A 144,179-nucleotide genomic window follows, 5' to 3' on the forward strand; every position below is an offset into this window, starting at 1 on the left:
GACTGAGGCGGCAACCTTCTTACGAACGAGTGTGAGGTGATTGAGGGGTGGAAGCAGTACTATGACGAGCCCCTCAACGGTGAAGCAACAGAGGACGAAGGCGGTATGGCAACGAATCTTGCACGCGCAGAAGACGATAGGCTGCAGGCCCCTGATCTCCAAGAAGTCAAGGAGGAGATCGGTCGGCTGAAAAACAATAAAGCTGCCGGTGTAGATCAACTACTCAGCGAGCTATTAAAATACGGTGGTGAAACACTGGCTAGAGCACTGGTAGAGGTAATCGTCAAAATTTGGGAGGAGGAGATTCTTGCGGAGAAGTGGTTGGAGGGTGTCGTTTGCCCAATCTACAAAAGTGGTGACAAGTTGGATTGCTGCAACTACCGCGCGATCACACTACTTAGCGCCGCCTACAAGGTCTAGACATGCTTCGTCACCTCTTTGCCCGTAGTGTGTGAACTTGTAAGACACCGGAACATGTGGACGTCGAATGCCCTCGATCCGAAGAAGTTTGAAGTGGCATGCCCGGAGTGACAGTTGACAATATCGTCCAAGAGATGTGCCACGACGAGCATATATGGGATTCTGTCAACAGAGTAGTTTTCAATATACTCTCCGAGCTTCAGAGAAAGCGGCAAAGGGACCACCAATGAAGCGCAACGGCCTAGAAAGCCGCCATGAAACCACAAATCGTGTCTCGAGAGAAATTCCACCGCCGCTGTAGATTAGGTCCACTGCCGAAGACCAGTTCAGGAATGCACAAAGTAACATCGGGTTTAGGTCTTCGCGGCGAACCGGACGTCTGATTCCACCGGAACTGGGTTGCTCGTGAGTAGATCCACCGCAGCGAATAGATCACACCAAACAGCTAGCAGTGGGTCGGTAGGGCGCCAGTGAACCTGAAGCTACACTCCCCCGGAAACGCTGGACAGACGTCAGCACCTACTGGCTGGCCCGTTGAGTAAGCCAGGTTCACCGCCGGGGACAAATAGACCAGATCTGGACGAAGTGGATTAAATGGCTTACGGAAACGAACATCGGTATAGGAAGAAATCTACCGCCGTGGACTATCCGACTATATCGTGACAAAAATGGGAGGCAATTAGCTCACAAAACAGACATCGGTATCGAGAGAAATTTCGCCGCCAGGGATCTTTTAATCGGAGTAGGGTGAGTTCACCGCTGGGGACTATCCGAGTAGATCGTGTCAAGGTTGGGAGCTGATAGGCTCACGGAAACAGGAGCTAAATAGCTCATGGAATCAACAGCTAAACGGCTCACTGAGACGAGAGCTAAATAGTGACGTAATGAATAGAGATGGAAAGCAAGAGAAGAATCTAGAGTTAAATGACTCAAAGGTCGAGCCATTTCATGGATCAGGTGAGGCTCCCAAATAACTGCATAAAACTCTACTAAGGTGGCGACGAGAAGGCAGAACACAGAATCGGCTTTGTGTGTTTAGTAAGGAACAGCGACAGCTCACTATTAAGGTGCAAGCTAAAAAGTTGCCGCATCTACGTGTTGAGGACAAAGGGCTCTCCACTCAACCACCACCACCAAGAACGGCCCAAGTTTGTTTAAACTCGACACAGCAATGAAAGAATGTTCGGAAGCACACCTGGAGACAGCCAAATGACGAAACTTGCTCGGCATGTTTCGATGTGTCATTGATGTCAGATGCTTCCGAGGATCGGACGTTGACGGTAACCATTATCCAGTGGAGTAGAAGATTCACGCGGGACCGATTCCGAACTGTCGACTGAGGGCGTTGAGCAATACGAACCAATCGAAGATCGACTAACAAGAGATAACCTGAAGATTTCTCGGCGACACGGTGGATATGGAGAATGGCGCAGGCGCATGAACATTGGTAGACTACAGTGGGCTGGACATGTAGCATGGATGCCAGGAGACCAGCTTAAATTATACTTATTTGAAAAATGTCGTCAGTTTCGTGGCACACTCAGCATGCGCTAGCTGTGTTCAATCGAGGAAGATGCTTGTGTGTGTGGAGGGGGAGGGGGTGTTCCAAGGAGATTGTGGAATGGTAGCCCAAAATAGGAACATTCGGACGCCCAAAGGAGCATCATAATATTGCGGACGATACGACGCACGTTCGTTTTTTTGGATTGAACATTGTTGCGCATGTTAGATGTAAGATGTGGTTTTTGTGGGTTTTTAACTCTAAGGCCAATTCTTCTCCGTTATAGTCACGTATAGTTTCGGATCTTGTGATGCATAACTCTATTATGATGTCATAAGTCACATTGTTCCAAAGTAATGTGCGTCAGATTGTCTGGGATTCTATGACGTACACGATATCAAGATGTTCGGCCTTATTCTGCACGGCGTGAAACGGCTAAACTCACCTCACGCAACGTGACTTTTCTGACCTCATTGCCGTTAGATGAGTGTCTCATGTCACCCGAAGTAACTCTTCAGAATTGGGTGACAAAACTCATGTAGAGTGAGGTGAAAGTAGTCGTCTCACGTCACACAACGATTATGTCGTAGAGTCCACCGCATCAAAAAATTCAGGATTCAATGACGCACCCATAATTTCTAGCAATATACTGCATAAGAGTTGCCTCGTAGCGCTTGAGATACTACGACGCATTATGGTCGGTCATAACACCTGAAAAAGATGTGCATTATAAGGCTCCGCTCATTCGTTTCCGGATCTTATGTCACAATCAACAGATTGACACCGTATTCTGCGCAGGGTGTGAGACGAGACGACTAATCTCACCTCACTCAACTTTTCTCACCCGATTCAAAAAAATCTCCTTGGGTAACGCGACACGCTCATTTAACGGCAATAGAGGATCTCACCTAACTCGAGTGACTCTCGGAATCTGGTGAGAAAAGTTACGCAGAGTGAGGTGAGATTCGTCGTCTCACGACACACGCCGCACAGAATAAAGGTGTGAGTGAACGCATCATATAGTCCCTGATATTCAGACGCAGTACCTCTTTCGGATGTTGTGACACAAGAATGAGTTTAGGTAGAACGTGGAAGAGATCGACGACATCGATGTAGCTACGCACACGCCATCTGTGTGCAATTGAGGAAGATGTGACCGCGGCGAGCTTACCTGGATACTGAAGTAGCGACTTAATGATGGATCGCGCCAGCTAGAAATTTCACGGATCGCTATCCGCAATGCGGTCCCGTGGATGACGAAATAAAACAAGGTCACTCGATCTTTCAAACTCGGAGTGACCGGCCACACAACCGGCGTTATCGCCTTCAGATAAATTGGATGGACATGCTAACAAAATCTAACACATACTCTATGATAATTATGAATGCTCGAGTCGTTGACTCACGACAAAGCTAACAAATGTTCGGGAATGAATCCAATCAACAGAAATATTGACCAATGAATTTCACCCACTGTGAGCTACTTTCAGTAAACCTCACAGATGTCGCCTCATCATATTCGAAACGACAGTCCAATTCGAACTTTAAATAATTTGTGTCTAGACTGACCTCCATTTTGATCATTAACTAATAGTCGCATATGATTAAAATCCAACCTACCTACAGATTCCGGCTCATCCTCCTCGGGGAACGCCACAGCCTGCGAGTTGAGAATCGCTTGGTTCAGCGATACCAGGTTGGTTTTGGCCCGATGCACATCAATATGCTTCTTCAGTTTGGTGGCATCTTTGTAGCACGGCACACAAACCAAGTTGGAGCCTCGGTCGGAATATTTGATCTGTAAAATTCGGTATACATATTAAACAGAAACACCGAACCGACAGCGGCAGTTCACGTACGCTGAAACCGTACAGATTCTTAACAAGCTCGCCCACTTCTTGCTGCTGCTGCAAATCGATGTGGGTCGCCTGTTCACTGGCGGCATCCTTCAGACACAATCTACAGCAAGTTTTCACATCCAATCCCATTGGGATAGCAGCACCAGGTGCCTCATACACGCCTCTAGCAACCACCACACGAATTTCTCAACACCCGGCACAAATTTTAGCCCTCACTGCACATTCAACACTATTCGCCGAGTCCACGGGCTTATGGCCGCAGATTTTTTCGCTTACACTATATACGATACGAAGCGTACGTCACAGAGAAAGCCAAAACAGACACTGATGAACATTTTCGCTCGATCCTCTCACGACTCACCGTAGCGGTTAACGGAACATTTAGACAAGTGTGACAAGCGAGGGGTGAGCAAATCCTATTAGAAATAATACTAACAGGCTGTCAAATTGCACACATGAAAATGTCGGGTGAAGCGATACATTAATTCAAAACTACTTAAAATTTGAGTCACAAATACTCAATTAGAAATTCATCACACGGTAAAAAAACTTTGCCCATTTTATGTATTCAAATTGCCCATTTTCGGAAGTTATTCGAGTTGTCAAAAAATGGGTATTTTTTGTTTCTAACAATGAGTACTTTTTATCCATTTCACAACTACTCGATGAGGTAATGCCATTGAGTATATTGATCTCAATAATGGGTGAAAAATCCTTAAGAATTATTTCAAGCGAGTTAACTTGCAAACTAAGGATCGTAGCGGAACTTGCAAATTATTGGCGTGCATCGGAGTCCGTGTCGGAAACGGAACATTTCGGCAACGCTCCGAAAACAACGGCTGTTTAGACTACTGGGGAAGTTTGCAAATATGCGCCAGTTTGGCATTTTTTGAGCAGCCAAAAGATCCAACCATCAAAAATATATCCAGTTAGCGGTTTTATTTTGTTAGGGAGTTTGGAATAGGATCTCTATCTAGATTCCTATGCTTTTATAAGGAGACAATAATGTGAATTGAATGTTATTTTATGTTTTTGTTTTTAAATTCAGAAATCATTCTATTGACTATTCTAATTCATTCTGTTGTAACTGTTCTGCGAAAAATAATGGGTAAAACATACCCAGTTTGACGTACAACGTACAAGGGGCAGATCACTTGCGATGCATTTTTAAAAATCAGCGAAATTAAATGCATTTCTTTCCATCCAAATAGAAAAGTGAATTTTGACTCGATCAGAAATTGTAGTACATCTGTTTAGCGCCTCTCCCAGATTCAATTGGTTTGAGAACCATTCGATAGATACAAGTAAAACTTTAGCTGAACATAAGAACAATCCTTGTGAACTAGATTTCCAACATTGTTTGAAAATGGTTTGGAATGGCCGACGATGGTTTGAAATGTGTCATGAAAAAAAATAAACTCCAAATTTACGGTTTGACAGTTTCAGTGCTCAATGAAATCTAGTCTAGTCTAGTCTAGTCTACACATACACAGCCAATACATGTAGGGATCCTGGAAAATTGAAGACATTCGTCTACAATTTTTCTTGCCAATATTAATGTTTGCGGCACATATGGAATGTGACACAATCATTAAAGCGGCCAGGCCAACTGTGCAGCGCACAAAATAAAGATGATTCAAAATTATACGGCAATCAAATTATTCATTTAATGAAGCATTTAATCAACGAATCATTTTGAACCTTAAATAAGGAAGAAACGTGGACAACCGTACACAACCGTTTCAATTGGGTGGGGGTTTGATAAATCGTTGGGAGTGACTTTGCTAAGAGGGTTAATGTCAATCCTTTGGTTCCTGGGATGGGACATAGGTATTTAGCCCTGCCCTGGCTAGTGAGCCTAGGTTATAGCGCCTTTATTCGCTCGGTTTTGTATTTGAGTCGCCCTAATGTCTACAAAACCCTTATAAAATAAATGGTTTCGAGTGAACCTAGAGCGACTCTTATTCAAAAACTTAATCAGCATAGGATTTAGTTAAAAGCTCGAATTTACTACAATGAAACAATGGACTCCTGTTTCGATCGCCTCTCAACGAGGATATCAAGTCAAACTCATTCCGAAACAGGGTCGTTATCCTGAAGAGACTCAGCATGAACTCTAGCTCAAATGCAACGTCCTATTCCGACTCATTTGGTGCCGAAATCAGCTGCTGCATCCGTGCAGAAATCCATACAGAATCCATTCATGATTCCGAATCGATTTCAGAATGATTTTTCTGGGCATCACCATCTAGATGGGCTCTTCTGCAGCATATATAAAAAATTAATAAGATAAACAAGTTAGATCTCACCGAAATATCTGCTCAAAGTATCGAAATTCTACAAGGCATTTTTAAATGTCCAGTATAAAACGGCGTCGTCTTCGTTCTTGCCGACTATTCCGATCATCTGTGCTGCTTGACCCGAACTCTGGATCTGGTATCCTTGATCGATCGCTGGTCATCTAGTGTTATTCTAAACACTTGATTGTTGATTCTAAAATATTTTCAACTATTTCATTTTCGGGCTCGCCGGCAACAAATATGGAGTCCAATATTTTTCAAATTAATCGACTTCATACGGTACTAAACCCATACGGTACTACGCCATCCTACTGTTTCTGCAGCCTTCACTTTTACCGTAAATCAACACTTCGTTTGACAGTTTCAGTGCTCAATGAAATCAAAAAAAAAAACATTTCCAACAGTATAACTGCAGGAACAAACCAAAAAACCTGTTTTAATCCACCTAGTGGTGCAATTGTGCCTTTCTCATTTACGTATTACAACGAATTTTTATTTTGAAATAATGTTATATTATGTATATTGGACCTAAAATTTATCGAATGGACGGAAAACTATATATAGCTTAATGATCCAATTCTACCACTATATGGCGTTTTTAGATAACTTGCATTAACATAGCAAGTTAAGGAACACTTATTTGCTTTCGTTTGCTATTTGTATTCCCAAAAATAAATAGAAGAGGGTGTTGCTAGTGCTATGTTTTATGCGATAGGGTTTTTGGAGCATGTATCTCAAAATGACGCTAGGTCTAGGGCAGATCACTCTAAGAATGTAAAACAAATTTGCATCAATTTAAAAAAAAAATTAATTTCCATTTTTGCATCAACTTTGCACTCCCTCACAGAAAAGTTTGTTTAACAAACGTCCTACGCTAATCCACTTTGTTCGACGTTTTACTGAATGTAGGGCAAGTTTTTTGTAGAGTTTTGACGTCTTACACGCATCGCAAAATACATTACACGCATCGCAAAATACATTACACGCAACGCAAAATACATTATGAATTTCTATTTTGATGGAAAGAAATGCATTAAATTTCGCTGATTTTTAAAACTGCATCACAAGGATCTGCCCCTAGCGCTAGGTTCTCTTTGGCTTAAAGGTTAGTTTACACTTCGGAAAATAGGTCACGGGATTGCGCACAGGATTTGTGCCGGAATTTGATCAGGGAAGTTCTTCTGCCGAAATCTCTCCAGATGGCGTACGTTTTGTGTCTTCTTTTGCTTGTGGCACTAAGAACTGGATTCTAACCGCACTGCGCACTTACTGTTCTTTTATTGAATTTTTATCATAGACTGGATAGTTCGACTAGTCTGTCTATGATAGTACCTCGGCTTCGTACCTGAAAGTATCACTTGAAATACGTGTGTTTTGACAGTTCGCAGTTTTCAGTAGTAGTTTGATCACTCGCACTTTAAAAGTGCGGAGTTTCCACCAATCTTTAATGCGAATCTTTTCTAAAATCCACATCGTGACATTTCAGCCATGCGCCGCCAAGCCGTGCACAGAACTACGCGCATGTTCACTTTACATTAGTGCAAGTGAAAAAATGGTTTGACGTATATTTTTGTTTCGTTCGCACTCATGTGTGTCACATATAGCAACAAATCGACGAAACGCTAGTTTATCTCAGGATAGACAATATATCCTGGTCAAAGAGAATAGGGAAAGAGACGAAGAGTGAAAATCAGTCAAAACGGCAACACTCCCTTTATGATGATTTTAACACTAGAATTTTGGCAACCGCTTCCACAGGCAGCACTTTAAATGACTCCTATTATATTTTGAAAACAAACCGTACGTCGATCGTTGGATTTGTTTATCAAAAGATGTGCATTTCGAAACGAAGAGATGAAATAATTCTAAAGCTTGTTTTTACTCATACATATACTCTAGAATGCACCTTACAATCACGATTGAACTAAATTCTGACGAAAACTCAAATTTCTTTTTTGATAGATGTACAATACTTATCTCCTCTAACTCAGGCATGAGTAATGTTTATTTACATTGCACGATTGGTCTGCTCAATAAGGTATTTTTGGCTTCACACTATTCGTCTCTTTCCCTATTCTCTTTGATCCTGGTTGCAGTTGAAAATCGAAATATTGAACTTGCGCCTTTTGTTTTTTTTTTCCTATTTGCAGAGTGGGCAACTAATGCGCATCTTGTGTACATGTTAGAGAATCAAGTTGCGCATGCATCATCTACACCATCAGTTGCGCTTTAGTTGCGTACGCTGAAAATAGGAGAAAACCGAAAGGCGCAAGTTCACTATTTCGATTTTCAACTGCAACCAGAATACACAAGATGCGCATTAGTTGCCCACTCTGCAAATAGAGAAAAAAGCAAAAGGTGCAAGTTCAATATTTCGATTTTCAACTGCAACCAGAATATTATGCGCTAGAAAAAAAAAAGTTGAAAAAAGTGTTCACGTACTTCTGCTTCATTCGATTTTTCCGTGCATCAAACTGACAGCATACCAGAATTGATAACAGAGTAAATAAACAAGCAAAACTGATATGACGTTTCCCTGTTTAAGTAAATTTAAAGGAGATCGTGAACTTGCTGGATATACCTAGATCCATTTTTGGTGCTAAATATCTTCAATTGAGAATGGTTCAGGATACTAATTCTGTGTAAGTTTAAAAACGAATATATCAACTAAGAATAGAGTGTTTTCAGATAATGCAGCACAGTATAGTTCGGAGTTAAATTTTCCTGAAAATGATTGTCATAGTGAGTCACAAAGGAAAATGAATGAAAATGTATATCACATCAAAATTTATTTGAATCGCAATGTTGCATTAAACCCGAGGCTTAATGTGTTTTTGTGATTGCTAACTTATGAAACTCTTATGTTAACTTATAATACCCTGTCGGTTACCGTGTATACCTTATGGCAGGTATTTTTATTGCTACGAACGAGATGTGTATTCGATCGAGTATTAATATGCCTCAAAATTCTTTCAGCTGTCCACGCATCTACAATGCATGTAGGCTGTGCAAAATACGGGGCAATCAGTTGAACAAAATTAATCAGCAAACATCTGAAAAAATATATGAGTGTACTACACTGAAGGTAACCGATATATTTTGCACAGAATATCGTGCTATTGCTATTTGACAAACGTTTCGAAATTTCCAGATCATCTCCACGCCACAGTGCAAGGCGTTTATTTGTGATAGCTGCAAGGCCAAAATTGAAGAGCACTACCAATTCAAGATGCAATGCATCAGAAATGTGAACTTACACCGTATGAACACTGCAACGGGAACTGTCGGGGAAGTCGGTAGTAGCAGCAGTACTGACAGCGAATCTAGTGGATCGACCGACCTCGCTTCGAATGCAATTACGGAATGTACTCCTGGGAGCAGCAAGGGTGATTGAAGATATGAACACGTTACAAGGTGACACGACTCTAGCTCTGTTCGAACGAGTTTTATATTATTCTGCCAAAGAATAACGGTTCAATTAGGAGTTCGATGCAGTAGCTAGTTGTATCGTCGTTCGTTTGGAAAGGATTTCTTTAAGAAACTTTTTAAAATTGTGATATATTTTTCAGGGTTAGTCAGCAAAACGAGTGAAATTTCTTGATTTTCTAGTCCTATCAATCCTTGAGTAGACTAATGTTTAGCTGACACCTCAACCAAAAATGTACATACGAATAATTTTGATTTTCTGCGTTATGATTTTATAGGCATCTATGTATTTAATCTATGTTTTGTGAAATAAAATTTGTTAACTAATAATATTGCACGACTCTAAATGAACAACATTTATTTCGCTATAATACGATCACACTAGTACATGTTTCAAACATTCAATAACACTGGTGTATATCGGTTTGTGTGTATATATATAATATATAGATATATAGTACGGTTACTGGGATAACACAGATTTCTACTAAGCCTTCGCCAACACAGACTATTCTATTTCATTTCCCTGCAAAGTTCGAACAACTGATACTGATGCGTTTTGAGGTGCACATTGAGGGATTCCAGCGAGTCCAGCTCCAGCAGGCAAATGTTGCATCCGTACGCTGTTCTCTTTTTCTCGTGAATTTTGGTGTGAGCACGCAGGTTCGACAGCTGAGTGAACGCCTTTGGGCAGGTATCGCATTTAAAAGGACGTTCACCTGGAATTGAATAAAAAGTAGCTATTAAAGGGCCAGTTGATAAACCTGTTAAACAACAAACAATCAGATATCAGTTATGATGTGGTTTAGGGAAAAAAATGTCAGCGTATTGAGGTATTTAAAGATCCCCAAAAAGAATCTCGCCTCATTAGATACATGAATGATATTCACCTGTACATTTTCGAAGTCGACGAATCCTCGAGCAAATCCAATCTACTCGAAGTAAACTCCCATTTGAACAAATCTTATTGATACGAGCTAACGAGGATTGCTTTTGCGCGTGAGGACACAATCCCTTCCCTTGAAAAAAAAAAAATACTCGCTGGCGTTTGGCTCTACTGGAAAAAGACAGTTTGTTTCCTTATACTCGTCAGCAACCCAGAGCTTCTGTGCTTGGCTAACCGAGACATTACTCGGTACCAGCCAGTTGCTTTAGGCATTCAAACATGTGTGAACTGTATGGATTTAGTGTCTACCTGGCGCCAATTTGGTGTTAGTTTTGCTATATCGTGTAACTGGCAGTTGGTGTGAGTTACTGTTACTACCGAATGGAACACGACACATCCAAATCCATTTTTTGTTTAACTCTCAAAGTCCCTCACCGCCATTCTGCATATTGTGTCAAAGTAAGCTCAGATAGCAAATTTCACATCATTTGGACAATTTTTAACCCCCGCACACTTCGCTTGAAGTTTTTGACAGTGGCGCTATGAGAAAATATGAGGAAAAATATATTAAATGCTAGAATTTTTGAAGTAGCACTAAAAAATTGCAGTTTATGTTTTCATAAAGAAAACAACCTTAGTATTCCAATAGAAATATTCCGGTTTTTCGATAAATAGGGAAGATTGGGGCTTTGCCACATTTTCTTCTTGAGATCCCAAATTTTTTAATAACATTTCTGCTCTATGCTGCAAATCATGCATACAAAAAGCATCAGTTTATATGGGCGAACGTTGCTATTTAGAAAACATTTTAATTCTCACAATGCTAATAAAATATAATATATGTTGTTGATTTTGACCGATTGTATTTCTCTTCTCATAGCTATAAAGCTAAAGAATGTACAATCTACAAGAAATTGTGTGTTTTGCTCCAAAACTAAGCTAACTGAAATTGGTAATGCATTTGCCAAGGAGTAGTAGTCAAGTACACCATTTGACTGTGCGTGATGCTTTGGGGTTAACGTTTCGAATTCTCCTGATCAGCGTATGACAGCCACCTTGATCGCTATAAAGCCGTTTAGCGAAGACTCCATATCAAGAAGACTGATATCTCTTTCCTTCCCCCATACAAACGAGAAGCGACTGAGGTTACAGCGCCTCTATTGGAAGAAGGGAGGAAGCTTTATGTAAAAATGTATATGTGTGTGTGCATCACTATGGAAAGTACCACCTTTACCCGCAAGTGGCGTTGCTGTTACTGTCTCCGGATTCTGGACAGAGTTGCCAGTCTTCTTGATATGGAGTCTTCGCGTTTAGTCTAAAAAGGCAAGTTTCAATGTCAACTAGTTAGATGAATGCCAGTAGGTGGAATACAGACCGGTGAAGGTTCAGCACCCACCAGCAGACGAACGAGAACGGCCTAAGACTAATCGATTTCGCCACCTCCACCTTCTTCCAGCACCGCCTCCTGCACCGATACACCTGGAGATCACTGCAACAAACAGAGACGTAAATTGATCATGCTCTGATTGATCTCGACACTTCTCGGACATTATCGACGTAAGGACCTATCGGGGCGTTAACATCGACCCGGACCACTATCTGGTGATGGTTAAACTGCGTCCAGAACTATCCGTAGTGAACAGTGTAAGATACCGGCGCCCGCCGCGGTATAACCTGGACCAACGTCGGGACAACGTACGCGCAGCATCTTGAAGCAGCGCTGCCACCGGAGGAGGAGCTCATCAATGCTCCCCTTGAGGACTGCTGGACCAGGACTAAAGGAGCCATAAGCAGCACTGCGGAGAGCGTCCTGGGATACGTACAGAGGAGTCGACGGAACGATTAGTTCGATGGCGAGTGCCAAGAGATATTGGACGAGAAGAATGCAGCACGCGCAGCGATGTTGCTTCAAGCCACTCGTCAGAACGTGGAGTCATATCGACGGAAGCGAAAACAGCAAACTCGTCTTTTTCAGAACAAAAGCGCCGCCTGGAAGAGTCTGAGAGAGAGAGGAGATGGAGCTATTGCATCGCTCTCAGGAAACGCGGGCGTTCTACAAGAAGCTGAATGACTGTCGCAACGGTTTTGTTCCGCGGGCCGAAATGTGTTGAGACAAGGAAGGTGGCATCTTGACGGACGAACGTGAGGTGATCGAAAGGTGGAGGCAGTAATGATGCGCAGGCGAACAATCGGGCGTTCGAGGAGGACGATTATGTCAGTGTCGCAGCCGGCGGGGATATACCGGCGCCCACTATGAATGAGGTTAACCAGGCTATTCAACAGCTTAAGGACAACAAGGCAACTGGTAAGGATGGTCTAGGAGCGGAACTCTTCAAGGTGAGTTCGGAGAAACTGACGTAAAGCATGCACGGAATAATCGAAAGAATCTGGGACAGGGAACAGCTACCGGAGGAGTGGAAGGAAGGGGTCATCACCCCGATATACAAGAAAGGCGACAAATTGGACTGTGAAAACTACAGAGCGATCACAGTGACAAATGCCGCTTACAAAGTGCTATCCCAGATTCTGTTCCGACGCCTATCACCGCTGGTAAATTGATTTGTCGGGAGTTTAAAGGCCGGTTTCATCAACAGCAAATCAACAAACGACCAAATCTTTACTATACGGCAAATCCTCCAAAAATGCCGTGAATACCAGGTCCCAACATATCACCTGTTCATAGACTTTAAAGCCGCATATGACACGGTGGACCGTGTAGAGCTATGAAAAATGATAGACGAGAACGGCTTCCCTAGGAAGCTGATAAGGCTGATTAAGGCTACGATGGATGGTTTAAGGTGTTGTGTCAAAATATCGGGCGGCCTCTCCGGTCCGTTTGAAACACGCAGGGGACTAAGACTAGGCGATGGGTTGTCCTGCCTGCTGTTCAATAGCTGGAAGGATAGTCTGCGATGGATAGTCCAGATAGTGGAGTCACCTCTCTGGCGTCGGTAAAAAAGAAGTGGAATCCAACTTATATACTTACTAACAAATATCCTCCTTCCGTGATAATTGTGGAGTGTGCAGTAGTATATGCGGCCTCTAGCAACAGCAAGTATCCTTCCGCGATCTACGTTCGGGACTGGCCGGCGCCGGTATTGTTCAATAAACACATTAGGACTACCAGGAGTTGCACATTGAAAGATGTTTCGATACTCTCAAGCATAATTATCTACTGATTCCTTATGCAACTTCAGCTAGTCCAGATCGATAACGGAGTAGCAGCCAATGGTGATCGCACAAGTTCAGGCTAGTATCATTCCGCTTGGTTGTCTGATGCTCTTTGAATGTTTAGTCACATAGAATATGAATCAATGTGGGATTTCGAACTGATCTGTTACCGATTCCCTGAGGCATTGTGTGGCGATCACGTGTATCAGAAGTCAAAATAACTTCCAAATTCGGTAACCCAAGTTCCCTGTTGCAAATATGTGTTCACTTCCTCTATTCCGTAGGAGGAAGAATGAACACTAGGCGGCTAAAACGTACTATCCGCTCGCGCACGCACGTTTTCTCTTTCCCAATCTGTCTCACGATTGCACAAACTAGAGCAAGTGGTTGAGTTTCGGTCGCCGAACGGACCTCGTTGTCGTTGTCTTATCAACCGCCCGACCAGTAAAAACTATGTGAACGCAAGTGAGGGTATTGGCGCGTAATGGTATGATGCAAATGTTTCGAGAGGGAATGAGATAGCGATTCAGAATCAATTGTCCAAGAAGTTCGTTTTTCGAAATACGAGTTTTACTTCGGTAAAATTACGTACTTCCGGGTATCTAGAACCAAAAATCGTTTATCTGAGGGTTTTAGGAATAGCTTCTCATCCATTTCAATCTAGACCGTGAAAGAGGTTAGAGTGCGTGTTTTTTGATTTTGTCCCGCGGTGTGTCGAAAGGTTCGTCCAGTTAAAATATGAGATGTCTTTAAAATTTAGTAATTTTTTTGCTATTAGGTGTTGCGTTAAAGTCTAGAAGTAGGAAGTGCGGATAATTCGTGTGCGTTTGCTGAAAGTACAAAAAAGGTAAATTACAATTGTGCTTATAAAAAGAGAGACAATGCGTTCACGGTATCGGTAGCCGTGCGACGGCTTTTATTCTACCGTTTAGATTGGCACTATTCATCGGCCCGCCACACCGCCCTTCGCCCACCGACGCGCTCTAGACCCACGCGCTAGTTTGGAAGATTCTGCCGCTACAACCAAATAAGGCAGAAGTGCGACGGTTTTACATCGTTTGCTCAACTGAGCTGCACGTCACGACCATCCGGTGTGTACGTAATTTGTTGCTGGCAGCGTGTCCGGCGTACCGACAGTGCCAGCAGTTATCTAATCCCGTACGCAGGAAGACATCCGGAGATCCTTAATCGCCGCCTGCGCAGATTCATCACCGCCGGTGTAGATACATCGCCCCCACCGCATCGCCGCATCAGGACAGTCTTCGCAGTAGTGCGAATGTGAGTACGCATCGAAAGCAGTGGGAGATGGTCAGCGAATAAGTAGAGTGAGTAAACGCCTAAATTCCCTGCGCAGGGTGACAAAAGCTCGAGAATATTATAGCGTGTTTACACAGTTTCCCACCCGCACTTGTTAGGGCCCTGAACCGGCATTAGAAATGTAGAATAAGTAAATTAAGAGTAGGATGTTAGTTTGTAAAATAAATGTTGAAAGTTAGTTTGCGTTTCCTACAAGATGTTTTAGTGTTTGAAGTGATATTTTTTGTAGGTTTGTCGAATTAAAGGGTCTCATGTTTCGCGTTCGTTTCTGGTAGTTTTTCGTTTGTACTCTGGGTAGGACTGCTCGGGAAAACAGTCCCCACTCTGGTTTCTGAAGCTGGCTTGTTATTTGGTAGTTTATTAGGGATTCTGCCAGTGATGAGAACCACGAGTTGGTGTAACTTTTCGGTAAATTAGTTGCGAACTCTTTGGTTATTGTTTGGTATCGTCCTGCGAGGCGGAGTACCCTTCGGCTTTTGCGTCTGCCGTTTCGTTTTCCCCCAAATTTTAGTAAACTAACCCGCCCTGGGGTTGGGTTTCTGGTCGGGCAACCTAGAACATGACAAGTGGTCCTCGTAAGAGGTGGCGCTTAAATCACTTGTTCTGAGATCCGGGGTAAGCGCTATAGCAGACAGTTAGGTAGGTACGTTTGGAGCGCGCTACATTTTGGCGCCCAACGTTTTCTCCGGTCCGAGGTGCGCCCTCTCGTGGGTGGTGCGTACAATATCAGCTCGTTCTGACTTCGGAGGGTAATGTTTCCATTGAAAACGGGCATCCTCTACTTTCGCATCCGCTTTCACGAGCTTAAGGATTTGGCCTCCCACCATGCGAAAGTCAGGAAACTTTGCTGGTTCCTTCCCGATTCTAGTCATAAGTTCTCGGTGATCGCCGTCCTTCACCTGAACGGAGACTGTTTCTATCGACCGCGACAGACAGTCAGCCAGGATATTGCTCCTCCCTTTCCGATATTCCAGCTCGATGTTATACGACTGGATTTTAAGAGCCCATCGCAATAGCTTCGCATTACCGGACTCCACGCCAATGGTAAAGAGCCACAGTAAGCTGCGGGCATCCGTGACTACCTTAAACCGCGTCCCCTCCACGTAGTGCCGAAAGTGCTCTATGGCCAGCAACACTCCCAAACACTCTTTCTCAACGCTGGCATATTTTCGCTGGGTACTGCTCAGCTTTTTGCTAAAATAAGCTATGACCTTCTGTTCGCCGTCCTGTTGTTGGACTAGGGCTGCTCCAACCGCATTGTCAGAAGCGTCTGACTCGATGGAAAATGGCAGGGCAAAGTTGGGGTTTCCTAGTATAGGCGCAGATACCAATGCAGCCCTCAACTCTCCAAATGCTGCTTCAGCCGCTTCTGTCCATTGGAATTTGACCCTAGATTTCTTAAGCAAATCCGATATCGGCGCGACGCTTCGGCTATAGTCCCGGATGAATCGTTGATAAAAGCCGGCAAGGCCTAACAGCCGACGAATGTCCTTTACATTTCGGGGCCGTGCATAGTCCAGGATCGGCGAGATCCGGCTATTATCGATCGACACGCCTTCCTCCGTAAGTAGGTATCCCAGGTAGGTCACCTGCTTTCTGCAAAAACGGCTTTTATCCAGGGAGATGGTGAGGTTCGCTTTAGATAATCGATCCGCTACAATCCGCAGTAACCGCATATGCTCTGCTAATGTCTCTGTGGCAATAACAATGTCATCCAGGTAGACGAAGACATTGGGCTCGAGATCGAACCCAATCACGCGATCCATCAACCTACACATAGTAAACGGCGCATTCGTGAGCCCAAATGGGCAGACCTTAAATCGGAATAAACCCTGGGGCGTTCTGAAGGCGGTATAATCCCGGCATTCCATTTTCAACGGAATTTGGAAATACGCATCCTTCAGATCTACAACGGAGTAGTACTTGGCCTTTCCCAGACGATGGAAAATCCCTCCCATATTCCGCATTGGATAGGAATCCTTTTTGGTCCAGGCATTGATACGTCGCGAGTCGAGACATACTCTAAGCTTTCCGTTTGCTTTCCGAACGGGAACTAGAGCGCTGTCCCACTCGCTAGTACACTCCTCGATAGCGTCCATCCGTTTATACCTCTCAAGTTCAGCCTCCATCTCGGCCTGCACAGCCGGGGAACAGCGATACAATGGCGTGCGCGTAGGTTTGGCCTCCTCACGTAAAACGATTTCGTGCTGCAATAGCGTGGTCCTTCCCAGTCGATTTTCAGTTGTACATGGAAACAATCTAATTACCTCAGCTAGTTGTTTACGTTCCTCCGTTGTCAATTCGTGCTCGGTTTCGACCGTCTCGGGGGTCGTCTTGGATGCCTCTGGTAACTCCAAAGCTGGAATATCTAGAGTTTCGTCTGGTTCGATTTGCTTCAGTGCCGGAAGTGTGGCGATCGGTAATATCGACACCTGCAATGTATCCATCTCAGGGCTTGGTTGACCAGTAGATTCAGCGATATTGACTTGTTCGAAACCATTCTCCCCTAAGACCATCGGTTGAATTCCAAATCTCTTCCAAAAGTCATATCCAAGGATCAAAGCCCGCGACACTTTAGGAACTACCAACGTCGGAAGAATTTTCGTCACTCCCCGAAACCTAATTGGCAGCTGAACGTAACCTAGGCTCTCGTGTACAGTCTTGTCCGCAGTTACGATTTTCAGCGGACTCGGTTGCAAGGCTAAACCATTTCGTTCCGCAATGTCCGGAATATTGGTGACGCTAACGCTTGCCCCGGAATCTAAAAGGGCGTCGTAGTTGTTGTCGAAAATCTGCACGGTGACGTGCGGACAACTTTCTGTCTGTACTCTTACCTCACAAACCTTCTGAAAAGGATCTTCAAACGCGAAACTGGGAACATTTGTATCGGTAGGAATGTCATCGTTCCCTCTCTTGCATTCCTGATCTAGTTTCCCGGCACTCTATTAGTGTCCGTCTGACGAGGACGGGGGTGACTCTCGCACGTTGCGGTTGTCTTCCCTGGCGTTCCGCACAAGTAACAGAAGATTCGTTTCTCTTCTCTGCAATGCCTCCAGACATGTCCAGTTTTCCGACAATTCCAACAAAGCGGAACTGGTCTATCTACTCCACTCTCCGGTATCTGGTTGGATTGGTGCGATACGGGTGGATGCCTTTTCCGATCCCTGTCATACTTCCTATCGAGGGCGTTAAGCTCTTCCGGCTCCGAATAAGAAGAATACGAATCCTCAACCTTTTCTTCGACTTCGATTCGATGAACATTCGCCGGTCGAGATGGTCCGTCCCGAGCATGGCGGTACGCTGGATCATGAGCATCGATGCGGTAGGCATAGTACTCCAACTTCCGAAGGTCCCTCACGGTTCGGCAGGCCAGCTTGGACCGGTAATGGGAACGCATGTTGTCCCATATCACTTCGAACAGTCTTTCTTGGTCCAACGGCCTGGTCAACAACTTATTTAGTCGTTCGATTTCCATTTTGAAAGAAAGGAACGTCTCCTGGCGAAGTTGCTTGCGCTCGTAAATCCTCTGCCGATTTCCTTGATCTTTATTAGGGTTGCCGTACATATATCGTATTTTTTCTTCGAAGTCCTCCCAATTGAGGAACTCGTCCGAATAACATAGATACCAGTCGTAAGCTTCCCCTCTAAGGATCGTGTGGACTCTTTGCAGCAATACATCATCTGCGATTCGATCCATCGTGGCTAGTCGGCGGATTTTATGCAAAAAATCTTCCAGCGAGCGTTGACGGGCATCCCCGCTGAAGGTCAAGTGCCACTTTTCCATGCGACGATCTGCGTTCTGAATCTCCGCATCGCTGATTCGTCGGTGCCTACGCTGCCGAAATTGGCGATGAAATACATCAGGGCCCTCTTCGTCGTCGGAGCTAAGACCGGAACTACGTTCCCAGAAGTTACCCGAATTGCGAAAACCCTGACTCGGTCGGATTCTTTCTCCCTCGTACCCCCTCGGAGAATCTGGCAAATTATTTCGTCGTTGTGCTTCATCTCGCTCATAATAGCTCCTCCCGAAATGAAGTCTGGAATAATCGTTTGTTATCGTCAACGGTTGGCTGCTTCTACGTCGGTCCCCTTGATATTGATCCCTCAAGTTGTAGCCCTCGTTGCGAGACCGCTCATCGTAACGGGGTTCCTGCGGATAATCCGATCGCATGGTTATCTCTCCAGCCCTCCCTTCTCTGTGGAAATTTTGGCGGTTAACTTCCAACTGGCTCGTCGCATTCCTACGAGCATTCCCGTTCCCAGAAGAACGCCAATCGAATGTTCCGCCATTTGTGCCGTTTCCAGCCAGAATATTACTAGCTCTGGGTCGATCTGCTAGATGAGATTTTAACAGCTCTCTCTCGAGCTGGGCGATTCGGTCCAACAATACCTTGCTCTGATCACTTACCCCTCCCTCCAGTGCCTGCCCTTGGTTGGACACTGGACTGCCTATATCGTTATTCTCCTCAACCGAATCATCTATACTTTGACCTCCAACCGCCCCAGCCTCGCCTTCTTCAACCCCCTCCTTACCCAATGATTCTCTCCGAGCATCTGCTGCCAACGCCCTACTTTGTTTTTCGTCGGGCCCTTTCCGCCCACTAGACCTGTTCAAAATGCTACGTATATGGTTTGCAAGCTCCCTCCGCATTTGTTCGGATGGCAGATCGGGAGTCTGACATCTCATAACCCTGAGAAGATAATGCTTCAGACGAGAAATGACCCGTTCATCAGGGCCATTATCCAACTTCCTACTCACAGTTTCAACCCTTCCCATAATGTAGTCGTATTCCTGATCTATAGTGTACGGGGACGGAGAGTCACGAGTCTCACGTACATCTTCATGAAACAAATTACGAAGCAATCTATATTTGACCTCCGGGTCGCATTTCGTCTCCTCTGCCTTACCCCGAATAACTAATTCGTAGTCCACTTCCTCGTTAGTCAGGTGGTCAGCGTGGGGAAATGGGTTCGTCATATTGAATGACCGTAATAATTTATTAAAAAAAAACCAATTGATGAACACGAAAACAAACCTACAACTATCACTTCACACCAGTTTTCGTACCGTAAATAGGTAGAACTATAAGAAAAATAATTGAAGAAATATATTACATATAATACAAGAACAAATAAACCACTAAATGGAGTTTACTATATTCAAAAGAAAGAAATACCATGAACCGAATCGAAGAATAATTACACAAAAAAAAGATTAGTTTTCCTAAGATTTCCCAATAACGTGGCCCCACGTTGGGCGCCAAAATGTAGCGCGCTCCAAACGTACCTACCTAACTGTCTGCTATAGCGCTTACCCCGGATCTCAGAACAAGTGATTTAAGCGCCACCTCTTACGAGGACCACTTGTCATGTTCCAGGTTGCCCGACCAGAAACCCAACCCCAGGGCGGGTTAGTTTACTAAAATTTGGGGGAAAACGAAACGGCAGACGCAAAAGCCGAAGGGTACTCCGCCTCGCAGGACGATACCAACCAATAACCAAAGAGTTCGCAACTAATTTACCGAAAATTTACACCAACTCGTGGTTCTCATCACTGGCAGAATCCCTAATAAACTACCAAATAACAAGCCAGCTTCAGAAACCAGAGTGGGGACTGTTTTCCCGAGCAGTCCTACCCAGAGTACAAACGAAAAACTACCAGAAACGAACGCGAAACATGAGACCCTTTAATTCGACAAACCTACAAAAAATATCACTTCAAACACTAAAACATCTTGTAGGAAACGCAAACTAACTTTCAACATTTATTTTACAAACTAACATCCTACTCTTAATTTACTTATTCTACATTTCTAATGCCGGTTCAGGGCCCTAACAAGTGCGGGTGGGAAACTGTGTAAACACGCTATAATATTCTCGAGCTTTTGTCACCCTGCGCAGGGAATTTAGGCGTTTACTCACTCTACTTATTCGCTGACCATCTCCCACTGCTTTCGATGCGTACTCACATTCGCACTACTGCGAAGACTGTCCTGATGCGGCGATGCGGTGGGGGCGATGTATCTACACCGGCGGTGATGAATCTGCGCAGGCGGCGATTAAGGATCTCCGGATGTCTTCCTGCGTACGGGATTAGATAACTGCTGGCACTGTCGGTACGCCGGACACGCTGCCAGCAACAAATTACGTACACACCGGATGGTCGTGACGTGCAGCTCAGTTGAGCAAACGATGTAAAACCGTCGCACTTCTGCCTTATTTGGTTGTAGCGGCAGAATCTTCCAAACTAGCGCGTGGGTCTAGAGCGCGTCGGTGGGCGAAGGGCGGTGTGGCGGGCCGATGAATAGTGCCAATCTAAACGGTAGAATAAAAGCCGTCGCACGGCTACCGATACCGTGAACGCATTGTCTCTCTTTTTATAAGCACAATTGTAATTTACCTTTTTTGTACTTTCAGCAAACGCACACGAATTATCCGCACTTCCTACTTCTAGACTTTAACGCAACACCTAATAGCAAAAAAATTACTAAATTTTAAAGACATCTCATATTTTAACTGGACGAACCTTTCGACACACCGCGGGACAAAATCAAAAAACACGCACTCTAACCTCTTTCACGGTCTAGATTGAAATGGATGAGAAGCTATTCCTAAAACCCTCAGATAAACGATTTTTGGTTCTAGATACCCGGAAGTACGTAATTTTACCGAAGTAAAACTCGTATTTCGAAAAACGAACTTCTTGGACAATTGATTCTGAATCGCTATCTCATTCCCTCTCGAAACATTTGCATCATACCATTACGCGCCAATACCCTCACTTGCGTTCACATAGTTTTTACTGGTCGGGCGGTTGATAAGACAACGACAACGAGGTCCGTTCGGCGACCGAAACTCAACCACTTGCTCTAGTTTGTGCAATCGTGAGACAGATTGGGAAAGAGAAAACGTGCGTGCGCGAGCGGATAGTACGTTTTAGCCGCCTAGTGTTCATTCTTCCTCCTACGGAATAGAGGAAGTGAACACATATTTGCAACAGGGAACTTGGGTTACCGAATTTGGAAGTTATTTTGACTTCTGATACACGTGATCGCCACAATTGGGATATTGATAATACAATGCCAGTATAATCTTTAAACTATAAACGACTTTCAATTCAAATTTCTGCCATTTTTAGCAACGCAGTGAAGAGTTATAAATATTCGAGTGTGCCTTTTCTCGAACACAGGTGTTAGTATGGATTTATATCCATCCTCAATGCGGAACCACCAAAAACACGAGGCCCCTGGCACAGGTCCACTGTGCCCACGCATAAATACAGTACTGTACAGTCCTCTTCTTCGTAAAGATTCAAAAAACAATCTCCTTTTGCTGCTCTGGATCTATTATCACCACCTACTGTCATTGAAACGGTGCACATATTGAAGTCCAAGAGAATCGGGTTGGGGTTGTTTCGGGAGCGTGTACATAGCGGTTTGCCCAATACTCGGGTTCTTATTTGCCCGGCTGACTCTCTTTAACAGGGCGGCCTAGGTGCTTCTATCAGATTTTCGTAGCACACCAAATAACAAAAGTAAACAAACAAATAGACTACGCTGCGTCGATCTCTTGTTGATTACTACTTGCGGACAGGCGGCCGGGTTTCTCCGTACGGCCGGGACAACAACGGCCTGGTCAATCTGTTGGCTGCCCAGCAGCGGTCCTTATCAATTAGCCAGGGAGGTGAATCCGACACTTTTATTGGAACCTCCCTAGCGACGGTGGTGACGAATGACTTGATTCTTTGCTCCCCGCATAGAATCCTGGTAGACACCGCAGTGTACTTCCCAGGCGGCGCCGCTGTCCACCCTGCTTCGCCTTTCTTGGCTATTAGCTTGGAAGGAGAGCAAGGCTTATTCGGCTTATCCTTCTCAGCGGATAAATGCGTCTGGTTCTGGATAAGCAAAAACTCCTTGATGATTAGCTATCCCCGACGGCGATCCAACACCACAAAATAAACAAGCACCCAAACCTCGGGCCGGCACTTTACGACGGGAAACTTTCCGTCACATCACACGCGCACTTCGCACTGCGGTTATTGTGGCTGGAAACTGTTCCGGAATGGCATATAGAGAACATTTGTATTTCTCCGTGGTGTGTCACCAACTACCATGGTCGCCTTCCACACTCGACCAAAAAAACCAACATCAAAAAACGTACCGCCGTATAGCTGTCATCACCCATGTGCAGCCATAGTCAGTACACTTATTACAACGAAAGAAGAGCGGTTGCCTAGCCAAACCCTATTTACGATATAAAATTATTTAACAAAAATTACTACACCTATCTGAACTAAGAAAATCGTTCACAAAACAACAATATAAACAAAATGTTACGTAAGAAGTAACCGATTATAGTGGTGAGCATTATGTTGCAAAACGATACACTTCACGGAGAGACTGCGCAAAAACAGATAAATTTCCACCGAGATTTCCACCCAGTGCTAAATTGTTACCCTGACGGGGTAAAGCAGGCATGCACAAGAACGGTGCTGCTCCGTGTCCTATTGCTGTGCACTGACTCATAATGTGTCAGAGTTAAATTCAATGAGCTAGTGCTTGCGCTGGTTTCCGATGAGCTAGAGTTAGCAAGTAGCACGAGCACCGATGAGCGAGAGCCCTCGTTAGCACGGTGACATAGCAAAGCAGAATAAAAAAAAACCACGCGTTAGTGTGAGTAATGATGCCTGCATCGTTTTTTCAGCAACCTGTCGCACATTCACCAACGCATAGTTCTTGCTTTGTTCTATTCTTTCGTTCCATAGCTTATACTACTGCACCGTTCTAGCTCATCGGACAAGCTTACCGGGCCAGTTCATTGAGTTAACTCGTGCTAGCTCACTGAGCCAGCTCACCGAGCTTGCTCGTGGCAGCTTACCGAGCTGGCTCATGGTTCTAGCTTATCGTGCTAACTCGTTGTGCTAGCTCTTCGAATCCTACAGCTCGAGCACGAAGGTGACCTAGCACGAGCTGTGTCAGTGCTTATTGCTTTTGGTTCGTTCAAAGCGGCCGCTCAGCTCGTGTTAGGCTCTCGTGCTGTGCTTCATGCATCCCTGGTTACAAGTGACTTGTCTTAACGCCTCTGGCAGCCTTTCCACCAAATCGTACCTCAGGGAAGCAATGTACATAAAAAGCCCTTTCTCGCAGGCAGACTTAGCTTGTTTGCCTGGTTCGAAGATCCGCAGAGCTAAGTAGAAGAGTTGAAGATTGAAAAGAAGAGCGGTCAGTCTTCTGGATTGCCGCCGAAGTCCGATACGGCCTGTCTAGCCCTAACGCCCTTAAAAAACGTGGGTGACAATTCCTAATTTGGTAATAATTGAATGACATTGTCATTTCTCGACCGATTTTGATGATCAAAATATCGTCGGAAGCGGAATTAAATGTTCTTTCGAATTGAGACTAGAATTGGGACATTGCTTAGAAAAAATATTAAATTTTTGTATTGTCCATAAATCGCACATTTCTTACAAAACAGCATCATATAGCATATTGTTGAAAAGGTCTAGTTTTCTTCTTAAAAAATTGAAACTAGGTTGAACAATGCCAGCGTAGCTAATTTTTTAGTGCAGTCCCAATAAATAGATTTTTTGCTATAAATCAATATTTTGGGGGTATATTTAACTAGCCAAACGAAGTTTTGAGCTGCATTTGAGTAGACCTACAACCTATACTAGCCACTAGGTCACTAGAAAAGTTCGTTCAATGTTCGATTTTTTGTAGCAGCGTATAATTCTTCCAGGTCGGCGCTCGAACAAGATAATGAGAGTTTATGAGAGACCTGCGCCTCAAACTCTGAACCGCAAGATATTGGAAATTTAAATAGATTCAAATCAAACTCTGTTCGTGTGTTTCATTTTCGAAACTAACCAACCACTTTACGATCCTTTCTCATTGCATAATAGGATAGTAATTAAAAAGAAACGCAATATACTGCGCATTTTCCCCTAACCTGGACTCCGCACTCTTAAAGTGCGACTGATGAAACTGCTACTGAAACCTGCGAACTGTCAAAACACATGTATTTCACGTGACAGAGAAGGAACTCGCATAGACAGGCAAGCCTAACTAACCAGTCTATGAGAAGAATTTATAAGAAGAATGTCAAGTGCGGTTGGAATCCAGTTTTTTCAAGCCACAAGCAATATCCGAGCACTGCTTCCTTTGGAAGTGTGTATTTTGTATCAAAGTTGTATGAGTTGGAGGAGATAGGTATTGTACATCCATCAAAGAAGAAACTTAAATTTTCGGCAGGATTTCATCAAATCGTGATTGTAAGGTGCACTCTGGAGTACACCCAGTGAAAAGGGCTAGTTGCTGGCTAACGGGGGGCTATTTGCCAACTCGGATACGCAAATTGCCCTTCAATTTGCCAGCAAATTGCTGGCAATTTGGGGGCTATTTCAAATGCAACATTTGGGCGATTTGCTGCCGTCATTTTTCTGCCGCTCTACTCGCTATATGAAGAATTAATGGTGAATATGATATTGTACACCAAGACTTACCACAATCTGAAGTTCATTAGAAATTTAGATCAAAGATCTTGTTCTACTATACTTACACATGATTCCACAATTTCCCACATTCGTTGGCTTAATGAAGTGCACGAAACAAACAAAATTCATGCGAGAACATGCCAATTGTTCAAAAAACAATTTTAAACTTAAGCCAAACATGAACCGCCATGTTTGAAAAACGCGAAAAACAACCAAGTCCATTTTAGCCGCCAAAAAAATTGTCTAAGTGTTGAAATTGCCTTTAAAAATCGCATTCGCAAATTGCATTTGTTCCTAGGGGCAATTAGCACAGGCGAGTTGAGTCAAACGTCTAACTTTTTAAATCGCTTGACCATGTTCGTCCGCATTTTTTTCGACCGGGCAGTCGTGTTTCGCGCTGGTTGGGCCACAGCCTTCTCCAACTAACGAATTTGATTCGCAACACTGTTTGAATAGCTGTATCTGCCATATACAGGAGCGGTGGGTGGTAAACCTAGTTTACATTTTGTATAACGATGGAGCTATTCAAACAGGGTTGCTATGATTAATAATTAAATCCATTTGTTTTGAAGTTATGCTGCTTCTTTAGTTAATAACTTTTCTCAGCGAATTTTCACAAACCTACAATATTCCACGAATATGTTCAGTAGAAGAATACCTTTAGAAATACATAGTGTTCTCATGAATTGATTGATGAGATGATTTTTTATGAATTTATTTCCAATTTTAACCGATTTTCCATACTAATTTCCACATAAACTTTGAAATTTTTCGAGGGTCCGTAGACGCAACCGATCGGTACCAAAATTTGCACAATTACTAAGAGCCATAAAAGGAATCAGTAGAGCCTGGTGGAGCTAAAATTCAAAAATTGAACCAGTCTACTGTATATGTATTGGTAAATACAAGCTTTAGATTTATTTCATCTCTTTGATTCAAAATGCACATCATTTGCAAAACAAATCCAACAATCACCATACGGTTTGTTTTCAAAATTGTATTGCGCCTTTCACCGGAGATTAGCATGCGATGGAATCGATTCAAAATAGCGAAAGAATTGAAAATATACACTGTTAGGAGTCTGACGGATTTCTTCACCCCTTCACTACCTAGTGAGCGTAAATTGGAAAGCATTTGTAACTATTTTTTGCACCCATTTAATTTATTGGTATTCCGTTGGTGAGACTCCACTCAATTGCTTTGTATCCTCCTAAGCTTTTTTCTAGGCTCAAGACCAATAGTGGTTCGAAAGCTGTTCAAATAACGATTATTTTTATGCTTTGTAACATTACGGAAAGGTTAAATCTTAATAATCGGAGTTTCGCAATCTCGTCACGATCTTGTGTCTGTAAAATTTTCGCTCATTTCCAGTGATAACCACAATATCGGAGTCATTTGAAGTGATGCCCGTGGAAGCGGTTGCCAAAATTAGTGTTGAAGTCATCATAAACGGAGTGTTGCCATTTTCAGTGATTTTCACTATTCGGTTCTCTCCCACTGTTTGGTATATTAGGTTTATTCCAGTACATGGAAGTTACTCCCTGTTGCTCCGGAGCAAAAAATTCTTGCTCCTTTTCACTCCGGTTTACCGCCAGAAGAAGAAAAAAGATAAGAAGATAGTACGGGAACGATTTTCTCCCTGTTTGCTCCGGAGTACTTCCAGTTTCTCCTGGTACTGGAACAAACCTATTGTCTATCTCGAGATAATCTACACGCCACCGAAAAACTACCTAAAATTCAGTACTTTTGACTCAATCTCGTGATATCGTGCAGGAAGGTAAAATTAGATAAACCGTGTTGAAGGTAGTTTCCATTTAACTACGGCAAAAATAATAACTCAACCTTGAGTTTAATTTACTTAAATTTAAGTTGAATTTACCTAATTTTGAGTATATCCCAAACAACTTAAAAGTACCTTACTGCACGGAAGACCTCGACTGAGTCGAATCTCTCGTTTTGTTTTTGACAACACTAATAAGTGCGAAAGCGACGCACAGCTCAAAAGTACCTAAATTTAAGTTAAAAGAACTTATTCTGTAGGTTATTTTATGGTTGCGTGTAGCATTTCGTCGAGTTGTTGCTATATGGGAAACACTCGAGTGCGATCGAAACAAAAACAAACGTCAAAATGTTTTCTCATTCGCACTGATGCAAATTAAATGGGCGCGTAATTCAACGCACGGGCCGGTGGCGCATGGCTGAAAAGTCGCAATGTGGATTTAAGAAAAGATTCGCAATATTCTGCAGATAATGATTCTCAAACAATCAAAAGCTCAGATAGTATTGCGAATCTTTTCTTAAATCCACATTGCGACTTTTCAGCCATGCGCCACCGGGCCGTGCGTTGAGTTACGCGCCCATCTAGTTTGCATCAGTGCGAGTGAGAAAACGTTTTGACGTTTGTTTTTGTTTCGATCGCACTCGTGTGTATCCCATATAGCAAGAACTCGACGAAATGCTAGATTATTTCGAGATAGACAATACTAGAAAAATGCACTTTAAAGTTTATCTGAAGCTTAAAAGCAGCATAAATCAGGTCGCAGAACAACACACTGTTCGGAAAATAGTTTAGAACGAGTAGCTTAAGTAGTCTATTATAAGAACTATTCATGTTAATGCATAGGCTATAGGGTCAGACGCCTCACAATGATATCAAACCAGTTGTCACATGTTGCTTTACAACGCAACTTAGGTACGGAGAATTAAGAAGTATTAAAGTACAGAATTACTTGCTAAGCGTCAAATACAGAATCGAGCTTAAAAGTGTAAGAAAATCTCTATTTTTCTAACCTTTTTGCACAGTTTTATGATGAGCTACTAGGAGAAAACTGGGAGTTTTCCTGCGACTGGGAAAGCCTTCGAATCGTTGCACTGAATAGTCAATAGTCCAGCTTGAGGATGCGGCTGTTTTTTGTGGTTTTTGCGTTGGCCGTATTTCTGTCCGTTGGATAAATTTGGTCCATCGTCTCAAATTTCATGGTTTGTGTCATGCGTTTCTCGGTTTGTGAAGTGTGAAGAGGTAGATTCTAGAAGCTGATTTCCACCTAGTTCTGGATCCTAGTCGTAGCAAAGGTCGTACAAACTGCGCAAAGACCGCTCGAGGCCGTATTTGACGGTACGTGGATGTCATTTTTGTATTTCTTTTGTTTCTTGGTTTTCAGTATTTCAGTGTTCTTTCGTATTAATTCTGGACTTTCCACGGTATTGAAAAATAACTAAATAAAGCGCAAATCTTAATGTCCCCCGTGGGGTAAGAGTTCGGGCAAATTAAATAGAAAATCGCTAAACCATCTACTTTTCGTGGATCGCGCTGAAGTGTTAGTTGGTATGGTTCGCGAATTTTGGTAAACTTACCCCCACTTACCCACAACCAGGTTTTCCCACACCATCAGCCTCAATCAGTAATGCACAAGTAAATCACTTACCCGTATGGGATCTCCGATGTCGCTTCAAATCTTCGTTCGATTTGAATGTGTTCGAACAGAATTCACAATTGAAGATCTTCTCCATGTCGATGGGATGCTCCAACAGGTGATTCTTCAGTTGGTCGGCCAGTTCGAATGTGCTGCTGCATTTGTCGCACTTGAAACAGCCATTTGATTTGGTGTGTAGCTTCATGTGAACCTTTAGATTTCTGTTAAACTTAAAATTCTTCCCACAGATATCACAATAATACGGTCGATCGTCCGCTTCTGTTGATTTCGTCCGTAAGCGAGCACCTTTCAGGTGTAACTTCCGGTGTTTTACCAAACTCGGATACTGCGAGTATACCTTAAAACACACTTCACACCGGTAGTTTCGGTTACCGGTCGTCGTATTCTGTTTAGCTGCTTTCTTTTTCTCCATCGTAGCCAGCAGCATCTCTTGCAGTTCAGTCGGAGCACGCATAGCGATTTCATACCGCAAAAGGTCGGACAAAGCTTCTAATGTTGGTGTCACAGATGTTGGCGGCGGTACGGATACCATCGGTGATTGGGTTGGAGTTGGCAGCTCCGAAACCGGCGGTGTTGCAGTTTTTAATTCAAGTGTACCGCATTTCTGTATGTGCATTTCCAGCAACTTCTGAGTTCGACAAACTTTGTCACAGCGCTCACACTTAAACACAATCTCCGGTTTGAGATGGGTTTTCCGGTGCGACAGGAGATTGGCCTTTTGCGCGAAGCCTTTGTTACAGATGTCGCAGATGTAAGGTTTTTCGCCTGGAAAAACGTTAAATTTAAACTAGGATGTTGTGTGCAGTGGACAAAATTACAAAGTATGTAATCGAAATAACAACAACAAAAATTGTATCATGTTGATGTCAGAATATGGAATAGCATAAAAATAGACATCATTGGGGTTCATTCTAGGACAAGCTTTTTGCATTGTGAACAACTAAAATATAGTGTTGATGAAGTAAAAAACCCTTGTACTTTTCTTTTCATCATTTCGTTCTACTTGATATTCTTGTTATTCTATACCGGAACAACGCGTTAAAAGCACCTACTGTGAATCAGTATTTACGGTTGTGGGATCCGGTGAATCGTAACTGCTGACTCTATTTTGCAATCTACTGATGATTAACAAGCATGTCAAGAACTAATAACGAATCATGCATAACAAGTAGTAAACCCAAGGATACCTGTATGCACCCGAACATGCCGCTTCCAATCCTCCTTGTTCTTGAAACTCTTGGGACACATTTCGCACTTGAAGTTTTTCTCCACCACTCCTTCACTGTGGCACTGCAAGTGTGAGATCAAATTGCCTTCTTTTGCGAATGATTTCGAGCACAGCGTACAGCGGTACTTATCCTTAACGCACTTCAAGCTGTGCACCGATAAGTTATCGAGCATGGTGAAACTCTTGAGGCACAGCTGACATTTGTACGGTTTAACTTTCGAGTGTACCTGTAATGGGAATGGCAAATTAAGAAAATGCTTCCCAAGAATTATGTCACCACATACAACCTTTCGGTGAGACCTCAGATTCGAAAGCTGAGAAAATCCACGGTGACAAATTTCACATGTATGTGGCCGTTCTCCGGAGTGCGTTCTCATGTGAATCCGCAGTTGGACGTTGTACTTGAATGATTTGAAGCAGATTTCGCAACTGAAATTCTTTACGTTACCGTGACACTCGGCCGAGTGATTTATCAGGTTTCCTCTGTTGATAAAAACCTTGGTGCATTTCGAACAACTGTAGGTGGGCTTCATGTCGACCGATTGTTCTATTCGCTGCTGTAGATCTACGTGCGTATGGCTGTGAATCAGCAAATGTTGTCGAATCTTGAACGACTTCGAGCACATCGTGCATGCGTAAGGTCTATCTTCGTGCTGTTTCTGATGAGTACGTATAGTGGATTCATCACCTGTTATGAAATCACATTCATTGCAGGAGAATTGCTCCGTTTCCAATTGTTCGTCCTCGTCTGCCTGTTCAAATGATTCTGAATCAACAGCACTTTTAATTTGGCGAAAATCGATTGGGCCCGCATGTTGTTGTAATTGGGCTGAGGAAGGAGCCAGCTCCTGTTCCGTTTTAATGATGTTTTGCCCGGCATCGAAAAATGCTAGAGCATTCCTTAAAAATTCATCGTTTGCCACACAGCGTTCACGAAAACGGATATACTCGTCCAACTTGTTGGCGCAAAGTTTGCAAACAAACATCGGCAGGTTACGTTCGAAAATGATCTATAAAAGCAATAGTATTTCAACCAGGGAAATATATACCCAAAATTAAAACCCAGACACCGCATACCTGTATCGACGTGCAATCGTATATCTTTTTGGTGAGCAAAATGTTCGGAAATAGATTCGCGTAAAACAGCGGTTCCATATGGGCCTCATTTTTCAAGCACAAACGGCAGATGTAGTTGTTGGCATAGCGCGAAGAACAGCTTAAAAGAGAATAGTCGTACATTTACATAAATAAGTACCCACTCATAATCTATTTAAAATGAGACAGCCTCACCCTATTTTCGCCGAAACGAACAGTTCTAATAAGAGAAATGATCTAGTTTCCAGTATGCCATATATAAATGCCAACCCCTAATGGTCTAATTAGAATATCAGCATCATTCGCCGAGTAGGATGTAAACAAACCAGCCCAAACTAAATGCAAAAGTTCAGAAAACTTTTCTCCCTACTAATTAAAATAACTTTAGAACGTTGGCATCCATCTTTGATCTTTTACTCTCTCCCTCTCTTTCTTAATGCTATATGCCATACTGGAAGCAATTATCTTGAGAAGTGAGGGCGCACTTATTTATGTCTATACTCACATCTTATTTTTATTGATCGATAAATCTTCTGCCATGTTTTTCTGGTCCTCTGTGCCGTGATGGGCAGACAAATTTTCCATCTTCAGTGGAAGAATTTCCCGTTTAGTATTCTGCTTACGTAAATCAACTGTGCTGCAGACCGGGCTAAACCCGTTTGTCACGAATGTGTCCTATGATTATGCTCACATTTTCAACAATTGCTTTGCAGAAGAAAGTTTGCACTCGCTTCCTCCTTCTGTATGTATGCTGTTGTTCCTGTTCTTGGTGTGATAGTACTCAACCGTATTGGATATAAACAAACCGACGACGATGGCGGTCCTGCCTCCACGAAGTCTTGCGGCCGAATGACGGTCGCCGAACGCCGATGACGATGTCAGTATTCGGCATTAGCCAGACGCAACGACAGTTTGTTGATAACCGAAGCGAGAGAGAAAGAGAACCGAAACTGTAGCACGATTGCTGTTAACTGGTGAGTGTGGGCGAGTGTTGTAGAACCGCCAGAACGATAACCGAGGGTACGCTGGAGCATTGTGAAACAGCTTCATCCGCTGCAAATGGAGTTTATGTAATTTTCACAGGAAACGATGATCTTCTTGATGATGAGGTTCATATGAAGATTACTAGAATTTGCAAGCATGTTACAACGGTTTTTTTTAGAAATTTTTAAAAATGCTTGGTGCATTAAAAAACTACTTACCTTTGATCGTTAATGTAAAAAAACTACTTACCTTTGATCGTTAATCAATGAAAAATTTCGAATGATTATGTATAACTAAGAAAAATCTCACAGCTCCGAAGAAGAACCACTCACCGAAATCACGACTTTCTATATTTTTTGTTCTCAATATTTTCTATATCTAACCGATATCATTTCATCTTAGTCATTTGTTTCCTTTGGATCGCAGCGAAATTTAGTGTCGATGCGGAAGACTTCCGCTGTTCTCAGTTAATTACATTGGCCTGATTCCAAGTTAATTATTATTGATTTATTTAATATCCGATCTGCTTTTGTTCCCGCCTCCTGGTCTTTTGACCATTCACCACGCCGCCGGAGTGCACCATTGGAGAAGCAGTTGTACGGCCACCAAATTTGCAGAATGTCATGGAAACATCTATTTGAAATGAATTCCTTAATATACAATACTGGTTAACGTTGGTCAGTAATTGACTCGTAATGTAATTCTCAAATTATCTCACCTTTGATGACCACAGGGCAATCTGGAAATCATACATCGTCTAATAACAACTTGTCGTACAAGCCTCTGTTACACATCATCTTTTTCGTTGAAATTTCCTCACTTATTAGACCGGGTTAGAAATCTGGTATCTAGAAACGAAAAAATGTTATTATTATAGCGTCTTTTCCTAAACCTTCGCGACAATATACATTAATGTTGGCAATGCCATGATTTTCTTCATAGCGCTACAACGTTGAATTGGTTCTGTTTTAGTTTTTCAAAGTTCTCCAACCAGTATAGCTTCAAAAGAATTAAAGGGTTTATGGAAGCAAAGTGCATCACTTATCAAATTCCTGCAACGTTTTTTTTCCAATTCATGTAAATTTTGGGTTCCATTTACATTTAAATTTTTGGTGAAATTATTTCAATGTGTATTGTTTACAATGTGGAGTGAAGCAATTATGCAACCATTGCACAGTGGTCCGAATCCAGAATTTAGGATGACAAAAACATTTGTGACTAAACTACTGGGTCTAGAGATTTCATGTCTTCGGAACAAATAATCTGTGTCAATTGGGGCATCTTTTGAGATGGGTGCTATTAGGGTGGTCCTTATTGTTTGTAGGATCTGAAAATTATTTTCGAAATAAGAAGAGATAGAACAATGAAGTGTTCCGCAAAATTTTAGTACAACCTTTTTCAAGCAACTTTGCTGAGGACGTCATATTTGTAACTTTAATGGTTTTAATTTTACAGCTATTAAAATGTTGTGTGATAGGGTATCCCTAACAAAATCTGTTTTTTGTTATAACTTTTTAAATATTTTTTTTCCGTCAACGGCGTCTTCGCAAAACTTTTAGAGCTTATTGAGACGAATATTATTTACCTAGACATATTTGAGATAGCTCATTTAGTTCAAATGTTATGAGCATTTTTAGCAAAAAAACAACCTTTTCAAATGTTGATACCTTAAAATGGAGCAAGTGAAATGGATTTCTTCTTTTTGCATTCGAAAGACCACAATTGATAGTATGTTTTATGAAAAAATCTCAGAGGTCATTTTTGTTTAACTCATTTTATTTTAGTTTGAATATTGAGAATATTACTACTATTTGTAGCATTAAAAGTAAAACGGTCAGTGTAACCTAGCAACTATTTTTAAAATAAGATCAGATAGATAAACAAAATCTCAAATAAAACCTCTCGAGTGTGGCGAAGGGCCCGCTGAGTTGTTTCCAATTTATTTCGTTCCGCCTGAGCCGCGGAAAACCTTTCCAGCACTACGTCATAATGTGGCGAAGAGTCCGCTGAATTATTATTTTAGTCATAGCCTTAGTAGAATCCATTTGGGAATCGGAAAATCTTCCCAGCACCCTGCTTAAGTGCGGCGAACGGCCCATGCATGCTGTTAATTTGGCACGAGTAATCAAGATCCGGGTAGCATCCGGAAGATCTAGAAATCTGGAACATTATTTGACCTATTTTTCAACAAGATCATAGGGTCCGAAGTAAGCAGCAATTTTTTTAATACATCGTCAATATTGGCAACGCTGCTAAATTTTCTTGAATGGTTTTCTCGAAACTTGCCGATAGACTTATTCCTCGTTTCTAATGCCTCAGTGAAAAGGCTTTAGAAACGAGGAATAAGTCTATCCGCAAGTTTCGAGAAAACCATACACACAAAATAATATCCTTGTAAATATCACAATAAATATGTGTTCAAAATAACTATAGTTCAAAATGTTCACAATAACAAAAATTAGAGTCATTTTAATAGCATTATAATAAAAAATACTATAATCCCATTAAAAATCTAATGGTAACGCTAACAGTTTTATCCAGTTAAACCAACTATTTCTTTGGGTTGAAATTAATATATTGGCTGTTGAGTTTACTACGCGTTTTTCCGAAACCATGCACATTTTTCTCTTACATTCTAAAATTTACTATGTTTATGTTTAACACAAATGTGGTGTACCGATAAATTTCAACTGACTACATTTTCCTTTAAAATATACTACAAAGGTGGTAATTTTCGGTAGTATGGGACGCTGAGTTTGCGCCATTTTGATAAAATCACATTATTTTCGTTCTGCGTCTCGCGGGGTTCTTTTCGAAGTTTATTTAATTAAAAAAAGGTTTCCTGTAAAAGTATCGAACAATATTAGAGACGACACCCTTACCTTTTCGTGGATAATATTGAAGGTACTTGAATGATTTTAATAATGGTTTTAAAAGGAATTATTTTGGTCCTTTTATTTCCTTTATTGCAGAACAGGTCCATGATCCGCAATTACAGAATCTGATTTCCAGATGGATTCTGTCATTATTATCCTATAATAGAGTACAAAATCTGTACTACAGAGCACGGTTTCCAAGTCTAGTATTGGACGATGTTTTTCGGTGGTAAAATGGACCGGTCACAAATTTGCACTGCAGTAGAAGTCTGTCTTGAAGTCTCAAAGCGTTTAATCAGGTCGGCAAGTGCTTCGAACACATGTCAGTAAGATCCGCCGACGTTTTTAATTAAAGTCTCAATAACATTGGAGTCTTGAAACATCACCCTCTGCCAACTTCCTGCACAATTAATATACAACCTTATTTGTCGGACTGACGAAAGAAAATTGTTTTTCAACATTTGTAAAATACCAGATTCCCGATGTTTCGCACAGGAAACAGCTCAGATGATTGTCGGTTATATGTACACAATGTAAATACAAGCAAATTTATTAAAATTGAAAAGTATAAGAGGTATAAATTTGAAATAACAAATCAGTGTTTTTTATCATGTAGAATAGATAATCTAGTTGTTACAATAGGGATCTATCTAGTGTTCTAAGCTCATAATTCCTAAACGAAAAATGTAGAAATTTTTCATTTAAATACTTGGTTGTTATTCTGACAGTAATAGTACTGCCAGAATAGGAACCAAGTGTTCAAATGACGAATTACTACATTTTTCGTTTAGGAATTATGAGCTTAGAACATTAGATCCACAAACTTTTAGTAAAAATCATAGCAAGCGGGGTCAAATTTACTATGAATGGACGTTGTGACGGGAATACTGCAGCTATCAATTTAAATACTTTTATAGTAAAAAGGAATACCATACAGGGAAAAAAAGTACTACACACATGGTAAAAAATTCAGAACACGCATATATTTTGATATGGTAAAAATGGCTATTTACATCGTTGCAGTAAAAGCATAATATTATCAGCTGAAAATTGTGGGCACATTGTAATTAATTTAACCCTCTGAAATAGTAATTTGAACCGCAACATTCTTTTGTGTGTAGAAATACATAGAGTAGAATGGGGTCAAACAGGTACGGGTGTACAATAAGTATAGGGAATGTTATTGCAGAGGTAGCTCGTGTTGCGTAAATTAGATACATGGTAGAGAGCATCGTTGACGACTATCATTTCGGCTGTTGCCGTGAAGCAGCTGTATTAGTTACTACGTCGTTTATGTTTTCGCGTGTTGTTCTGCGGAAACGAATTGTCTTTCGTCCTCAGTACATTACATTTAATCAACGTAAAAAACATCAAGTGAGTTGTTTCTTACGTAAAAATTAATGTTGAACAAGAGTATTGTGTTGGTTTTTTGATATTTTGACATTAAAAATGTCTTACTCCACTATCTGGGGCTAGGTGTCATTCTAAAATCTAAACTATCTCCCATGTAACGAAACTATGTAAGGTTTGCACGCTTATAACTCCGATATTACTAGATGGATTTTAATCATTCATACACCAACCGATTCAGAAACACCTAACTTAAATATTGGTTATAATTTAATATCTCCCCAATAAAAGTAGACTTTTGGAAATTGGTAAAATTAAAAAGTTCACAAAAAACGGGAAAAATACCATTCGTGAGGCAGATTTCTCAGACACAGCCGTCAAAAGAGGGCAGCTTAGTTGCTCAATGAAACACGAAAAGTCATAAATAGAAGCAACGCATGTCCGTTTAAATCAGTTGTTGCTCTTATCCCACACGAGCAACGTCGTCTCCGGGCGATGCAATAAGCGCTATCGATTTTCGGTAACGTTGGCATTTGCACACACTCGCACCTAAGTGACTAAACCATATACGGTTAGTTTATAAATAGAGGTGACGCGTACCCGTTTGAATCAGTTTTTGTTCTTATGTCGAACGGGTAAGATCATGGCTGCAGCGTCTGGGCACTACAATAAGCGGTAGACGCTATGCATTTTCGGCAGCGGTGGCCGTGTGCGGATTTGTCGGGTACCAGCATGGTGTCACAGAATGATTTGCAAAGTGGGTGGGCGGGGTGGTTTGGATTTAATTCAATACGGTGTGTGCTGCTTAAGAGTGTTGCGTTTGAAAAAAATATACATATTTATTTTTATGCATGCGTGTGCGTTGTAACTTGTTAATCCATGTTTACGGCGCTTTGTAGCTGCGTAGGGTAAAGAGCCAATTGGTTTACATGTTTCATATTTCGGTTATATGTTTTTTTATCAGTAAGGCATCTGACAACGTGCTTCTGTAGTTATTGCACTGTTCAGCAGCGTAGTGTTTTATATAGGAGAGTACACTCAGGTTTTTTTACGCGGATTTTGAAATTTACGCGGTTTTCATTAACGCGTTTTTTTTTAATTTACGCGGTTTTCATTTACACGGCCTGTATCCCCTGCGTGAAAAATCTAAGTGTAATTGCATCGGAAACAATCACATTCCCAGCAGAACTTTTTGTTTTCTAATTTCAAACACTTTTGTTTCGGACTGCACACAACGGAAAATTTTAAAACAGAACTTACCGTCCCAGCAGCAGTTGAAGCGGGTGTTCTTTTTCGATTCAAATTCAAGCCATGTCTTAAGCGTTACTGGACTTAAAATTGTTTTCCCAGTTTAACCAGTCAGAATATCTGTCCTACCCTATGTATTTAAAACACAGTTCTAATTGCGTTTTAAGGTATACAACAAATACGGTTGGGTATACTAATTTAAATTTTAAAATAAATCTGTTTTAAATTATGAAACAAACCGCTGTACTGAAGATATAATTATGTCAGTCCTATTACCACATAAAACACCTATATAACATAAAACGCTGCAGAATTGGTTTAATAATACAATGTTTACACTACAGAGTTATAACACGTTTTAATAATTAGCAACAAGAAAAACGTCACCAAGATAGCATAAAAACCCGTTTTAACTGGTAGTGCGAACGTTGCATAACCATGTAATTTATCAAATAATTTCATTTTTCCACCACTAATCGATCAAGAAATACTTACACTTAAGATTGTTTACTTAAGTTCATTAGTACATTATTGAAAATTTAAATGGAAAATGAAATTTCATATTTTATGGAGAATCTGTATATTTCCGTTGGCGGGCGTGGGTTTCCTCATCACAGCTCTCAATATGGAACTTTTCTTTTGAATATATTTTCTGGACAGACCAGCCTATTTTTACTAGATGGATCAGCCAAATAATGCCAATCACCTAGTGAGATACTTGATTAATTAATAGATTACCGTTAAAAGACCTTCAATAAATTATGTTTTGATGGGGAGGGTATATAGCAAATTGTAACATATGAAAACAGGCGAGTGAACAAGAACGTGTGTCGATATGTGTGATAGATAAAAAAGCTATATTTTTAATGTCACCGTGGTCGTGTCCTGTACACAACCCTTTAATTTTTTGTTTTTGAAAAAGATTCGGACATCAACATTGAACATGCGCTACCAACAGGAAGAAAAGCATGCTTGACGATAGACGAACCAAGTACCAAAAGTTTATGGAGTTGGAGATAGAGGATCCAACCGTACTCGTGATCGTAAATCATTCTCGTTGCTTCCAAATAGCCTGCAAAAACTTGGGTGTTTATTTTTGCTTTGCTATTGATAACGGCGAGAATGATACGCAATCGTTCCAATAAATCTGCATTCAAACCCGTGATCTCACAAACTCCATTCAGCAAAAACTTTTCTTGTCGCGTTGCTATCATTGGAATTGCCTCAACTGGGTAATGGCTCATTAATTCGAAGGCTCGATATTTTCTTTAACGATTTGTCGTCTTTCCAACACGCCACTTTGGTGATTCCTTCTCAAAACGTCGTCATCGACCACCGATTCTTAACATTTCCTTTCGATCATGCCCATATGATCCTGCCTAGCTCTAGCTTTCCGTTCTAAGTTTCCGAATGAATAACTTTAGAATACCTATCTGTTTTTCGATTTTAATATCTTTCGTTTCTCTTATTCATAAATTTTCCGAAAATAGCTAACAAAGTTGATACTGTAAATTCAAATATGTGTGACTAGGATGGCTAGCCAAACATCACACTACGTTCTCCGCTGTTCAGATGGATTGGTACACGACTACATTAGAAACAACAACTCAGTGGACCCTTTGTCACACTCGGGCAGTTTTATTTGAGATTTTGTTTATCTATCTGATCTTATTTTAAAAATAGTTGCTAGGTTACACTGACCGTTTTACTTTTAATGCTACAAATAGTAGTAATATTCTCAATATTCAAACTAAAATAAAATGAGTTAAACAAAAATGACCTCTGAGATTTTTTCATAAAACATACTATCAATTGTGGTCTTTCGAATGCAAAAAGAAGAAATCCATTTCACTTGCTCCATTTTAAGGTATCAACATTTGAAAAGGTTGTGTTTTTTTGCTAAAATTGCTCATAACTTTTGAACTAAATGAGCTATCTCAAATATGTCTAGGTAAATAATATTCGTCTCAATAAGCTCTAAAAGTTTTGTGAAGACGCCATTGACGAAAAAAATTATTTAAAAAGTTATAACGAAAAAACTGATTTTGTTAGGGATACCCTATCACACAACATTTTAATAGCTGTAAAACTAAAACCATTAAAGTTACAAATATGACGTCCTCAGCAAAGTTGCTTGAAAAAGGTTGTACTAAAATTTTGCGGAACACTTCATTGTTCTATCTCTTCTTATTTCGAAAATAATTTTCAGATCGTACAAACAATAAGGACCACCCTAATGTCACCCACCTCAAAAGATGCCCCAATTGACACAGATTATTTGTTCCGAAGACATGAAATCTCTAGAACCAGTAGTTTAGTCACAAATGTTTTTGTCATCCTAAATTCTGGATTCGGACCACTGTGCATTGCGAAAATGGAGTCGGAAGAACATCAGTGGCGTAAACAAATGTTGCGCGCGTACCTGGAAAATCCAGATCTCTTTTACCATGCTATTAGCAAGAAGCTGGGAAAATTCAAATCCGTGTTAAGTTGAGCTTTCTGGGCTCCTTTTTCATTTCTTGTTATAATACGTCCCTGAGAAAGGTATTTTTATGGCAAGCTAAGAAATCTAAGTTTGCCAAAAAAGTATACAATTTGGCAGGCAATTGTCTCGTGTGGAAAGCGGAGCACCTCATTCGTGCTAACCAGAACAGCCATTGGGCAGGCGCACTCCTCGACAAACATATGATTGAGGCTATAAGCCAACTGTCAAAATTCACATTGAATGAAAATTCTGGACCAACAGTTACACGCCAATCAAAGATCTTGGTAGTAAACAAAAGAGAAAAAAAATCTATCATTTTGTGCTGTAAACTGTGTTCGATCAGTAACGGTTTATCCAGAATTTTCAAAATTTTATATAATTGTAGAGAATGCCTCCAAGAACGTCTACTTCTATTTCTGAGGTCTTACAATGGCCCTACGGCTTTCTGTCCGAATTTAGCCTCGTGCAACTACTCGAAAGATGCACTGAAGTGGTTCTAGTGATGGTTGTCAAACATCGAGCCAGGAAAAATAGATGCAAAAAATCGATTTTTCGAGGTAAAAAGATCGATTATGGAAAAAAATCGCGTTTTTTTCAATGGGAATTTTGAATAACGTTTGATTATTAGATTATAATTCCTTTTTACTTCCATTTGAGAAGTATAAAAACGTACTAGATAGAAACTTCACAGCGTTTGAATAAATTGCTCACAACGAGACCCCATTTTAAAATTATTTATTAACATGGCCCATAGAAGTGTAAGGAATGATTTCAAAAAAGATCTGCGGATCTGCCGATGTTTAAAAGGATTGATCAAATTTACATCGGGTAATTCTGGACGATGTGCATAAGAATTCGTGAGAATATCATGAAAGAATCGTTAATTTGAGATGATAGCATTTCGATCGTGGCTATGGATTTCTCACATGTCTATAAAACGCTTCGAATATAAACCTTCCTATACCAACATATCCACTATAAAGATGTAACAAGAACATGTGAAATATTTACTATTCTATTTCAATTAGCTAGGTTATGCAGGTTCTTGACCTAACTGGTCAGATATTTTTTGAATGTTTATGAATCCCTTTCGGGATTGCCAAAAATTGCCATAGTGGACGGTATTGCACGTCCCCAAGGCGGGGTATTGGTATTAGTTTTCAACTAGCAATAATCGCACCTCGGTTAAACCTCATTGGTTACGATATCGCCACTGCGCAAAGCTGACTTAACATAGGCCACCCCGGAGAACATCTCTCCAGCAAGCTCTGATTTGCTAGCGATGGATATTCTGTCTGCTGGTCAGGGCAGATGAGGTCCTTTTTTGCAACAGGTAAAACCAGTTAGCGCGCAAAAATAAATTGCAAAAGGACACTCTGTCTACCTATGTAGATAGAGGGGATTTGCACTGACAAAACAGCTGATGGTGCACCCTTTTGAAAATATGCATTTAAATTAGAAACAGGATTACAAATCCGGTTGACATCAATGAATTCAGGGAGGGATAGTTCCGTTCTTCTATTGCGAAAACTATCATGGCATTTAATATGATCGGAGCAAAACGTTGGCAATATAGACGTAGGGTTACTACGTCCTAATTCATCTTAGCACCTCTCAATTATTTAAACACATTAGTTAGAGCAGTGTCTGCCATCTCTATTCAACGCATTAGCTCAAATGGTACAATGAATAAGGGTGCGTTGTACTCGACTTTTCGCTTCGCTCAAACACGGCCGTTTTACATTTTCCAAGCCAGATTTTGCATGGTACTGCTTCTTAGGGTGCTTACAGAGTGGCGGCGAGAAGCTGAGCTGGGGCTGGTACTGACATTAGAGTGCGAGATGCGAGAAACCTGCTCGCAGCATATCAAATGGAGCATGTCAGAGTAAAAGCAGGCAGTCGGCGCCGATCCGCTCCGCTTTCACTCTGACATCCTTCCTTTGGTTTGCAATAAGCAGGTTTCTCGCATCTCGCACTCTAATGTCAGTTCCAGCCCCAGCTCAGCTTCTCGCCGCCACTCTGTAAGCACCCTTAGGGTGCTTACAGAGTGGCGGCGAGAAGCTGAGCAGGCGCTTGTACTGACAGTAAGATGCGAGAAACCTGCTCGCAGCATATTAAATAGAGCCTGTCAGAGTAAAAGCAGGCAGTCGGCGCCGATCCGCTCGGCTGGCGCTGGAACTGACATTAGAATGCGAGATGCGAGAAACCTGCTTGCTGCAAACCAAATGGGTGGTGTCAGAGTGAAAGCCGAGCGGATCTGCGCCGACTGCCCGCTTTCACTCTGACATCATCGCTTTACTTTGCTGCAGGCAGGTTTCTCGCATCTCGCATTCTAATGTCAGTTCCAGCGCCAGCTCAGCTTCTCGCCGCCACTCTGTAAGCACCCTTAGAAATGAAACAAAGCTGTTGACATATTTACAAGGGCAACCCGATCACTGTAAGCCTAGTTATCGGCGAAATAATGTGACATCCTGAGTAATGAAATGAATAAGGGCGCGTTTACCTATATATTTAAAAACCATTAACAGAAAAGTCTATTATTTCAAATGGATATGTCATATAAATTAACTGTACATCGTCATATCATGACACAGACCGTATTCATCATATGGCGTATTGTTCGATAATCATTTGAAAAACAAAGCGAGTCTGTTTCTTGGAGGATAAATGACCGTGTCTCTGGTAGGGTGGATGTATTATTAGTCGCATACTTAAGGAAAACTTTTGCTAAAAAATCGATGAATAGACTAATGGGCAATGTTAATACATTAAACAAAAGCTTTCAATCCCTACTTCATAGGAAAAATATAAGGATGGTTTAATAACCAATTTATGTATTCAAAACCGCTTGTACCACTATAGGAACATATGTACCTATATTGGTGCAATCGCTAATTTCGGTTCCTATTGTAAATCCCATTGATTTCTTATGGGACTTGCAACTATAGGTACATTAGATCAACTATAGGTGCAAGGGAGCTCAAAATCCATAGAAAATCATTTTTTTTCAATAGTTATTTGAGCAAATTTCAAGGATAACAGTTTTATTGTCGCATAATTTTAGCGCGATGAATCGATAAAAAAAAAAATTTGTTGATGGTTGGTACCTTAATTAGGCGTATAACCCACTACTGCAACTATAGGTACACCTCAACTATAGGAGCAAGAAACCCACCCACCCTAAAATTAAAAAACTGAAACACTCAATTAATTAATCACTATGCTATATTTGATGAGGCGAAGCCGTAACGCAACACAGTATGAAATAAGGATTTGTGCCCTCCTGTACAAAGACTGGTTTTTACCAACAAATTTTCACCCTAGCGAGAAATTTTGGTTTTTATCAAATTTTCCTCCTTAGGGTGAAATATAGCATCGTGCTTTCGCATAGGCCTGCTAAGCCAAGACAAGTTTCGGTTTTACTGTGTCTCATCGGCATAAACAGAACTTCTGCTCGAAAGGGACATCACGTTGGATCAGTCGTTCGATTGAAACACAAAGTGTGTTTTAGTTTTAAGGGATTTGCGTCAAGCCGGCGCTAATCTATTCCGACAATAAGTTAGTGTTGGTTTCTGATGAGGCGAAGCCGAAACGCAACACAGTATGAATAAATTAATGTTTAGATAGTCCTTCTAATGAAAAAGTCATTAGAGATCTACTGCCGGTGCGCGCATAACAGTCCCATATGCATTTTCACCAATTTTCAGTCAATCTCAGGGTTAGGTCTTATTTTTATTGTACTATCATGTAAAAATGTACAAAAAACGCCAACTAATGTCAGTACCATATGAAAAGTACCCACATTCCATATGCATTTTGGATGAAAGCTGCAGACAATATTTATCTGTTATAATTGTTTTGTGAAGGTTTTTCGACTTTCCTGATCAAATGCACATCAATGAAACTGATTTAGGGGATGGTAAGGTACAGTGTAGTTGTAAATCGTACGCAAAATAAAACAAAAATATTAATATAAATTGGTATATGCTAAAAAGTTCACTTATGTCGTTTGATTAAGGCTAGTTTCCAACATGAAGGAAATTAATTAAGATCAAGACACTTGTTAAATTTTTGTTATGTGAGAAAGAGAAGATATATTGAAATTGCGATTCTTGAAAACAAGGTTAAAAATTGCATCAAAACCAGGTGCCTTCATGTTTTTGGAACCCTTTCCTTCTGTATCTCGGAAGATTGAAATTGTCACATCTATAACCGTCAGGTCAAGTAATTCCACGGCTTTGTTTTTAAAAGCGTGGTCCAAAAGAGAACCTTGAATTCACTAATATCCATATTTAATTAGGAATTCACCAAAGCAAAGGATTGGATTCGCTCGCGTGCGACACTATTTCCTTTTCATCCTCGTACTGAAGATCGGTAGCAATTCCGCAACAGTGACCATTGGTGCAGTTTCTGTTTCGTTACGGTTACTCATAGAGGGCCTTAGTGAGATCTCTTTTTACTGTTCCCGAGAGAATGAGCAGGACGGAGTAATCCACTTCCGTACACGACCGTTGTATCAGTTTCCCTACGAAGGTAGGGGCTGGAAGTTTAGGCAACTGTCGTTATGGCTGATTTTTACTTGAAGCCTCCTTGCGGAAACATTTAAAATCCACGCATTTTTGGCACGTACGATCAGTAGCTTGATGATTTCCAAGGCAATGCCACACTTGGTTGGCAAATCGATCTAAGTGACAAAATATTGATTTCGATGAAAACGAGTTTAAAATTTGAATCGCAGCATCTTTTACATTATAATTGGAAATACATTTTTGCCATATTACTTGTTTATTGTTACATATTTAAAATCTGGCAAAAGTCGAATGTAGCTGAAGAAGTTCACTATCCATTGCTATCATTATCTCATTTTTTTATGTTTTACGGCTTAGTCCGGTCTGACTTAATACCGATCACTTGTAGGCAGCAACTTCTTTGACAGGACAGCTTTTTGTTTCGTGTTGTTGAGCGCACACATTGCATCGTGCCTTCATGCGGCAGTTCCTAGATCCATATCCATAATTCAAATACGTCACGCACTGCGTGATGCGCCAGCTCTGATTTTATGTACTCGGTCTTCATGCTTGGTAAACCCCGGACAATCACCTATTCTGGCGAGATCTGAGTTCTTCAGATAATTTGCCCAACCTATTTAACATTACAACAATTGGTGGAACGTTCACTCTGGGGGATAGAGTGGTATTTTTACCATTTTTTTTGTTAACCATTTTTGTTAACGACCTATTGAGTTAATTTGTCAACAGTTTTTTCGGCATTTAATTAGCAAGGGACTGGAAGGTGAAGTATATTTTTCAATATTTAGAGCCATAGTACTCAAGGGAGAGCAAGGTGTTGAAAGGAGAAAGTTTAGAAAAGCGTGGAAGGATCATATATGCAAGCTTAGAGCTCACCGGCGACTTAACCCTTTGTCTGCTACCGTAGTGGTCAGGGTCTTTTGGCATTAGAAATGCGAATCACCTGAGTCTACGGCATGTCCGAACAAGCGTAAAGTAACTTGTTACTTCATGCTGTCGGAACCGACAAAAAGTTAAGTCACGGTAAACTTCCACACTAAGCATTTGCGACGTTGAAACTCATTGAATGAGCCAGTTTTGTTTGTTCCCTCACCAATTGCCTGCCTGAGTGATTTTATTTTATCGACTATTGTGACTGTCTCAGCGTGTGTGACAATATGGTCACATGTGTTGCTGATTTGCACGGTGTCGGCAGCTTTCACCCAACGCTGCAACGATGAATCCCCATCACGGTAAGTTCTATTTTTACCATTTTTTTTTGTTAACCATTTTTGTTAACGACCTATTGAGTTAATTTGTCAACAGTTTTTTCGGCATTTAATTAGCAAATAAATTGAAAAATATACTTCACCTTCCAGTCCCTTGCTAATTAAATGCCGAAAAAACTGTTGACAAATTAACTCAATAGGTCGTTAACAAAAATGGTTAACAAAAAAAATGGTAAAAATAGAACTTACCGTGATGGGGATTCATCGTTGCAGCGTTGGGTGAAAGCTGCCGACACCGTGCAAATCAGCAACACATGTGACCATATTGTCACACACGCTGAGACAGTCACAATAGTCGATAAAATAAAATCACTCAGGCAGGCAATTGGTGAGGGAACAAACAAAACTGGCTCATTCAATGAGTTTCAACGTCGCAAATGCTTAGTGTGGAAGTTTACCGTGACTTAACTTTTTGTCGGTTCCGACAGCATGAAGTAACAAGTTACTTTACGCTTGTTCGGACATGCCGTAGACTCAGGTGATTCGCATTTCTAATGCCAAAAGACCCTGACCACTACGGTAGCAGACAAAGGGTTAAGTCGCCGGTGAGCTCTAAGCTTGCATATATGATCCTTCCACGCTTTTCTAAACTTTCTCCTTTCAACACCCTGCTCTCCCTTGAGTACTATGGCTCTAAATATTGAAAAATATACTTCACCTTCCAGTCCCTTGCTAATTAAATGCCGAAAAAACTGGGGATAGAGTGGCTTTGTTCATGCCTACATCTGCATCTCCGAATCGGTTCAGTTCATTAGTGTTGATGGCCTGTTCCTCATTGCGGATATTGAAACGATTTTTCGATAGCACAGACTCGGCCTAAATGAATTTGCACTGCTTCTTCGCTAATCCACCTATGTGACCGATCCAACTAGACGAATTACCGACTTTATCACGAATTGTTATTCTTATTTATCAGTGTGCAATAGGGCTGTCTCAACAACATATTTCTACAACCTATGTGCATTAACTGTACCCCTACCGTTTCACAGTTGCACTTGTCAGTGTTTTCAGCGCTTTATGGTCACACCTATGATCGCGCACCCGGCTTCCTATGAGCGTTATGGCGGCTCAGGGGCTGTTCTTCCATTTGCTCAGGGATACATTGCTCCTATACACATCCATACATACAGGGCATATATTCATATATACGTTCTTACACTCCTACATACATACCTAATGTTTGGTACAACTTTTTTGCAGAGAGCTTGTAATGTCTGTCAAATTCTACGGAAAATCATCCTACCATCGCCTTGGAGTCTACGTCGTAGTGGAAAATTTCACATTGAATCTGCTTCTGTCTCTTCCTAATCTCCTTTTTGTCTCCTATGCCCGAAGCGTATCAATCTACTATTAATGGTTACGGTAAACATACTAGCAGTGTCAGTCATTACTCGCGAATGATTTTTCCTTCAACCTTCATCTTAGAATTCGATCATCCCTGTTCTAGTTTATATATGTATTCATTAGGATATGGATCAGGCAAATCCTCATTTTTTTCTATTAACTATCTCCTAGGTGCCAGTCCTGCACTCCTTGTCCGAACTAACCTAACTAACTAACCTATACCCATTGCAATGTAAAAAAAGTCGACAACTCGTAGGATTCACATGTCCCCCACTCAGGGTGGCCAGACCTACCGATTTATCGGTAGTCCTACCGATTTTGGTCTTTCCTACCGATACACAGACGACCAAGGCAAAAATACCGATATTTTGTTATACCTACCGAAAACTACAGATTTTTATTGATTTTGGACACATCCTACTCAACTTTGCTTTTTTTGGGTTGGATTTGGTCTGAGATCTGTGTTTTCATGATTTTACAATTCTATGTCAACGATGTCAACACTACGTTTTTGGGACAACAACCCGGCCTACCGATAACTACCGATAAACTTTTAGTGACCCTACCGATATTAAGGAATTCTATCTGGCCACCGTGCCCCCACTGAAGCGAATTGATATATTCACTTGTAAGTTGCACGTCAGCCAACCAACCACGAAGACGTCCAAACCAATGAGAATGGACCATACCTTACCGTACAATTCCTGAACTGTTTGACCAGGAATTATAATGTATGTTGGTGCTACTTACATATTTCATTTCGGTAGTGTCTCCTACCTCTTTCAAAACGCAATACCTACGAAGTTGCAGCTTAGCGCAACCCAATTCTTCTAGCATTCCAAAGCCGACAGTCCATCGTCTCATAGAGACGAAATCTCTGTCATCGAATCCGCCATTTCCTTCGGAGCTCTGCTGGCGCGAATACTTACTATCTGAAGCGGAAAATACATTATATGTCACCTTATACATATTTCCTAAACTTATAATCAACAAAGGCTGACTCAAGGTGCTTAGAGTTCGAGGATCGTATCACCTGAGAATAAAAGCTCCTTGGGCTGACTGCCGATTTTAATGTAGAAACGCTAATCGTGTGACCATCAAGAATGCGTCAGACAACCTCAATTACCTCCTGGAAAGTTACTTCCAGAACCGCGTACAGCTATACGAGACCGATACCGGTCAGAAAAGGGTTCCTATTACCGCCGGAGTCCCGCAGGGCTCGATCCTAGGCCCGTTGTTATGGAACCTCATGTATGACGGGGTTCTGAGACTGAAGTTCCCTCCTGGGGTCAAGATCGTCGGCTTTGCCGACGACGTAACCTTGGAGGTCTATAGGAAGTCAATCCCTGAGGTAGAACTAACCGCAGAACACGCGATCAACACGGTGGAGGAATGGATGGGCGCGAGAGGCCTGGAGCTCGCTCAGCATAAGACGGAGGTAGTTATCGTCAACAACCGCAAGTCGGCATAACATGCAGTTATCCATGTGGGAGAAGTCGTGATCGCCTCACAGCGGAGTCGGAAGTCTCTCGGAGTCATTATAGAAGTCAAGCTGACCTTCGGTAGCCATGTCGACTATACATGCGTCGACTGCTGTTGCGGCATTATCGAGGATGATGTCCAACAGCTCAAAAGTGTGCGCCGCTAGACGTAGGCTACTGGCAGGCGTTGCCGTATCTATGCTCAGGTACGGCGGCCTGTCATGGTCAAGAGCACTGAGGGTAACCAGTTACCTACAGAAACTGGAGAGCACCTACCGCGTGATGTGCCTCAGAGTGATATCTGCTTACCGCACGGTATCACACGATGGATCCTGCGTGATTGCGAGCATGATGCCAGTCGGGCTGATCATCCGGGAAGATGAGGAGTGCTTCGAGCTACGTGGAAATAGAGGAGCCTGCGAGAGTACCAGGGTGGCTTCGGTCGCCAGATGACAGCGTGAGTGGGATAACTCCTCGAAAGATAGGTGGACCCACCGGCAGAGGTGGGTAAGAAAACCAACCGGTACGTACATTCACTGGTATGGTGCTCAAAGTCTCAACACGTGTAAACGAGTGATCCACATCGTGTGCGGTTTTGATTTCGTTCACACGGTAAACGAAAACACAACCACGACCGAGTGTCGGTTTTGAAAACCAAACCGAGTCACTCAGCACCGTTTACATGTGTGCACGAGTTTCAACTCGTGTTAATGTATTCTAAACAGCGGTATCGGTTCGGTTTTAGAAAACCGAACCTGGTTTTTTCTGTACGCGGTACTACGGTAGAAAGAAGAGGCAGTAAATTCATGTGCAGTGCTGCCGAATAAACAACTGAACAACTGAATTGAATAAGGTTAGTTGTTGAGAGTCGATGGGGCAATATCGAAATGTTAGCTTCTGGGCGATTGTTGAAGTTGATGTTCGTTACCATATTAAAAACCAAGATGACGGACACGAAATTCAAAATGGCTATCTTTCTTGGCGAATAATCGTATGAAACCGAGAAATGTAGATATGCCGTTGATGTTAATGTAAAAATGTTGAAATTGAAATTAATGACGTCAAAGATATCAATAAAAAACAATGACATCAATGCAGTCAATGCGATCAATCCAATCAATGCAATCAATGCGATCAATGCAATCAATGTAATCAATCAAATCAATGAAATTAATGCAATCAATGCAATCAAAGAAAACTATGAAATCAATCAAATTGAAAACAATCAATCAAATCAATCAAATCAACCAAATCAATCAAATCAATCAAATCAATCAAATCAATCAAATCAATCAAATCAATCAAATCAATCAAATCAATCAAATCAATCAAATCAATCAAATCAATCAAATCAATCAAATCAATCAAATCAATCAAATCAATCAAATCAATCAAATCAATCAAATCAATCAAATCAATCAAATCAATCAAATCAATCAAATCAATCAAATCAATCAAATCAATCAAATCAATCAAATCAATCAAATCAATCAAATCAATCAAATCAATCAAATCAATCAAATCAATCAAATCAATCAAATCAATCAAATCAATCAAATCAATCAAATCAATCAAATCAATCAAATCAATCAAATCAATCAAATCAATCAAATCAATCAAATCAATCAAATCAATCAAATCAATCAAATCAATCAAATAAATCAAAACAATTAAATCAAAATGGCGGCAATCGTAAGTTTTCGGTGTCTGCTGACCATATCCTTTCAAATGACACCCATATTGGTTGTGGTTCTCACTATTTTGTGGGAACCGGAAGTCGCCATCTTGGATTTCAAAATGGCGGCAATCGTAAGTTTTCGGTGTCTGCCGACCATATCCTTTCAAATGACACCCATATTGATGGTGTTTCTCACTATTTTGTGGTAACCGGAAGTCGCCATCTTGGATTTCAAAATGTCGGTAATGGTCAATTTTAGGCGTCTGCTGACCATATCCTTTCAAATGACACCCATATTGATTGTGGTTCTCACTATTTTGTGGAAACCGGAAGTCGCCATTTTGGATTCCAAAATGGCGGTAATGGTCAATTTTCGGTGTCTGCTGACCAATACGGATCCAAAATCTTACGATTTCTGTTCACAAGTCCGAATAAGAAATATTCTGAACGCCTGTTATGAACCTATGTATTATTTTCGTACCGCAAAAAATGGGTTAATATTCTATACCATTCTTGCTCTGAAAATTTTGTCGAACAATTTTTGCGCCAAATGATATTTGACCCGCTTTTGCCTGAAGTTTTGATAAATATACCATTTCGGATCTAAGAGAATATTTTAACCCACTTTTACCAGATATTATATCTAAAATAAATTTGCACTAAATTTCTAATAAAAATACTGGCAGCACTAGCATAGCCGATAAACATCAACCCGAATACACAACCGCAACACAGCCGAAGTTTGGTTTCGCTATTCTCGTGTTTCGTTCCATACTCGTGCACCGGTAAACGAAAATCAAAACCAAACCACGGTGCTGTGTAAACGAAACTCGGTTTGGTTTTCGTGTCTCGTTGAAACACAACCAGCGGTAAGACCGCACACGATGTAAAGGAAACACAAAATCGTGTGGAAATTTGGTTTACCGCACCGGTAGTAAACCGGTTTTTTCCCACCTCTGCCCACCGGCTGATACCTAACATATCGAGCTGGGTGGGCAGACCCCATGGGGAATTTCACTTCCATCTGACACAATTCCTGTCAGGCCATGGCTGCTTCCGACAGTACCTCCACAGGTTCGGGCACGCGGAGGTCCCCGTCTGCCCAGGTGTCGACGAAACTGCCGAACACATACTGTTCATATGTCCTCGTCTCGAAGTCGAAAGAAGAGCAATCCTTATCTTCTGCGGCTAGGACACAACCCCTGATACCCTTATTCAGCGGATGTGTCAAGCGGTGGAGAAGTGGAACGCAGTCTCGACTGCAACCACCCAGATTACCTGCAGGCTACAGGGAATCTGGCGCACCGAGCAACAGACGACAGGCACGACTAACTAGTGATTGGTTAGTTGGAGCGGAAAAAGACCGAGCGCAAAAAAGTGAGTGAATGGTCTGTTCATGTTGAGGCAGGTTTGGCGCAGCGACTGGCAACCGCGTAAGGGGTAAACCCAGCCACCCCGAAGCAAGGCAGAAGAGCGAGTGTATAGGCGTATATGTGGACTGCCTCATGCCAAGATGGGAGGGTCGTAGCGTAGTATATTGGGACTTAGCAATTGATACCTCGTGGCGTGGCAGAGGAGTTATGGGTGAGCATCCAAGTCAGCCTCACACGGTATGTCAGAAGTGGGGCCTATGAAAAATGTCCCACATGGGATGCCAGGGGGAGCGACAGGGGTGTAATAGAGTGGTACGATCGAGAGTGAATCAGGTGATAGGGTGAGCATCCAAGTCAGCCTCACATGGTATGTTAGAGGCGAGCACAAAAGTAAGCCTAGCAAGGTATGAAAAAGGTGAGCACACAAGTAAGCCTCATGTGGACTGTTAGAGAGTGAATCAAGGTGTGTCAGAGCGAGCACCCAAGTAAGCCTCATAGAGAATGTATGAACGCGTGAGCGAGAGTGAGTGAGTACATCAAGTACAGCCATCCCCCATGAAGTAATACCGAGAGGTAGTCCCTGGGGGGAACAATGGCGGTGCCCAATGGAGTTTAGTCGGTATTACCTAGTCATGGTGTCACCATGAAAGCCTGACACTCCAGTACACCCCGTGTGGTAGCTTGGCATCTACTAATAGCACGTGTACTGGGTTAGTACGTAAATTGCAATCACCATTGAAAAAAAAGACAACCTCAATTAACCCTCTTCGACACCAGTTTGACACCAGACCAACGTGAAACGTATTCGTGTCCCAGTCGATTTGATGACCAAGGGGTATTGCTAGCAGCACTCGTTCGCCCGGTCGAATAATGCGGACCAATCATGGCGCAGATAATTACTACTTCCACATTTTCCGTTATTTTTAGTAATTGTATATTTGGCGGAATTGATTACATTGTTGTGCCTATTTCCAATCAAATAGCGGGAACAATCTATTGTTTTTATTCAGTGCAATGGCAGACATGTTCGCGTTGATAAAATCTGGTAAAATTCCAGCCAAAACTGTTGAAACGGGCCCCCTGTACTGCAACATTAGAACTATTCTACTTCAAAAATATCTCCCACTCGACGAATTTGCCAATCAAAATAACCCGTATCAACTCTAACACCAACCTGGTCACAAACGCGAACATGCAATTGTAGTCATCTACACATACTTACGCGCGCGATCCCACCATCATTAAAACACCCCGTTAATTAAGTGAACCTTGTACCATTCGTAGCTTTACAAACCCGGTCTGGAGCATTAACCCACCGCTCGCGCAATCATGAATCGGTCTCGTCCGATGTCTCTACCCTTGGTTATAGCAGCCTAGACTCATGCCTTCAGTTGGACCAATAAAAATAAACCGCTCGTATTCACTAGGCAACACGTTATTCCATGGGAACTCTAGTGATATGGGGAAACCAGGAGGGTGTCACTTCTGTCATCTGCTATGGAGATATACAGACTTTGACAGTAGTCAACATATGTGGGCCTAGCCGCCTCTAGGCCCATGACGCCCGTGCAATAGCATTGGGTTGTTTTGATTTTAACAAAGGCTGATGTTGGCTAGGACAAAATGGCTGCCTAGCAGGGGCCTGGGGGAAACTGATACAAAGCCACATAGGTATTCATCTGGCAACCGGGGAAAGTTCTTCAGCTTGCTCTGTGAAGTCTTAGGACAATCTTCTCTTGGATTTAATTCCTTGTAATAGCTGGAAATAATAGTACTAATTCGGTATGTCAATTATTCGCCGAGGATCGTTTCGGATATAGAAACAACTGTCCTGTTGTACACCATACATAAATAGGTTATGATTTATTGCCCATCCGTGGCGCGATCATTTCGTTCACTTGTTTGGGCTATATTTCGACTTATGACCATTGAACTGTTTCGCGCACCCGAGCAGTAGATATTCCAGTTTTAACATTCAATAAATATAATATATTTGTGTTAGTATCAATAGTTGGCGTCGAACTTGATTTGCTAGGCCACGTTCGATTACAAAGCAATTCCAGATTGTAATATTTGCCATAAAAGTTGTTACTACTAATTTTAGTTTGGTTTTACGAGCGTCTTCGATTCGGCTCTACATTTGATATGGACTTATTTGCGACCAAACTATTGCCATATGTTTGTAGGATTGTTTGGTAAACGCTCTTTGGAAAAACGTGACCCTTTTCAGAACCGATGAAAATAAAAAAAAAAGATGTTCATCTAAACGCCTAAAGGCGAGTTACCTGTTTTCAGCTGAATTTGTATATTTCTACCACGACACCAAGCGATCTCTACCTAGTATGTTAGTAATAGTTCTGCCTCTAGTAATATTCTCCCTCTAAAACATCCATAAAAATACACATGAACAGAAATATTTGACGTCATACTTTGTCCCCGCCCGCCGTTCAATCGACCAATGTCAGTGCCAACAGAGGACAGAGATTCGATTGTCCCACGGTAATGAACGACACCAATAAATATTTCCAGATGAGATTCGACTCAATTCAACATTCTTGATGTGAGCTCGCAGCTGGGCGGGGTGACAACGGATCGATTTACAGAATTTGACAGGAACTTTTCTCCCGGAACGGATTTACCTTCTGGCTGGAAAATCCAACCAACAGGCAATCTTCTGCTTCATGCTCCGTTACGTACTTAACAATATCGGCAACTGCTTGTGTAACCGGGACCCGATGGATCGCGGCCTCACGTCTCAACTGCTCTGTAATGGCCCGTTGCTGCTGGAGGTTAGAAGCCATTATGTCCATTACGGCCGTCTCTGATAGCCCTATGGTGAAAGGTTTCCGCTGGCACGGCAACTAGCGTAATTAAATTTCCTTGATGCAACAACTAGGCGCTGTGCGGAAACGTATTCACAACCGTTTTGTACCTTCGCTCGTAAATAGATTCGTAACTAAACACACGTCTTTATTTTGTTTTAACAATTAAACACGTAAAAATCACGTCGATTGTAACTGCGAATGGAAAAATGGCTGTACGAAAAATTCGTTCTGACAGCTGAAACAAGATGGTTGAAACATATCGTTTTTGAAAAATGGAGCGTCCTTAAATAATTTTCTACGTCTTGTACACGAAGAAAAAAAATCAGTAAGAATTAAAAACAATTTGGTTTTAATAATTAAAACAATAATTTATTAACAATTTTCCTGTTTGATATAGTGACAAATAAGAATCAGCTTTGATTCAATCAATACTATTGCTTGAAATTACTAACAAATTCATTTGTTGGTTTTTCAATAGTTTCAACTAATATTTCGTTTGAACAAATACAAATTTGTATTTAATTTGAAACAACAAGATCATGATAAATTTAACCGAACAATCAAGTTCGAAGAAACAAAAAAATCTTTAGTAATAACCCAATGAGAGAACAATTCTCGACAAACATATGATTACGGCCTAAAAGCCAACTGTCAAAATCCACTTTGAATGGAAATTCCGGACAAACCGTTACACGCCAATCACAGATGTTGATAATAAACGAAAGAGAAAAGTTTTCTCTTTCATAAACTGTTGTGAACTGTGTTCGACTAGTAACGGTTTGTCTGGAATTTCCATTCAAAGTGGATTTTGACAGTTGGCTTTTAGGCCGTAATCATATGTTTGTCGAGAATTATCGACAAAATATGATTACGGCGCAAAAGCCAACTGTTAAAATTCTTTTTAAAGGGAAATTCCGTTACTGGCCGAACACAGCTCACAGCACTAAATGGAAGAGAGAACCTTTCTCTTTGGTTTACTACCAACATTTGTGATTGGCGAGGGACCGTTTTTCCGGAATTTTCATGCAAAGTGAATTTTGACAGTTGACTTTTACGCCGTGATCATGTTTGTCGAGAATTCAAATTTAGTTGACATCAAACATATCTCGCGTGTTTTTTGTAAACGGCCAATAAGCATACTGTCAAATTTCACTTTGAGAGAAAATTCCGGACAAACCGTAACTAGCCAAGAGTGGACGTTGGCATTTTATAAGAGAAAAGTTTTCTCTTTCGTTTACTCTGCCGTAATACGCATATATGTCCCATGTTCTATGGGATTCCCTATATACATGGGACAATTATGCGTATAACGGCAGTACTGCTGTCTCTAATAATCGGCGATTGATGGTTTGACCAGAATTTCCTCTCAAAGTGAATTTTGACAGTATGCTTATTGGCCCTTTTCAAAAAACACGCGTGATATGTCGTTTTCGCTTGAAGCGAAACTGAGTCAGTTTCTAACCCCAAAATGTATGAACTGACAGCGGTTGGGGTTAGAACATGACTCAGTTTCGGGTTCAAGCAAAAACGCCGATAGATTCTGTTGATTTTCAACCAAGGGAATTTCGATCTAACAAGTTTTATTTTGTTTCAATAATGCTTCTGTTTAAAATGCAAACAGAAGTATTCGTTGGACTAAACCAAATACATGCTTTCGAGAAACGCTCATTTCAGTTTGAAACAGTCATTCGTCAAGTTTGAACTTCAACCAAAGATGTCATTAAGAAGAAAGATATTCAACTTATTTTTTCCGTATATCCTACTGGAGACACGGTTTTAGTATCCATCAGCGCCATCTGTTGAGTTAAAATCTCCCTACTAAACATTTTGACCTTGATTTGATTGAAAATTATTTATCGTGTACATCTTATTTACAAGTTATTTGTATTTGTATTTGTATAAAAAAAAAGTCCAACTGACAATTTGTCTTAATGAACTATACTTAACTAAGGTAAACTAAACATAATTAAAATAATGACAATACACGACGACGAAACTGCGAAGAGTTCATGACGAAGTCAAAAATTTCAGCAAACTCGTTGAAGCGACGACTCATTGCTAAAATTGGACTATTTGTAGCGTAGTTGGTGCTGCGCATTTCAGAATGCAGTAGGGCTCGAGGGCGAAGAGAGCGGGTAGGCGCGTAGAGGTTGATTTGCGCTAGTAGCTCCGGATCATCATATTCAGCCAGCAGAATCTTTGACACGAAGGTAGCTTGCGCTGCATGTCTCCGGCGTGTTAAAGTATTAAGTCCTAAAAGACGACAACGGTCCTCGTACGGTGGCAGGTTTAATGTATCGTTCCACGGCAATTCACGTAACGCATATCGTATGAATTTACGCTGGACTGCTTCAATCCTAAGGCTCCACGTAGCTTGATAAGGGCACCAAACGACGTTTACAAATTCGAGCGCACCAATGAGCAATAAAGAGCCTTGAAACATAGAGGATCCCGAAACTCGTTGGATATTTTGAAAATAAATCCTAGCAATCGATTGGCTTTGTCGATGGTCGCTGAGACCTGATGAGTATACGTTAGCTTTTCATCAAGAACGACTCCAAGATCCTTCACGTGGTCAACGCGTTGTAGCTGAGTTCCTGCGATGTTATAGTTGAAACTAAGCATATTTCTCGTTCGATAATAGCTGATGACAAAACATTTTGCAACGCTGTTTCTTACACACCAGCTATAAAAGGTGTCAATAAGATGCTGTAGCTCACGGCAATCGGCTTCATTCCGTATAACAAGAAAAAATTTTAAGTCGTCGGCAAAAAACAGCTTTCCTCCACGGCTTAGAACGAAAACAGCATCGTTCACGAACAGTGAAAAAAGTAGTGGACCTAGCGTACTACCTTGAGGAACTCCGGAAGTGTTGAAAAAGGATTCTGAAACAATATCGCCAATTTGAACAACGACTTCACGGTGCACAAGGTAGGATCGAAGCCAATGGCAGAATCTAGTAGAACACCCTAGCTTATCAAGCTTTGTTACCAGTATCTCATGATTAACTTTATCAAAAGCTGCCTTTAGATCAGTGTAAATAGTATCCACCTGCAATTTCTTAGACATTTGTTCCGTGCAAAATGACGTAAAGCAGACGAGATTCGTCTCGACTGAACGTCCTGGGAAAAATCCGTGCTGGGATGCGCTAATGTAGTGTCGACAAGCAGAAAACAACGCTTCGTTGATAATTGATTCAAACACTTTAGATTCGACTCCTAGCGAAGTGATTCCGCGATAGTTCGCTATGTTGCGTTTGTCGCCTTTCTTGAATAACGGAAACATTACTGAGCATTTCCAATCATCCGGAAACGTTTGCTGCTGAAGCGATAGGTTAAAAATATATGCAAGTGGTGTTACAAGTAAGTCCGAACATTTTTTCAATACAGTTGAAGGTATAGCACTGATGCCAGGTGCATAAGATAATTTGGTTTTCCGGATTGCAGATATAACCATTTGTTCAGAGACAGTAAACACATTAAAATCAACAGCACAAGCAGGAACGTCACGACAGGCATCTTCGAGTTCGATTGCGGTTGGCGAGTCAGTTGAAAAAACACTCGAGAAGAATCTGGCAAACAGCGTACATTTCGCCACAGTTGTCGTAGCTTCTTCGCCGTTGTAAAGCATCCTTGATGGAAGTCCAGTTTCTTTTCGCTTCGTGTTGACAAATGACCAAAAGCCCTTCGGGTTTCGGCGCAGATTATTCTGGATGCGGTTTACATAGCGTTTGTACAGAAGCTTGTTGTAACAACGATACTCATTACTGGCTAAAGTGAACATGCGCTTAGAAAGAGGATTCCGTCGATTTGTGTACGCACGTAGGGTTTTTGCTCGAGTACGTTTTAGCTTTCGAAGAGTGCTGTTTGACCAGGGCGGCTTGCTAGGAGGCTGACATTTAGGCACTGAGGTCTCAACACAGTTCAGTAGTAGTCGCTTGTAGATGGCAACTGCAGCATTAACACTCACTTGGGCATGCAGTACGCTCCAATCAATTTGCGACAGAGAATTGCGCAGCTTTACAAAATCAGTTTTGCGAAAGCGAGACGGTCGACAGAAAGAGTTTCTACATACTGAACTGATCGAATAGTGCCAATTGAGATTTCAAGCGCGGGATGAAAGTTGTCAAGTGGAACAATCACGCTGGATGCTTCATTGACGGAACATACAGGTATAATAGTTTCACTAACAAAGACGAGATCCAGAAAGCGTGACTGGTGGTTAGGAATCATGCTTACTTGACTTAGTCCGTTGAAAGCAAATCCATCCAGTAGCAAACGACTGGCGATGTTGGTTGTCGAAGCAATCGGGTCTGGGTAAGCGTATCCGTGTCGTGACGGCACCCAAATGAGCCCTGGCTGATTGAAATCACCAAGGACAATCATCACGCCATCCGCGCCAGCTTGTGAAGAAGCGTTATTCACAGCATCCATATGAAGTTGCATGATATTGCAGTCGAGTCGCTTTTCAGGAGGAATATAGACAGCACCAATATAAAAGTTCCTCGATGGAGTTGTAATTCTAACCCAAACAGCCTCAACACTGGTTCAATTGCCTACATCAATCTCACATGAGGCAAATGCGGTGGAAACAGCAATCAAAACTCCTCCTCCACGTCCGCCAATACTATTGCCACTATTTCGGTCCGCACGGTATACGGTGTAAGCATCGCCGAAAAGCTGCACTGATGTTATCCGCGCATCGAGCCATGTTTCGGTGAAGACGCAAACATCGTAGTCACCGTCCACAGCAGCTAAATACACGTCATCAATTTTCGTCTTAAGCCCTCTCGCGTTCTAATAATAAATCCGCAAACCATCAGTGTCATGTGAGAGGTGTCGTGCTGCATACCAAGTTTCAGGACTGCGGGCTCGATGATTACTATCACCGCAAATAGCGCGGGAAGAGCAGGATGTACCGTTGTCAGGAAGGGGAACAAGCTGCGATGCGGAGGGAATGACTGCGTCATAACTGTTGTGGCCAGCGGCTGACTGCAACGGGAGGCATACTTGAATGTGCGCAGTATCACGTGTAGCTTCGGAAGGACATATATTATTCAAATGTTTACCTGAGCGGACAGATGCGATGCGATCGAAATTATCATTTTTACATTGGAGGTTCGCTGGAGCGGTAGAGTCGATTGAGTTGTGTTCATCAGCAGACTGTAAGTGAAATTTACATTGAGGGTGTGCAGCATCTTGAAGTGCTTCGGAAGGACATATACCCTTCTTGGCTTTACCTGACACAGAAGAAGTTGTCGATTCGTCAGGTAGTCCGAGGTCGCTCACCGAGGAACATGAAGTTAGACAGACGAGTTTATCGGGGATAGCTTGGCGCTACTGTCCACCACCAAATGGATTCTTCTCCGCAGCAATCCTGATGATAGGCCGTTGAATTTTTGAATTGGTCACAAATTCACGAAAGTAGATGTTCTCCGGCCAAGAGTCTTTGGACAGAGCCTTATCCCTGCATGATTTGCTAACGCCAACTTTGAAGGTGATGAAGCTCAGAGATGAGAGATCCTTTCCTTAGGAACTAGGCGAACTATTTTTGGTTGCATATCCTTTCCCAGACAGTCTTTCACAAGTGTAGAAACCTCATCGTCCGTCGTGCTGGGATCAAATGCAGACAAATAGACCCATAACAGCTCCTCAGGTGGTGATACTGTTTTTATCGATTCAAACGCAGCTTTTGCTCCACGAATATTAGTGATTTTTGCTTTCTTCACGCTTGCGCTTAGGAGTGTTTGGAACGGGATTATATGCAGCAATCCTTGTCCAAGGTGTATTTACCGTTGGAGATAGCGGTTTTGTGTCGACTTTAACCGAGAGAGCTTTAACGACATCTTTTAAATCAGTTATGTCATCCTTTAATGATTTCAGAGAATTGTCGTCGGACATTGTATTGTCGCAACAACGCGAAGCCATTTTGCGGAAATTATCGTTACAAAACAAATCAGCACATCCGTTACACATCCAGAATAAATTCCGTGAGTAGATTCCCAGGACATCACGGACGTCATAATCCATCTTGACATATCATGTGAAACGAATTTCCGCAGTACCTACGACAGGTGATTCGCTCAGAATCATTTATAACTTTAAAGCAGTTGGTACAAGCCATGCTTTTGAGCGAAGAAAAAAGCGCCTACCGAGTATGCAATATACACAGCAAAAATGAGGCGAACTTGCATGCAACTATCAGCTATCCACCAGAAGATGTCGCTTTTGCCAACAAATTGAGCGTAACGTTGTGCAAAGTGATAACGTCAAGTAGAAAAAAAACACAAAACTATCACTTTCACTAAAACAACACTTGCAGCTATCAGATATGATGCTGGTTAAGTTCACGAAACTTCAAAGTTCTTGCACAACCGATTAACAGTAATTTAGTTTAGGTAATTTGTCGGTTTTCAGTAGTTGTAATTGTTAGTTGATACAATACCGTTTTTTATGAACTTCATCTGTAAACATTTCCGACCGAACCAACTAGTTAAGATACAGACGACACAACAACGGAAATCCCCAGGCTTGTGACCCTTTCTTGTGTCTGTACTCAGTAATCGTTCGTTCTGATAAAAATATAAAATTGCATTTTGGGTATCTTTCATCTTAATGACATCTTTGCTATTCAGCTTTTTGTTGGTGGCTGCGTTCCCAAATGCGCACCCCACTTTGACAAGTCGTCCGTCCAATGTCAATTTTGACAAATCATCAGTCTTGTCAATTTTGACAAACCGTCGCTTAAGTTTCAATTTTCACATCACGGTAGGCGTTCATTTTTGTTCTCAACTAAAACGTTAAACGTCAAATTAAAATTTTGTATATTTTTCCGTTGAAAATAAAAAAACCGATTTCCATTCGGGTCGGCACAATCGAGTGAATTAAGTTGTTTGTTTTGGGGATCATCTCTAATTCAATTCGCCGATTGATATACTGAGGAAAAACAATTATCAGCGACACTCGATTTAGTTGAAACAAATAAGCCGGTTGAATTGCAACCGATTTCGTCATTGCAGCTGCAATCGTCAATTTTCTATGAGATTGTTTTTTATCGCTTTTCTAGTTTGGCTTCTTTTTACGACGATTGCGAGATTCGTTCGAAAGTGCTTTGTATTCCCGTTTACGACATCGAAATCAAATGGGCTTACTACGAATAAGGGTGGTTGTGATAAATGGGTAATTTTGAAAAAATCGCCCAGCTCTACACAAGGTTTGCTAATTTACTGTATTAAAAAAGATGGAGTGCTTTTCCGGGTGATTTTACACCGAGTTTCGTTGGTCATATCGTACGTGATGAATTCATGTAAGAGCAGAAGCTTGAATCCCTCATAGTAGCATCCAAACAACTGAGAATATGTTATAAAACTATTAATCAGCCAACAAAAAAAATGCGCGAAGCGATTGATATCAATGAAAAAGATTATTGAAAACAAACTAACAAATTTTAAATTAGACGTTTAACATTGGAGTTGAGAACATGAATGAGCAGGGTAGGTTAAAGTTTGTGACACTGAAGGCTTATCATAATTGACACTACTGTCGATTTGTCAAAATTGACACTGGACGGTCGACTTGTCATAGTAGGGTGCGCATTTGGGAACGCAGCCACCAACAAAAAGCTGAATAGAGTTCTATGCAAATTATTTCATACACACTAATTGGCGGATTGTTTTCCTCCAGTTGTCATATATAAAACTGTCAGCCAATTTAAACATTTGAAATAGCTCGCCCAAAGTATTTATTTTGGCGTTGAAATGCTCTATGTCGTTGTTTAACTTATTCCGGAGACGTACAATACTAGCTGGTCAGATTCCATCATGAAAATAATCTGATCGAAAAGCTATTTTCGATTAATTTTCCTCCAACTATGACAGTTGGAAGAAAACAAATCGTTGAACACAACAGTTCCAGATTGTAAGGTACTCTATATACACCACCGAAAAACTACCTAAAATTAAGTACTTTTGATTCAATCTCGGGGTATCGTGCAGGAAGGTAAAATTAGGTAAACCGTGTTGAAGGTAGTTTCCATTTAACTACGGCAAAAATCATAACTCAAATTTAAGTTAAATTTACCTAATTTCGAGTATACCCCAAACAACTCAAAAGTACCTTACTGCACGGAAGACCTGGACTGAGTCGAATCTCTCGTTTTGTTTTTGACAACACTAACGGCCAATTTCTTCACTTGAATGAAAACCGGCTTTCGTTTAAAACCGGTTTTCGGCTAATTGGTCGCCAGCAACCTGAAAACTGGTTTTCAGCGAAAACCAGTTTTCATGCGGTGAAGAAATTGGCCGCAATAAGTGTGAAAGCGACGCACAACTCCGTACCTAAATTTACGCTAAAAGAACTTATTCAGTAGGTTGTTTTATTTTTGCGTGTACACTGTACCAAAACTGTAGCGTTAAATCGAATGATATTCTTGTTGACCTGGCCCTTTAACAATTGGCAGTTGTGTTTTGGATGACTGCCATTTGATTTTTGTTGCAATCAACTTTTCGTCTTTATATGCAAACATCAAATGATAGGCATACAAAAGATAAAAGCAAAAGTTGTAAAATTCGAAATAGCAATCATTCTGTTTTGAAATGTGATCATTTATTTTTCAACAACTAAAACGTCACATTCGATCAGATAGTCTCATGGTTAATTTATATAGGAAATAAGAAAATCGAGCTACTCCAAATATTTTTTCGCATGCATGTCATCAAAAAATTGAATGAAAGTTGCTCGAACAGCAAGTCGATAGTTTTTTGGTTTTAGGTAGACCATCACTTCAAAGGAATTTGTTTTTATATACTTCATGATGAAATTGATGCAAACGAATATTATTTTAATTGGTTTATTTAAGAACTATTGGCTATTATAATTAACTTTTGAAAACATCTCTAAATAGTATCTAATAGCTGCTTTTCAGTGAGTTTGTATTTAAAAAAATCCCCTTAAGTAGGACTCACATATTATCGTAGCCTAGATTTTACAAATTCGTATCCATAAACACAAATCAAATGCTTAAAACTTATCTTAAAATACGTTTATTTAGGCCCAAATGCTGTAGCTTAACGAGGCCGATAATTCATTTTTTTTATATTACATGTCACATGTTAGTGGGGGAAGGGAAAGCCGTATTTAGGGGCGGCTTGCTCCCCTCTTATGTAAGTAAAGGAAAAAGGTAGGAAGTGGGATACATATTGTGTAATTGACATCGTCGTTTGCTGATTGATCATTGTGGCGGATATGCACACTTTGTTGTAGTGTTGTAGTTTCGAGCCTGTAATCGCAGGGGCGAGGGGAGGGTCGATATTTCGGATAATTATTGGCACTCTTTATCATCTGCATGTGCGGTATGTCATGATGTTCTGGATAGACGGTTATCAAGAAGAGTGTGCACCGAAGACTCGTGAAGCAATGCCATATTGTAGATACAGGGATAGGTTGGTGAGATTCTACTGTGAATGAGAGAGGGTAAAATGTATTAAACTTGGACATCAATGGTTTTCAAAAAGATATAGATAAGAAAAATATAGGGGTGGTCACGGCTTGCCAGGACGTCCCGGACTGGCACATAGGGTGATCTACCTCGGGCCCGAAGGGAATCTATTAGTTGGGACCTGGCAACACAGTACTCTGCGCACAGCCAAACAACATGCTCGATGTCGTGATAGCCGTTCTCACAAACACAATGATTATTTTCAGCAAGCCCTATACGACGGAGATGCGCGTCGAACGAGTAATGGTTGGACATGATCCTTGACATCGTACGAATAAAGTCCCGGTTCACATCCAACCCCTTAAACCAAGCATTCGTTGATACCTTCGGGATAATGGAATGTAGCCACCGTCCCAGATGCCCATTGCTCCATGAGGTTTGCCAACTATCGAGCGTCCTCTGACGAGAGATACTGAAAAATTCGTTGAAGCAAATTGGTCTTTCGTAAGTGTCGCCTTCTAATGCGCCCACCTTGGCTAAAGAGTCCGCCTTCTCATTGCCCGCAATAGAACAATGTGACGGGACCCAAACCAAGGTAATCTGGTAAGATTTTTCAGATAAAGCACTCAGATATTCCCGTATTTTCCCCAGGAAATACGGTGAGTGCTTTCCAGGCTTCGCCGCACGGATGGCCTCAATGGAGCTGAGACTATCCGAAACGATGAAGTAATGGTCTGAGGGCAGGGTGTCAATGATCCCGAGAGTATACTGAATGGCAGCTAATTCTGCGACGTAAATTGAAGCAGGATCATTGAGTTTGAATGAGGCAGCAAGATTTTCGTTGAAGATACCGAAGCCTGTGGACCCGTCGAGAATTGATCCGTCAGTGTAGAACATTTTGGCGCAGTCGACTTGATGGTATTTGTTATAGAAAATATTTGGGACCACTTGTGGGCGAATATGATCCGGAATTCCACAAATCTCTTCCTTCATGGATGTATCGAAAAATACAGTTGGATCAGAAGTATCTAAGAGATGAGCACGGTTGACGTTATATGTACATGAATTGATGTTCTGTGCCATGTAATCGAAGTACAAGGACATGAATCGGGTCTGAGAATTAAGCTCGACAAGCCTTTCGCAATTTGCAATCACCAATGGGTTCAGAATATCGCATCGAATGAGCAATCGATATGAGAGGTCCCAGAATCGATTTTTCAGCGGAAGAACGCCCGCCAGCACTTCGAGACTCATCGTATGGGTCGAGTGCATGCAACCCAAGGCAATACGCAAGCAACGGTACTGGATTCGCTCCAGTTTGATGAAGTGTATGTTCGCAGCGGAGCGAAAGCAGAAACATCCGTACTCCAACACTGATAATATCGTTGTTTGGTACAACCTGATTAGGTCTCCTGGATGGGCACCCCACCATGTTCCAGTTATTGTACGGAAAAAGTTGATCCTTTGTTGGCACTTCTGTTTCAGATACCTAATGTGACATCCCCAGGTACCTTTAGAGTCGAACCATACCCCGAGATATTTGAATGTTGAAGCTTGAGCAATAGTTTGATTCATTAATTGAAGCTGTAGTTGCGCTGGTTCACGCTTTCTAGAAAATACGACTAGCTCAGTTTTCTCCGTGGAGAACTCGATACCCAGTTGGAGAGCCCAAGCAGACAAATTGTCCAAGGTATTTTGCAGTGGTCCTTGCAAGTCGACGGCTTTAGGACCTGTAATAGAGACCACACCGTCATCTGCAAGCTGCCTTAGCGTGCAGGAATTGACAAGACATTCGTCAATGTCATTCACGTAAAAATTGTAGAGGAGAGGGCTTAGACATGAGCCCTGGGGAAGGCCCATGTAGCTAAATCGTGATGTCGATAAATCGCCATGCGAGAAATGCATTTGTTTTTCAGACAACAGGTTTAGCAAAAAGTTATTTAAAATTGGCGAAAGACCATGCTGGTGCAACTTCTCATAAAGAATGTTGATCGAAACTGAATCGAAAGCCCCCTTAATATCCAAGAATACTGATGCCATCTGCTCTTTGTTAGCATATGCCATTTGAATTTCTGTTGAGAGCAACGCAAGGCAATCGTTCGTCCCTTTGCCTTTGCGGAAGCCAAATTGTGTATCTGACAGTAAGCCATTTGTTTCGACCCAATTGTCGAGCCGAAACAGGATCATTTTCTCGAACAACTTCCGGATACAGGACAGCATTGCAATCGGACGATACGAATTGTGGTCGGAGGCTGGTTTTCCTGGTTTTTGGATGGCGATGACCCTCACCTGTCTCCAGTCATGTGGGACAATGTTACCCTCAAGAAACCTATTAAATAAATTCAACAAGCGTCTTTTGGCAGAGTCTGGCAGATTCTTCAATAAGTTGAATTTAATTCTATCTGGCCCCGGGGCTTTATTGTTACATGATAAGAGAGCTAGTGAGAACTCCACCATCGTAAACGGTGTTTCGTTCGCGGTATTGTAAGGCGACGCGGCGCGGTAGATTTTCTGTGCCGGGGCGGAATCCGGACAAACCTTCTTGGCGAAATCGAATATCCAACGGTTTGAATATTCCACACTCTCGTTAGTACTGTTTCGGTTTCGCATACGTCGGGCCGTGCCCCAAAGAGTGCTCATCGATGTTTCTCTTGTTAACCCGTCGACAAACCGGCGCCAGTAACTGCGTTTCTTAGCTTTCATTAAATTTTTCATTCGCTTTTCTAATATCGCGTACACTCGATAACTAGCAACTAACCCGTCGTTCCGGAAAGTTTTATACGCGGCAGCTTTCTCCGCGTACACGTCTGAGCACTCTTTGTCCCACCACGGGTTGGGAGAACGTTTTTGGGTGTTCACGTCGGGTACTCGTTTCGTCTGAGTTTGAATCGCGCTATCGAGAATCGAGTTGGACAAAAACTTATATTCTTCCTCCGGGGGAAGTACCTGTGTTGAATCGATAGTTTTGGATATCTCAGCAGCGTAGCTCTTCCAATCAATGTTTCGTGTGAGGTCATAGGGAACATTGATTGGTGCCGATGGTCTTGAACCAGTGGTGATTGCAATTACAATTGGTAAGTGGTCACTACCGTGGGGATCAGATATTACCTTCCACTTGCAATCTAACCGTAGTGATGTCGAGCATAAAGATATGTCCAGTGCACTTGCTTGCGCAGGTGGTCTAGGAATCCGTGTCATTTCCCCTGTGTTCAGAATTGTCATATTGAAGTTGTCACAAAGGTCTTGAATTGTCGAAGATCGATTATCGTCGTATAGACAGCCCCACCCCGTACCGTGAGAGTTAAAGTCTCCAAGAAGCAGGCGGGGCGAGGGAAGGTGTTCAATCACGTTGGAGAATCTTCGATATCCCATCATGGCCCTAGGAGGAATGTAAATAGAAGCAATGCAAAGATCTTTGCTTTTGATTGTTGTTTGACAAGCGACAACTTCAATGCCTGGCGTCGAAGGGAGGTTGATTCGATTGAAGGAGTAGCACTTTTTGATCCCTAAAAGTACCCCCCCATATGAGTCTTCTCGATCCAAGCGGATAATGTTAAAATCGTGGAAGTTGAGGTTTATATTAGAAGTTAGCCATGTTTCACATAGGGAAAATGCATCACAATGATTGTAATTTAGCAAGTGTTTTAATGAATCAATTTTGGGGATAATACTTCTGCAGTTCCACTGTAAAACAGTGATCAGATCCCTGATTCCGTCTAATAAGTTAGCCATCGAAGGATACGATCGCTGTAAGGAGGGGCCATTGTTCAGTCAACTGTTTTAAAAATGTTCTTACTGTTGGTAGAATAGCAACCAGCAAGCTTTTCATAGGATCGGTAATGTTGAAAGCTGTGAATATCCAGTCCACAATGTCAGAAAATTTAAGGAATCCCGTTTTAGGGTGAGTTTCTGACTGTAAAATTGGAGCACTTGGGATTTTTGGTGCCCCAGGGAGTGCTGGGAACTCCTGGTTGTATCTCAATTTCCCAAAACCAGGAGGTATTATCTTCGGATTTGTACCAGCACTTCCAGTTGATGAATTATTTTTATTTTGTACCCTTGTTTGGGACAACCTAGGACCCTTACGAGGAAGTTCAGGTGAGTTTTGATTAGGTCTTTTCCTAGAGTTTCCAAGCGGAGCCAAAGAATGCCCCTCGCAAGGGTCGTTAGAGGCGTTATCGTCAGTTGGCAAGAGAGCGAATGGGTTTTCGGAGATAAGTGGAACAGCTCTTTTAAGCATTTCTGCGTAAGAGCGTCTGGAGCGATCTTTGGCGGATCGCTTCAGTTTATCCGCGCGAAGTTTGTACGTTGGGCATGTCAAAAGTGCATGCGGATTCTCCCCACAGTAAACACACTTCTCAGCGGGGCTACTGCAAGTATCATCCGCATGGCGTTCCCCACATTTACCGCACCGTTGCTTGTTGCTACAGTAGGTGGCCGTGTGACCTAGCTGCTTGCAATTGGAACAATTCATGACCCGCGGTACAAACAGGCGTACAGGTAGACGAGCTCCTCCCACTTCAACGTAGCTCGGAAGTGCAGATCCGGCGAAGGTTACGCGAAACGAGTCTGATGGATAGTAATTACCATCTTCGATGGACTTTGAGTGCAATTGCTTGCACTCCAAAATCTTAACTGATTGAAGGTTAGGGTCCTTAAAGCGGCCAGCCCCATCATTCATCAGATCATCGACAGTTAGACCCGCATCACTTACCACACCGTCGATCTCCACATCACAAGAAGGGATGTAGACGCGATACTCCAGCGTAAAGAGGCTATTGCTAACGATATCATTGGCCTGTTTCAAGTCAGTAACGACTACGCGCAGTTTATCTGACTGAACCTTTTTAATCTCGGTTACGGCCGAGTAACGTTTTGTCAGCTCCCGTGCAACAGTTATGCTGTTTAACGGTTTATTTTTGGGCCGAAAGTATACCACCCAAGGACCAGCGGATCCATCCTGGTAAACCTTGACTCGGGGGGGGCTGTGAGACATTGGGGGAAAGTGGGGGAAGTGGATCGACCATAACATTATCTGTCTCAGTATCAGATATACGTTCTTCTTCTTCATAATATTCCTCTTCGGAGGGTGATCCTTCTGTTTGTTCCATTTTGTTGCGGGAGCAACACGCTCGACCGCACTGTTTAACTTAAATCAAAATAAAAAATCAAAAGTAATAAAAAGAAAAAAAAATCGATAAGAAAAGTAAAAAACGAAACACTTCACCAGTTGGTTCCTGACGAGCTGGTAGGTGGATTGATCCTTCGTTTGTTTTATCCGTCACCCGCGTGACCTTCACACAGTAGAGCTGATATAGCTCGTCTAAACAAAGCCGTCTTTCAGGCAAGAAAAATGTTTAGTAACGCACTTCACTGCACTACTTTAACTGATATCGCAGGTAACAATTATCACTCGCGGGACTGTTTATTAGTAATGCTTTACTGCAGCCTCTGCCACAGCAAGCACCTTCGTACCACCGAAAAAACTAAACCACACCGGAGAGAACAAAAAGCACTTGTTTCCCGGTACAAAGTTGGGTTACGAATGCTGCTTAAAACTTGCTACCGTACTATAAAAAGATGGTTTTTGCATTCCAAATTTTGCTTAGTATAGTTGTCAATCATAATGAATCGAGTCGCGACACTGCACCTTGTAGCTTTAGCACAATTTATGTTACTGAATGAAGTCAGCTGCTGACTGGCCTTTAGCTATTCATTTGAATGCGATTCTATTAAATTTATTAAAGTTAAATCCCATGCTACACTTATTTGTTGTCGGTTATTAATCAAATGTAAGATATATCTAACGCAATCAAACGAAATAAAATAGTAACAATTTTTTAAATAAGATTATAATGAATTTGAAACAAATTCAAAACTCCTTTTATAATTTCCTCTATTTTTACGTTTGACAGATGGGTTCTTTTCAAATGTTTGGCTAGATATGGTATACAAATACAACATTTTTAGTTCAAATCTGTTTAAATAGTAAATAGTCTGAGGTGATACCCGGTTCTGTTGCTCCCTTCAGTATAGTTCGTTTGTTCTCCTCTTAGGATATTACGGAAAGAAGTTACGGAAGTTTGCGGTATCCGATTTGCTCTATTTTTTGAGATGCGTGGTATTAGAAGAATCCTGATGGACGGCGTTGAACAAAGAGCAACAATATTGATCACAATATATACGCGAACGGAGGTCTTAGTGGAATGTACGTTGTGTTTCAAAGGTTTTCTTCCATTTAACTCCACTATTAAACATAGTGGAATTAAATGGAAGAAAACCTTTGAAACATTAATATTGATCAATGATACTCCATATAATTATCACAGATCCTAGCTGTCGGAATCGTACAAGGATATATCTTCACATTCAACGAGAATTTAAAAAGATGCTACCCGTAGCATGCATCCAGTCAGTCGAGATTTAGCGTAGTTTGGATTTACTTCATTTCCAACCAAGTATTTTTTTGAAAATTACTCTTGGTAATAAGAGACGGCAATTCATAGGTACACCTAAAACTATATGTCTGTGCGATGATGTCGTATTTGATACCATCGTATATATAAGAAAAACATCCGTCTTCTCAAGCTTAAATAAATCCAGGACATTGTCGTTTGGAAGTTGATTAATATATAGGAACTCAACGGTTTGTTACTTTTTCTGTAAAAATGGACAAATTGATACGAGCCGCTGATATTTGAAAATTGCTGTTCGATTGGATCAATACTACGTTTTAGTCACATTCGTTTCGGAGAACCTATTACGCCAAGCTCTTTGAATAGAGGAAATATGCTAGCGGAGCATGTCTGCTTCCATTCACGAACAATAGATACAAAGTTGGCCACATCTAGCGAGTCATAGCTGTAGGTATAATTTGTTCACTGGTCTACCAACTTCTTCGGCCAGGGTTTCATTGGCTTCGAATTCATCGGAGCTTTTCAAAATCAAGAACTTATATCTCGTTGGTGCAGGAGACGCCAGCTGCTAAAGGTTTATTCAAAATGGTCTCCACGGGAATGCGCTGTTTTCAAATATCCAATCAAATCTTGTTTGGAAATCCGGACGTCTTGTATAGTGTGTAATTTTACTAAATTTTGGATTGTCTTTGAACATTATTAGTTTCTTGTTCGAGGGACATGTGCAATTTCTTTTTCTCACTATTATCACCGAACATGTCATGATCTTTTACTTTTACTTTACGAACATCAGGATCACATTGAGCTATGCGGAGGCATGGGAGCTATACTTCTTAAATCCCTCTCCTCGCGACAGTGAATCGGAATATATTGGGTTAAATATATATGGCATATGGCACGTTCCGTATGTAGCGGCGGCAACAGTCCAGCCGGCGCGGTCATCGGGATAGAACCAAATCCGATCGCATATCGGTTCCTCATGTGGCATGTAGCATATCCTGCAACTCATTGATGTAGGCACCAATTAACAGAGAGTTGGCATCCGATGAACGCTGTCCTATTCTAAAATGATTAACCAGATCGTGAAACTGACCGTGTACAAACCTTTGCCAAACATTTTACCTCTTGTCTTTTTGACACCTTATACAATACTTCGTTCGCCTCGTCTTTCACAGTTGTTTGCTTTTTGCAGTTCCAAGACCATCGTGGATGATTTCCTGTATGCTCTCAAGACCCCCATGCCAGTGATATTGTCCGAAAATGGGCACAAATAAATCGTTTGAGCTGGATGTATTTTTCCAGTAAACACTATTAACAATATTTGTTATTTTTCTTGACCTGAAAAACAGTTTTCACTACCAGGTAATCGCTAACACTAATAAAGTTACAAATAATTTTTTACCCTCGTGAACGGATGTGGTTTTAGTAAATGCTGTTACTAGTAAAGAGAAAAAAACTAAGAAAAACTTCTCCCAATCGCATTGCGCGCATCAAATGATTGTCATTTGGTTCAGCCCGAGCACTGAAAACAGATGAAATACGAATGATGAACTGCTGTGATTTGGAATGATGATTATCAACGCCATCGTTTACTTTTTCGAGTGCAATCAATTCCTTTACAGTTATGTTTATCATTTGAAAATCGACAACCTGTTCATTCCAATTCAAATATGAAGTCATTCGATCTTGAATTCACTATTTTTTGAATGATTGCCATTCGAAATCGTCAACATCGAGTTTTTAGGCCGTTCATATGATAAATCATACGCTATATTGCAATCATTTTTGTTCAGTGTAGATGTCAATTAGCTTAAAAATTACTATCCCTCACATTAACGACGTGACAGTAAAACGATAAAAGGTAACCAAAACATTTCACAACTACACGTGCAAACCTTTCGCTTCTCGCATGCCTCTCGTGTGGTCTGCCGTTCTTCAGTAATCACACTAGCTACATCGCACTCCTAGCGCAGTTTGTTACAATCGTGCTCCTCGCAAAGCAACAAAGTTTGAGGTTGTGTATTTTTCGGTATACTCAGAAAAAAATCTGTGCGGAAAAATGGCTCTACATGTTCCGAAAGCACCCGGTTTCGCTTCTATGCTGAAGGAAGGCGCTCGTGTAAGTATGAAACATAGGCCGCTCACAAAATTGGACGGTTTTTCTTTGGAAATCAATCTTGTTGCCGAATCTTAATATGGGGGTGGTGACTCACGTGAGATTTGCTTTCCTTTTAGGCATATTCCGGATTGGAAGAAGCAGTTTATCGTAACATTAATGCATGCAAGGAGTTTGCGTCATCGGTCCGTTCAGCGTATGGCCCGAACGGTATGAACAAGATGATCATTAATCACATTGAGAAGCAGTTTGTTACTTCCGATGCTGGGACTATCATGCGGGAGCTTGATGTTGAGCATCCGGCAGCAAAGCTGATGATTCAGGCTAGTCAGATGCAAGAAGCGGAGGTGGGTGATGGTACAAACTTTGTGGTGATTTTCTGCGGAGCGTTGTTGGCGGAAGCGGAAGAATTATGCCGGTTGGGAGTGACCACCAGTGATATAACGGAGGGGTACGAAAAAGCACTGGATAAGGCATTGGAAATTCTACCGAAACTGGTCTGCTACCAGATTAACGACTATCGAAATCAGGAACAGGTGAAAGAAGCGATCAAAGCTTCCATCATGTCCAAGCAGTTGGGATATGAAGAATTTATTTCTGATTTGATAGCTAAGGCCTGTGTCTCAATTCTACCGGAAAAGACTACGTTCAATGTGGATAATGTACGCGTCTGTAAAATACTAGGTAGTGGGCTACACACTTCGGAGGTTGTTCACGGCATGGTCTTCAAACGGTTTGTAGAAGGGGAAGTGAGTTCGGCCACTAATGCTAAGATTGCACTGTATTCCTGCCCGGTTGATATTATCCAGACAGAAACTAAAGGCACTGTTCTGATTAAAAGCGCAGAAGAGCTGAAAAATTTCAGCAAGGGAGAAGAGAATCTTCTAGAATCCCAGATCAAGGCGATTGCGGACACCGGAGCAAAGGTAATCGTTGCCGGAGCAAAATTCGGGGATATGGCACTACACTATATGAACAAATACGGTTTGATGGCAGTTCGTCTGAACTCCAAATTCGATTTGCGTCGTCTTAGTAAAGCGGTCAACGGAACCGTCTTACCTCGTCTGACTCCACCGAGTTCAGAAGAGCTTGGATTCTGCGACAACGTTTTTGTAAACGAACTTGGTGATACGTCAGTTTGTATATTTAAATCTGAAGGCGCCGACAGTCGCATCGCTACTATTGTAATTCGTGGTTCTACCGATAATTATATGGATGATATCGAACGCGCCATTGACGATGGAGTCAACACGTTCAAAGGTCTAACTCGTGATGGTCGATTCTTACCGGGTGCGGGTGCTGTTGAAATTGAACTCGCTCAGCAACTAGCTGAATACGCTGATACTCTGCCAGGGTTGGACCAATATGCGGTTCGTAAGTTCGCCAGCGCCTTAGAAGCTTTTCCTAAAGCTTTGGCAGAAAACACCGGTATTAATGCAACGGAAGTAGTCAATAAGCTGTATCTTGCCCACAAGGAAGGCAAGAAAAATGAAGGGTTTGATATCGATGCCGAGCAACCCTCGACGATTGACGTTACGGGAACCAAAATCTTCGATTTGTTCCAGACAAAATACTGGAGCTTAAAGTACGCTGTCGGAGCTGCCTGCACGATTTTGAAGGTTGATCAGATTATCATGGCAAAACGAGCTGGAGGACCGAAACCACGGCAGGGAGGAGCCAACAGTGATGACGAGTCATAAACTGTTACTGGGTCATCGAACTAACACACTAATATTAACCAATATGATTAGCGTTGCAGGGCACGAATCATTCTTATCCTGTGTTTCCGTTTTTAAGTAATGTTTCGAAATATCATTTAAATCGCACAGAACTACATGCTTCATTTCACGCTAAATCTGCATCAGCTGTTTAATATAAAATTCATCCAAACTACCAGACACTATGAAATGACTATTTTGGATTACGGCAGATTTGGATCGAGCTCGCCGAAACAGAGTGAATATCACTTCCACACTGCCCATAATCGTAAGTCAGTCCCTTGTTCTATAGGATTCCCTATCTACATGGGACTGACTTGCGATTACAGGCAGCACAGCACTCGTAAACTTAGGACTCTTCTTGTCGCTGCTAATTCACTAATTTCCTTTTCGCTCGTCACCGATTCATGTTCTTCGTTTGACTAGCGAATTCCGCTCGTTCGCTGTACGCGCATCGATCGAGCCAGTATTCTGTACACAGACGGTATATCAACGGTGTCTTGCTACGCTACTTGGGGCTGGCAAGCTTGTATATAAACAACTTCGTTTCGAAATGTGGAATATCACCCCCGTTGTTTTTCCGCATAGTTCACCAGCCTATTGTTACAGAAGTATCCAGCAGATATAAGCGAACACGATGCTGGATCTCCTGGTGACTTCCCTAGTTTTGGCAGCAAAACTAGCTTCTGGTGCATCCATCTACCCGGGAAGGCGACTTCCCTTAGGCATTTCTGTAGGACTATCCTGAACATGTCCGGAAATGCCAGCATCACAGTCTTCAGATACGTTAGAGATACCGTCCGAAACGGGAGTTTCTTAACTTTGAGTCCTCGCCGCTGTTAGAAGCTGCTCGTTGGAGACTCGACTGTCACCGACATTTTTACCATCTGAATTGACGTATGGGGTAGGCTACCATGCAGGTAGATCATGATTCAGGGATAGACCACCGACTATAGTCTTCAGTTTGTCAGCGTACATTTCAGCTGGTGTCGTTCGACCCTTGATCTTGGTAAACACTGCAAGATACATGTTGTTCCAGGAATCGGTGTCTGCTGCTTTGCACAGCTCTTTGTAGCGGATGTGAAGTTGTTCAGCATTATATCACATTTAATACTAGCCTCAGTTCTTATTCTCTGAAAGCGCATTCTGGCTTTTAGGCACTGAGGTTGCTAAAGTTTTTGTTTCACCAATAGGCCGGACGGCGCAAAATGTTATTTCGATGATGGATTCCCGACCGATTTTACGGAATGTGCTAGCGGAACCTTTGTTGCACAGCCTTACTTTTACCTTCGCCTGCGCTTTCAAACAGCTACATACGAATACGCCGTTTACTTGGATTGCCGCCATCGCTACACTATCCACAACCCAGTTACCGCAATCGGGAGGAACACGAGACGACTTTTTTTACAATGGAGAAGACGTTTACGTCCTAACCCAGTACACGTGCTATTGGTAGGTGTTCAAGCTACCACACGGGGTGTACTGGGGGCGTGTCGGGCTCAACCAGGGGGCCATACCGACTAAACTCTATTGGGCTCCGCCATCTATCCCCAGGAACTACCTTTCGGCATTACTTCTGGAGGGATGGCCGTACTTATCGCATGCTCTCACTCGTGCCTGACATTCGCACTCACTCACGCCCTACATTCCTCTGCCACGCCTCGAGGTGTCAGTAGCGATAGGTACCGGCAATATACTCTACGTTACGACCCTCCCATCTCGGCATGGGCAGACCATACCTCCGTCTATCATCCGCCAATTCACTCGCTCTATCGCCATGCATCGATGTGACTATCGCGGTTGCTACCGCTGTGCCACCCTTGCCTCAGCATGAGCAAACCATTCATTCATTTCTCTACACATAACCCATTCCGCTCTAGCTAACCAAACCCGAATTAGTCATACTCCTCGCCTGCTGCTCCGCGCCATGTTCTCTGCAACCTGCAGGTAATCTGAGTGATAGCAGTCGAGACTGCGTTCCATTTCTCCACCGCTTGGCACATCCCCTGCACAAGGGTATCAGGGGTTGTGTCCCAGCCGCAGACGTCTAGCATAGCTCCTCTTTCGACGTCGAAGCGGGGACATGCGAATAGTATGTGCTCCGCAGTTCCGTCAACACCTGGGCCGACTGGGGCCTCAGCGTGCCCAAACCTGTGGAGGTACTGTCGGAAACAGCCATGGCCTGACAGGAATTGTGTCAGATGGAAGTGAGCTTCCCCATGGGGTCTTCCCACCCAGCTCGATATGTTAGGTATCAGCCGGTGGGTCCGCCTACCTCTCGAGGAGTTATCCCATTCGCGCTGCCATCTGGCGACCGAGGTCACCCTGGCACGCTGACGGACTCCCCTATTGCCCCGCAATTCAAAACAATCTTCGTCCTCCCAGATGACCAGCCCGACTGGCATCATACCTGCTATCACGCAGGATGCATCGTGTGATACCGTGCGGTAGGCAGATATCACTCTGAGACACATCAAGCGGTAGGTGCTCTCCAATTTGCGACGGTAATTGGTTACTTACAGTGCCCTCGCCCAGGACGGTCCACCGTACCGACACCTGCCAGTAGCCTACGTCTACTGGCGCACACCTTGGAGCTGTTGGACATCATCCTCGATAATGCCGCAACAGCCGTCGAAGCCTTCTTGCACGCATAGTCGACATGGCTGCCGAAGGTCAGCTTGTCATCTATGATGGCCCCAAGAATCTTCAGACTCCGCTTTAAAGTTATCTCGACTTCTCCCGCTTGGATAACTGCTTGTTGTACCGAATTACGGTTATTAACAACAACCACCTCCGTCTTGTGATGGGCGAGCTCTAGGCCTCTCGCGCTCATCCATTCCGCCACTATGCTTACCTCGGAGATTGACTCCCCGTAGACCGCCAGGGTGACATCATCGGCGAAACCGACGATTTTCACACCCGGAGGGAACTTTAGTCTCAGAACTCCGTCATACATAAGGTTCCATAATACTGGGCCCAGGATTGAACCTTGCGGGACTCCTGCGGTAATAGGAACACTTCGCTGACCGGCATCGGTCTCGTATAATAGTACACGGTTCTGGAAATAGCTTTCCAAGATCCGGTACAGGCCCACCGGCAGACCAAGCCGGTGTAACGAGAGCGCGATGGCATCCCAGCTTGCGCTGTTGAATGCGTTCTACACATCAAGTGTCACTAACGCACAATATCGAATACCTCGCCTTTTCCGTTGGATCGCTATCTCGGCAGTCCTTACCACCACTGAGTTGATAGTGTCCACCGTGGACTTTCCCTTTCGAAAACCGAACTGATTACTTGACAGGCCCTCCGTACCTTCTGCGTATGGAGTTAGCCTGTTGAGGATAATCCTCTCAAGCAATTTGCCCGTCGTGTCGATCAGACAGATTGGTCTGTACGCCGATGGGTCACCAGGCGGCTTCCCGGCCTTCGGCAACAGTACTTTTCCATCCATCCGGAAAACGGCACTCGTCAAGGCATCTCTGCTTAGCCAACCTGAACATGTTCGGGTTCGCCATGATTGCTGTCTTGAGAGCGCTGTTTGGAACTCCATCAGGCCCTGGAGCTTTGTTCGCCGCTAGAGAATCAGCTACTGCAAGTAGCTCTTCATTCGTCACCGGGGCCACCGTGTCGTCTGTACCCACCGTGCCTTGCGGCGCCGGAGGCCAGGGACTTATGGCTCGGGACGGGAAGAGTACTTCGATAATTCTCGCCAACCGTTCTGGCGACCGTTCGGGGGGTGAGGAGCCCCCTTTGGTCTTTGCCATGACGATCCTGTAGGCATCACCCCACGGATTCACGTTGGCCTCCTCGCACAAATTGTCAAAACACGCTCTCTTGATGGCCTTATTAAGGGCCGATTTCGCAGCACGAAACACTTCACAGCGATCCACTCTAACTTCCTCAGTGCGGGCTCGCTGCATCCTACGTCTAGCTTGTAGGCAAGCTGATCGTAGGGCTGCGATCTCTGCACTCCACCAATATACCGAACGTCTGCCATTTCTTGGCAGGGTTTTGTTCGGCATAGTGGCGTCGCACGCGCGTGATGGAACAGCTACCAGCGCATCCCCGCTTAGACTGTCGGTGTTGACCTCCAGTCCCAGGGCCGCGGTGAAAACTTCGCTGTCGAAGTGATTGGTCTTCCACCCGCGTACCTGACAGGGATTACCCGCCCTCGGATGCTGCACACCATAGTTGATCCTGAAGTGTATTGTTAGGTGATCACTATGGGTGTAGCCCTCGTCTACCCTCCAGTCCATGTCTGGAACCAGACTAGGACTGGCAAACGTTACGTCAATCCACGACTCGACCCCATTCCTACGGAATGTGCTAGCGGAACCATCATTGATTAGCACTGCGTCGAGTTTCGCAAGCGCCTCCAGAAGCGCTTCGCCCCTACTATTTGTACAGCGGCTGCCCCACTTCACTGCCCAAGCGTTGAAGTCATCCGCTATGACAAACGGCTTCCGACCCACCTTGTCAGACGAAAGCCTATCGATCATCTGGTTGAACTGTTCTATTGGCCACATAGGTGGGGCATAGCAGCTACAATAGAACACACCATTGATCTTGGCAATCGTGACACCCTCCGCAGAGGACTGTACTGCCTCCTGAACCGGGAACCGTCCCGTTGTACAGATTGCCGCCATCCTGGACCCGTCCGCCACCCAGTTGCCGTTATCGGCAGGGACGTTGTACGGGTCGGATAGGAGGGCGACATCTGTCCCCGACTCCGATACCGACTGCCACAGCAGCTGCTGAGCGGGTGCTTCCTCTTTCCTGCCTCCCCGAAGGGATACGCAGGTCCGCCCATAACATGGTTGCGGCCCTGCTTCTTACTAGCGCAGATGAGACACTTGGGTGCCCTCTCGCATTTCAGCGCCTTGTGTCCCTCCTCGCCGCAGCGACGACACAATTTCCTCCTGTCTGGGCCCTTACAGTCGTATGACTTGTGGCCTGGCTCCAGACATTTAAAACACCGGTCCACTGAAGGCGGCTGGAATATGCCAACTGGGCATACTGACCATGCGATCTTCAATTTCCCTTTATCGGTTATTTTTTGGCTTCCGCGATCGGTAGCTTGAAGTAAGCTACCTGCGTGCCAAGCATCCGCTCCCTGATACGTACAGAGTTCTAATCGATCTCAACACCGCACTGCTCCTTAACGGCCGAGACGACGTCCTCTGCGTTTGTGATCTCGTCCAGTTACTTACACTGGAGAGTCACTTCCGCTCCCAACGACCTCACCTGAGCGCCGTTTCCCAAGACCTCTTGGACCAGCCTCCTATACGTCACTCCGCTGAATTGTGCACCACGCTTCAGCACCAAGATCATTTCGCCATCTTTGGTGCGTCTGACACTTCGCACATCCTGTCCTAAATTCGATAGGCTTTCGGCCGCCCGCATCGATTTTAGGATCTCAGCATAGCTACCCTCGTTGGTTTTCACCAGCAGGGCCTCTCCTCTGTCTCTCGCCTTCTTTTTCTTCGCGGGTCGATGTGCGTTCGACTTCCGCTTCCTACTGACCACCTGCCATTCGCCATCTTCTGCCGATGGCGCCGGCTGACTGGTGCCAGGTTGCTCCGCATTTTGCGTCCGATTGGCGACTTTCGCCTTTTTAGGCTGAGAAGTTGCTTTCTCGGGTCGCCGCCCTGTGGGATCCTTCGCACCCGGATCCGCGCCTTCCAAACGACGTTTGGTCTTACTGGTTGCACGTCGTTTGGCGTTGCTCCGCGCGCCTACACTAGGCCTAGGCCGCTTCGCAGTCTTACCCTCCATCAAGCGTTTGGTGGCCGATAAAGCGAAATCTATCGCCTCCTGCGCCATCGTCGCTTCGCCGTGGAAGGAGAAGGCCTTGGTTTGGATACCGCTATCGGCCTTCTCTCTTCCCGGCAACCTCTCTATGTAGGCTACTTGTTCTTGTCTTGCGACTCGAACAGCCTGGCGAAGCACCTGCAGGTTCTGTTTAAGCTCCTTGCTGATGTTATTCTTCCCGCTTGTGAATTCGATAATACTATCCAGCTGCTTGACCACCTCCTGCATCGCGGGTAGTGGTCCGCCAAGCGTCCTGGTAGTATTATCTCCTACCACAACCATTTCTCCTTCGGTGCTGTTGTTTACAGCCACCTTCGCTCCATTGTCAGCCCCTGTCGGGGGAGACCTCGCCAGACCCCCTTTGGCAAAGGGGTTCAGCGCCGTAATCGTTTCCTCCTCCTCATTACATACTTTTTTATTATTTCTAAAAAGACTCATATTCAATCCCATGAGTTGCGCGAGAAAATAGGTCAGCCACGCCAGAGCTCCGCATTAACGTGGTAAGAGACGCTTACTGTGGGGGGTGCCCAGGTACCCCACAGGCTCCGTTAACGATCGGGCATCTTTTTCAACCCCCCCCCCCCCCGATCATTCATCCCTCGGTACGGGTCGCTTCACGCCTTGGACTTGGGGTTATCCCGTTTGGTGGGCCCATATCACCGGAACGGGAGATCCGTAGCGCTATTGTATGCCGGCCACTACACGGACCCCCTTCCCTGTCAGCATACGGCCATAGTCCCAACGAGTTGGCTACCCGAACATTCCTATGGCTACTCGTATCCCAGCCGGCTCCGCGGGGAGGTAGAGATAGGAGTTCCTGGGCAAGAGGCTAAGGACCACTGTGGCTAACCATAGGGTCTATATTGCGCATTGCCCACGCATTTGCCAGCCACACGAGACGACTGCAATAATTGCAACGTCACTCTTCGTTTCTGTTGTCGACTGCCACAACAGTCGTCGTGCATTGTCGTAATAATTGATGCTGGGTTCGAATTTTTATACGCGGGACATTTGAAACCCGTGGTCGTGTAGTCGTTTCTTCCAGTTTTTAGATCATGCACCTTGGTTACTTCGTGCTTTCTCTAGCAACGTGCTCCTTTCGTCCGCATTTTCCCTTGCAGTTCCTTGCCTGATATCCAATGCCCAAACATCTGAGCAGATGTCTCTACATCTGCTCAACGAGCTCACCGACCATTCGACTTTCGGTCTCCGCGTTAGCTTGTCGGTAACGTCCACCGGTAGTCGAATCGCAGCCGCTTAAGTGGTTCCATACACCTATATTTCACTTCTCGATAAGTGCATCACTCTGAGGACGGCTCCTTTTAATGATGTCCTCTCTCAATTTCTTCAGCTACGGGTCCTCTTTCACTCCATTTAGACGAGCCGCGTACGATATCACGATCGTTACGGCGACGATCCTTTTCTCTCCCGAGGAAACTCACAATTTTCTTTCTTCTTCTGTTTCCTCTTTTCTTCTTTCTGTTGCCTTTTTTTTCGTTTAACCTGTTAGCTCCACGGTCCTTTCCAACGTGCCTCTGATCTCTGTTGGACACCAATTCGCTCTTCGGTTTCTTAGGATCTTCTTGTGAGTATTGACTTTTCGTTGTCTCCTCAGTTTCGGCCATTGCGTGCTCCGAGACTTCCTTCATAACTTTTTCATTCCATTCAGCATATATCAAGGGCACTTTCTGCTCGCATTCAGCTGTTGTTAAGCAGATTCAATGATCGGCACTAGCTGCTAGATCTTTGTATGCTTGTGGTTTACGAAATTTTACAGCTCGTTGAAATAGCTGTTTCAGTCTAGGTGGTGTCATTCAGAGTTACAAATAATCGAAGCTTTATTTTGACGGCTGAAAATGAACCTGATGCGACTCGCGGTGAATAGAAAAAATATTCATTCAAATATCCATGTTATTCATTCAGTCGAACATCGAACAATATATTCATTTCACTAATTATCAAGGAAAATGTTTTCAAATGCCGGTAAAGCATATGAAACAACAACCATCATCGCTTACATTATGTCAAGGCCTACTTTGATGTGTTTGATTCGTTGCTACATGGTCGTTTCGTGTAATAATCGGAGATGAATGAAAATATGCATGGATGAATGGGTGTTTTGTTCGTTTGACGTTTTCAGCTGCGTCACTGAATATTGAAAATGAATGTGGCTGAATATGATCAATTTTCATTCAATGAGTTTGAATATTTTTAACTCTGGTGTCATTATGTGATCTCGGAGTGAACACTCGATTCAGGAACACCACCTCACAGAGAACAGACATATAAGCTAGAACAAACTTTCCAGAAAAACCTGTGTAAACATTTAAATAAAAATACGTTGAAAATCACCATCGCATACAGGTTCGCATGCATAAGTCACCATTGTATCCAAGTTTGCACACCAGTCCCGTGTAGCGATTGCTGGCCGATCGAAGCGCCGGCCAGTGGCAAGTTTATAAAGTTATATAAGGCAAGTTTATTATAGACTTTCGATAAAAGAGATTATAACTACTAGAGGTCGCATGTCGCTGTTAACACTGAAAATTTATCATCTCGCTCTTACATATGCTAGGCCCATTTGTTTGACACATATTGCCCCGGGTACACACATGTCAAAGTAACGGCATACAATATGCTGGAGCGAGACCCCATGTTTCAGTCCGTGAATACATGGAGACAGTAGCGCTTTGTTCCTCTAGTAGTTATAATCTCTTATTTCGATTCCCTACAGATGGTAACAAAACGACGCGTATTTACGGCCATTTTCTTCACTAGATGAAAACCAGTGTTTGGGTTGCTGTGACCAATTAGCCGAAAACCGGTTTTCAACGAAAACCGGTTTTCATCCAGGTGAAGAAATTGGTCGTTAGTGTATTTATTTGATTTTCATAAATATTTGTGTTATGTTGCGTGGATCTTACCAGACTTTTTATCACTTTTATTATTCCTTTTGTCTTGTTTTCTCTATGATTATTGATTGTTTTGATTCGAAATTCCACAAACATTTAATTTAGCACTAGAATAATGGTGTTAAGAAAAAGATAATTTACCCTTTATACACAGCGAAGTGTCAAAAATTGCAGCCAAACGGAGCCATGGGCGTTGAAGGAAGCAGACTATCGCGTGCTTGCTGTGTGCGAGAGAAGTATTCTGCGTTCAATACTCGGCGGCACAGAAAATGGAGGGTAGCGCAGGTTCCTGAACCATCATACTGCCACTCTACGCATAATTGTCTCATGTGTACACGCAGAAAAATAATTTTTAATGTCAAATAATATGAGGGTTGAAATAATAAATTTACCAAGTTGTTCTGTGTTCAATAAAAAATACATGTTTATATAAATAAAATAATTGTTGAAATAATTCTGAAGAATTTATTGTATCAAACATGGAAAATAGTTGGACCAACAAAATTATTTATTGATTTTATCATAACAACAATCGAAACAACAAACAACTTTGTTGAATCAATGAGCTCGTTTTGTTGAATAAAACCAACGACATAAAACTAATAAAATATTTGGATCAATGCATGTCAAATGTTCAATACAAAAAACATTTTTGTTAAATCAAATAATATCTTTTATTGTTTTAAACATAACAAATATTTGAATCAATGCATAGCAAATATTGAAGCAAAACCAATTTTATTGTATATAAAATATGCCTATTCTTTAATAGGAACCAAAGCCCAACTGTCATGGTGACAAATTTAGAACAAACCATTACTCGCTGACAACAGATAACATCAGTACAATAGAACCTCACAAAGTGAATACTTGCCATTGACTTATTGGCCTTTCTCTAAAAACAGGCTACAAACGCATTAATTTTACGCAGTCAAATCATTCTGGAACCGCTTCGGAATCCTGAATCGATGCAGTATGGCCCAGTCAAACCCATTCCGGGATCGGTTAGGAATTCTGAATGGATTCATTATGAGTTCCAGCTTAAAGGCAACAACCGATTCCGACTCAATCGTTTGTTGCATTTGAGCGAGAATCCATAAGGGATTCCAAACCTGTTCCGGAGTAGGTTTGCTTGGAATGAAATGAAATTTTATTACATGCAGCGCATACGATTCCAATCACCGTCCCTTTATGTAGTACCTTTGGCCGTGCACGTGGTTTATTCCAGATATGCGCTATAATGTAGTGCTTCAGAGTCTCGGCTTTTCTAAAAAGATTGCAGAAGGCGCACGAATACGCTGTGTTTTCCTGTTGGACCAGAGATGGTGAAGTACAGGAAACTACCCTCTCGAACGGGTATTATTTATCTCTGGTGCGGTGACGTGTTTTCAGTTCTGCGATAGTCGTTTTTAAGCCACACAGGGTGTTTTGGTTGAGTCCTGGAATAGAGGAAGGCACCATAAAACGCACCGTGTGCATTCGACTCAATTTATTCACTAACCTTTGTGCGACATCATGATTTTTTTCAAGCTGCACTTGCGCCCTTCGAGTCCGGAAAATCTGAGCACTATAAGAATTTATCGAAATCTGAATTCCCTGATTTAAAAATAGCGAATTTCTCCAGCATTGACGCACGTGGAAAAAGTTTTCTTCTTCGTAGCAACTTTTATTTTTTATTTGTTTCAATTCAACAAGGACTGTTGATGTAATGCATTCAGTCCTTTTGAATCAATTAGCTGCATGCTTTTGTTAGAATCACTGATTTGTTTGGAACAAACAATAATTTTGTCGATCTTCGAAAAGCACAGATAACAAAACTTGTAAGATTGATTCAAAGGATATTTTGGTTGATCTAACCAAAAAATTAAGTTTGGTTTAATAAATTCCTTGGTTCACATTAAAGAATTTTTATCGATTAAAAATGAAGAAATAATTTATAGAATCAAACATGCACAATTCTTTTGCGTGTATTTGGAATCCCATAGCACATAGGACAGTTATGCTTATAGTGGCAGTATAGCCACTGAGAACTGACATACAAGTTAAGTTTTCAACTTGTGTAAGAAATAAAACTGTCGCTTTGAAATGACAACAGCAAGTAGTAACTTGCCACTAGCCGGCGCTACGATTGGCCAGTTAGCTACACGGGGCTTGCCTGCAAACTTGGATACAATGCTGAATCACGCATGCGAACCTGTATGCGATGGGTGATTTTCATCGTATTTTCATTTAAATGTTTACACAGGTTTTTAGGGAAAGTTTGATCTAGCTTATATGTCTGTTCTCTGTAGTATAGCTGCACGCAGAAAAAAAATTTGTAGGTTCAATAAAAATTTGGATTAAGTTCAATAAATAAAATTATTGGTCGGGAGACAATAAATTTACTTATTGAATTCAATAAAATTTATTCATTGTTTCAATAAAAAAATATTGCTCCATTTTTTAATATTTTATTGAAATTAAAACAAAATTACTGAAATTAAAAATGTTTTTATTGAAACCAAACATTTATTGTTGTTGCAATAAAAAAATATTTTCAGACCAATAAGTTTGTTGTTTGAAGTTATAAACAATAAATGATAGGATTCAATAACACATATTTCTGATTTAAATATGCTTAATTTTTCTGCGTGTGTATCAAGTATATACAAATTTTGGAAGACTGAAAAAACACGGCCAACTATTGCGAATTTTACCCCCAAATAGACTCACAGCAAAATAATTTTGTCGCACGAAAATATTCTTACACCGAATCTACCATAGTTTGGTTGTTGCGGTGGCTAACAAAAACAACATTTAACGCCCTCTCGAGGATTGTGCATAACATATTCGGTTTGTTTATTTGCTATTGCCCGTGCACTTTAACGTGAGAATATTTATTTTGCTGCTTTCAAAATGTGCACGAATGGACACTATCTACAGACGAAAGGGGCAATACAGTAGGCTGAACATGTAGTGTGAATGCGGGAAGACAGACCAACTAAAGTTATGCTCAGCAGAGAACCTGGATGAGGTCGTCGACTTCGGAGTAGAGTCCGCACAAGCTGGCTATTGGTCCAAGATTGAACACCCTGTAAATCTAAAATACATTAAAGTTTTCGGCATCTTGTGCTGAAACTTTCAGCTGATGAAAATTCCGCCAAATTTTGCTGAAAGCGACAACCAAATATTGATGTGTAGAATTCAGCAAAGTTTCGCTGAAACAAATTTTGTGTGTATTCAAATACGCATGAAACGCCCTTATGAAATGTTGACCTAGATCAAAGACATCCATGGGTTTGTTTTGAAAAGTTTCGTTATTTAAACAAAAAAATATTCACCAAACATCAAAGAAAAGTAGTTTTATAATGGAACCAGGAAACTCGAAACAAAATAATTCCATTAAGACTAATAATTCTGTATTCTTAGGTAACATTCCGTTTTTTTCTTCTTATTTTGCCGTCAGTGATAATGCTAGTTTACCATAGATACAATTGAAATGCATCCCACAACTGCGTCTGTTGTACCACCAACGCATTTATCAAAGTCTGATCCTGGTTGGATTGATTTAGGATTAGGTTATCAGATCCGCATACCGGCCATAGCCGAAGAAGGCAATACTTCTGAACAGGTTCAACTTGAGGATGTATGCGTTAAACCACAACCAGCCAAACCACCAGAAGTGGAATCATCGATTTTCTACTTTGTGGAAACACGTAATCTGGACGAGCCAAGTTGTGTTGATTTGAAAATCAAACTACAGCCGGACGCCGTAACCAAGAAACAGGTGGAGTCGCTGGAGGATTTCATTCACAAGTGCAACTTTTGTGTCAGTCGTTTCTCGATAATGGAGCAACTTAGGAGACATTTGTTGCGCCATGCAAAGATTGAGTGCAGTCAATGTAGCGAAAAGTTCCACAATTCTTTCGAGCGAGACTGGCATTTGAGGCGATTCCATGGGGAAGATGCAGCATTTGATAAAGTTATCGGAATTCATCACTTCTGCCGGTGCTGTCAACTTAGCTTCCCCACGAAACAAGAAATATGCACGCACCTGCAAAAGTGCCACCAGGTTTACGTCGAACAGGAACTGCAAAAACAGTTCGAAAGTTCGGAAAACGTTCTTCACTACTCTAGTGTTGCCGTCCACTATCAAGACACAGATTCAATTCGTTGTGTGTACTGCAACCAGATTTTCAAAACTTCCGACACACTGGCAGAACATTTCCGAACCAAGCACATGAGCACTCCGTCCGAGTGCAACTACTGTCCGGAAACGTTCAGCGCATTAGCTCTGCTGAGGAGACATAAGAAAGAGGTTCATGGAGTGGTGTCGAACGCGAACCACAAACCGACACGATGCAAACCGCCCTACTGAGAAAGATTGTGTGTGCGTTAAAATTGTAAAAATATACTTGACTCATTATTTCTAAACAGTAAAAAATATTTTATATTATTGATGACTTTTTAAAATTCTATTCTACTTAAATGTCGTTTGATTTTGCTGCTATTACCGATAATGCAATCCGTCGTAATGCAGAACAAGGCTGTAATTTTACAGAACGTGTTGGATGGACAAAAGCTGTGATTATTTTAGATAAAATAGTGATTATCACTACGACTGAAAAAAATTGTGAAATATGCCTTACATTAACGATATATTTTGCAACATGATTCATTTATAATACCACGGGAATAAATGCCTTACACATAAAACAACAATCACAGAGGTTGAATAAATAGTAAGATGGAAAAACCACACCGGTAAGTGGGGGACACATGCGCATAATCCACCATTCCACCACAAATAAATGAATTCCGAACCTTACAGGTGTTATGAAATAGTCAACTTTAGCGAGATGGTCTCTCTACAATTAGTATTAAATACGTTATGCTTACGGATGTACAGATGGCTCTACTCGAACACTAGTGCAATCGAAGTAAACGGTAGCACCGGACAAGATGGTTCCAATTGCAGTGCAGCAGCCATGCAGTCAGCTGATGCTGTGTAATCGCCTAGACTTTCCATCACCCTACCTAGAAGAAACCTGCGAATATCAAACAGTTATACCCATTGTATGTCGTGAAATATCGCAAAAAATCCCGCACCAGATTTTAGGGCAGTTGGGGTCAATACGAGCGGCATCCTTCAGAGTTTTCTCCGCAAGCCTTGGTTCACCCAGGGTCAGATGAGCTTCACCCAAAGCTCGTAAAGCATCGGTGTGATAGGGATTGGCACAGACTGCATTCTGGAAGCTTTGTTTAGCTTCGGCCCACTGTTGCTGGTAGACGTGTATTTGGCCGCGCTAATTATGAAGAGAACCGTTTTACTGTTAAGTCACATCCAGACAATTGGAGTCGTCATCTTACCATGTACATCACTTGGTGGGAAACTGGATTAATCAAGCATGCCTCTTGAATGCAGTTGATTGCTTCGTTGGGTTGTTCTATGGCAAGATAAACGTCGGCTAACAGCAGCCAAATTTTGAACTGTATCGTCCAAGCCTTTTGTGGTCCAGGACGGGGATTAAACGAGCTTAGGGAGCTGGCTGCTTCACTAAGAGCATGTTCAATACGAGAGGCTGCCAATGAGGCTGCGTGGATGGAATCTGTAGAATAAAATCAATGATAATCTGGTGCATGCAATATTTTCCAACCCCTCTTCAAGTATACTTACTGGAATCTTTGTCCGACATTTGTGAAGACTGCATCTGCAGCACGCTTCGCGTGTCGGAATGTTTTTCGTTGTCGTGCTCCATTCCATTGGCGGCATTGGCTAGCTGTACTTCGTACACTTCCCGCCAGATAGACAACATTCGTTGAACAGTCTCGAGTGCGGTTTCCACGTCCTTCAGGTAGAGCTCTAGGTGGGCTTTGACATGTAAGAGATTCAGATTATCTGGAAACTCTTCGGTGGCATCTTGTACAACGGCCAGCGCTTCCTTTGGGCGCCGATTCGCAGTGAGCAAAAGTGCGAACAGGTGTAAACTAGAGGCATGTTCAGCTCGAAGTGAAAGGGCGTTGGTGATGTGAAGCAGAGCCTCTGAGATGTTGTAATTGAAAGCATGCTGGCAAGCTAGGTAGTACTCCGAGAGATGATCATTCGGGTCTTGAAGGACGGCTCGTTCCAGTGCTTCATATGCAAGCTTGTTGAACTGATCATTCTCAGAGACGAGATTTGAAGAAACAGCAACTTGTTGCAAGCCTATTCCAACATATAGCTGGGCTCGAGAGCGTCTCAATCCCTTAACTTCTTTGCTAAGAGCTTCCTCGGCGAAGGCTAAACCTTCCTTAATTTGATCCAAGTGCTCGTAGCACAATCTCGCAGCCATCAGACAGCTAAGACTGTCTTGCGGTTCCAACTTCGAATGCTCCTTCAACGCACAAACAGCATGCTTGTATCGCCCCATGGCAATCAAACACGTTGCATACTGCTTCCACACGTGGCTTTCGCCGAAAGAAAATTTCAACGCCTTCTCCAACGAATCATGAAGATAGCCTGCCTGATTCCAACGAACAGTGGCCAGGGTCAGCAAATCGTATATGGCTGTTGCGTTTCCCAACGAGTGCAACCTTGCTTCCCTGAACTCAGGACTCTGCGAGAGAACAGCATCTCTAACGGCCAATGATTCAGCTACCAAAAGCAGTAAAATTGTTTCCTCGTGTTGATTTTTTGGAATGAATTGTTGCCTGGCGGAATACTTTTTTGGTTCCCACAACCGCTTGCTTGCAGAGCTGGCAGCGTTCAAATTAGTCGGTGGCGTATAAATGGTTCCAGATACTCCCCGCAACAAGACTTCTGCCAATTGCCTAGCTAAGGTCAACCTAAGTGTCTGTGTGGCTTTCGTTTCCACTGCGTTCAACATTACTCGATAACGATCGATAGCATTCTGCAACTTACCAGTTTTTATCAGCACAATCGGAGCTCGCTGCAAACCCGTTTCTAACACCGCACCCATGCTTCGAACCTCGTTTTGATAGTTATTATCCTGACCCTGGAGATACAGTATACCCAAATCTGCAGCTCGCTCAAAACAAGTGATCATTTCCGTTTCCTGTTCCGCTTGCTTATATTTCGAAGGTGCCTTTGCACCCTTCTTCTCCAGACACATGCCTTTGATGGCATACGATTCCGCCAAAATCCGAATGCTTCGCCTGAAATTAAGCGACCACTGAATGCTTTGTGTACAATTTAACTGTTTACTTACGGTGATAAATGTTTCTCCGATAGTGTGTTCAGTTCGGCTAGCACAAAGTTCTGTAACGATTCATCGTATTGTCCACATGCGTAGAACAGCTTCGCCAACAGCAAGTGAGCATCTAACGCAATGCCTGCCTTCTTTCCGCTTTCACCAATTACTGAATTCAGGTAGCGCTTGGCTTCTGAAAGTCCCAGTTTGGCCTTGTGAAAATTGTCTTCCACCGGAGGGTGCTCTTCGAGGTATCTCTCCAACTTTCCTTCACCCATTAGGAAGTTTGCCAGACTTTCTTCGGTAGCAAAGGGTAACATTTCAATTACAAAACAATTCCAACTATTGTAAAATAAAGCTAAAAATGACTCACCAACTTGAGGGTAACCTGCTTTCAGTTCGTCTGCCAGCTCGGTCACTCGTTGCCATTTACCCTCGCCACGACACTGCTCGATAGTAGTCTCAAGCTTCGTCACCTGATTCCGGTTACGTCCGGTCATTGTTTGTTTGAGGCTAACTTTCGAAAGCGACTAGTTATTTCTAATTGAGCGAAATAGTTTTTTCACTTCAACTGCTTTGCACAATCTGATTATAAAACACTTTCAACACCCACCTCTTTTTTGTTGTTTTTCAAAAACATCAATTTTGTGGATATGGGATCGGACTTAATCTTGGCGTTTCGAAACTATTTGAAACCAAAATGATGAAATCGAAAGGTGATAACATTTATGTCGGATCTGGAACCAGCCAGAATTCCAGTTCATTTCAGGCTGAACTTTACTGGGACGTCGAAGTGTAAATTTTCTTAACTCTGTGAGATATTATTTTTGCGCATTTTTCTTCGTCGTTGACATTCTGGAAAATGCGTTAAACATATACTATTCGTTCATAACTAAAATCAATCCACTTTTTGACGTACAAATGGTATTCTCAAAAATGCGTGAAACATAGTCATAAAATGGGTTGTCTATAGATTTAAGCGCGATTCAGACGATACATCAGCTTCCGTCAACGTCAACGGAACGTCACCGTTCCATCAGGATAAATTCTCGACAAACATGTGATTACGGCCTAAAAGCCAACTGTCAAAATTCACTTTGAATGGAAATTCCGGACAAACCGTTACGCGCCAATCACAGATGTTAGTAGTAAACGAAAGAAAAACGTTTTCTCTTTCATAAACTGTTGTGAACTGTGTTCGATTAGTAACGGTTTGTCCGGAATTTCCATTGAAAGTGGATTTTGACAGTTGGCTTTTAGGCCGTAATCATATGTTTGTCGAGAATTAAATACGTTTCTCTTGCGCCCGTTCACACGTGCCGTACGTCAAAACGTTCCGTGCCATTAATTTTGTGTGTGAATGGCTCCATTTAACTGCATGTAACTTATCCTGACGGAACGGTGACGTTCCGTTGACGTTGACGGAAGCTGATGTATCGTCTGAGTCGTCCTTTAACATCAACGGTACGGAACGTTTTGACGTACGGTACGTGTGGACGGGTACATGTGAAACACTTTCACGGCCAATTTCTTTACTTGGATGAAAACCGGTTTTGGTTGAAAACCGGTTTTCGGCTAATTGATCACCAGCAACCTGAAAACAGGTTTTCAGCGAAAACCGGTTTTCATATACACGCAGAATTTTATTTATGCATCGATAGCATACTTTTCTATCTGCCTCTCGTTTCTTCTGCTGTAAATTTTATGCATTAGACATATTCGGTCTATCCACTCATTGAATGCTTATTAGAAGTTTATGCATGAAAATGCATAAAAATCACAGCAGAAGAAAAGAAACGGAAATAAAAAGTATGCTAATTATGCATATTTTTGTTTCTCAGTGTAGTGAAGAAATTGGCCGTTAACTTATCCTAACGGAACGGTGACGTTCCTTTGACGTTGGCGGATGCCGATGCATCGTCTGAATCGTGCTTTATCCGAGTTTGGTAATGGCCAGGTAATCTTTCGACTTTAGAATCAGACGCCTTTCCGCTGTCCCCAGTATAGTGAGCGTCGAAACAAAATATTTAATGACAGTGAGATTCCTCCACGTTGTTTAGCTCTGAATTTTGTCCTTTCGCGGAAATTTTTATGTTCTTTAGACGTTTTGCACAATTAGAAAGGTGGGTAAATAACATATTTTATAGATTTGGTTTAAGCTATATTCGCTTCATAAGCTAAAGTATTAAAACTAGCTGAAGTTAGTGGTGAAACCAGAAAAAAAACATTGCTCAGAGTTTTCATGTTTAATATATTTGTAGATCGAATATGAACTACGTTTGCCAACTTCTTTTTGAAGCAGCTACGGAAGGAACCCCGTTCAACCGTAGAATCTATAGTAAAATGAGTGCAATGGAACGTGTCGTTTCCAACAACGCAGCAGCTGAGCAACAATTGGAATCGATCAAAGAGGAGTTAAAAGCCTATAAGAACGAGAAAGCTTCTCGACGAGTTGAAGAGCTTAAAGCAGAAAATGACATTTTGAGACAACAGGTTGAAGCTGCTCGCCAAAAACTGATCGAACTGGAAACAAAAAATGGTAAACTGCAGATTCCAATACCTGAGCAAATTTCTATTGACATTACACCTCTTGTGAAGATTGAACCTAAACAGGAAAACTCGTCCTCCGCTGCTCAGCGTGAGAATGACGGTAAACCTCCAAAAGAAAAGAAGCCGAAAAAGGAAAAACCTACGGGAGACTCAAAACCAGCTGGTAATACAGCGTCCGAAGAACCTCCGGTCGACGTAGGTAGACTAGATATGCGAGTTGGAAAGATAGTAGACGTATCGCGTCATCCGGATGCCGACAGTTTATATGTCGAAAAAATTGACTGCGGCGAAGCTGCTCCACGAACTGTTATATCCGGATTGGTCAAATTTGTTCCTATCGAACAAATGCAAAATCGCCTGGTCGTGGTTTTATGTAACCTTAAACCGGCCAAAATGCGAGGAATACTGTCTGAAGCGATGGTGATGTGCGCTTCATCTCCTGAAATGGTTGAGATTCTTTCCCCACCGGAAGGGTCCGTTCCGGGAGATTTAGTTCATGTGGAAGGTTATACTCGTATGCCCGATACCGTGTTGAATCCGAAAAAGAAGATTTTCGAAACCGTTGCGCCTGATCTGCACACAAACGAACAATTGGTTGCGTGCTACAAGCAGGGCGCTTTTATGGTCCCTAATAAGGGAGTAGTTAAGGCTCAAACGTTGAAGAATGTCAACGTAAAATGAAACCCGTCTGCTAAGTGACGATGAATAGCTGCGGCAATTTTTTGTCTTAGAAATATATACGTTTTTTGCAGAATATTTTATTTTAATGTATCCAAATCCATCTAACTCCGAAACGTTTGATAATAGATTCTCTGTTACCTGCACCAACATTTACAAAATGGGGGATATATTGTAATTTTAAAAACAGCGTTTGTGTTTTTCAAGTTCGAAATGGAATTTGTCAAGAGGTCAAGTATTTAAATCATAGAAATCCAATAAGATTCGAAGCCTATAACAGACATTTAGGCTAGAATAGTATTCGTTTAAGATTGTGTAATTGATATGTTGAAAATCAGTGTTTCACTTTTGCCATCTATATAACTGTTGCGACTGTTGCTGGACGTGTTTGACAGCAGCACTCCAACTGCATTACTCCGATCCTGCGCCACCTACAAACGTTTGCCACACATGTTTCAGACTTTTCTGCTTTATTTGAAATTTCAATTGTATGCATTTCACTTTCAGCCCAAAAGTACACACTGGTTTCCACATTTATTATGATTCCGCGCCATCCAATTTCTTTAGTCGTTCTATCCTATCGTTTCTTAGCTTATCAATCAGTGTAAAGCAGTGCTGTTCTTGGGGTCAGGGTCAACTGGCATAGTCATTTGGCTTAGAAGGTCGTGTAGCATAACGGAGATTTTGAATAATGATTATTTGGCCCAATTTTGAGAACTGATCAGTGATCACACTGAAGATCATTTGACATAACGAACATTTGGCATAATTTATTTTATCTCCAGGATAACGGTTATTTGGCATAATTTCTAGTTTTGCGTAAAGTGTCATTTGGCATAACGGACATTTGGCATAATTTTGAGAAATTATCACACTGAAGTAAATTTGCCATTTTTTCAACTACAGGGAAACATATAATTTAGGACTGTACGAGAAGTCAGGTAATTCGGCATAATTTTGAGCCGTGCTAGTGCTGAATGTCTTTTCGAATAAATATTTTTATGTTAAGGAAAACAGCAATTTAGCATAACGGTAGTTTGGCATGGGTATATTAAGTGGTAAAGTTATTAATTACCAGGATGTTTTTTGAGGATATCCTTTCCTGTATTATGTATTTTGATTGCATGTTGACAATAATGTTCATCTTTCGAGGGAAAGTTACTTATGTTGGTGAAAGCAGCTGCTATGTAGCTGCAATGTTTGAGCATAACGGCAACTACCGAAATATTTAAATGAATTTAAATATTTAAATGAATTTAAATGTTTACCGATCGTACTAAAATTGAACTGGAACCAAAATTAATTAGTTTATTCTTCTTTACAAATTAATAAATAACATTCACGCCTAATGTGGCTACGCCACATCGCTTCAAATCGCGTGCTGCCCGACATTGCTGTAGCTTCTTCGGACTTAAACTAATTTATGGCCCCTTTGTTTTAACAACCGGGCAAACTGTTGATTCAGTTTGCTTTTGAGAGCTATTTGGTATATAGATTTAGAAAATTGCTCTTGTTTGAAAGAAGAAATCAACTCTTATGTTTATTGATGTTAATGCCGCAAACGAATGTTGTTCCATAAACAACGGATCAGGTGGTGTGGACTTTTACTCTCAGCCGACAGCAACCGGGAAATCAGAGCAAATCCAATCAATACCCAGAGACGGGAATGATGCGGTGGAATCACTCTAAACTTGGTCTGAGTCTAACCCCTACACACTAACCCAGCCCAAACTTGTTCAGTAATTTCTTTTGACGACTTGCTCAGTAAAGTGATATTTTTAAGGAGCTGTCAGCAAATTGTTTAAAAATTTGCGGAATAGTTTTCATTTTTTAGCGATTTTCAGTAATTTATTGAATAATTTACTGGAACCCGCAATATTTTTCACTGAATTTATCAGCTCTTCTGTTTTTTTCGGTACATAAACATTATCCAGTAAAATACTGACTGGTTGTTCGGCAAAATTGTACCAACGTTATTGAACCGCGTCAAAAACTTACAAAACGGGTACAGCAAATCATCTGTCAAGTCGCCATTTTCAGAAGAAACTACTGACTGACCAGTGTTTTTTGACGTTTGGATAGAACGAATTGCGGAGAGTTCGGTACCAAATTGTTTTACTGAATTGATTACCGAACGGTTTGCTGTTCAAAACCCCAGCAAAATTTTACTGTACCCAGTTATTAAAATTAAGTGTGTACCAAAAAAGATTAGGACTAGAAAAGTTTAACCGAGATTAAAATAGTTTAGCGAGATATTTTGGTATCAAAGGTTATTGAAAGCTAGGTGGGATTATTCAAGAACAGCAAAAGCTAACAAGAATAACTAAAACTAGTCGGGATTATTTTGGGAACAAAAAAGCTCTCTAATTTATTTTAGTCCAAAGTTTAGAGTGATTTCCCCCTAGATATTAGCAAAATTTCAAATCCATTTTACTAGATTCCGTCATTTTGTTTATTGACCATTTCAAAGAAAAGCCGCGAAATAGAACGGTGGCGTATACTATTTTAAATAAAACAAAACTGTTCGGAATTATAAAATAAAACACTCTGCTGCCCATAGTTAAACCCATCCCGGAACCGTTTCGGAATTCAGTATGGATCGCAGCTCAAATGAAACAATCGATTTAGATTCAATCATTTGAGCTGGAATTCATACAGATTCCATTCAAAGTTCCGAATGGCTTGACCGGGTGGAGATGCGATTGTTTCAGTGCCAGTTCTACTTTGAAACTCCTTATATGCAAAATAAAACGCTGCTGATAATGCTCTTATAAATTTTGACAGCAACAACCTCGCAGCGCTGCCAACTGCACGCGACCACACAAGAAAACAGCAACGGAGAAAAGTCATTCTGCTTTCGCGAGAGTTCAAGTCGCATTTTGAGCGGAGTCAAGAAAAGATCGTCGTCGTCGAAGGTTTCTGTGCGATTTGAGAAAGGAAACGTGAAGAAAAGACATTTTTCGCCTTTTCATGGTTCTTCAATATCATTAAATTGTGTAAAATTAGGAGTGTACGGGATTTGGGTGGTGTTTCGAAAATGTCCGTGTCGAGTTAGTGGTGATGGTCGTGTGTCCGTGGGTGAATCCAGCCGAATGATTGTCCGTAAGCTCTAGCGAGAAAAGAAAATCGCTGATCGGTGACTGGTAGAAAGAAAGTCTGTCGTCAGCAAAGGCGATATTTTCGGTTACCGTTTCTCTGCTTCTGCTGGAGATTGAAAAAGTGGAACAACTAAATCGGGAAGGTGGACCTGGTATTTGACTAGTGTTTGATGCTTCGGGTGAAATCTGTTACGTGTTTATAACAAATGGTATAAAGGGGAACGGCGTAGAAGTTTCCGTGAAAACGGTACTGTTCCAACTTGGATTTCTATCATTCTTTGCTCGGAATGGGAGTTTTTGTTGGAAAATTAAGTTAACCGGAAATGTGCCTGTGGTAAGTAGTGAAAATGATTTTCCATCATTGTGTGTCAGGATTACCAGCAAATTGGTTGCAAAAACAACTATGATCGGAAGTATCTGAAGGAAAGAAAAATCTTCCTGCTTCCTCAGTTCTTGCATTTGCACAGCTCTGATTGAGATTTTCAGTTCCATCATCAGATCTCCAACTGTATTGGTGTGTTGTGAAGAGAGAAGAATTTCTGTGTGGGTATACAGTTCAAGCACACATTCGAATATTGATTTATTCACAGTGGTCAAAATTGAATCACAGTAATGTTATCTAATACTTCTAAAAAATGTATTATTGTTATTATTATTATTCGTAAACACTTGTATTTCAAACTTGCATAATTGCATAATTTTGAATTCTGCGCAACGAAAATATTTATAATGTGGGCGACAAGGATATACCTGCTAAATTCAGTACATCTCGCTGCATTTTTGTTTGTTTGGAGTGTCTGAATTGACAGACGGCTAAGACCTCGCTGCATTTTACCAAAAGTAGCTCTTACTTTTGTAATCGTCCATCCGATCCTTTGATCAGATGTACTTACAGCCAAGCAGGTGAAAACTGATACCTATCGGTTCTCTCCTCACCGTCCAAACGTGATTTCCAGGTAATCTAGAGACCTACGAAATTGAAAAGTCGAAGATGAGAGATGACTCGTTCTTGGCGATCGTGTATGGACCTTGTTGACTTTGTACCAGATGCATTTGCTCAGGTCATGCTGTAATGACTTTTTTAGAATCAGGAACCGCTGTCTCATCTCGTTGAACACGCGGTATTCGGACTAGCGCGTCCGATTTCCTCATGATAGTGAAGGAGCAACTTCTGCGTAACTTTATGTAGTCTCGACAGGATTATTGGATGCTTTTTGTCGAATATGATTTTCACGGAAGCTGCCAATCCATGAGTAGCACACCTTCGTCGTCCAGACTTACAAAGCTCTTTGGACTACACAGATTGGACTACCTTTCTTGGCTATCTATCTCCATTGACGCTTCAAGTTGTTGGTTAAGGCACTCATTTCATCTTGGAAGCTGTCCCACTGAGTATGCTGGCACAGGATTGCTTCCGTCCTCTGGAGCTCTTACTGTCCGAGTGGTGCTGCCGCTGACTTTGCATAGCTTGTACGGTGGCTCTTCATGAAGCAGGTATTCCGAAAGCAGAAGGAATTGAAACCGGAGGCAGGAATGGGAAAAATGGTTTTCCACTCAAAAACAAGTTGGTCCACACGTTAACAAGACCTTATGCGCTGTTGTCCGTGAAGAGTACCAACGTATGTCAACATCTTTCTCTCACTCACCACCCATCGTCGCAGATCGCCATGGGCTTCAACGAACGTTGATCGACGTCATAACAAACCGCATGCATGGCCATTAGAGTGACAGGAAAAATATGACTTCTATCAGCCCACCCCTGAGTCGATTCCTAGTCCCACCTGGAGTACTTGCACCAAATTTGAAGCAAATCGAACAAGTCTAGCTACCGGACCAACGTGCCTGAAGTTTGTATGGGATTTTTCAACAATTTACTGTATGCATCGTATTATCCCTGTAAGTGAAAATAAGAAAGACAATTTAATTGTCTACAACTTTGTCGAAGACTGCTAGTCAATCCGGCTTTGTTAAAAGAAGTTATTAAACATTTAACGAAGTGATGTCTGACCCAGTTGTGCATGGGGCCTAACAGTGCATGGATGACCGAGTGTCATATAAAATTCGACTTAGCTCATCGAGATCGGAAAATGTCTGTGTGTGAATATTTTTTAGAGAGCATTAAAAAAATTCAAGATAACCCTTAGTCGGGAAAAATGTACAAAAACCCAAATGTCTCAGGAAGCGGGTTTGGGCAGCCATCACCCGATCCAGGAAAACAATTGCTCTTGCCTAGAACCTGATTCCTCCAGGCACTACCTTTGTAACCGCTGGTTACACCGTTTATTGTCGGCTTCGCCACAATGAAATATTACACACGATTTGCTCAGTGAGGTCCACCTATCCTAAATCCTACCCTGGGTATGAAGTCCAGCTGTGTGAGTGATAGCCCGCCGAGTCTGACGTTTCGTCTAGGACGGAGGGGTCACTCACGCGGTAACGCTCACAGATACACGCTAGGGATACCGGTCGCAATGGTTTGAGCGAACAATGTCGCGCAACATTCAGTCCATTGGCGTTGCAGCTATTAGAAGGGTTGCCAATAAAATACAGCGACCTGTCAAAGTTCGGTCGAAACCGATATCCGGCCCGATCGTTTAGTAGGTCGAAGCAAATATAGTTTGACCAATAGAGTGATCGAGTTCTTTCCATCCACAAACATCAAAGGAACTTGTTCTGGCCCGGAACGCGTTCCGTCCAATTTCTTCCGCAGACAAAGGGGCCCTAGCCGGCCATTTTGGTATGATACCGATCACCATTACACAATCCCGAACGATTTGTGGACCGGAAAGATCGACATAGCGGAACGCTATTACTACAAAGTTCCCCATTCGCTGATCAGAACCGTTATCGCTATCGACAGCCGTCAGACCCAGCTCCATATGCGTAGGCGCATCGCATGTCAAAGCCCCTTACATCTGCTGGTCGTCAGAGTCATTATCATTCAGCTTCCAGAACCAGCCGCTTCCGTCCAGCCTCCAGAACCAGCCATTGTCGTACAACCAACTAGAACACGCTCCGGGTACCCGTCGCAGCCTTCATCACCATAGTGGCCATAGAAACCGCAAGTATTGAGTGACGCCACAATCCACCTCAAGGCCTTTTATGTTGAATAAATTTGTATTATTGCATGAAATTAGCGATTTGTTGGTTTAGTTGGAACCAAAGTGAGCCCTTTTGAACCATTATTTACACCTATCGTCTGTTTTCCTCTATCGTACTCGGAAAGGAGTTCCAAGCCTCGTCCTTGGATGGTTTTGTTGAAATTCGGCGATCATTGGTCTTTTGTTTTAGGGTCTGTGGATTGGTATTCCTTCTCCTCGGACGTAAACGTCAATCGATGGATCCATTTCTACCTGTTCCTGTTGACGAATGAGTTACTTGGTGAGTACGTGTGAAGCCATTGATCAATACCCATAGCATAAACATATTTCCCCTCCCAACACCCACTGAGCAAGTCGAGGGGCTACACCTTGCGGAATTACTTCAGGGATGGGTTTTTATGTGCATAGCACCCACTCTAATTCAACTAATTAGTAGTAGTCCCCTACGAAGACAATCTGGGCGGCAAACTTCAGATTGTCTAATTCACCGAGCCCTTGGGCTCCCTATTGCCGTTCAGCAACACGACTCGGCTCCCTTGTGCTAGTTAGCACCGCAACTCCCTTCTCGTACTATTCAGCGCCATTTACTCGTTGAGCTCCCGACTTGTTCGCGAACTACTCGGTGTAGTCCCCGACGGTTGTTTAAGCCTACTCCGACGGATAATTTCCCGGCGAAAGAAGTTCTTCCGAAACCGAGCCAACCAGCCGGGTGTCGAGGTCAGTTCGGCGATTCCGGTGGAGCAGGGCGTCCGGTTCGCTGGTGCTCCGACGACCCGCGACATGTGGTGCCTAGTCGCGGTCTACTCAGTCTAATCCCCGGCGGTGAATCTAGCTTGCGCCGACGGAGAGTTCACCGGCAAAGAAAGTTCTCCTGATACCGATTCTTCTTTGGTTTTAGCACCACAATTTCTTGAGTCCTTTGGCTCCGTCTCGTTCCATTTCGCTCTACTTTCCCGATGAGCCATATAGCTCCCGCTCTCACTTGTTCACGAACTACTTGGTCTAGTCCCCACCAATGCACAGTGAGAAAAAAAGTATCAAAAACGCGACTTTACTCAATAGCTTGATAGAAGGCTAAGTGTCGTTACTCAAAATGCATACTTCTTAAGTGAAAATGTCTGGGGAATCTATTGCAGGTATTTAAAATGCCCGTAAAGTACGCTATCATGCCCATTTTGCCCCAATTCCCCCTTTCGTTTGAGTTTATGTTCAAAACTGAATATATAACTCAGAAGAAAGTTGAAAATGGCTGACAAAAATTAATATTTCTTATGCAAAAAAGTCCAGAGAATCGATTGAAGATAATTAGAATAATCTCACGAAACGTATACACCCATTTTACCCCAATTCTTCGCAAAACTAAAGTTTGGAGTTGATCCTGGCTTTCTATTTTGGTAAAACACTATGCACGGCTGATCAAAAGTGATGATTCTTATGTATAAAAATCCAGGTTATCGTTTGAATATAGTTAGACTGGTCGCCCGAAACGTTTTACCCCAATTCCTCCCATAACTCAAGTATAATGTTAAACTTGGCTCTACATTTCAGAAAGAGGCTGAATGCGGTTGATCAACAGTAGTATTTCTTATGCAAAAAATTCTGGGGAATCGATTGAAGATAGACAGAATGGCCGCACGAAACATGTGTACCCGTTTTACCCCAAATCTTCCCATATTTCAAGTGAAAAGTTAAACCTGGCGGTGCTTCTCGAAAAGAGGCTGAGGGTGGTTGATGAAAAATAGTAATTCTTATGTAGAAAAATCTAGGGAATCGGTTGGAGATAGTTGGAATGACCGCACGAAACGTTTGTATCCGTTTTACCCCAATTATTCACATAACATTAGTGTGTATCTTACTCAATACATAAGGTGTATCTTACTCAATATTTCAGAAAAAAAAAGCAGAAAGCGGTTAATCAAAAGTATTTTTTATGCCAAATTGTCCAGGAAATCAATTGAAGATAGTTCGAATGACCGGACAAAACACGTGTATCTGTTTTACCCCAAATTCTTCCCACAACTCAAGTGTGAAGTTAAACCTGTCTGTACTTCTCGGAAAGAGGTTGAATGCGGCTAATGAAAAGTAGCAATTCTTATGCAACCCAATCCGAAAAATCAGTTGCAGAGAGTTAGAATGATCGCACGAAACGTTTGTATCTATTTTACCCCAATTATTCACATAATGTATGTGTGAAGTCAAGTCTTACTCATCATTTCAGGAACAGGCTGAAAGCGGCTGATTAAAAGTAACTTTTTTATGTTATACAGTTCAGGGAATCGATTGAAGATAGTTCGAATGACTGGAAAAAAATATATATATACCCGTTTTACCCCAAATTTCTCCCATAGCTCAAATGTGAAGTTAATCCTGGCTGTACCTCTCGGAAAGAGGCTGCGCGCAGCTGATGAAAAGTAGTAATTCTTATGTACAAAATTCCGGGCAACCGATTGGAGATAGCTAGTATGACCCTAGTGCTAGTGCCCCAATTCTTCACGTAATGTATGTGTGAAGTTATATCTTACTCATCATTTCAGCAAGAGGCCGAACGCGATTTTTTTGTACATAAGAATTACTATTTTTCATCAGTTGCATTCAGCCTCTTTCGGAGAATTATAGCCAGGTTTAACTTCATACTTGAGTTGTGAGAGGAACTTAGGGTAAAACGGACATTCTAGCTACCTTCAATTGATTCACTGAAGTATTTAACATAAAAAATACTTTTTATTAACCGCTTTCAGCCTCTCTGAAATGTTGGGTAAGTATTAGTTAACACTTGTATAAGGGAAAGAATTGAGGTGAAACGGGTAAACACGTTTCGTGTGGTCATTTCAAGTATTTTCAATCGATTCCCTGAACTGTTTTACATAAGAGAAACTACTTTGGTGAGCCGCTTTCAGCCTCTTGCGTAAATGATAAGTAAGGTATAACTCCACTATACATTATGTGAAGAATAGGGGTAAGACGGGTATATACGGTTCGTACGGTCATTATAACTATCTTCAGTCGATTTCCCGGAAGTTTTTACATTGGAATTGCTACGTTTCATCAGCCGCAATCAGCTTCATTCGGAGAAGCAGAGCGAGGTTCAAGTGCATGCTTGAGTAATGGGAAGAATTGGGGTAAAACGGATGTACAAGTTTCGTGCGGTTATTCTAACTATCGCCAATCGATTCCTCGGAATTTTGTACATAAGAATTACTACTTTTCATCAGCCGCATTCAACCTCTTTCCGAGAAGTACACCCAGGTTTAACCTCACACTTGAGTTGTGGGTAAAACGGATTCACATGTTTTGTCCGGTCATTCGAACTATCTTCAATCGATTTTCTAGATTATTTGGCATAAAAAAATTACTTTTGATCAGTAGCTTTCTGCTTCTTTCTGAAATATTGAGTAAGATGTATCACCGCACTTGTGTTATGTGAATAATTGGGGTAAAACGGACACAATCGTTTCGTGCGGTCATTCCAACTATCTCCAACCGATTCCCCAGATTTTTCTACATAAGAATTACTATTTTTCATCAACCACCCTCAGCCTCTTTTCGAGAAGCACCGCCAGGTTTAACTTTTCACTTGAGATATGGGAAGATTTGGGGTAAAACGGGCACACATGTTTCGTGCGGCCATTCTAACTATCTTCAATCGATTCCCCAGAATTTTTTGAATAAGAAATACTACTGTTGATCAACCGCATTCAGCCTCTTTCTGAAATGTAGAGCCAAGTTTAACATTATACTTGAGTTATGGGAGGATTTGGGGCAAAACGGGTACACACGTTTCGGGCGACCAGTCCAACTATATTCAAACGATAACCGAGATTTTTATACATAAGAATCATCACTTTTAATCAGCCGCATATAGTCTTTTACCGAAATATAAAGCCAGAAATCACTTCAAACTTTGGTTTTGCGGAGCATTGGGGTAAAATGGGTGTATACGTTTTGTGAGGTTATTCTAATTATCTTCAATCGATTCTCTGGACTTTTTTACATAAGAAATACTAATTTTTGTCAGCCATTTTCAACTTTCTTCCGAGTTATATATTCAGTTTTGAACATAAACTTAAACGAAATGGGGAATTGGGGCAAAACGGGCATGATAGCGTACCATGCGGTCTTTGTAAATAAGAGCAATCAATTTTTCAGATCTTTTTAGATAAGAAAAACCTTTCCTGGTAAACGACATCCAGCCTTTTCAAAAAAAAAAGTCGCGTTTTGGGTTCATTTTTTCCCACTGTGCAATGGATCTAGCCTACTCCGACGAAGAATTTTCCGGCGAGGGAGGTTCTCCCGAAACCGAGCGGTAGATTTCTCCTGATACCGATGTTCGTTTCCGTGAGCCATTTAGCTCCCCGCGTCGTCCCGATCTACTCGGTCTAGTCCCCGGCGGTGGATTTACCCTACTCAACGGGCCATCCAGTAGGTGCTGAGGTCTATCCGGCGATTCCGCGTGCGACGCGGTCTACTCGGTCGAATCCCCGGCGGTGGATCTAGCCTATTCACGAGCTACCCGGTAGGGTGTCGAAGTCGGTCCGGCGGTTTCGGTAAAGCTTGACGTCCGGTTCACGGGCGCCTTGACGACCAAAACTCGATGCTACGTCAACTGGTCCCCGGTGGTGGACCTAGTCTACACAGTCGGAGAGTTCCCCGGCGGCGGAATTTCTCTCGGAACCCGATTTGTGGTTTCCCGGCGGCATTCTAGCCAATGGCGCTACTTTGTTGGTCTCTTCGCCACTTCCTCTGCAGCTCGGAGAGCATACTCGTAACCACTCTGTTGACAGCGTCCTAGATATGTAAAATTCCCAAGTGGGAAAAATTTTGGACAAGACCAATTTCTTTGTGCATGAGGGCACATACCTTACATAAAGCATGTTTTTTTTTGTTTTAGTGTTTCGGATTCTCCTCGTCAGTAACTAGCACCATCTGGGTGTCCAGTTAGACTATGTATCTGAACTAGTACCCAAATTAGCACTAGTCCTAGATATGTTAGTCGTGGCACATCTTTCCGACGATATTGTCCACTGTCACACCAGGCATGCTCCTACGAACTTCTTCGAACCTAGGGCATTCAAATACCACGTGTTCCGGTGTCTCTTGCATGTCCACACACTCCGGGCAAAGGGGTGACGAAGCATGCCCAAACCGATGCAGGTATTTCCGTAAGCATCCGTGCCCGGACAAAAATTGCGTCATATGGAAGTTCACCTCTCCATTTTTTCCTATGTACCCAAGAAGATACATTTGGGATGAGTCGGTGGGTCCACCTTCCTTTCTCAGCGTTGTCCCACTCTTGCTGCCACTTACCCAACGAGTCCGCTCGGACCAGTCTCCTTGCAATTACGTGTATTTTTCCGCTGGTGGCATTCCACGTCCTCAGCCAGAGTGATGCAGATAGGAATCATCCCTGCAATTACGCAAACCGCCTCCGACAATATCGTTCTGTACGCACTTGCGACACGAACAGCCATTAAGCGAAACATTCTTGTCAACTTTATCCGGTTCCGCTTTGAATTCAGTGCAGCAGCCCAGGCCGGTACGCCAGGAGACGTCTCGTGCTGCCTCTTGCTCCTCCGTGATTCGGCATGATCCTTGCCAATGCGTTAATTGTCCTCGCAGCCTTCTCATAGTCGACATGGCTGTTGTAATTTAACCGATCGTCGACCATAACACCCAGGTGCTTCAGCGCACGCATCGATGGGATGGATTGTCCCCCGAAACTGATCTCGACATGCTGTTTTTTTTACAGTTGCTGACCAGCACTACCTCGGTTTTGTGGTGAGCCAGCCGCAACTTGACGTCAGCCATCCCGGTTTCCACGATGCCTATTGTCTCTGCCGTCAATATCTCCACCTCCTCAAGGGTCTCGCCGGTTATCGTCAGGACAACATCATCTGCAAAGCCGACGATCTCAACTTCCCTAGGCAGTTCCAGTGTTAACACACCGTTGTACATTATATTCCAGAGGTACTTCCGCCGTGACCATAATCGACTCTGCCCCATGTTCGTTTCGTAAACCAGTACTCGGTTCGGGAAGTAACTTTTCAGAACCTTACATAGATATTCCGGAACCCACATTCTGTGCAGCGCTACGGCGATAGCCCCCCAGTTAGCCCTGTTGAACGCGTTCGTCACGTTTATCGTTACCACGACGCAGTAGCGATTACCCCTTCTCTTTTGCTTCAATGCTTTCTCCGCGTTCGCGATGACTGTACGGATGGCCTCTACCGTCGATATCCCTTTCCGGAACCCGAACTGCCTCTGCGATAGTCCGTTTTCACTTTCAGCGTAGGTCGTCAGATTGTTAAGGATGACCTTTTCCAGGAGCTTACCAAGAGTATCCAGCAGGCTATACGATGCTGGATTTCCTGGTGGTTTCCTTCGTTTTGGCAGCAACACCAGCTTCTGGATCTTCCATCTATCCGGGAATTAGCCATCGTCCAGGCATTTATGTAGGGCTATCCTGAACATGTCCGGAAACGCCAGGATCGCAGTCTTCAGTGCCACATTGGGGATACCATCCGGTCCAGGAGCTTTCTTCGCTTTCAGCCCTTTTGCCATAGTAAGGAGTTTGTCGTTGGAAACTCGATTGTCGCCAGCATTTCCGCCGTCTGCATCAACGTACGGTGTAGGCGGCCGTGCGGTTGGGTCGTGCCTCGGGAAAAGACCCTCCAAGACACGGTAAGCATTGCCCCAGGAGTTGGCGTCTACTTCTCTGCACAGTTCCTAGTAGCAGATGAACTTGCTTAGCACTATCTCGCACTTAAAAGCGGCCCTGGCCATCCGAAATGTTACCTTACACTCTTCTCTGACTGCATCAGATCTTGCTATCTGAACGCGTCTTCTGGCTTTTAGCAGGCAACCCGGAGGATGCTGAGCCTATCGCATCCACCAGTGCACCGGACGCCGATAGTTCCTCGGCTCAATTTTCCTCGGCATTGTTACATCACATGCCCTCGCTACTGTTTCCGAAAGCTCATCGGCACTCGGAACTGGAATGACGCTGTCAGCACGAAGTGTTTCCACAAAAAGGTCCTTGTCGAAGTCCTTTATTTCCACTTCCGCTCGCCAGTCCTCACTCTCGGCATTACCGTACAATTTCGCCGACCAATGGTATAGTGGATCGCTTGGTGGTCACTATGTGCGTACTGCTCACTATCTCGCCAATTCGTGTTATTCATCAGCGAAGGGCTGCAGAATGTTATGTCGATGATGGATTCTCGACCGTCTTTACGGAATGTGGTAGCGGAACCTTCGTTGCACAGTCTCACATCCAGCTTCGCCAAGGCTTCCAACAAGCTGTAACCTCTTATGTTGGTCAGCCTGCTACCCCACTCCACGGCTCAAGCGTTAAAGTCTCCTCCTATAACAACCGGAGTTCGTCCGACTAACGAGTCGGTTAGTGCGTCCAGCATCCTATTGTACTGCTCTGGTGTCCATCTCATAGCAGGGAGCATAGCAGCTACAGAAAAATACGCTGTTGATCCTAGCGATCACGAAGCCTTCGTGTGTGTTATCAACCACCTCATGGACAGGAAAACCTCTCATTACTTGTGTTTCAGCCATCCCTGCACTGTCCACCACCTAGTTACCGTTATCAGGAGTAATGTAATGATCATAAATGGTAAAATTCACATACTCAAAAGATCTTCCATACTTATCCTTCCGGCGAATGCGCTGAATTGTATGACATTAGCAGTACACATTTGGAAACTTATTTCTCAGCTTTGTTGAAACGAATATTACTTGAGGTGTCAGTATTATGTATGCGCATGGTTGTAGATTTTCGATCAGCGATATACTGAATACCATCATATTTTGTTCACTCTAGATAATCCCATCAAGTAAATAAATTTGAACTATGCTAGAAATATTTCACCAAAGTTTTCGAACTTTTTTTTTGATGAAATAAATAAAATCTCGACAAACATATGATTACGGCCTAAAAGCCAACTGTCAAAATCCACTTTGAATGGAAATTCCAGACAAACCGTTACTAGTCGAACGCAGTTCACAACAGTTTATGAATGAGAAAACTTTTCTCTTTCGTTTACTACCAACATCTGTGATCGGCGTGTAACGGTTTGTCCGGAATTTCCATTCAAAGTGGATTGTGACAGTTGGCTTTTAGGCCGTAATCATATGTTTGTCGAGAAATAATAAAAATATCTTCATGGGACTGTTTTATGGAGCCACCCTGTATATTTGAAGAAAAAGATGTATCAATTGGGGTTTTCGATTGATTGACACCGGTGTAGTGGAGTGCACTGAAACTGCACCGTTTTTGCACTTTCTTGCAGAAGTGCAGAAAACTGGGTATGTTCCATTAACACTTCTGCTAGAAAGTGCGAAACCAGTGCAATCCACTACACCGGTGTCAATCAATCGAAAATCCCAAATATTAAATGCTTCACCGCTTATTCAAACTGTCCTTGGCAGCACTGCTCCAGTGGAAGTCAATCAGTCTAATTGCGCTAAATTCAGTTTTACGGATGATACTCATAACTAGAAAAACTCTAGAAAGAGAACTGCAAGGACTCCATTTTGGATCGATTGGATTCGCGTTTAGCTGTCAAAAAACGAATCCAATCGAACATTGCTTATCCTTATAACATTGGACGTGTTGCCATACAATACCGCGGTACACGTTGCCAAAAATGTTTTCTCTCCGCAGTTCTCTTACTCTTACTACTCATAACCCGTTTCCGATTAAATGCAACAAACTTCATAACTTTTGAATAATTCATACACTACGGAATCATGAAAAAATAGCTAAAATACCAAAATATACAACACAAAAACGTTCTCATGGTCGACGAAATATGGATTTGTGAAATTAAAACTTTTGCCCAGATATTTGAAATTAAACTCATTGTGCTTTCGATCGCCACCAAGCAACATTTTCGCCCACCCCAACCAGAGCGGCATATCGCTCGATTGGGAAAAAGAACATTATTTCCAGCTGCTAATGATTGACTGTATATCCTCGATCAACATGAATGAAAACTTTGTCTTCAACGTATCTCATTTTACCTCTTCTATCTACTCTTCCAGATGAACTCAGCAAACAGCGCAGGTCACGATCGTCCGTTTTTTCCGTAGACTGGTGGAACTCCGTGTGAATCCGAGAGCGTGTGAATATCTCAGTTTTTTTAACAACCTGCCAGAGGTTGAAATCTTGAAACAATCCCGTTTATCCGGTAGTGTTTTCCGGCAAACCAACCGAACAGCTGGAAAAGATCCATCCGGAAGGTGACACACAGGTTGTGCTAGTGATTACTCATCGCGTTCTAGAGCTGTCATTCTCAATTATTCATACCTTACCAACTACAAACGCAGCTCATGTTGAATGTCGTTGTTAGTGGAAATTGCAAAATATACTGGCGTCATCGAGTGTGCCCGTGCCAGAACCGGTGCTAGGAGTGCGGGGGCGAGCGAACACGGTTTGAAGGTGTTCGTAGAGGCTGCTTGATTTTTTTTTCTCTCTGGAGGAAGTGAAACAATAGCTAGAAAATCGAAGGTGTTGTGTGAATGTTCGGGGATAGTCAACCAGGGCGAGCAGCAGAAAAGTGGAATATATAAAGCAACAAAGAAAAAGTTTCAAAAAATTGGAAGAGAAAGTTTGTGGGTTTTTGGTGAGAAGTGCAGACGAAAGGAAAGAGCTGCGAGAAGTGTCGCGCGATAGTGTCATCTGTTTTACATGTGAGTGTTGGTGCTAAGAGTTGCAGGAACGGAATCGATAGGCTCCGGATAAGATGGATTTGCAACAGCCACAGCAGAGATCAGCATATGAAATGGAGACGCAGGAATCCCGATTTGTAAGTTTTGAATAAATATATTTATTTTAAGGACCATTTGGATAACTGAAATTTATCAATGACATACTGTGCGTTTGTCAAATCTATTCCTTTAAGTTTGTGGCAATAAATTTGCAAATAAGGGGAAAAAATGGTATGTACTGCCGTGATCCGCATAACAGTCCCACCTGCATAGGAAACCCATAGCAAATGGAACTGTTATGCGGATCACGGCAGTGTACATCTGGCATGTAAATTATTTTGTTGAATTATCGCACTAAATATCCCTCACTCCACTATCAGTTGACACAACAACCCCTGACCGAGGCTCCTGTCCGAACCATGGGAAATTCGGAAAAAAACCTGTTACATTCAAGTAAATCTGATCGTTTGCTTTAATGCTTAATAGTTTTCTCAGCGATGCCAGTTCCGTTCCCTTTGTGAGTGTATTTACTCTCTTGAAACTATTAACCGTATACTAATTGCGTTTTTCACCGCTTTCAATGGCTAATAAATTAAAAATTCTGCCTCTTCGTGGCACGGTGGTGTACCTTCGAAATATACACAGCGCCAGAAACAAGAGCCGAACTCGCTTGGAAATCTGGAATATTCAAGTGTGAGATAACAACCTAGGCAGTGCTGCCGCGCATATAATAACATTAGTACCGCCACCAGAGAAGACAAGACACACGTCAAAAGAAATGAAAGTGTAAGATAACCATTCGCTACAGATACTCGCGAGCGTTAGCTAATGACTTTGTACACTATTCGTACTATCTATAACACTAGCTAGGTAGGTATGTGTCCGTGAGTATGATGTCGGTGGTAATGCAACGTTTCAACATTTGCTGCCAGTTGATTGAGTCTTCTGTCGCTGGTATTCCGACGGTGTATGTGTGTGACACACGTGTTGTAGGAAAGCTAACCCCGGAGTCTATGAACAAAATATGAAAGATGCAGTGAGGAGTGCCTGTCCTGTCCGCCACTGTACTTCCACAAGCGAGAGGCGCGTTGAAGAAATAGCATGAATATTTATCTTTGCTCACGAACCACCGAGGTTTAGAAATTACATTCCTGGGCAGTGCGCATATTTATTAATTGCGTTATACATCTAATACTTTCTGACATTGTGAAATTCCTCAAAGTCGCTCAAAAAGTTTTGTTTTGAAATTTTTGTAGCTCTCTGACATTTTTGGTCTGTTTGGAAGGGAGCTTAAAAGGTTGAGATTTGGCAAATTTTCGATTTTTTTGGTTATTTGGGAGATATTTGCTACCATAGATTTCGTTAAAAAACCCTATTCATCGAACCTCTACGGTCCACAAAAGATCCACAATTGTAAAACTAAATTTAATATTATTCTCTTTATCAAAAAGTTTGATACTCAATTCAATCATGTTGACCCTGAGCACCAAAAACCAGCCTCCTGGCAACCCTATACCATCATATGGAGTTTGACAGCGACCTACATATATGGGGCGTTATAGCTATAAAGCCCCAAACAAAGAATTATGTTCGGCACTATGCTCGATATTCAAGCATTCCACACGACGTTTTGCATCTTGTCGGATGATTTAATATCATATCATTCAGAAAATCGACATTTTGTAACTAAATACAGCTTCTAATCATTCGGTTCAAAATCAATGTTTTGCCTTTCATGGCAGTTATGCTGGCTGTACAGAGACGTCGTCCTTGACAGAAGGCTGCCAAAAACCTCTTTTAAAATGTCAAAAGACGATGCCGATATTTACAAACTTTCAAAGTCCAGAATTTGGATAACCATAATGATGTGGTTTAGTCTCTAGTATAATTTAGGATTTTCACTCCGGCACTCCGATACCGATCAAATTATTTATTATAAAAAAGGAACGAACATTTTGTAATCACTGCAACGATGAGTGCATTAACGAGATGCAGATTTCCGGGAATTCCATTACTGATACACCTCGCAACCATCGTCGGTTCCAACCACCTCCCATCGTTCGAAAGAGTGTGATTTTAGCGCTCTAACCCAGGCATTCCGAAGCAGCTGCCGATCTGCTTCGGTTCTCTATTCTCGTTTGATGGATTGAATTGAAAACAGCCCGTTTCGGACACCCTGTGGATTCCGGCCAATTGAATTCTTCGACAATTGGACGGAGCCAATAAAATAAAATGAAAAATGCAAGACAATCGTTTTTCTCCGCTCGACTACCAACAACATCCTCGAAATCGTGGCGGCAGCCACACAAGAGTGCTCAATAAAATTAAAAGTGATGTAATTTCGTCTCCGCAAAACGGGGAATGGTGACCAGAGGGATTTCGAAGATGGTATAGAGAAAGAGGTTTGGATTTGTTGTCGATCCTGCCTGGTATGGCGCAGCAGGTCTAGAGTTAGTGTGCCTACAGTAGAGTGAGTGAAATGCGTGACATCAGTGTGCCTTCGACTTGAACCGTCGCTGTTTCGGACGAATGAGTGCTGTTGCTTTGGACACTGCAGTTTCTCCTAATGTTGAGTGTGCGTTTTGTGCGTCAAACGGGGTTAATTTGCACATTGAAGATAGATTCAGGTCTATTATTATTAGTTTACCCATTCATGCCCATGTTGTTTGTGGGCAACAACGTTTTTAAACAGCTATATCTTTTGATTAAGGCAAGATTTGTTCACAAAAAAAATAAGGCTAATAATCCTGACTATTGCCTTTCATTTGAGTACTAACAGTTACAAGGATCAGCTGTAGAACTGAAGTTATTGCAATTAGTCTGATTGGATTCTAATGGAGCAGTGCTGCCAGGGACAGTTAACGTTGACGACGAAAAATGATTTTTTCATATATCTTCGTTATTGTTCAATATTATTGAAAACTGATAAAACTTATCAATTTAGAGTGCCTTTGGCTACGTTTTCAACGTAAGTGGACTATTGTAAATATTCTAGGAGAATTGTATTGAGTATTGCAAGGTAAAAATTGAGCAGCTTCTAGTACTGCGAGAGAAGCACCAATCTTTATGAAACATGGCTTTTCGTGTTTCTTGACCCCACCGTTTTCAAGGAAAAATAGTTTTGATATCCTACGTGCACTAGAAAAAAGTTGGGCACGAAAGGGTTAACTGCAATTTGGCGTAATTATTATGTATTACTATTCACACAAAAGAAAAGTACATAAATCGTTCAGATTTTTAAGAATGCATCCAAAGCACAAAGAGCTGAGGATCGTACGTAGTCTAATCGTGAAATTGACATAAAATAGATGTTGTGACCGCCACTCATTCCAGTTCGTCTGGGCTCAATCCCCACCGAGGTCGTTGAGATTTTTCGGAGGTGAAAAAATCTGTGGTCACGTCTTCCTTCGGAAGGGAAGTAAAGCCGTTGGTCTCCGGTCCATGAGTTGATGGATCGATATTTAGTCCAGATAGTGGAGTCACCTCTCTGGCGTCGATAACGAAGAAGTAGAATACAACTTCTATACTTACTAACAAATACCCTCCTCCCGTGATACTTGTGGAATGCGCAGTAGTATATACGACCTCTAGCAAAAGCAAGTATCGAACCAACATTCCTTCCTTTTCCTTCTGCGATCTACGTTTGGGCATGGCCGGCGCCAGTATTGATCAATAAATTTTTTAGGATTACCCAGGAGTTACACATTGAAAGATGTTTCGCTACTCCAAAGCATAATTATCTACTGATTTCCTGTGCAACTTCAGCTAATCCAGATCGATAACGGAGTAGCAGCAGCTCAGGCTCAAGCTTAATGCATCAATTACCATTAATCAGTCTGGTTTCTCATCTTACTCAGTTCAGCAGGCGAAAATAGCGCCGTTGCAACAGCAGAGGAAGCAAACAAATCCCCTCGTACGTTCCTTTGTATATTTTCAAATGCAAAATATCTGTAAGCTGTGTGATTCGTGAACAAAAATGAGTGATAATTCAAAACAAATTCATTCCGCGATGCAGTTGAACTGTGTTGCTGTTGACTTTTCAAAATGTCCTGTAAGATCGTCGGCTCGTGAAGTAGAGCAATGGTTGAGGGCGAACATGATGCCCAACATAGCAGACGTAACGGCTTGCAATTCCACCATGTACGCCATTCGGTACTAATTATTTTCAAAAGCATTATCTAAGCGGTATCAGAATAATTTAAAACATGTCGAATGTAATGATATTTTATACAACATCCCAGCATGTATAGACGATGACACTATTGAAGTAAAGCTACATGAGCTTGCACCGCGTACTCGTAGCGTAATCAATCAGCACGCGTTAAAATTCGAAAAAGCAGATACTTGACAACCGAATGCAAACCAAGCCAAGATGTTACATATAGTCAGCAAATATTGATCACGTACCAAGGACTGATTCCTACGTGCCAATCCTGCGATCAGCCGCTACACCAAGGAAAACCTTGCACATAAGCTAAGGAAATTCCATCATAGGCCAAACTAACAACTGCGGGTCGGGCAGTATCAATCACCAATACAACAACTATCGTGCCCAGTTCCATTAAGCCAATTACCAAAGACGGCTTTACAACAGCAACCCGTAAGCAAGAAAAATAAATGGACGTGAACGACAACGCGAGAGAAAGCAGACGGACTAATTTCCAAGTCGCGGTGGAATGCATCACCGCCACGAAAAAGTATCTGAAAACGACCACGCGGTTATGGAAAAGCATTAGCCCACGTGAAATTACAAACGCACTACCACACGCGACATACAAACGACCACGCGATAAAGAGAACGCACAAAATGACACACAAACGCTCGAGTCCTTTGCGATAATGATAATACAAACCCGATCGCAAACGCGATCATTCAAACATACCTCCTCCCAAGACATCGCAATCAAGAAAAGGTCCCGATAATTAGGTCAACATTTTAAAACATAAGAATTTAAAATTACCCGTTCCTGCGTGATCGTGTATCGGTTACCTCTGGAAGCCCCCACCCTCGGCCCTAGTAGCTCAGGTCAGTACCTTCAGCTGAACAAATCTCAAAAAAAGTTCCGCTCATATACACTAGACAACCAGTTTCAGGGTGCCATTGCCGGATAGTCTAGTAATATGAGAGAACTCACTCTTTTTTAGCTTCTGAATATAACACACATAATTAAACATTAACATGTGTTCGGAAAGTTTTCAGATTAAATTCCAGTGTATGCATCTACAAAAAAATCATTTAATGTATAAACTGTCAAAAAATGCATTTGCATTGCACCCAATGGACCGTTGTCTTCAATTTCGCGCTGTGTGATACGTTTATTTCGAATTAAGTTTAACCTTCGATCGAGGTTGAGCTTGTGCGACTACCCCTGGCTGCTACTCCATTATCGATCTGGACTAGCTGAACACGCACAGGTAATCAATTAAGCTTGGGAGTAGCGACAAATCTTTCAATGTGCAACTCTGGTTATTCTAAAGTGTTTATTGATCAATACCTTCGCCGGCCAGGCCCAAACGTAGATCGCAGAAGGAAAGGGAAGGAATGTTAGTCCGATACTTGCTTTTGCTAGAGGCCGTATATAGGGTGATGAGCCTATTTGCGCCATGTTTCTATTATCACCCTACCCATTTGAAGCCGTTGGTTAGAGCAGTGTCTGCCATCTTTGTTCAACGCATTGAGTCAAATGGTAGCGCAACAATAGGGGCACTCGATTCGAGTTTTCATTCTGCTCAAACACGAGAATTTTACTGTTTTCAACGCATTTGTGTTATTATATTGGTTCTTAACAACTAAGCAAAGCGGTTGATGTCAATTTTTACGCATTCTATTGATTGTAAGGCAAGAAATAATCGAATTAGTGAGGCACCTTGCTTAGTATGGTGAAAATAGGCTCATCACCCTACTACTGCGCAGTCCACAAGTATCACGGAAATATTGCAACATGCATATCAATGTGTGAATTCTTTCAGTCTACTTTCTACTTCTGCCGCAGTCAGACGTACAATCGGGCCAAGTGAACAACAGGCCTCTCGATCTAGTGTGCATTGTCTCGAGAACAAAGGAAACATCGGATTATTCTTGTCATCATGAGTAAAGTTGACGAAAAAGCTCTACTCCGACACAACGCTGCGGTCGTTGACTTTAAATTTTGTTTAAAACGACTGAGTTTTAGTGAAGTTCGACCTGGGCGTGAAAATTAAAAAAAGAATTAAATGACCCCCCAGATGCAGATTGCCAGCAAACCCCGCGAAAGAAGGTCTCTGTTCGCAATAAAAAGTTGCGCGCACGAGATCCAATATTTTAATAATATTTGTTTATATTTTTATTTTTACATTTGTAAACATATAAAAGATCCACGGCTCCGTTAAGCTACCGCTATTAGTTGTGTCAAATAAACGAATTATAAAAAAAAGTGTGAATTCTACGATCACTCTGCTTCACGATGTTATTTACAACGTTGAAAACGGCTTCTCGCTCAAGCAATTTAGCTTTGGTGTATTCCTAGATATTGGAGGTGCTTTTGACAATGTGTGCTTCCAGTCTATCCTGGAAGCGACGCGCGGTTATGGATTATCCGCATCTATCTCGGGTTGGATAACCGCAATGCTTAGTAACCGTATTATTTGCTCGTCACTGGGATGAGAAATCACAAAAATCGCGAATAAACTCCTGCAATCATGAACATCGTTTAACGGTCGTCTGTGTATTCCCAAATTGCGAATAAGAATCACAAGAAAAACTAAACATGTCTAGGAAAGAACCATAGTAACCCTACCAAACATTCGAATGTAACGCCATGTATGTATCCGACGCGAACTAGTTTTTTGGAAATACAAATAGTTTCATGAATACGAGGTTTATATTTCATAATTTCAGGAAACTAGTAACAGTTTTCGTAAATCCTTCAGTTCACGAAATCGTGACCTTGTTTTTATGAATTTATGAACGGATTTTTTTCTGTATGCATAACTTTTTCAGTCTAGCAATTTCAGCATTTCACCAAGGGGTTCCTCTAGAGGCACACATAACTCGAGGCGAACAAGCCTCTTGTATACTGCTGCTATGAGTGAGTTTGCTTTCTCCATGACCACATTCCAGTCAATTGGAGATTCAATCGTTGAAAATACCCGTAAAACTTAGTCGCCAGCCCCCTTCGAAGAGGTCCCAGTTCGTACTTATTCAATGAATTAAGCAGTGCTTTGAAATTTCAAAATCAGTTACCTATTTCTGCTTGCATTTACCGAAACCAACATTCAGATTCCCTCATTCATTAACTTTCCGACTGTCTGAAATTTCATGCAGAATAGAATGCTTACTTCCTTCACCAACCGAAACATTCATTTATTATTATGTGGACAGTTTGAAGGCAGAAGTTGGCATCTTCTACATTTTCGAGCATAAGTGTACTGCGTAATCTATATCTGGTGTACTTTTGCTCAATAATCCCTCTCAGAGCTGGCATAGAATCAAAATTCAGTTTGCTTCTGAAACCGAACATGTCCCAACCTGAATGCGCTGTGTCGGGAGAACGAATGACGAGCGAAACGAACCAAACATTTCATTCATCGCGCCGAGCATGAATTGAATTTTGTTTTCTTTCAAGTTCACTAAGGGATGTCAATTTTTTTAAGCTCTGAAATTAAGTGCCTCTCAAATTGATATCTGAGTTGACCCAAATGGGGCATTTGCAATAACTGCCTTTTTCGGCCACAGTAAGATACAAGCCCTCTGCAATCAGCAGAAGGATATAATTCATGGTGCGGCTAATATGCGTTTCTCAGATCCAGTATAATGATAAAAATGGAATGTGTCCAACAAAAACTATAACTAACGGCTTCAAACGGGCAGGGTGATACTAAGAACAAGGCGAAAAGTTGCTTATTACACTATCTGAAAGCGGAAGTGAAGGATCGTAAATCCTTTACCGAAAGTTAATTATAATACTTGAAAACGTGGCTACTGATATAGCTTGGTTCAACTGTGAACTCATTGGGAGTTTTGATTATAGTCAAAGTTGTACGTGAAATTAGGAAAGGTTACGAAATCTAGGTTGGCTGTTATCATCTTATCGTCGATATTGGAGATTCCGTACATTGAAAAGTAATTGTATAAAAGTCTATTTTTGCAATTATGTTCAACATTGTCCGCTTCCAGCCGGCATATTGTACATTTTATTTGCATTCACCGCACACGATGCCGGGTTACATTTCCTGAGGTGGGCTTTCCTACACCACAGCCAGGTGAAGGTCACTCACCTTCGGGTAGTGTTGGTGCTGTTCGTTCGTCGCATCACGCGCTGGCATGGCATGGCACGGCACCGCAAGGCAAGGCAAGGCTCGCGCAACTCAATTTCCAGCGGTTGAAAATGCGATTTTCTTTTGTTTTGATCTTTATCTTCCTTTCGTTCGTTTATATACATCCGTCGGTCGGTCGGTCTAGGCGAAGTATGCTGCTTCGCTTTCCAGTTTGATTTTCAATTTTCTCGGCACTCCGGTCGTATAGTTTGTTCCACCTTATAATTTTCAGAGCGTTTTTTCGTGATTCGCCAAAGATTCGATGGGTCTGTTTGGATGGAGTAGGGAGGGATGACTGGTGTGGCGAGCAAAGATGACGTCAGCTTTTATCGGTACTGGTAGCTAGTCTATGGGTCCGTGAAATTTCTTGCCGTGTTTACTACCGGCAGCGAAGCAATTAGACACGGTTGATGGTTGAGATTCGAACCGGCTAGAAAAATTCTTACCCATGGATGTGTTAAGCGTATGTATAATTTCCGATAGTATATTCATAAATCACATTCGTGTTGAATTGATGCTAGAAAACGTTCCAAGTTGTTTTGAGATCTCCAGTTCCACATCATTCAATAAATCTTTGTTTGAGATTCACTAGAATTCTTGATTCTTCGTTGCCATAACATTCCTCCTCTGTAGAATACCAAGAACTGATATAAGTTGCTCTGATTTCTCACTGTGAACAGCGATGCACATGCTAGCTGCAAACATTGTATTTTCCTAATAACAGTGTGATTCCATCCAAGCGCTTTGTTTTCAGTTCATTCTCCGATTACATTTGTAAACAAAAACCAATTTAGTTACAGACAGCAGAAGCACGCCCGGGAACTATTTCCTCTGTTCACATGTTAACTCTACCCAAACTAACAGCTTCAAATACAGAGAAGAATACCTATCTGCTCTCGATGCACTAGCGACAGCAGCTTTATCATGATGAACGCGATATTCATCATCATCACCATTCCACCATCAACCTCAATAGAGTCGGCATGTGTAGCACGCTAATGAGTAGCGGATCGCTTTTCTCCAAACACTCTCCGCGTGCCATGGTTTGAAGCACCGACGCTCATTATTTATACTCTCCCACGAGGCCCTTCTTTGGATGCCCGCGGCGGGGAAGCCGGCATCGCTGCGTTCAATGGAATTCTATTTTTACGAAAGAAATCATTCGTCAATGCGCCGCTGCTGAAGAGGCCGCCAAAGATCCGGCTAATCTCAGTCTTAGTTTGGGAACGGCTTTCAAAATTTCACACCAATTCCTCGGCTGCTTTCCACGGCTTTGCACTGCTGGTGCTGGTGCTTGGTTGGAACCACTAGGTGAGGTGGCGATGGTAATAAAAAATTGGATCATGGATCCGTCGTGGCGCTTGCTGCATGGTGATCGTTTTGTTGCCGAGTATTCAACGATCTGCATTGAAAGCCGGCTATATAAAACCTCTGCGGAATATATCATCCTATGTGGTGTGGATAGTATTAGGCTGGATATCACGCGATACCTACATTCACTTACTACTCATGGAAACGATTGTTACGTTCAATGAACCAAGAAAACTTAGCCGGGAAGCGACTTTCCGTCGTACTTTGAACAGATCAAGAAAGGGGTTACACTTTTGTGAAGGAGTATTTATAATTTACGACTACCCAATGATTTAGATAAATCTGGAAATGTTTAGATTTTTTGTCATCTATCGCCATAAATATCCTGCGAACACAATGTCTATCGATTTCCATGTTCAAAGCTTACAGATTCAATTCGGGAATCCGACGAAATACGCTGGTGTAAGTGACGCATTTGAATAGTCACTATGACTGCACACAATTTTTTTGATGGTTGGTTATTCGTACGACATGGGTTGTAAGGCGTAAATACTTCGAATTTGATTTACTCAAATTTTCAGTTTTGTTTACCCACAAACAAATTAGCCTGATATGTTATTTTGCACCATACGATTGTCGGTAGACGAATTATTATCGCTTTCCATTAATTTTCACATCAATGATATCAAATCAGTTCTTTATAAGTGACGCGGCATAAAATGAAACTTGTCAGTCAACCCTTCAAAATACATTCTGGAATAAAATTGACTGGATGATGATAATTAACGCCTTGTAAAATTATAAACAAACAAAACTATATAATTTTTTAGGTAATATAAATTTACATCATTTTTTCTGAGTGTGTATATTTGAGTTACATTTGCGATGGTTTAAGTGATAATTTACACGCCATTAAAAATATTTTATGATACATATGATATAGTACATTGACAGAGAACTGACATTCTACAGCAATTGAACCGGCATGACAGCCCCGATAAAACTTATCTTTTCCTATAAAATTTTTATTTTTATCATCTATTCTTATCAAAACCCAAACGAATCACACCTATAATGCTATCTGTTTTTTTTAATAACTTGCGCAAGTCGGGCTTCATTCGTGAGTATTTGTGCAGGGTATTTACTCGGTTACCGGTTTTCTTTTTCATTGGAATTTACGGTTGGTACTGCAGCACTCAGGTGACTGCAGCAAGAAAGCAAAATCAGGTCGTCGTGAGATAAGCAAAGTGCATCTTATTCAACTAGGGGACCGATTTCGACACGAACGGATTATGTTTGATAAATCACTGAAATAGTTTAGATACCGTTTTCAAAAATGAAGCGGCCTTTTAGAGTAATGAGCTAATTATTGTGCTATTCTTAGCATTAGACCCATTTGAAGCCTTTTTGGTGGTACTCAACGGAAAAAACAGATCGAAATGGTGATTTAAGCGAAAGCAAAAAAAAACCTCTCAGAGGCAAGATTCGAATCTGCAACCCTTGGGACTCCGGCCCAATGCACAAACCTTATGCTATCCCTGCCATAGCCATTCATATTCTATTGTTCGAAATCAATATAAAGAGCTAATATTGATTTCTAACAGGAAGCTATTTTAAAATATTGATATCTACGCCTCGATAGTGATGCATCGAGTAGGCCGGGAAGCCTTTCTTAGTTGCATGTATTTCTCTACTCTCATCTGCCCTGTGTTCACAAGACTAATGAACTTTTTTCACGTGCTGTGTGTTTTTGCCTTTCTTACCTTTCATTTCAATTATTCTTTCAACGTTCTGTGCATGATTGTTACAATATATAATGTTTCTAAATTAGTGTAGTATACAAGTCGTAAGTCCATCTAATCTTTGTTGAATGAAAGAATGAACCCAAGGGCACATGGGAATGTGCAAACGAACATACGGTTATAAAAATACGTAGGTACACGAGAAATCACAAATGCCTAGCATACATCACATTAAAGAACGCGTGCAGTAACATGCAAACGTTCGAGGCTTTCGCTATAATACAAATGTCTGCTTTCACGCGATCATGAAACATACTCGTTCGGAGGCTCTCACTCTGAAATACGGAACTTGTATACACTAGACAACACGCTTAAGGGCGCCATAGTTGTAGATCCCACTGAAGTGAAGGAGCTCATTTTCTACTTTCATTTGAACTGTACACTCAAAATCAAATATCCGAAAGACAGCCCGCACGAACATTCAAAAGGCAAAAAATTTAAACCCCCAAAGTTTAAACACGCTAAAACACGCGACCTAAAAACGCCCTCGCGATTTAGTACGTTACCATAGAAACGCTCATGTCCTTAGCGATAATGTAAATCGTGTAACGTATGCGATCATTTAATTGCGATCGCGCACACCTACGATCTGGTTCACATAGAAACGCCTCGGTGATCAAGTCAATATGTTAAAACTTACGAATTTATGAACTACCATTGGTCCTAGCAGCCTAGGTCCATCTCTTAAATCTTGGTCCAAAAAAGCAAATTCATATACACTAAATTTCTCAGGGCGCCTGGATTGGTTCTCTGGTAATATGAGGGATCTACGCGTACATTCAAATTCGCGGAATATGCAAAAATCTACGCGAATACACGCCAAATTACATACACACTAGCATATACGCCCACGCGATCAAACACGTGAACATACAATCGCTCGAACCATTCACGATCATCCTCGCACACCTAGGGTCGGGATCTCGCATACATGAAAACGCCCCGGTGAATAATCATCTTTAAATTTCTAATCGCTCTTACCTGTGGAGTGCACATAAGAATTTCTGCTTATGGGTCCAACCCCAATAAATTGAAAGTCGCTTGCTAGCAACATTTGGCTTTGCTGTTGAAGGCTACTGCAGCCACTGGCGCTGGCCCTTGCACTGATGATGGGTTCACTACATCATTATCATCATCATCATAAATTTATGACCACGATCTCAAGTGCGAACATACAAACGCTCGTTTCCACGCGATCACCAAATCTCCACGTTCCTACATCTGAACCGTGTTAAGCAGTGTTTTAGTGGCTGACATTTCCCGGCTCGCCCACAATTGTAAGAAGGTGATTCTGAAAGGGAGTCCTTCCGAGAACCAAGCTCTATACTGCCCATGATCGCAAATCAGTCCCATAAAAATGGGAAATCCCATAGAAAACGGGACAAATATGTGATAATGGTCAGTATAGCTCCAGTTGGACAGCTCTCAATTTTTTGCCATTTTGCTAACTGTCCAATTATTGTTCATGTATTGAGATTGTTACCATGTATTGAGATTGTTACCATGTTCGATTATGTTGGACATCCTAGCTTACTCTGCGCTCCACGAATTCATTATAATAATTGATCAATTTGGACATATTTCGATATTAGTGATTACGTGTTAGTATCCGTAAGCAACCAGATCTTTTAAGCAACACTGAAAAATCTGTTCATAAATTCATACAAAAATCGCAATTTTTGGAACTGAAGCGCTTACGAAAATCGTCGCCATGTTCCTGAAATCATGAATAATAAACCTCATATTCATGAAACTATTTGTGTTTCCAAGAAACTGGTTCATGTCTATGGCATAGACATTTGAATTGTTTTTGCGGTTATTTTTGTGGTTCCCTGGCGTAATATTTTAAGTTATTTTAAGAGTTTAATATCGGATCTTTTGCCCTCTCGCAGGTTGATGAGATTGACGGTATTGTAAACATCATCAAGCCACAATAGATTCAATAGAGTTATCTAATTATAAGGACCTTTTCTCTTTTTAGTTTCTATTTGCACCAAGTTCTACTACTAGATGTTAATTAGTTCTCATGTTATTAATCCACCAATCGTTATGACTACTCAGGATTTGATTTATATAAGAAGTCCGCTCCAAGATGTTGATTACAATACGCCTCGATAGTGGTGTATCGAGGAGGGTCGGCTGATATGAGCCTGTTTCCTGTTCCATACCTTTCCTCTATTTACCCGCACATAACCAACAGTCAACCAGTAACAAATAGATAATTGAGAAAGGATGTGCTATGTGTGGTGCTTGGCTATTCAAGTATTAGTAGAGTTTGAAGTACAAAAGTATATCTTTTATGTGATGATCATAACTTAAGCTGTATCTTGAACCTGTCTAATCTATTACGTCTCTCATATATTTTCTTTTATTTCTTCTTTTCGAGTCATATACTGCCATTCTACACTCGTCTTCAGCTAGGTCAGCAAAGATGGTGATAGTTAACGTCTTAACACTCACATATTCTCAAACGTGGTCTCAAGCGGAAACCTACAAAAATGGCCTCGCGCGCGCGATTATGAATCGGTCATGTCCGGAAGTCTATCCTTGATTCTAGAAGCCTAGGTCCATGCCTTCAGCTTGGCCAATTAAGAATATACGCTCATACCTATTAGACAACACGTCTCATGGCGACATGACCAGGAACCCTATCAATATAAGGGATCCCACTCTCTGCCAGAATTCTAATCGCACACCGAAAATTTAATATCATACTCACGGCTCGCGCGACCATTCAAGAACACACGCAAATATGTTACACATTCACGTCAGCGTACAAACGTTAGAGCCCATCGTGATTTTCCAAGTAACCTACGCCCACGAACTCGCAAACATAATTACACTCCGGTGATAAGGTGAACGTCTCAGCACTCATAAACTTACCAACGCGTCAACCTAAAAATGACGGTCCGCGAATATATGAATGGCCGCAGGGTTTCAAAATCGAATTCATACACGCGAGCACACGCGACAAACACGTCAACATATGAACACTTAAGCCCTTCGCGATCATCTACGCACGCCTATGCCCTCGATTGCGCAAACTTGATAACACTCCGGTAATTATGTGAACGTTTTAGTACTTACGAAGTTACAAACGCGGTCTCAAACGCGAACCCGCAAACGCGCGCTATCATGAATCGGTCACGTCCGGAAATCTTTAGCCTTCATTCTAGCAACTTAGGTCCATACATTCAGTTGGACCAATAAAAAAAGCTCATATCCACTAGATCACACGTTCTACGGCGGCATGACTGGGAACTCTAGTGATATGGAAGAACGCACTTTCTACTAGAACACGTTAACGTACAAATGCTCGAGCCCTTCGCGATGATACACGCGATCGCGAGTCCCTACGCCCGCATATGCCTGAACCGTACAATGAATATCACATTCAAAATCACGGTCCGCTACAATTGGCCTAAAGCAGTGTTTTATTGGGCGCCATTGCCTGTCTTGTCTACAAATTGTAGTATGTGATTCTGACGGGAAGCCCTTCCGAGAACCTAGCTCTACAGCTCCTGTAGGACAACTCTCGAAAAAAAAAGGAATCTAGAATCAGAATATATTAGCTCAATTGCCGCATTCCCCTGAGTTATTCAGAGATTTGTGCCAAGTGTCTCATCTTTTTCCTGATAGGGAGAGAAAGGAAGGTAGAGAAATGGAAAATGACAACAGAATACAATCAGCACAAAATTATAAACAGCCTGGATTCTTTCTTTTTTTTATTTCGATTATAGAGGTTTTAAACTTAAGTTCATTCGCCTCTTCGGGTTAGAAAAATCTCTTATGAAAAATTTCTAATCCTATGTGCGGGGTCGGGACTCGAACCCAGGTGCGCTGCGTACAAGGCAATCGATTTACCAACTACGCTACGCCAACCCCCAGCCTGGATTCTTCTCTCTCGAAAGAATAATGGACCCTACGGATAAAGCAAAAGGATATCCTTGAGTTTTAGTTCTCTGTACAAAGGTTCATCTACGTAAGGAGAACCAAACTTCCGAATACGCAATTGCAGTACTGCAGGGCAGTTACATATCAAATGATATGAAGCCCCGTAATCGGTTACACAAAGAACACACGAATAAAACTCATCAAGCTAATTAGTAGCCATGTGATACTTGAGTTTGCAATGTCCAATCAATGTCCTGACAAAAATACTGCAATTGTGTTTGGAACAATAAATCAAATTCTTTGACATTTTTGAACTTTCGTTTTCGAAAGTGACTTATTTAATCTACTAGTCTCCTTGATATTTGAGATATTTGTACATAGGCTGTTCCTACCACTTCGCTCAGAGAATCGAAAGTCATTTCAGTATTCTTTGCGATCCAACCAGATTCCACCAAATCAAACTAGATTCCACCACCAAAAATGATTTCAATTAAATGAGGTTATTACATATTATGTATTGTACAATGAACATTTCAAAATCGAGATTTCGGACCCACTCCGATTTTTTTTCTGGATCCGCCCCTGTAGCTTTGGAATTACGATATGTGACGATATTTAGCGAGACGTTTAAATAGTCAAAGAAGATATACTCGTGATCATATAACGACGGTTCTAGGGTTCGTAGTACCGACCCATTTTGGCGAGAGCCAGTATTGAAGCCCTTAGTACCGATAAAGTATCGATACTCGATTTTTTTTCAAAAGAAAAATTCTTTTGTGTCGAGATCTAGGCCACTTTGAATTCAACAACTGCTGTTGAGGTTTTAATATGAAGTCAGTGTGCAAACCGCCAAAATCATCGTCACACCTTGCGTACGCACCACACCATTCGAAGCAGTTCACCAATTCCAAAATTGTAAGGAATAGAAACGCTGTTCGTTCTTTTATAGATAAAGATTTAAGCGCAAACCAAATACAGATATGGCTTAGGTCACAACCATATTACGCGCCACCCAAGGATTGGAACCAATCAGAATATCGCTAATAAAAAAATCAAAACAAATTGTTACTCTTATGCTGGATGTGAATACTTTAAAATTTATTAGAAGATAGTTGAAATTTTATTTCGACCAAATAGTGCAGGAATCGTTCGTTACAACGGGTTAGTAAGATTTGACTTCTATTTATGAATATTTAACTTCTAGAATTATTATGGTGATGGCCCCACCTCATTTCCACACAAAGGCATAAGCTGAACGATTTATCTAGAAGATGATTAAATATAATTGAAAGCCACCTTTCAGACCAATATTTGGGAACGGGTCCCGATATAGAGTCCACACATTTTTCATAAGAAAATTTTGTAGGGTACCGAGAATACCTAGCTTTTGTGTAGTACCGGTATCACGGTACCAATAATGGGTAGGTATTCCCGTGATTTTCGGTAGCGGTATTACCGGTACCATAACCCTAGACGGTTCGAGAAAGTTTTCCAACTCATGCGTAATACCATCAGAGCAGAAAGTTACATCTAACACCTCTTCCCTCTTGCCAGCTCGTCCAAATGTTTAACGATTTCCTGCATTAAATATATGCAGATTGGTACTTCGGAGCAGCTCAAATTGATATCTGATCTGCCCTAATTTATGTGGTGGGCATTTTCATCATTGCCGTTTATGAATGGAAACCCATACCTGCCACAGTTTGATACAACCCTTTTGAAATCTTCAGTTCATTATGCGGCAAATTGAATACTTTACGCTGATGTCACAAATGAACTGAGTGTTCATTTTTGATTTTGAATACTTTACGGTGACGTCACAAATGAACTGAGTGTTAATTTTTGACAGTTCGCTTGTACTGTTTACATGGACTTAGAAAAATTCTTTACGATTTGCTTCGAGCGAATCTAGTCGTCCACAAAGTCCATGTAAACAGTACAAGCGAACTGTCAAGAAAAGTGAGGTTAACTGTATCCGTAAAGAACCTAATTTCGCTTGTACTGTTTACATGGAATTTTTTTACGATTTCCTTCGAGCGAATCTAGTCGTCCACAAATTTTTTTAAGTCCATGTAAACAGTACAAGTGAACTGTCAAGGAAAGTGAGGTTAACTGTATCAGTGAAGAACCTAATATGCCAAAAAACAGACATATTTTCTGTTTTTGTTACCAACAGTCATATTGACTGTAACAGTACAAATATCGCGAGTTGTGAGGTTGGATATAAGACATGCGTCACTGTGTGCACTGTTCGTAAGTAAAAATACACGAAACATTTCACGCGGTCTTGTTATGCAATTTTTTTAGTTACTCCCAGTCATTATGATCCATTGATTATTTCTGCATTTTTAGCTAGTCCAGATCAATGACGGAATCGCAACAAGGGGTTATCGCATAAACTCAAACTCATTTCCATCAGGAAACACTTTTCTCGTATCAATAGGTCAATTTTGCCCCGCCCAGTCAGTTGGCATTGAAGCATCGCCTTCGGAAAATCAAATCTCCGAAGGCTAACAACCTGCATGCGAAAAATTCACGACTCACCACTTTCTGTATTCGTAAATAACAACTTTTGTCTGTCTGTTTAGCATAGCCACAAAGCATTTCAGCGATCTAAGTGGTTGTGTGCGATATCTGCCAGAACGGAGACCTACGCGTTTTCACGACATCTGTAGGTGTCAACTACCTTCTGTCGATGAACAGATCACCTTGGGTGACTTTCAACACCTTTTGTGATACACTACTACAGATGACAGCATGATTCGCAACAATGTGCACGCTTGGAATGTTTATGAATGAAAATGAAGTCATTCTCCTGCGTTTCTGATGATGCTATAGCGGATATAAACAAACTTAATACTGCTGTTGCTGCTGCCACCACTACCAATGCTATTGCGCGAGTCCAACTATATATACTGTAAGAAAATTCACGCTTAGATCAGCAAAAAAAATCAACGGATGGAACAAATGAAGAATGCTAAACATGTTGAAGGTATAAAAAGTAGACTTACCAGTTCTCTTGTACCTATATGGGTGTTATGACGCGGCCAGAACCGATCACGAATAGTTAGGCAACCATCAGAAGCTAACGGGGCCGGGGGCAGTGAGTCGAGCTTTTCTCCCCGATGAAGTCTGCTTGATTGTACAAGCAAGTTGTACTTCTGTAGACGATACTTTATAATTCTATGCAAAAAAAACATAAATATATAACAAAAAACTGGATCGGTCGCGTGTTTGTGTGCGCCAAGTGCACCGTATCAAGCTGGAACTCAGTGGAGCGTGAAGTATTGCCCTCCCCCTCGCTAGTGGTAAAACATATGCGCTACCCGCTTATAATTGATACCCCCTAGTTGATGCAGATATAAGAGACGGTGATCGCATGTCTGTTCGAGGGGGATTTCGAAACCGATATTGTAGGACATCAAATATAGAACATGATTCTTTTGTAACAGAGATTTGCAATCCCTTTGGTGACAAGATTTTTGCCGAAAATGTGGTGTCCAATTCAAAATAGTATTCAATTTTCACGATCGAAAACTGATAATTATGATATGTATATTAGTTCCCAGCTTTCAACTTAATTAAATATGATGTAAGAAAATTGTTGCATATTCGAGCTCCAAAGGATTCGGGAACAGTTTGATAATGTTCACATCAGTAGTTTTGCCTTTCTCAATAGAAAGGTATTGCAATTGCTCTGAAAACCGACTTTTTAACGGAGGCCCGGAGGGCCGAGTGACATATACCATTCGATTCAGTTCGTCGAGTTCGGCAAATGTCTGTGTGTATGTATGTGTGTGTGTGTGTGTGTATGTGTGTGTGTATGTGCGTCTGTGTGTGTGTACGCGAACACAATCTCACTCACTTTTCTCAGAGATGGATGAACCGATTTTTACAAACTTAGTCTTAAATGAAAGGTGCAACGTTCCCATAGGCTGCTATTGAATTTCTAATGGATCCGACTTCCGGTTCCGGAATTACAGGGTGGTGAGTACGATCACGCAGAAAATGTCGATTTTAAGAAATTCTGCAATGAATGTATAATGGTGAAAATTTTTCCAAAATGTGACCACAACTGCTTCGATTTGTAGTACTAGGTCATTAACAGCCATTCAAAGTCTCTTTGGTCACATTGGCCACCATCATCGGTTCCGGAAGCCCCGGCGGAAGTATCCAAATTCAGACTAACAGTCACATCGGTTTCTCGGAGATGGCTAGACCGATTCGACTAAACTTGACCTCAAATGAAAGGTATTGCGTCCCCGTAAATGGCTATTAAATTTTATCCCCAACCGACTTCCGGTTCCGGAGTTACGGGTTGTGGCGTGCGATCACATAGCAAATTGTGATTCAAACCGATACCCTGATGGAAGCAAAAAAGGTAAAAATTTCGCTAAAATGTCTCTCAAATAACTTAACTTTGCAGTTCTAGGTCACCGACGGCCAAACAAACTTTCGTTGACTACATTGACCACCATAGACGGTTCCGGAAGTGCCCGGGAAAAGCGGCCATCTTTCATAACTAACAAACTCATATCAGTTTCTCGGAAATGGTTGGGCCGATTTTCACAAACTTAGTCCCAAATGATAGCTATATTATCCCCACAGATGTCTGTAAAATTTCGCACGGACCGCTTGTATGGTTCCGGAAATATAGACTGAACGGTCCGGTCACACATGAAATTCCCATATAAGCCGGAACTCAAAAATTTTTTCAAAGGGGGGACCCCATGAAATTTCAGAAATCGAATTCGTATTTTTGATGCCAAACATCTTTAAAATGCATGAGTGTTTTTTATGATTTTATGTTATCTCGAAAAAAATTTTTTTTACAAAAATCGACTTTTTGGGACTTAGCCGATTTCGCACCTTTTTGCCTTTCTCAATAGAAAGGTATTGCAATTGCTCTGAAAACCGACTTTTTAACGGAGGCCCGGAGGGCCGAGTGACATATACCATTCGATTCAGTTCGTCGAGTTCGGCAAATGTCTGTGTGTGTGTATGTATGTGTGTGTATGTATGTGTGTGTATGTGCGTCTGTGTGTGTGTACGCGAACATAATCTCACTCACTTTTCTCAGAGATGGATGAACCGATTTTTACAAACTTAGTCCCAAATGAAAGGTGCAACGTTCCCATAGGCTGCTATTGAATTTCTAATGGATCCGACTTCCGGTTCCGGAATTACAGGGTGGTGAGTACGATCACGCAGAAAATGTCGATTTTAAGAAATTCTGCAATGAATGTATAATGGTGAAAAGTTTTCCAAAATGTGACCACAACTGCTTCGATTTGTAGTACTAGGTCATTAACAGCCATTCAAAGTCTCTTTGGTCACATTGGCCACCATCATCGGTTCCGGAAGCCCCGGCGGAAGTATCCAAATTCAGACTAACAGTCACATCGGTTTCTCGGAGATGGCTAGACCGAATTAACCAAACTTAGTATCAAATGAAAGATGTTGCGTCCCCGTAAATGGCTATTAAATTTTATCCCCAACCGACTTCCGGTTCCGGAGTTACGGGTTGTGGCGTGCGATCACATAGCAAATTGTGATTCAAATCGATACTCCGATGGAAGCAAAAAAGGTAAAAATTTCGCTAAAATGTCTCTCAAATAACTTAACTTTGCAGTTCTAGGTCACCGACAGCCAAACAAACTTTCGTTGACTACATTGACCACCATAGACGGTTCCGGAAGTGCCCGGGAAAAGCGGCCATCTTTCAAAATTTACGCACTCACATCAGTTTCCCTGAAATGATTGGGCCGATTTTCACAAACTTAGTCCCAAATGATAGCTATAATATCCCCATAGATGTCTATAAAATTTCGTACGGATCGCTTATATGGTTTCGGAAATATAGACTAAATCGTCCGGTCACATATGAAATTCCCACATAAGCCAGAACTCAAAAAAATTTTCAAAGGGGGGACCCCATGAAATTTCAGAAATCGAATTCGTATTTTTGATGCAAAACATCTTTAAAATACATGAAACGTCGAGATTTTATGTTATCTCGAAAAATTTTTTTTTTATAAAAATCGACTTTTTGGGACTTTGCTGATTTCGCACCTTTTTCAGTTCAATATTACCGTGGCTGTTTTTTCTTTTTCAAAATTTTAGAACTCGAATAATGATTTATTTTCCTGTATATAGTTGTCATGTGATGTATAATAATAAAATGTAATATATGCATTTAAAAGTTTTTAATGAATATAAACAACGCACACATTCTCATGATTCATGATTGAGAAAGGCACAATTGCACCGCTAGGTGGATTAAAATAGGTTTTTCTATTTAGGATAGATTTTGCACATAGCGCGGCCCAGGTGCCGAACATAAAAAATCAATCTCATGTCTTAATCGTTTATGTCAGTTTGGTAATGTTGTTTGATCATTCTGAGTGTCGCTCCATACTTTCTTACTTATAGACTCTTAATGTGGTCCTCTCTACAAATATAGGGCACGTATCTTCTACGAACCAAACGTTTTCAAAGACATTTATGGAATTGAACCATCGTCGATTAATTTGGCTTTGCTTTACAATTGAATTACTCTCAATAAACAATACTGAAAGTATGAATCGCAACTGATTGTTTGTTTTTAATAAATACTAATCATTTCCGCATTATGTTCAAAACGAAACTTCCTGCTCAAATCGACAGATTACTGGTGTCAATGATCGAAACACTAACTTTCGGATATAAATAAACGCCATTTCTACCAGATAGATGGCTCCTGCTCGAAAACTACATTAATCTTGTCAGAATTTGTTTGTTTACGGCAAATGGTAACATTTCCCGGAAGGAAGAACGAGGGAGCATGCATGCATCAAGTGTAGGAAGTGCCAACAAGATTTCGTTCTCGTTTCCAAAAAAAACTACAGTGGATAGAACCAATGCACAGTTATGAGGTTTCTTTTAACATAAACTATCCTCAACTCCCAAAGCGGCAAGGAAAATGATCGCATTATATTTCCATAAGCTGATTACCCTGACACAAATGACGCAAGTTGAGTGATAAATATTCTTGACTCTTGACTGCACACGACAAACTCTCGTGTCGGAGGTCTCGTGTATCTTTTGCGACCGGCGGAAGGTGAGAAATGATGACGATCATGTTTTTTTCTGATTTTCGGAGCTTTCTTGTTTTATGATGTGTTACTGTCTGTCACAAAGCACAAAGTGGTTCATTCTGTTGTCTCGTGCCAAAACCAAGGTGTTCCAATACGGGTTTCAATGCACGTCCGCCGGAGAAAACAAGAAGGAAAGCCAATGGTGCTTGGAGTAATAAAAAACATACTTGGAGTCGTAGGAAGTGAGAAAAGTGGAGAAACAATTGAAGTGGTTTATGAATGCACTGTTTCTGTTGTGGCGCGTGTTTGGAATGAATTTAGCATGTATTCCAAAAACATTAACTTTCAGCGCATTTTTCATGTACCTTCTTTAAATGATCCGTAACGATGAATGTTTTGAACTTTAACTGGATTTGTGAGTACTAGGTAGCTGAAAAATTAGGCCAATCCCATAAATTGAATGAATTAAAAAAACATCTTTAGGCAATATTGCATTGAACCTAAAAAACAGTAGTTATTCGTGAAATCGTGACGCGGTCTCAAATGTGATTATGTCAACACCCGTTTCCACGCGATCAATGAATCAGTTACATCCGGAGGCCCCTACTTTTGGTCCTAGCAGCCTAGGTCTATACCTTCAGCGTTCGTCTCACAAAAAGGTTGTATGGGTAATGTCAGAGACATAACCGAAGTGTAATAGAATACCCTTTAGCCTGATAATTCAGATTCGAACCGATCCAAAAATCGCAACTCATGGCTAGGGGTTTGACAGAGACGATCGTTAATATTGCTTTGTTCGTAATGTGCGGTATAATTTAGTTTAGCTCCAATTTATGATTATGGCGGGTAATTGCTGTATCTGGAATAATAAGCATACCATTGTGATACCAAACGCAATTGAAGCAATCCATATTTCGACAATTGTTTTTTTACGGTTGCTTTAGGAATGTTGGATGTTCGTTCGTTGAACAAATGTCTAACGCATTGGTAGGATGAATCTGTATACCGAGCATATGGCGTCGATTACTATTGTCGAAGTCAGGATTATTGTTCATAGTAAACAGGACGATGCTTTTGATATCAGTGTCACGTAAAAAGCTAGTGTCATGTGGAGTGTCAGATGGTTGCAGTGTTTTCTTTAGATGCCGAATGAATCATTTCACAGACACCAAAAGCTCTTTTCAGAAGTTATACAAGAATCTATAGAAAATCTCTTCCATCGACGAAAACTATTGAGGTCCCATGTGTGTAGACATACATAAATACCGGAATAACTGACTTTAATACAAACTTTTACAAATAAATAACAATTGCTGCGTTCAAATTATTATTATTATTATTATTATTATTATTATTATTATTTATCAATATTATGCAACTTAAGACAAATGTCTTTCTAAATGTTACAATGTATATGCTTGTCTGTAGAACGTGCGCAACAAAAAATTAAGAATACAATCAAAAGTCAAGTTTTTTAAAATATCAGATTTGGAATATAGCTAATTAATTAAATTAAATTAAATTGAATTATAGTGCTCAATACATTTTCTCTTAAAGGTAGCTGCAGATTGTTCAAAAGCTATATAATTTGGCAAATGATTCCAGTATGACACACCTCTAACAAAAAAGGAGCTTCCATATTTAGAAGTACGATGACGGGGAATCGTGAATTTTCTGGTTCTCGAGCTTCTGAGAGGCTGCAATTTGTCGATGAGATAACCCGGTTCTTTTACGGTCGTAAGCTTAAAAATAAACTGACAGCATCTCGTTTCTGCGAACTTATCAAACGGACAACCGAGCAACCGACGATGTAAGTGGGAGACGTGGGAATATCTGTTGAGGTTGAAGACAAATCGCACGCAAGCGTTTAAGGCAACTCGCAGTCTCGATAGGGAATGCGCAGAAGCTTCTGTTAACAGAAAGTCGCAGGATATGAAATGGGGTAGAATCAAGCTTTTAAACAATTTAATCTTCATGGTTAAATTAAGAAATGAGGCAGTGGTACGTATTGTTCGGAGACAGGCATAAATTTTTCCACATTGTCCCAATATGTGCTTGTCCCAATCTAAATTGGACTGGATTGTAATACCCAATCTGACAGCATTATCAACGAATACAACAGGGATGTTGTTGAGTATCAACGTAGGTTGTTGGTATTCTCGGTTATGGTGGGTGTTAATAAACTGCGCATAAGTTTTATTAACATTTATGGCCAACTTATTTCTTGATGACCATTGCAAAATTCTGCTGAGATCACTATTAATCAAATTTGAAACTTCACCAGCAGAATGGTCAGCACAGTCGAAATATAGTTGGACATCATCGGCAAACAGGTGAATACGACAGTGCTTGACTATGTTGGGGAGATCATTAATATAGAGTGAAAATAGTATGGGGCCAAGTATGGATCCTTGAGGGACCCCGGATTTTATGGGAAGGAAAGTTGAAAATGATCCATTGGAAAAAACTGTTTGTATTCGTCCGCTCAAATAGGATTCGATGAAGTTTGTTGCATGAACGGAAAAACTGAAATTCGTGAGAAGATTGGAGCACATTATTCTATGAGATATTGTATCGAATGCTTTGGAATAATCTAAAAGTATTAACTACTGGTCGGCCGTTATCGATAACGATACCTATGTCGTCGAGAATTTTAAGCATTGCAGTTTTCGTACTGTGTTTGGGGCGGTAACCTGATTGAAATGGAGTTAAGAATTTATTGAGTTGAACATGGTTACAAATTTGTGCCTTCAGAATTCTTTCGAAAACTTTCGACAAAGCATATAGAATGCTAATAGGTCGAAGGTTTTCAATGCTGTTAAGGTTTTTCTTCTTTTCTATGGGAATTATCTTAGATTGTTTCCAAGCTGATGGAAATTTACTGGTGTATACCATAACGTTAAAAAGGTGTGAAATTGGTTTAACAATCAATGGAGCAACGGCTTTCAAAAATTTTATTGGTAATTCGTCAAGTCCAACAGCATTGGAATGTACATGGAACATGGCCGAGACGACATCTAGTTCACTTATATTGCCAAAGTAGAACGGATTCTGTGGAGGATCTACATTGGTAGAATCGATACTGTTATCACAATTAGAAAAATTATTGGCGAATGAATGGTTGATATCTTCTACTGGAAAGTTATGTAACGTTTTGGAATTTTTCTGCCCAACCCCAATATTTTTAAGTTTTTTCCACATCTCGCTAGTCGATGTAATAGTGGCGAAATGATTTTCAAAATATGATTCTTTGGCTCTACGTACATGCTTGTTAACAAGGTTACGTAGACGTTTGTACACATTATGATCATTCAAATCATTAGTCGTTTTCCATTTTTTGTATGCAATATCACGATCGATCATTACTCTGCGAATGGATTCTGTGAACCACGGATTTTTCTTTGGAGTAGGGTAAAAAGTACGAATGGGCACGTAGTCGTCATGAATTTCTTTCATCACGGAATTGAAAAAATTCAACAGGTCATCTGAGTCACTTTCTCTATAAAAATTGGTCCAATCGACAGAATAAAAAGCACTCGTTAGTCCCGGAATATCGATGGATGCATAATCGCGATATTGTACTATGCTAGGAGTAAGGTTTATATCAAAATCGAGCGAGGCAAATATGAGATCGTGATTTGATAAAACTGGAGCTTCTGCCTGGTTGAATAGTAATGTTTTGGAAACATCATTGGAGATAATCAAATCAAGCTGGGATGAACCGTTTCTGTGGAAATGTGTAGGTTCATTTCCAAGACTTGACATAGAATACATGGACAGTAGATTTTTCAACCTTGTTGTTTTATTACCTGTAAGATCCATCAGATTTGTGTTAAAATCCCCAAGAAGGTAAATGTATTTGAAATTCATCCCATGACTTGATAGTATGTCATCTAATACATCGCAGCAATCCGCATCTGGTGGATTGTAAAATGTAAGCAGTAGAATTTTGTTTTCATTAATAATTATTTCTATCGCAATGAACTCGGTATAAGCAGAACCAACTGTACCACTGGACTTGTCGATTACATTATATTTTAAGTTATTTTTTAAGTAAATCAATAATCCTCCTCCCAATCTACCCTTTCTATCATGCCGCACGATGTTGTACCTTTCAACCGCAATAACATTATCGTTCGTTTTGTCGTTCAACCACGTTTCATTAATACAAGCTACATCCACCTTTGATAACTCAATAATATGGCGTAATTCATCTAGTTTGCAGAGCTTACGGGCGCAAATACTTTGGCTATTCATACAACATACTGACAACTTATCAGGTAGCAAGGCAGAACGCATAACAGTAGCAGGTAAAGACCAGCTCGTAGAGGTATGCCCTAAGGCATTGTCAGCCATTAAAGGAGTTAACAAAAGCAACCATTAAGAGAAAAAGTAAATTGAGCACATTCTTATTATCTAAAACATTTAAAATAAACAAATTCAAAACAATCATTCTTCAAATTTCAAATAGGCGACGCAAACTGTTCCGCATTTTTAATTTAACACATGTGTATAGTCACCGGTGTCGGTAGCGCACTCGTGATCAGCACCAAAAGAGTATTCATCAGCCAGCCTCAATCCAACAAGTAACAGCAACAGCAACGGCAACAGCAGCTAGCAATAGCAGCAACCACTCGAACAGACTTTCAGGCAGGGATGCCAAGTGCTTTTCCAAAAAATCTGTAATATTTTTTTAAAAAGTCTGGAATTGTCTGGATGACCCAAATTCTTTAGGAAAAGGTGTATTCCTCACCGATGGCTAATTTGTTACGTTTTACTAATGAAACATGTTTGTATATTAGTAAATATATCGGCTTACTAAAAATTTGGTGATTGCGCTGCTAATCTGGAAATGTCCAATGCTTGATTTTCAGCATAGATCACATTGATTAAATTTGAATCTCAGAGTTTCCAGAATATTGGACTGCTGGAACTTCTAGATGATATAATTCGGCAAAAAATTTGTTGACTTTCACGAAAAAACGGTGGTATGTTGTGTTTCCAGCTTTCTCAAAAAGTGGTTTATGAAACTTATTTTGTTATTTTTCAAATTGTCTGGATAAATCTGGACAAATTCCCTAAAATCTGGATCAGACAAACATAAATCTTTATGTCTGGACGAGGCTTGAAAATCTTGATGAATCCAGATAAATCTGGAAGCTTGGCACCCCTGCTTTCAGGAAGGAATCATAGGATTGCACGGGACGGGTGTGGAAGGAAAAAGAAAAACAAAATCAGGATAGGGTTAAATTTGTTGAGTTAGACGATTCAATTCGTATTCCGATGACACAGCTATCTCTCGATCATTCAGGGTTTTCTTGACGAAGACGATTCCGTTTCGGGTAAAAACATTTCCAATTTTTCCGGCCTTTTTCAATTGCAGTGCTTTAGACCTCAAATCCCTTGCAGCCGGTGGTAAATTTTCGTTGATAAATATGCGTTTGTTTACGGCGAATCCAATCTCAGAGAGAGACAAGGAGCGGGAGCGTAGGTAACGAGCATAGAAATCGTTTCTCTGGACTGTGATCGCGAATTGTATTAGCAGAGCATACACTTTACCAGCAACTGGATCTCCTTTAACTAGCCGTCGTATATCGACGAGAGGAAAATTGTTTTCACTATACCCTAGTGAAATGCACCAAGTGCGGAAGTAATCGGACAGATTCGCTCCATGCACAAAAGGAATTCCTGTTACGATGAGATCATTCGTTCGCGTGAGACGGTCCATAGCGATCGTGCAATCCGTTTTGTTTTTCTCAATCGTTGCGGTGAGTTCTTTGAAGGTTGTGTTGTTTTCCTCTCGTAACTTGTCGAAATCACGAGTTATATCATCTCTCAGCTTCTCCATTTGGGTAGTGAGAGCGTTGCCCAAGTTTTCGATGTCTTGTTTAGAGCTTCGCTGATAGGTGGAGAACTGAGATCTCATGAGGTTAGCGAGTTCGGTGTTACTCATGTCGTTAGTAGTGGTACGACTAGACTTTGAAACTGAGTTTCCACGAAGCCGTTTGGGATCACTATCTTCATCTGACATGGTGAGTTGATGACTAAAGCGCGAATCACCGATATAAACCACTGTTCACACTGCTCGAATATAGCGTTGTTGTTGGTACAGCTCCAGAGCGAATAATTGCAGAAATATTTTTTTCCTATTTGGCTTCAGTCCGTGGTTTTCTAAACAGGATAACACTGTCACTGATAATGCGGTACAAAATTTTTACACTGGCAAAAGTGGGTGACAACCCGATGGATAATAACCGCGTAATTACAACTTGCGTCGCGACAATCGATCTACGTACACATCATTCTACCACAGACAGACAGACATGGTGAAGTACACTTTACTTTATTTCGAACTGAAGTCGAAGCGGTTCGAATATTTTAGTGTCCCAAAGAGTGCGCATCGATGTTTCTCTCGTTAATCCATCGACGACACGGCGCCAGTAACCGCGTTTTTTAGCTTTCATTACGCGTTTTATCTGCGTTACTCAAGCATTTTCGAGCGATCCAACGTTAAAAAAGTTCGTGTATGCTGAGTCCTTTTTCGCACATACCTCTGAGTAGGCACCATAGCGTCCGAGGTCATAACGTCCGAAGTGTGGTATGTCACAAAATCCGGAACAGTATGACGCATAAGAGTGTGTCATAATATCCGAAACCAATAATGCGTGATCCGAAACCATTCTTGTGTCACATCGTCCGAAAGAGGTGCTGCGTCATAATGTACGGGATCTTATGACGTACATTAAATTTGGGTTATAATGACGCAGAGCCATTGCGTCCTAAAGTCTTAGATGATATGACGCACCCATAGTTTCGGATATTATGAAGTATAAGCACTCCGTCATAACGTAACAAAACATAAGGTCACAAAAGTGAGTGCGTCATAACATTTGGGACATTGTGACGCACAAGGGGTGTGTCATAAAATTCTAAAATAAGTGTGCGCCATAACGTCCGGGACATTATGACGAACATTTGTTTTCGGATGCTATGACAAATCCGTTATACGTCATAATGTCGCGGACGTTATGACGCACTGTCGTTTTCCGGTTTTATGTCACAATGGACACCGTGACGCATTCAAAGCGTCGGATACTATGACACACAGGTACTGCGTCGTCCCGTACCAGATCATAATGTCCCGAAAGAGTGAGCGTCATAATGTCCGGAATATTAAGACGTACAAAAGTGTGTCATAAGATACGAAAGCAAGAAAGCATCATAACATCCGAAGTCGTTCGTGTGTCACATCGTCCGAAAGTAGTCTTGTGTCATAATTTCTGGGCTCTTATGACGATGTTGGGATGTTATGATGCAGAGCTATTGCGTCATAAAGTTCGGGATAATATGGCGCACTCATTGTTTCGGATATTTTGACGCACGGTACTGCGTCATAGCGTCTTAGGTCATATAGCATTGGGACATTATGTTGCAGTTCTTATGCGTAATAATCCTCGAAACTATAAGTGCGTTACAGTGTCCACGAAATCTACTGCGACATATGATCCGAAAACGAACATGCGTCATAGCGATCGGGAGATTGCCACGCACAAATGTGCGTCACAATCGGCTTTCGGATATTTTGACGCAGCCTGGGACAATAAGACGCACCCTTCTTTGGCACCTTATGACTTGGGGCGCTATGACGCAGTACTTGTGCGTCGAAATATCCGAAACAATGAGTGGGTCATATTATACTGGTCTTGATGACGCAATTCCTCTGCGTCATAACATCCTAGTATCAGTGTGCCTCATAAGATCCCGGACACTATGACGCAGGACTACTTTCGGACGTTATGACACTAGGATGATTGAGAACTTTAAGACGTACATTTATTTTCGGACCTTGTGACGCATCCGTAGAAATCGAAATCTCCCAGAACGAACCGCGGTGCGAGCAGGTGTTCCATGACATCAGAATGCTTTCGTTACCCAAACGAAACTCCATGGAGAATGTAGATGGAAGCAATGTAGTGGCTTTGATTCTGATTTGACAAGCGAAGACTTCAGTGTCTGGTGTCGAGGGGAGGCTGATTCGATGATCTCTATCCAGACAAATAATGTTGAAATGAGGGAAGGAGATAGCGATTGCCGTGTACATAGCTCACATTGGTTCGATTCCCAATCACACATACGGTTGGAGATTTTTCTAACCCGAATAAAGAGCTGAATGATCCTAAGGTTAAAGCCTCTAGAATAAAAAAATGAACTCGTGGAAGTTAAGATCCATATCGGAAGTTTCGCCAAATTTCGCATAATTCAAATGCATCGCCTCTCAAGCTGTTCATTTAAATTTCGATGAAGTCGACTTTTGGGATGATACAATTCCACTGTGAAACAGTGACCACATCCGTGACCTCGTTCTATAATTTACCAATTGAAGGATGCGATCGCTGCAAAAGAGGGCCATTTCGAAATCAGCTGCTTCTAAATTTAGATTTTAAATGCTTGGGGTTTTGATGTCCAAGGAAGCTCTGGCTCTGTTCGTTTCTAAGATTTCTGAGATCAGGAGCGACTTGCTTCGGTTTCGTAACAGAACTTCTTTTAGTTATTATATTTGCTGACCTATCAAGGGACAACCTTTGGCCTTTACAAACAAGCTTAGGGGAGGAAGCGATTTTTCTCTTTCGAAAATTCCCAAACACAGTACAAGAACTGCCTTAGGTAGAGTCGTCAAGATCGCAATCTACATTGTGGAAGGGATCATAATAATTAGACAGGGTTTGTATGCGGTCATGTCGCAAGATCATGGGGAGTCTTCCTACAGTAGGGACCCAGCAGCTTCGCTACTGAACGAATTATCCTCATAACTTTCCCTGTGTTTTGCCGCACCGTTCCTTGCTGCTTTTTTCTTGGCGTAATTGCTTGCAATTCAGAATTTTCGCTGAAGCCATGGAGTTTTTGAAAGTCTCAACCCCATACTTCAACAGATTTTCGCATGTCAGTCCCATTTCCGTAATTACTCCCTCGGTTTCATTTGCTTTTGCAGGTACGTAGGCACGTAGAATACTTGCAGGCAGCAATCTTGTTTTTCCTGGGCAAGGTCACTCACAGTTACCCTTAGTTTACCAGGCCAACTGTAGTTATATTGGTTACGGCCGGAAAAGTAGCTGAGCGGTTATCAACACATATTCATCGAACCTTTTCGTAGTCGATTTCGAACCCTAGAAATAATGCATTGTATTCTTAATAACAAAAAAATCCGTGATGTATTTGTACTACAACACAAAGCCGTGAAAATCTTTGCAGTCGCAATAACCTGTGCATCTTACTGAAAGACTGTGTAACACACAGTTTTTCAGTAAGAAATCTCTGGACAGTATATACAGGGTGCGCCATCTGGATGTGTCCTATTTCAACATTGAACAACTCTACCATTTTCCAGCCGATCTTGACAGATAAACACAGTTCTGAAACGTAATTTAGTGCCATTTTAGCTATGAGTCGACTTACGCCAAAAGAACGTGCTGAAATCGTAGCGCTTTATAAAACGAAAACGATCGTTCAATATGAAAACTGTGCGTGCTTATCGTAAAAAATATGGCAGGCATTGGGCGCCTACAAACAAGACAATCCGTAATTGGGTGAAGAAGGGTCTGTAGCAACTCCCCAGATTCTATTTTCAACAAGACATTGCCACACCGCACAGTGGCGGGTCTTCAAACAAAAGTCGGACAAAACCTCAAATGTTACTTAAATTGGCTGAAAATCACAATTTAAGCTAATTTTGAAGTGCTGAGCTCATTTTTGATGTCAAAAGTCGTAAAATATTAAATGCATTTTTCCATACAGTGTCATTGAACCTTTCTTATAACTATGATTCCGTTTTCATGATAGATTTTCCGTTACTGTTCACCAATGTCAGCAATATCATAAAAAATGAAGAACACTACTTTAAATCCATTGTATAACGTGTTGGTTTATAGTAGATTGTCTAACTATTTTACACAAAACACCATGCGCCTCCATATCAGCAACAAAGCTTCAAAATTCCCTTAACACTTTTTGCGCACCTAGGCGCAGAACGAGACCATTATATTCGAAAAGTAGATGTTATTTCCCATAGAATGTATACTATGTGATCGTTCCGAAATGTTTCCGAAATTTGTACAGAATACATTAGTGAAAAAAGTATTTTTGATCTGACCACCTCAAACATATTTAAACTAAAAAATCATAGTTCCAAGCAAATTTACCAAATGTATTTTAATCACTAACCAAGCTCTTTCGTTCCTCTACACAATGAAACTAGTTGTGCTAAAATTGGACCAAAATCAAAAGAGCAACATACATTTGAAGTGAACAGAGTAATGGTGGTTTCGGAAATGAAAATCATTAAAATTTCCGGACTTTGCTACGTTTAAACTCTTGTTAAAAATCTTGTTCTTATCCAATGACCATAAAATTTTGAATATTCATCATTCAATACATGAGAAATTTGGGAAAAATATAAAATATAAATATTTCAAAAATAAATTTTTGAGGTTTTGGCCAGCCTCCAGCCACTGTGCACCGCAGCCGCTACAATCAAGTTCATGCAGAGCAAATTCCCAAGACGCGTTGTCTCAAAAAATGGTGATTTGGAATGGCCTCCTCGTTCTCCGGATTTAACGGTGCCAGTTCTATGGGGTTACTTAAAAAGTAAAGTTTATTCTAGCAAATCTAAGAACCTGGACAAATTTAATGCTAATATACGAGCTGAAATTGCTGCGATTATGCCCAAAATTCTGTCCAATGTCATGCAAAATGCCCGCAAAAGAGCTGCTTTTTGAGTATCAAATGGGGGTGGTCATTTAATCGACGTTGTATTTTAATCCGGGTTTATAACACTAGTTTACAGTGATTTGTATCCCCACAAAATTTGTATGCATGTATGTATGTGTGCATGTGTCAAACAATCTCATCGATTTTTCTCAGAGATGGCTGGACCGATTTGTACAAATATAGTCTCAAAGGAAAGGTACTACACATGGGTCGCTATTGATTTTAGTATTGATCCGATTTCCGGTTCTGGAGTTACGGATTGAAGAGTACGATCACACAGCAAATTCCCGTATAAATTGATACCACCATGATGTCCAAATGAAATAATACATATTAAAATGTGTGCAACATTACTTGGATTTGCGTGTCTAGATAACTGATCACCCATCGAAGTCGCTTTGAACACATTATTGGCCACCTATGACGGTTCTTGATGCCACCGGGAAACTTGCCAAGTCCCTAAGTTAATGTCATACCTATTTATCAGCGAATTATTTACCGATTTTTACAAACTTGGTCTCAGATGAATGGTACAACGGCTGCTATTGAATTTCTAAGCGATCCGACTTCCAGTTCCGGAATTACACGTAGTACTAACTCACAGCAAATCCCGATTTCGACGTATGCGGCGATGAATGTAAAAATGACTTTTGGTAAGTTTTACAAAAATACTCATAACTTCTATATTTTTATTTAGATTGCATTGAACAATCGCTCATAACTTTCGTAATTGATCATATTTCAATACCCATGAATAAAAAATATTTAAAAAATCGTACTTCTTTGAGTAATTCACAGTCAAATAAAAAGAAAATCCAAAATTTTGCAGAAAATGGCAATTATTTTTTAATTAATTACTGAATAGAGACCTAACTGAGTTAGTGACTAAAAAATGTTGTAGGAATACACGATAGGTATTGCAATTGTCGGTCAAATGATATTAAAATCATTAAAATCGGTAAATTACAACTGCACACCAAAAAATTCTGAATTTTATCGTTGACGTAATTGCAAACATGACACAATTTAACAAGCCGTAATTCACTAAATGACGAAAAATAACCGTGTTCCGTTTAATTTTAAATGAAACATACACTTTACATGCTCAATGACGTAAAATTACACTTACTATCATTCAGGACAAATGCCATATGTGAAGTAAAATTAAGTGCTTTACGAAATTCAACGTCATGTAAAATTAAAATCAAACGTAAAACTAAGTCATTTTTGATGCTCGTATATGTCAGGGTCAGGAGATGTAAATTTACACGATTTTTTCTAGGTGTGTGGAGACATTTTTGATGAAGTGAAGAGCCAATTTATAAAAATACAAAAATGGATTTTTTCGCTATATCTCAAAATCTGTTCCATACAGAATTTTTTCAACCACATTTTCGTTTCCAGCGGGCCATTTGACTATGAAAATGATAAAAAAAAGTTGAGGATATCACAACGTTTTGAAATTTGTAAACTAGTGTAATAAGTGATATAAAATATCCTAAAAAAACTTGTTTACTTGTGAAAATCGGCTGAAAATGGCGGAGTTGTTCAATGTTGAAAAATCATCCAACTGACCCTGTACTTTGTCATAAAGTTAATAATTTCTGTAATGCTTCCGTCGCGCAGCAGACGATGAAAATTGGTCTGTAGATATTCACGAGCTGTGCACTTCCCATTTTATGAACAGGGACTATGCCTAGAAAACACTAGTAATGCTGCCTTCGGTAATGGAGAGGCACACTGTTA

General features: G+C 41.6%; 8 protein-coding genes and 1 non-coding gene across 11 annotated transcripts; 4 read left to right on the forward strand and 5 right to left on the reverse strand.

Annotated features, from left to right (window-relative positions):
- Positions 1-3,419: 3,419 nt before the first annotated feature.
- LOC131696115 (uncharacterized) lies at positions 3,420-4,136 on the reverse strand. Its single transcript, XM_058984659.1, has 2 exons — positions 3,781-4,136; positions 3,420-3,719 (listed from the first exon to the last, which is right to left on the reverse strand). The coding sequence occupies exons 1-2, from the start codon at positions 3,907-3,909 to the stop codon at positions 3,435-3,437; spliced, it is 414 nt and encodes a 137-aa protein (XP_058840642.1). The 5' UTR covers positions 3,910-4,136; the 3' UTR covers positions 3,420-3,434.
- Positions 4,137-8,585: 4,449 nt separating this feature from the next.
- LOC131696114 (uncharacterized) lies at positions 8,586-9,826 on the forward strand. Its single transcript, XM_058984658.1, has 3 exons — positions 8,586-8,722; positions 9,057-9,165; positions 9,232-9,826. The coding sequence occupies exons 1-3, from the start codon at positions 8,700-8,702 to the stop codon at positions 9,472-9,474; spliced, it is 375 nt and encodes a 124-aa protein (XP_058840641.1). The 5' UTR covers positions 8,586-8,699; the 3' UTR covers positions 9,475-9,826.
- Positions 9,827-9,847: 21 nt separating this feature from the next.
- Positions 9,848-31,975, reverse strand: LOC131696112 (zinc finger protein ZFP2-like). Of its 2 annotated transcripts, none has more exons than XM_058984657.1 (6): positions 31,635-31,975; positions 31,112-31,250; positions 30,322-31,044; positions 29,994-30,261; positions 28,798-29,571; positions 9,848-10,225 (listed from the first exon to the last, which is right to left on the reverse strand). In XM_058984657.1, the coding sequence occupies exons 1-6, from the start codon at positions 31,712-31,714 to the stop codon at positions 10,020-10,022; spliced, it is 2,190 nt and encodes a 729-aa protein (XP_058840640.1). In that variant the 5' UTR covers positions 31,715-31,975; the 3' UTR covers positions 9,848-10,019. The 2 variants fall into 2 exon arrangements, with proteins under 2 accessions (XP_058840640.1, XP_058840639.1); XM_058984656.1 differs by having other exon boundaries at positions 30,319-31,044.
- A 9,181-nt stretch (positions 31,976-41,156) lies between these two features.
- LOC131696121 (U4 spliceosomal RNA) lies at positions 41,157-41,297 on the reverse strand. The gene has a single exon (XR_009306725.1). It is a non-coding gene; the product is annotated as a U4 spliceosomal RNA (small nuclear RNA).
- A 12,282-nt stretch (positions 41,298-53,579) lies between these two features.
- Positions 53,580-54,814, reverse strand: LOC131696120 (guanine nucleotide-binding protein subunit gamma-1-like). The gene has a single exon (XM_058984666.1). The coding sequence runs from the start codon at positions 54,553-54,555 to the stop codon at positions 54,343-54,345; it is 213 nt and encodes a 70-aa protein (XP_058840649.1). The 5' UTR covers positions 54,556-54,814; the 3' UTR covers positions 53,580-54,342.
- A 17,529-nt stretch (positions 54,815-72,343) lies between these two features.
- LOC131696117 (T-complex protein 1 subunit theta-like) lies at positions 72,344-74,445 on the forward strand. Its single transcript, XM_058984663.1, has 2 exons — positions 72,344-72,540; positions 72,657-74,445. Exons 1-2 carry the CDS (start codon positions 72,481-72,483, stop codon positions 74,235-74,237), a joined length of 1,641 nt encoding a protein of 546 aa, XP_058840646.1. The 5' UTR covers positions 72,344-72,480; the 3' UTR covers positions 74,238-74,445.
- An 11,800-nt stretch (positions 74,446-86,245) lies between these two features.
- On the forward strand, positions 86,246-87,384 carry LOC131696119 (zinc finger protein 26-like). Its single transcript, XM_058984665.1, has 2 exons — positions 86,246-86,386; positions 86,446-87,384. Exons 1-2 carry the CDS (start codon positions 86,326-86,328, stop codon positions 87,333-87,335), a joined length of 951 nt encoding a protein of 316 aa, XP_058840648.1. The 5' UTR covers positions 86,246-86,325; the 3' UTR covers positions 87,336-87,384.
- A 216-nt stretch (positions 87,385-87,600) lies between these two features.
- On the reverse strand, positions 87,601-90,803 carry LOC131696116 (tetratricopeptide repeat protein 7B-like). Of its 2 annotated transcripts, XM_058984662.1 has the most exons (7): positions 90,521-90,803; positions 90,166-90,445; positions 88,635-90,112; positions 88,328-88,566; positions 88,067-88,263; positions 87,857-88,005; positions 87,601-87,781 (listed from the first exon to the last, which is right to left on the reverse strand). In XM_058984662.1, exons 1-6 carry the CDS (start codon positions 90,645-90,647, stop codon positions 87,873-87,875), a joined length of 2,454 nt encoding a protein of 817 aa, XP_058840645.1. In that variant the 5' UTR covers positions 90,648-90,803; the 3' UTR covers positions 87,601-87,781; positions 87,857-87,872. The 2 variants fall into 2 exon arrangements, with proteins under 2 accessions (XP_058840645.1, XP_058840644.1); XM_058984661.1 differs by having other exon boundaries at positions 87,601-88,005.
- Positions 90,804-92,134: 1,331 nt separating this feature from the next.
- LOC131696118 (aminoacyl tRNA synthase complex-interacting multifunctional protein 1-like) lies at positions 92,135-93,451 on the forward strand. The gene is made up of 2 exons (XM_058984664.1): positions 92,135-92,270; positions 92,409-93,451. The coding sequence occupies exons 1-2, from the start codon at positions 92,239-92,241 to the stop codon at positions 93,376-93,378; spliced, it is 1,002 nt and encodes a 333-aa protein (XP_058840647.1). The 5' UTR covers positions 92,135-92,238; the 3' UTR covers positions 93,379-93,451.
- Positions 93,452-144,179: the final 50,728 nt, after the last annotated feature.

The sequence above is a fragment of the Topomyia yanbarensis genome, unplaced genomic scaffold, assembly GCF_030247195.1.
Source record: "Topomyia yanbarensis strain Yona2022 unplaced genomic scaffold, ASM3024719v1 HiC_scaffold_75, whole genome shotgun sequence".
Taxonomy (NCBI): Eukaryota; Metazoa; Arthropoda; class Insecta; order Diptera; family Culicidae; genus Topomyia; species Topomyia yanbarensis.

Bases quoted from the DNA above. Each gene is read 5' to 3' on its own strand.
- LOC131696118 (XM_058984664.1), top strand. From the start codon at position 92,239: ATGTTCTTTAGACGTTTTGCACAATTAGAAAG. The intron at 92,271-92,408 runs GTGGGTAAATAA...ATATATTTGTAG, and splicing joins CGTTTTGCACAATTAGAAAG to ATCGAATATGAACTACGTTT.
- LOC131696116 (XM_058984662.1), bottom strand. From the start codon at position 90,647: ATGACCGGACGTAACCGGAATCAGGTGACGAAGCTTGAGACTACTATC. The intron at 88,567-88,634 runs GTAAGTATACTT...TTTATTCTACAG, and splicing joins AATGTCGGACAAAGATTCCA to ATTCCATCCACGCAGCCTCA. The intron at 88,006-88,066 runs GTGCGGGATTTT...TGATATTCGCAG, and splicing joins CCCAACTGCCCTAAAATCTG to GTTTCTTCTAGGTAGGGTGA.
- LOC131696119 (XM_058984665.1), top strand. From the start codon at position 86,326: ATGGAACCAGGAAACTCGAAACAAAATAATTCCATTAAGACTAATAAT. The intron at 86,387-86,445 runs GTAACATTCCGT...AGTTTACCATAG, and splicing joins TAATAATTCTGTATTCTTAG to ATACAATTGAAATGCATCCC.
- LOC131696120 (XM_058984666.1), bottom strand. From the start codon at position 54,555: ATGGACATAATGGCTTCTAACCTCCAGCAGCAACGGGCCATTACAGAG.
- LOC131696114 (XM_058984658.1), top strand. From the start codon at position 8,700: ATGGTTCAGGATACTAATTCTGT. The intron at 8,723-9,056 runs GTAAGTTTAAAA...AAATTCTTTCAG, and splicing joins GTTCAGGATACTAATTCTGT to CTGTCCACGCATCTACAATG. The intron at 9,166-9,231 runs GTAACCGATATA...CGAAATTTCCAG, and splicing joins ATGAGTGTACTACACTGAAG to ATCATCTCCACGCCACAGTG.
- LOC131696117 (XM_058984663.1), top strand. From the start codon at position 72,481: ATGGCTCTACATGTTCCGAAAGCACCCGGTTTCGCTTCTATGCTGAAG. The intron at 72,541-72,656 runs GTAAGTATGAAA...CTTTCCTTTTAG, and splicing joins TGCTGAAGGAAGGCGCTCGT to GCATATTCCGGATTGGAAGA.
- LOC131696115 (XM_058984659.1), bottom strand. From the start codon at position 3,909: ATGGGATTGGATGTGAAAACTTGCTGTAGATTGTGTCTGAAGGATGCC. The intron at 3,720-3,780 runs GTACGTGAACTG...CGAATTTTACAG, and splicing joins AGAATCTGTACGGTTTCAGC to ATCAAATATTCCGACCGAGG.
- LOC131696112 (XM_058984656.1), bottom strand. From the start codon at position 31,714: ATGGAAAATTTGTCTGCCCATCACGGCACAGAGGACCAGAAAAACATG. The intron at 31,045-31,111 runs GTATGCGGTGTC...TTGCTTTTATAG, and splicing joins ACGATTGCACGTCGATACAG to ATCATTTTCGAACGTAACCT. The intron at 10,226-28,797 runs GTAAGTGATTTA...ATTCAATTCCAG, and splicing joins ACATCGGAGATCCCATACGG to GTGAACGTCCTTTTAAATGC.